The sequence below is a fragment of the Ylistrum balloti genome, unplaced genomic scaffold, assembly GCF_031769215.1.
Source record: "Ylistrum balloti isolate Yb309-2 unplaced genomic scaffold, AGI_CSIRO_Ybal_v1 Utg371126, whole genome shotgun sequence".
NCBI classification, from domain to species: domain Eukaryota; kingdom Metazoa; phylum Mollusca; class Bivalvia; order Pectinida; family Pectinidae; genus Ylistrum; species Ylistrum balloti.
The window spans coordinates 1-123,195 of NW_026782618.1; the positions used below are offsets into that span (position 1 = coordinate 1).

At 35.4% G+C, this 123,195-nt stretch overlaps 7 protein-coding genes across 7 annotated transcripts; 5 read left to right on the forward strand and 2 right to left on the reverse strand.

Annotated features, from left to right (window-relative positions):
* The first annotated feature begins 1,975 nt into the window (after nucleotides 1-1,975).
* Nucleotides 1,976-27,328, forward strand: LOC132560878 (meckelin-like). The gene is made up of 20 exons (XM_060225579.1): nucleotides 1,976-2,024; nucleotides 3,953-4,041; nucleotides 4,281-4,377; nucleotides 4,583-4,667; nucleotides 5,482-5,554; nucleotides 7,902-7,958; nucleotides 8,211-8,273; nucleotides 9,380-9,501; nucleotides 10,192-10,438; nucleotides 16,314-16,449; nucleotides 16,725-16,793; nucleotides 17,797-17,948; nucleotides 18,539-18,793; nucleotides 19,107-19,548; nucleotides 20,195-20,403; nucleotides 21,090-21,209; nucleotides 24,971-25,075; nucleotides 26,025-26,127; nucleotides 26,449-26,591; nucleotides 27,147-27,328. Exons 1-20 carry the CDS (start codon nucleotides 1,976-1,978, stop codon nucleotides 27,225-27,227), a joined length of 2,697 nt encoding a protein of 898 aa, XP_060081562.1. The 3' UTR covers nucleotides 27,228-27,328.
* Nucleotides 27,329-39,005: 11,677 nt separating this feature from the next.
* Nucleotides 39,006-54,978, forward strand: LOC132560880 (uncharacterized). The gene is made up of 9 exons (XM_060225582.1): nucleotides 39,006-39,092; nucleotides 41,497-41,669; nucleotides 42,775-42,925; nucleotides 43,358-43,524; nucleotides 44,225-44,367; nucleotides 44,637-44,845; nucleotides 45,100-45,197; nucleotides 49,588-49,783; nucleotides 54,721-54,978. Exons 1-9 carry the CDS (start codon nucleotides 39,006-39,008, stop codon nucleotides 54,976-54,978), a joined length of 1,482 nt encoding a protein of 493 aa, XP_060081565.1.
* Nucleotides 54,979-63,611: 8,633 nt separating this feature from the next.
* Nucleotides 63,612-68,878, reverse strand: LOC132560884 (uncharacterized). Its single transcript, XM_060225586.1, has 8 exons — nucleotides 68,839-68,878; nucleotides 67,763-67,979; nucleotides 67,018-67,117; nucleotides 66,692-66,837; nucleotides 66,185-66,281; nucleotides 65,479-65,643; nucleotides 64,909-64,979; nucleotides 63,612-64,554 (listed from the first exon to the last, which is right to left on the reverse strand). The coding sequence occupies exons 2-8, from the start codon at nucleotides 67,954-67,956 to the stop codon at nucleotides 64,497-64,499; spliced, it is 831 nt and encodes a 276-aa protein (XP_060081569.1). The 5' UTR covers nucleotides 67,957-67,979; nucleotides 68,839-68,878; the 3' UTR covers nucleotides 63,612-64,496.
* A 280-nt stretch (nucleotides 68,879-69,158) lies between these two features.
* On the forward strand, nucleotides 69,159-77,444 carry LOC132560879 (cytosolic iron-sulfur assembly component 2B-like). The gene is made up of 5 exons (XM_060225581.1): nucleotides 69,159-69,296; nucleotides 70,497-70,576; nucleotides 73,131-73,256; nucleotides 75,574-75,619; nucleotides 75,980-77,444. Exons 1-5 carry the CDS (start codon nucleotides 69,176-69,178, stop codon nucleotides 76,078-76,080), a joined length of 474 nt encoding a protein of 157 aa, XP_060081564.1. The 5' UTR covers nucleotides 69,159-69,175; the 3' UTR covers nucleotides 76,081-77,444.
* Nucleotides 77,445-83,944: 6,500 nt separating this feature from the next.
* On the forward strand, nucleotides 83,945-85,162 carry LOC132560881 (probable G-protein coupled receptor 139). Its single transcript, XM_060225583.1, has one exon. It carries the CDS (start codon nucleotides 83,945-83,947, stop codon nucleotides 85,160-85,162), a length of 1,218 nt encoding a protein of 405 aa, XP_060081566.1.
* Nucleotides 85,163-92,996: 7,834 nt separating this feature from the next.
* Nucleotides 92,997-94,214, forward strand: LOC132560882 (probable G-protein coupled receptor 139). The gene has a single exon (XM_060225584.1). It carries the CDS (start codon nucleotides 92,997-92,999, stop codon nucleotides 94,212-94,214), a length of 1,218 nt encoding a protein of 405 aa, XP_060081567.1.
* A 17,286-nt stretch (nucleotides 94,215-111,500) lies between these two features.
* On the reverse strand, nucleotides 111,501-115,116 carry LOC132560883 (uncharacterized). Its single transcript, XM_060225585.1, has 4 exons — nucleotides 115,102-115,116; nucleotides 113,858-114,271; nucleotides 113,356-113,453; nucleotides 111,501-112,851 (listed from the first exon to the last, which is right to left on the reverse strand). The coding sequence occupies exons 1-4, from the start codon at nucleotides 115,114-115,116 to the stop codon at nucleotides 111,501-111,503; spliced, it is 1,878 nt and encodes a 625-aa protein (XP_060081568.1).
* Nucleotides 115,117-123,195: the final 8,079 nt, after the last annotated feature.

A 123,195-nucleotide genomic window follows, 5' to 3' on the forward strand; every position in this document is an offset into this window, starting at 1 on the left:
TTGATCTTTGTATGTTTTATCAGAAAATATGTAATATTTCCCCTAAAAAATTTTTTTGAAAGCAACAGCTCCAAAATACAGCTGCCAAAGAGGTATATTTTTAGCCCCGAAAAGACGAAAAATAACATTTTTTCAGGACAAAAAGATCTTCAACTACTCCCAGGTGGTAATAAAATGACAATTTATATAAGAATGCTTATTTCTACATACAAATGATCAAGTTTTAACTCAAAACAACAATTTTTTGCAACATTTAAGGTTGTTTTTCTACGTTTTGAAAATTTTGGATAAAACCTGAAATTTGTGTTTAATCATGAAATGCGAGAAGAATATAAACTATTGTATGGTGTATAAGGTATCATTTTAAAGATAGAAATATGTAGAATGCAACTAGCACATATTTGTACCTCTATCTATTAACAGCACCAAGTATTTCTATAAAAACCTAGCCCTACCCCAAAATCAAACATTCTCAGAAGGTGAACCCCCCCCCCCCCCCCAATTTTTTTTTTACTCCTACAAACAATAGCATTTGAGAAAAAATGTTCCTGTTGATATTAGTTCACCTTTTATAAGCCTTAAGAGTTGAAACACGGTTATTCTTGTCTTTATAAGTTTATCCTTAAGATTAAGATAAAAGCACAAAAAATAGGTAAATCTGTCATTATCTAGCATAAGTTATTTTTAACATCAATGTTAAAATTTAACGGTCATAAAAATTGTTATCTAATTAATTCATTGATAGTATTGAAAAAAAAGTAAAAACAATCATCACATACTTATCAAACTGCAAATAAAAAAGTGTATTGGATTGTAAATAAAACTTATCACACTTACCAAAAATAAAATGAAAATCAGTATATCAGAGCGTGTAAAAAAACTAAAAAGAAAATAAATCAAAATAATTTTTTTTTTTTTAGAAAAAGATTTATTTAGATTAAAAATTAAATAAAATAAATCACAATTATTATTCTTCCTCTGAAAAATTTGACAACTTAAAAAGAAACCAAAATAAGGTAAAATAAAACTTAAATAAATAAAAGAGATTTTAAAAAGTGTCATAAATTAGCAAAACAATTAAAAATATAAAGAATTTCAACAAAATAAATAAAACAACTTTCTTTCACTTCAACAATACCCCCTTGCATTGATAAAGAAGGGCAGTTCTTACATTCAGAAGGAATTTAACAACCAAGATATAGACCAAAATCAACTTTCTGAGTTAAGAAGAATGGGCTAGTTGAGAGGGAGTATAATCATGATATTTTACAGAGAAAATTGTTTTCTCATCAAATGTTCATTCATTTATTTCATGGAAAATAATTTGTATTTGTGACTTAAAAGATTAAGAAAAGTAAAGTATGGTTCTGTGTTCAGAAAATGTTTTTGTTATACCCCCAAACATATTTTCTTAACCACAGCAACTATTCCCCCCCCCCGTTTTTTCTTTTGTTCTAAAACATACTTTTATATAAATCCTAAAGAAAATCGAATGTTTCCTTTGATATTTAACATAAAAACCCCAAAATGTTCCGAATGGACATACTGATGTCCCATTGGTCAATTTTGTTTACCGGGTCGGGAGGATTTGCACCCGGCCTGCAGCAGCAGCAAAGTTCGATAACTCATACGAACAAAACATTGTGGCAAAAGTCATTCAAATATCCAATGATTTCCGCTGGCTGCTCTTGTTATTTTGTTGAAACCTTGGTTACCAATCGCTAGATGAAGGTCCAGGCTACCATAATCCGAGTGATCCCTGTTCGCGGCGAAGTGATATCACGGTAAAAAAACACTGTTTTGCAAATTTATATTTTTTACAGTGTGATCCCTATACTTTTTCAAAAGAGATCACTCAGTTTCAAAAACTAGACTATATTTCCTAAATTTTAAGCCATTAATGGTAAAAATTGGTCCAGTAATAGCCAGCGGATTTAATTCTGAACTTGGCACACTTGTTGACACATAAATCAACATGGCGGCCGAATTTTTGGAAACGACTTCACTTCGAACTCCATGCAATGGTAGGAATTTATATCTTATTACAAAATAATTACCAAAATAAGAAAATAGAAGTCTTAAACTTTATTTTGATATATTTCTATCCCCCAACTACGCTTATTTGATATTTTAATTTTAGTGTGAAAAACCCGAAAAAATGGGGTTTTTTGCTCCAACAGAACGTAATAAGCCTGTAAATGACCGTCGCCGACCTCCCTAGTGTGTGTGTGTGTGTGTGTACATAAACAAGTATAGTAGTGTCTTCCTTACCAGAAGTGGACACAAAACAGATGGAGTGTGAAAGCAAAACAAGGGTTGTTATGAGTGAGGGATCATGGTAGCAGTGTTACATATAGCTAGTGTTGTCCTGATGACCAATTGTAATCGAAAAGGCAACCCATTCCCAACAATCAAATATGAGATATCAACATTGATGATCATTTTCTAAACTGGAAGTGCAAGTTTTACTTTTATTTTCACTAAGAGAAAACAATAGTTCTATGTCATTTTATTGTTATCTATAACTTCTTACCAAGCATGCTATTCAAACATAATTGATTGCAAATGAATGATATCTGTTCAGTATTGAAGATAGTTAAATTGAAATGATATACTGAAAAAATAAAGATACAAAAATATTCAGAATAATATATTATTTTTTTATTAACATCAAATTACAGCTGATTTTTTTATTGGTTTATCCAATATTTGTCTGATAGTTCTGTAAAATTTCATCCAATATATTCTATAAATATGATGTGCTTTATTTGATCCAAATTTCCATGAATATTAGTTGTTGATTTCATAGAATAATCCGTCAACACAAACCATTTAGTTAGATCATTACAGTCGTATCTGTATCATTTAGTCATGGTCACTAATTGGAGATTATAACTGTTATTGATTATACAGATCTCGCTAGGTGATCTGATTGCTTATATGCAGTATTACATCTTCTTGATAAGTAGCAAAGTGTTTAAGAATAGTTTTTATTATTGCTAATAGCAAGTTTACAATAGTTGTATGAATCATATACAGATTGAACATTCCAACAAAAGTCAGGAAAGTGGTGGGCTGAACCTCAGATAAAGAACATGGAGTGGAAAACTTTTTCAAGACTTATCAGATGAAACTAGAAAATCCTTATATTTTCCTTCTTTGTTTGATCAAAACTTCAGGTTATTTTTATCAGACGTAGTCACCATCTTGTGCATCCATCTGTCCATTCGTCCTTTCATGTCTGGAGCATAACTTTGCCCAAAGTAAAGTAAGGATCATGAAGCTTGGTGTATACATTTGTCAAAGGAAATATGCAGTATACCCAATTCAGGGCCCTTGTCCTCTTAATTACATAGTTACTGCCCTTGGTTAAATTTTTGTGTCTGGAGCATTACTTTGCTTGCAATATAAGTAGGATAATGAAACTTTGTGTATACATTGATCCTACTAAGATAATGTGCAGTGTACAATATTTAGGGCCTGCAACTCCTTAATTACAGAGTTATTGCCCTTTGTCAAAATGTTGTGTTTAGAGCACAACTTTAAATTGCTTGCGTTTAAACTAGGATAATGAAACTTTGTAGATACATTGATCACACTAAGACAATGTGAGGTGTACCAAATTCAAAGCCATTGACCCGTCAATTAAAGAATTGTTGCACTTTGTTAAGATTTTGTTTCCAATAATGTTGTTTTCAGGAGTGTTTATCTGTTTAACTGATACTCTTGTTTTATATATAAAATTGATTTAAACATTTAGGGAAAAGAAGCTCATCATGTACTGGCATTGTTGACAAAATGTTTGAAATGCTTATTTCAGCTACTTGGTTATTATATTATATGGGTTCCAAACAAAAATAAGAAATATTGGTATTTTTCATCAATAACTTACAGACAACATAATGCATCAAGATCGTACTTAATTGATACAGATGCTTTCTCTTTTTTGCAGAGTTAAACTGTGAGTGCAAAGAAGGATTCAAATATATCACAAACTTTGGTGGAGATAATGTACAGTGTGAAAAATGTCCACTGAATCAGGTAAACAACAATATCAGATGTATAAATTATGTAATTAGTAGCATATTTTCAGCATTTTCAACCCCAAGAAGTACCTGCCCAAATTACAGAGGTTTATGTGGTACCTGATTTGTGGGTATGCATATTGATGTTTTTATGAATGAAAGATTTCCATTTGAGAAGACAGATATATAAAAGGCTGCGTGTTACACAATCCCTGGAAAGATAGAAAGGCTAAGTTCACTTTTCTATTTACACAGGCAAGGTCCCAGGATGGCTGGAGATGTGTTAGCTGTCCAACAGATGCAGTGTTTAATCCAGTCTCTCTCAAGTGTAATGCATGTCCAGACCTACCAGGTATGTTACTACAGTTATACCTGAGTAAACTAAAACCACTGGGATATTCCTACTATCATAGTAAAGCAATCTGAACATTCAACTTCTACGTACCAAACACATATTTTCCAAGTTTGTGTAGATTTTAAATGCTCAAAGTGTGATAGTATTACCTATGTACATTTTCAATGAAGATGATGTAAAGACTTACTCTTCTTTATTTTAGTTGAGCGTGAAATTGATGGAAGAATTGTGGAAACCGGACAAGTTTGTCGAGTGTGTACCAACTCAACATTCCGTGTCGGCAACAGGTAGAGTATTAGTGACAACTCACTGGAATTGGTGACAACTCAGTGGTATTGGTGACGATTCAGTGGTATTGGTGACGATTCATTGGTGTTGGTGACAGTTCATTGGTGTTGGTGACAACTCAGTGGTATCAGTGACAACTCAGTGCTATTGGTGTCAATTCAGTGGTATTAGTGTAAATTCAGTGGTATTGGGACAATTCAGTGTTATTGGTGTCAATTCAGTAGTATTGGTGACAACTCAGTGGTATTGGGGACAATTCAGTGGTATTGGGGACAACTCCTTAGTATCAGTAACAACTCAATGGTATCAGTGACATATCAGTTGTATCAGTGACAACTCAACAGTACCAGTGAAAACTCAGTAGTATCACTGACAACTCAATAGTACCAGTGACAACTCAATAGTATCACTGACAACTCAATAGTACCAGTGACAACTCAATAGTATCACTGACAACTCAATAGTACCAGTGATAACTCAATGCCAGAGTACCAGAGACAATTTAGTAGTATCAGTAATAGCTCAAAAGTGACAATGCAATAGTATTGGTGACAATTCAATATTGACAGTGGCAACTAAATAGTGAGAACTCAATTGTATTAGTGACAACTCAGTGATATCACTGATACATCAATATTATCAGTGACAACACGGTAGTATTGATCTTAATTTGACAATTAGGAGTTCTTCTTTCAGACTATAAAAATTCAGTGTTGAGCAGATCTTTATTTTAATCTTATTGAGAAACAGTTACTGTTTTCAACAAGTTAAGCTCAGGAAATCAGAATATCAGCTTTATATTGTTTGTTGTAGGTGTGAGCGCTGTACAGCATACCTGTCGCTTGATCCTTCTCTGACAAATTGTCAATGTCCTGTAACTAATCGGGTAAGAATGACTTTTATATCTTACCAATTCAGCCATCTTTATTGATAGTTAACAGTATCACTAGGTCGCTGTAACACATTACTGTAGTATTAATAGTTAACAGTATCATGAGGTCACTGTAACACGTTACTGTAATATTGATAGTTAACAATATCATGAGGTCGCTGTAACATGTTACTGTAATATTGATATTTAACGGTATCAAGAGGTCGCTGTAACACATATTGGTAGTTAACAGTATCATAAGGTCACTGTAACACATTACTGTAGTATTGATAGTTAACAGTATCATGAGGTCACTGGAACACATTACCGTAGTAATGATAGTTAACAGTATCATGAGGTCGCTGTAACACATATTGGTAGTTAACGGTGTCATGTGGTCACTGTAACACATTACCGTAGTATTGATAGTTAACAGTATCATAAGGTCACTGTAACAAATTACTGTAGTATTGATAGTTAACAGTATCATGAGGTCACTGGAACACATTACCGTAGTAATGATAGTTAACAGTATCATGAGGTCGCTGTAACACATATTGATAGTTAACGATATCAGGAGGTGGCTGTAACACATATTGATAGTTAACAGTATCATGAGGTCACTGTAACACATTACCATAGTATTGATAGTTAACAGTATCAAGAGGTCGCTGTAACACATATTGGTAGTTAACAGTATCATGAGGTCACTGTAACACATTACCATAGTATTGATAGTTAACGGTATCATGAGGTCACTGTAACACATTACCATAGTATTGATAGTTAACAGTATCATGAGGTCACTGTAACACATTACTGTAGTATTGATAGTTAACAATATCATGAGGTCACTGTAACATATTACTCTAGTCAAGAGTGGTCTTACCCTGCCCAACACTCCTTATAGATCAGTATCTGTTACAGTTTGGGTAGTGTCAACTAAAAAGAAGGTGTTTTTTCACCAATCCAGAGTGCTTCTAGATTTCTGCAATAAAACACCTATTTAAAAGCGTTTAAGATTACATTCTACATTTTTCTCCAAATTGTTTTTTTTATGCTTTATGAAAAAATTATATGGTTGAAAAAATGGTTGGAAAATGAAAATAGAACCATAAATAGGTGGAAATAAGGAAACAATGTTAGAAAAATGTAATAAATGATGAAAAAATATTTCAGGATAATTTAGGGGTTTGGAAAAGCACTCGTCCAGTCGTCATGGACGAGTGAAAATTGTCTCGGACAACCAGACTTATCTTTGCCAGTCGTCCGTTGGACGAGTACTTTTTTCCAATGAAATTAATATTACTAAAAATGTAAAGAAAATTTGAAACAAAGAAACATGTTTACGGTACTTCGAAAACAAAATATTCCAGTCTGCACTCTAACTTTTGATTACACCGGAACTCCCATGAAGTCAAATATAGCATTTGAAGTACGTTAGTCATTTTACCACGGTCGTACTAATGTCAGGTGCTCTCGGGCGGTACCAACATGTACCGGTCTGTATTTAACAGCACCTAGTCAGTAGGATATAAACAAACTCTACAGATAGGCCTAAGTAGCACACAATGTCTGACGCAAAGCAGCAGGTGCTCTCGGGCGGTACCAACATGTACCGGTCTGTACTTAACAGCACCTAGTCAGTAGGATATAAACAAACTCTACAGATAGGCCTAAGTAGCACACAATGTCTGACGCAAAGCAGCAGTCACTGCATAGTTTTTTTCACTAAAACTTAAAATAAAAATAGAAAAAATGTCACATCCTCGCTGATTAAGTTGCCATTTCATGGCTGAATTTGGACGAGTAAATTTCCAATCCGGACAAGTAAAATTTTCAGTCCACTAGTCCTGTGCCTAATGGTTTAAAATATTTTTCCATACCGCTGATAATTATGTCCTGTCGTACACCAGGTGTGTTTAAAGATCTCTGCACAAATACATGTACAATTGACAATTACATTGTAAAAAGGTCTTTTTCAACTTTTGTCTTTCTGAATTGTTTGATATTAGGGGAGAAGTTAAAAAGAAACCCTCTTTGGTCCTTTTAGGCTCTGTCAGTTTTGAAGGATAATGGATCGTGGCTTAGAACTATTAATATTAATTGCTATCATGACATTTTAACATGAAAGCCATGGTTAAGATTCAATATAAGGTTCCATTCTTCATAATCCTTTTAGAACAACGGAAGTTTTAGGGGTAAATTGAATGATATTATAATTTTATCAGTATAGTTTATCAGTAGACATGATGAATTAAAGCACCGTAATTCATATTCAGTATTTTGGGAAAAGTTGAAAATATTTCATCATTTTTTTTTCTTAAATGATGTTTTGATATTTATGTTATTTTATTTACAGAAAGGAGGATTGTGTTTCGCCTCTACCATCACCCCTGACTTCAATGTACCTCTAACAGTAAGTCCCAAAGTCTAAATATGTCTTCTACAACTAAAGAAATGAAAGAAATTAATTTTTCCCTGAACTTGCTGACATGTTTAATGTAGTATTGAATTGTAGATATATTGATGAAAATTAGCACCCTGGTTAAATTTCTCTCTCTTAGTGTAACCAGCCCCATATTGTCGTATAACTTTCACTAACATTGATGTGTGGGTGTCTTCTCTAAGGTGTCGATTAGTTCTAAAGAAAATTTTTGTTGTTGAACAGAGTGGAGATGTGGCATCACTTTACTTAAGTGAGCATTTGGAGGCAGCTTACACCATGTGTCAGGTACAGTATTGTTATAGAGGAGTTATTGGACTTTATTATATTGATCCGATTTCTTAAAACTTTACCATAAGGTTGAAACAAAAGGGTGTTTTTTCACAGAAATCAATCAAATGGCCTGTATGAGTCTTTTATATGATATATTCTACCTCATCAAATTCTCATATCAATCAAAACAAAAGGCCATAAGTATTTAATAACATCTAAAACAAGAGAACTGAATGCTGATGATAGACTCCAATGTCATCTATATTGCGTCTTATTCCATACTTTTCAACACAGCATTTTTTATAAAACATTGTATTGCATTGTCATGCAACGTGGCAGACATGTGTCCAACAAATTTTATTTGCAGAAATTATGCGACATCACAGAACACTTCCATGAGTGTGCAATAAAATGTTTAATTACTGTCACAGAGTACAATTTGATGTGAAATAGAATAACATATGACTGGATGTTGACCAATTAGCATATGATACAAAACTGAAAATGTAACCAAACTTTTAATTTTTGCTTGCTTTTTGCAGATATCAAAAAAAAAAAATGAAAATAAAAACCCTCAACTATAATAGGATTCACAGCATACACTAATTCTGTTTAATTCTGTGGAGCACAAATTTCATGATCACCTGGTTTCAGCCACTTCAGGGACATTTAATATCAAGTTTGTCTATCAATTTGTATCAATGTATACAGGTATAACACATCTTTTTTGTTTTAATTTTTTGTAAAATGTTTGTTAGGTATTTGATTTCAGGTTGTCTGTAATAATTATGATTATAGTGAAATTCAGTCCCCTGAAAATATAAGTAACAAAGTACGTATTGTTTTAGGAGCTTCATTTAAAACATATTCTCATAAAAAACAGTTGAAGATGAAGTATATAGATGTGTATTAGACCAGGGTAGAGTCCAGGGGTCGGAAAGTCAGGGGGTCAGTTTATTATGTACAGAATGATGAAAAACCATTACAGGTAGTTGAGAGCTGTACTGCTAACAGGATTTATTACCAGGCATCACTGAATAAATATTGTGTTCTAAGATATCTTTCATTTATCACTGGTAAGGTTGAAGTGTTTGATAAGCAGATTTTTTTTGTAATTTTAGTCAAAACAAAATTCAACTGCCTGCATCATTCTGAGTAACCTGTGTGCCCTTACATGGTACGAGTTTGATGGGACAAATGCCAACCGAGCCTGTAACATGTACAAGGAGATAGAGGCAAACACGTAGGTATCCCCTCATTCAGTCTATCTTATACCAGCTCAGCAGAGGCTGTCAGTTATCTAATAGTTTAATCTCACCAGATGAAATGATCAGTTGTAATTTTTATAATAATCATCGGTGCCGTTTTATTTTCTTGTGTTTTAGCAGAAACAAGTCTTATTATGCCAGTTGCCAATAATATTCACTCTTGTACAAAGTCTAGATAAGCAAGATGTGTTAGATAATACTTACAAAAAGCACATAGAAATATTACTGCAGTAGAGAATGCATTCACTCTCTATGAATATTGAGTCACACAGTCAGCCATTTATGTAATAATCATTTATTGATTTTAATTGATTTCCCTTCCCTAGTATACAGGAAAACTGCCACTTAAGTGTAGCTTGATCCTGTTTTGCCCCTTTGCCTATAGACTTCAAACAAAATGTTTTATAAAGTTTTACTTTGAAACTAAAATGTATGTTTATGGCATAAAGGATGGATTTAATATTTGATGAAGATTAAGTTTTGTACAAAGTTTGAAGAAACATAGAACAAATGTTTCTCTGTATATCAGAAGCTGTTAAATGCTGATTGATTATTGATTTAATTGGTTATTGATTCTGACTAGTAAATAGTTCTGATTGGTTGTTTATTTTGATTGGTTGAGAGTTCTGATTGGTTATTGTGATTTCCTTATTGATGCTGATTAGGCCTGAGAGTTTGCCTATGCTGTACTATGAGGAAGGAAATGGGGACAGAATATTGGAAGACACGTCACAGACCACAGTGTACACCTTTAGTCCAGTGTCCTACCTTAACTTCTATGTGGCCCGTTATACAATTAATGGAGAATTCCTGGGTGTGTCACCGGTCACTGGCGGCCTTTTACAGCTCTGTACTGACACAACAAAACGACTAGACGCAGCTTACACATTTGGAACATATTACTCACAGTCGGTAAGTTGTAGCTATTTACTGGAAGAGCCCTTACTCCTAAACAAAACCTGAAGTCCTCGGGTGGGTAAGATGTTTTACTGGAATAGTCCTTACTCCTAAACAAAACCTGAAGTCCTCGGGTGGGTAAGATGTTTTACTGGAAGAGCCCTTACTCCTAAACAAAACCTGAAGTCCTCGGGTGGGTAAGATGTTTTACTGGAATAGTCCTTACTCCTAAACAAAACCTGAAGTCCTCGGGTGGGTAAGATGTTTTACTGGAATAGTCCTTACTCCTAAACAAAACCTGAAGTCCTCGGGTGGGTAAGATGTTTTACTGGAAGAGCCCTTACTCCTAAACAAAACCTGAAGTCCTCGGGTGGGTAAGATGTTTTACTGGAATAGTTTAAACAAAACCTGAAGTCCTCGGGTGGGGAATGGAATAGTCCTTACTCCTAAACAAAAGAAGTCCTCGGGTGGGTAAGATGTTTTTGGAAGAGCCCTTACTCCTAAACAAAACCTGAAGTCCTCGGGTGGGTAAGATGTTTTACTGGAATAGCCCTTACTCCTAAACAAAACCTGAAGTCCTCGGGTGGGTAAGATGTTTTACTGGAAGAGCCCTTACTCCTAAACAAAACCTGAAGTCCTCGGGTCCTAAACAAAACCTGAAGTCCTCGGGTGGGTAAGATGTTTTACTGGAAGAGCCCTTACTCCTAAACAAAACCTGAAGTCCTCGGGTGGGTAAGATGTTTTACTGGAATAGCCCTTACTCCTAAACAAAACCTGAAGTACTCGGGTGGGTAAGATGTTTTACTGGCAGAGCCCTTACTCCTAAACAAAACCTGAAGTCCTCGGGTGGGTAAGATGTTTTACTGGAAGAGCCCTTACTCCTAAACAAAACCTGAAGTCCTCGGGTGGGTAAGATGTTTTACTGGAAGAGCCCTTACTCCTAAACAAAACCAAAACCTGTCCTTACTCCTAAACAAAACCTGAAGTCCTCGGGTGGGTAAGATGTTTTACTGGAAGAGCCCTTACTCCTAAACAAAACCTGAAGTCCTCGGGTGGGTAAGATGTTTTACTGGAAGAGCCCTTACTCCTAAACAAAACCTGAAGTCCTCGGGTGGGTAAGATGTTTTACTGGAATAGTCCTTACTCCTAAACAAAACCTGAAGTCCTCGGGTGGGTAAGATGTTTTACTGGAAGAGCCCTTACTCCTAAACAAAACCTGAAGTCCTCGGGTGGGTAAGATGTTTTACTGGAATAGTCCTTACTCCTAAACAAAACCTGAAGTCCTCGGGTGGGTAAGATGTTTTACTGGAAGAGCCCTTACTCCTAAACAAAACCTGAAGTCCTCGGGTGGGTAAGATGTTTTACTGGAAGAGCCCTTACTCCTAAACAAAACCTGAAGTCCTCGGGTGGGTAAGATGTTTTACTGGAAGAGCCCTTACTCCTAAACAAAACCTGAAGTCCTCGGGTGGGTAAGATGTTTTACTGGAAGAGCCCTTACTCCTAAACAAAACCTGAAGTCCTCGGGTGGGTAAGATGTTTTACTGGAATAGTCCTTACTCCTAAACAAAACCTGAAGTCCTCGGGTGGGTAAGATGTTTTACTGGAAGAGCCCTTACTCCTAAACAAAACCTGAAGTCCTCGGGTGGGTAAGATGTTTTACTGGAAGAGCCCTTACTCCTAAACAAAACCTGAAGTCCTCGGGTGGGTAAGATGTTTTACTGGAATAGTCCTTACTCCTAAACAAAAGAAGTCCCGGGTGGGTAAGATGTTTTACTGGAAGAGCCCTTACAAATAAACAAAACCTGAAGTCCTCGGGTGGGTAAGATGTTTTACTGGAAGAGCCCTTACTCCTAAACAAAACCTGAAGTCCTCGGGTGGGTAAGATGTTTTACTGGAAGAGCCCTTACTCCTAAACAAAACCTGAAGTCCTCGGGTGGGTAAGATGTTTTACTGGAAGAGCCCTTACTCCTAAACAAAACCTGAAGTCCTCGGGTGGGTAAGATGTTTTACTGGAAGAGCCCTTACTCCTAAACAAAACCTGAAGTCCTCGGGTGGGTAAGATGTTTTACTGGAAGAGCCCTTACTCTAAACAAAACAAAACCTGAAGTCCTGAAGTCCTCGGGTGGGTAAGATGTTTTACTGGAAGAGCCCTTACTCCTAAACAAAACCTGAAGTCCTCGGGTGGGTAAGATGTTTTACTGGAAGAGTCCTTACTCCTAAACAAAACCTGAAGTCCTCGGGTGGGTAAGATGTTTTACTGGAAGAGCCCTTACTCCTAAACAAAACCTGAAGTCCTAGGATGGGTAAGATGTTTTACTGGAATAGTCCTTACTCCTAAACAAAACCTGAAGTCCTCGGGTGGGTAAGATGTTTTACTGGAAGAGCCCTTACTCCTAAACAAAACCTGAAGTCCTCGGGTGGGTAAGATGTTTTACTGGAAGAGCCCTTACTCCTAAACAAAACCTGAAGTCCTCGGGTGGGTAAGATGTTTTACTGGAAGAGCCCTTACTCCTAAACAAAACCTGAAGTCCTCGGGTGGGTAAGATGTTTTACTGGAAGAGCCCTTACTCCTAAACAAAACCTGAATAAGATGTTTTACTGGAAGAGCCCTTACTCCTAAACAAAACCTGAAGTCCTCGGGTGGGTAAGATGTTTTACTGGAATAGTCCTTACTCCTAAACAAAACCTGAAGTCCTCGGGTGGGTAAGATGTTTTACTGGAAGAGCCCTTACTCCTAAACAAAACCTGAAGTCCTCGGGTGGGTAAGATGTTTTACTGGAAGAGCCCTTACTCCTAAACAAAACCTGAAGTCCTCGGGTGGGTAAGATGTTTTACTGGAAGAGCCCTTACTCCTAAACAAAACCTGAAGTCCTCGGGTGGGTAAGATGTTTTACTGGAAGAGCCCTTACTCCTAAACAAAACCTGAAGTCCTCGGGTGGGTAAGATGTTTTACTGGAAGAGCCCTTACTCCTAAACAAAACCTGAAGTCCTCGGGTGGGTAAGATGTTTTACTGGAAGAGCCCTTACTCCTAAACAAAACCTGAAGTCCTCGGGTGGGTAAGATGTTTTACTGGAAGAGCCCTTACTCCTAAACAAAACCTGAAGTCCTCGGGTGGGTAAGATGTTTTACTGGAAGAGCCCTTACTCCTAAACAAAACCTGAAGTCCTCGGGTGGGTAAGATGTTTTACTGGAATAGCCCTTACTCCTAAACAAAACCTGAAGTCCTCGGGTGGGTAAGATGTTTTACTGGAAGAGCCCTTACTCCTAAACAAAACCTGGAGTCCAAGGGAGAGTTAGATGTTTTACTGGAATAGCCATTAGCTCTAGATAAAACCTGAAGTCCTAGGGTGAATCAGATGTTTTACTGGAATAGCCATTAGCTCTAGATAAAACCTGAAGTCCTCGGGTGGGTAAGATGTTTTACTGGAAGAGCCCTTACTCCTAAACAAAACCTGAAGTCCTCGGGTGGGTAAGATGTTTTACTGGAAGAGCCCTTACTCCTAAACAAAACCTGAAGTCCTCGGGTGGGTAAGATGTTTTACTGGAAGAGCCCTTACTCCTAAACAAAACCTGAAGTCCTCGGGTGGGTAAGATGTTTTACTGGAAGAGCCCTTACTCCTAAACAAAACCTGAAGTCCTCGGGTGGGTAAGATGTTTTACTGGAAGAGCCCTTACTCCTAAACAAAACCTGAAGTCCTCGGGTGGGTAAGATGTTTTACTGGAAGAGCCCTTACTCCTAAACAAAACCTGAAGTCCCTTACTCCTAAACAAAACCTGAAGTCCTCGGGTGGGTAAGATGTTTTACTGGAAGAGCCCTTACTCCTAAACAAAACCTGAAGTCCTCGGGTGGGTAAGATGTTTTACTGGAATAGTCCTTACTCCTAAACAAAACCTGAAGTCCTCGGGTGGGTAAGATGTTTTACTGGAAGAGCCCTTACTCCTAAACAAAACCTGAAGTCCTCGGGTGGGTAAGATGTTTTACTGGAAGAGCCCTTACTCCTAAACAAAACCTGAAGTCCTCGGGTGGGTAAGATGTTTTACTGGAATAGACCTTACTCCTAAACAAAACCTGAAGTCCTCGGGTGGGTAAGATGTTTTACTGGCAGAGCCCTTACTCCTAAACAAAACCTGAAGTCCAAGGGTGGGTAAGATGTTTTACTGGCAGAGCCCTTACTCCTAAACAAAACCTGAAGTCCTCGGGTGGGTAAGATGTTTTACTGGAAGAGCCCTTACTCCTAAACAAAACCTGAAGTCCTCGGGTGGGTAAGATGTTTTACTGGAAGAGCCCTTACTCCTAAACAAAACCTGAAGTCCTCGGGTGGGTAAGATGTTTTACTGGCAGAGTCCTTACTCCTAAACAAAACCTGAAGTCCTCGGGTGGGTAAGATGTTTTACTGGAAGAGCCCTTACTCCTAAACAAAACCTGAAGTCCTCGGGTGGGTAAGATGTTTTACTGGAATAGCCCTTACTCCTAAACAAAACCTGAAGTCCTCCTGGAAGAGCCCTTACTCCTAAACAAAACCTGAAGTCCTCGGGTGGGTAAGATGTTTTACTGGAATAGCCCTTACTCCTAAACAAAACCTGAAGTCCTCGGGTGGGTAAGATGTTTTACTGGAAGAGCCCTTACTCCTAAACAAAACCTGAAGTCCTCGGGTGGGTAAGATGTTTTACTGGAAGAGCCCTTACTCCTAAACAAAACCTGAAGTCCTCGGGTGGGTAAGATGTTTTACTGGAAGAGCCCTTACTCCTAAACAAAACCTGAAGTCCTCGGGTGGGTAAGATGTTTTACTGGAATAGTCCTTACTCCTAAACAAAACCTGAAGTCCTCGGGTGGGTAAGATGTTTTACTGGCAGAGCCCTTACTCCTAAACAAAACCTGAAGTCCTCGGGTGGGTAAGATGTTTTACTGGAAGAGCCCTTACTCCTAAACAAAAACCTGAAGTCCTCGGGTGGGTAAGATGTTTTACTGGAATAGTCCTTACTCCTAAACAAAACCTGAAGTCCTCGGGTGGGTAAGATGTTTTACTGGAATAGTCCTTACTCCTAAACAAAACCTGAAGTCCTCGGGTGGGTAAGATGTTTTACTGGAAGAGCCCTTACTCCTAAACAAAACCTGAAGTCCTCGGGTGGGTAAGATGTTTTACTGGAAGAGCCCTTACTCCTAAACAAAACCTGAAGTCCAAGGATGGGTAAGATGTTTTACTGGAATAGTCCTTACTCCTAAACAAAACCTGAAGTCCTCGGGTGGGTAAGATGTTTTACTGGAAGAGCCCTTACTCCTAAACAAAACCTGACCTTACTCCTAAACAAAAAGTCCTCGGGTGGGTAAGATGTTTTACTGGAAGAGTCCCCTTACTCCTAAACAAAACCTGAAGTCCTCGGGTGGGTAAGATGTTTTACTGGAAGAGCCCTTACTCCTAAACAAAACCTGAAGTCCTCGGGTGGGTAAGATGTTTTACTGGAAGAGCCCTTACTCCTAAACAAAACCTGAAGTCCTCGGGTGGGTAAGATGTTTTACTGGAAGAGCCCTTACTCCTATAAACAAAACCTGAAGTCCTCGGGTGGGTAAGATGTTTTACTGGAATAGTCCTTACTCCTAAACAAAACCTGAAGTCCTCGGGTGGGTAAGATGTTTTACTGGCAGAGCCCTTACTCCTAAACAAAACCTGAAGTCCTCGGGTGGGTAAGATGTTTTACTGGAAGAGCCCTTACTCCTAAACAAAACCTGAAGTCCTCGGGTGGGTAAGATGTTTTACTGGCAGAGCCCTTACTCCTAAACAAAACCTGAAGTCCTCGGGTGGGTAAGATCCTCACATCTGTGTACTTTACAAGTCCGATCCTTGAAAGCTTGAAATCTCTTGCAGGTTGTTGACAGGTTTTGATTTAAAGAATAAATTAAGCCAATTTTTTATACTTCTTAACCAACAACTAGACCTGAAGTTTACGAGAAATGATGCAGAACAGATGTATAGAACTCCTTTGAGAATACTAAACTATGTTAGCAGTGGTAGCTCAGTTAATACAGGTAAGTACAAGGATTCTCAGATATCTTTACTTTTCCTAAATAGAATTGTCATTGTGGACAATAATAATACATCTTGTTGGGTTCTGTCTCATGCCAAATCATATTATATCATAAAATAATCTCAGTAGATTTTATGTTGATATGAACCCCATAGTATTGTAACACCAAGTTGTTCATCTTATCATAATAAGGTTGTCAAGTTTAAATGGTCAAAGGTCACATTTGACAACTTTGGATTGAGAAAACAGTTGATAAACCTTTTAAATATTTTGTAGGATCTGATGCTCAGGACTGGCAGCTGGTGAGGCGATTCTTCTTGGTGGACAATGTAGCCTCAGGACCAGGTAACTAACTTTGTATGTAGTGTACCATCACAGCACCTGTGTATCATACACATCATTGTAATGTTTCATATTCAAATGGAAAAGTTAAAGAATTTTCGTGAGTTTTGTGAAAACATGGGTGATAAAAATGTGAAAACATGGGTGATAAAAATGTATGTGTAGCAGTTGGCATTTCCTGTTTTACTTGAGTGTCGTTTGATAATCAAATCATTATTATTTGTGTATCATTTGATGATAAAATCAATTTCACTTGAGTGGCCGTTCATCATTACATGGTGTATGTGCTTAAATGAATGTGAGTTTTTATGCTCCCCAAAGGAAAAGCATATGATCCCTGCCTTGTCCATCTGTTTGTCTGTTCATCCATCCGTACCTCTTAATTTTGTCCAGAGCATATCACAAAACTATCATCATGAAATTTCATAGGTAGATAGATTTCAATAAGAAGAAATGCAGTGTATACTAACCATAACTCTATTTTTCATAATTTAGTTGAAACTTGGTGTATACATTGGTCATACGGAGAGAATGTACAGTATACCTAATTCAGGGCCTGCAACTTCTTAATTACAGAACTATTGCCATTTGATAAAATTTTTGTGCCCAATTAAGTCATTTTCAGGGAGCGTTGATTAATTTCACTGATACTTGTTTTTTTGACTGCATACTGTGATGTTCAAACAATCAGAAGGACATTATTGTATCAAATTTCTGAATATCCTATAACCCTTGTTTGAATTGTTAGATTTTTCCCTTTCTTTACAAATGTATATTTTTCCAAGATTAATTCATACAGTTGTTTATGATATTAAATAAAAGCTTCATCTCTTGTACAAAAAAATCTACAAATAAAGAAGGCGACAAGCATGTATTGATCGACTTCAATAGACAAAAAAGAATTCATGACATTGTTAGTTTTTGTCATTACTGCATCAATGGTACAATTAAACTGCTGTACACGTTAATTTTATATGGTTGATGATTATTTATTTTTTTGTGACAGTTTCTCCACCAGAGTATGTGAGATATGTGAAGAGTATCGAGATAATTGTTCGACTGACAGAAACAGGAGATGGTACTATATACCCGCCCTACTTCAACATTGAGTATGATCAAGTCTCCCTTACAAGTGCGAACGAAGGGGCAACTATTTCTGTAAGTACAAATTTAACATTACATTTAATTTTGACTGTTTTGATATGAAAATCTATGAGTTCACTGTACAAAGATTCTACTACTTGAGCAGGGAATAGTTTGCTGGAATCCAGTAATAGAATACCACATATCACTTTCAAAAATTCACCAGAGATTATACCCTCTCTCAGTAAGGAAATCAAACATTAAATTGCTTTCATGTGTGTCTTCCTGTTTGTCAGTAGCAAAAATCCCAAGAATAAGATAAATACTTAAACCTTCAACTGATTTTGTTTTATGTGCACCATAGTATCATATCATCAAGTTCTGCACATGAAGATTCTGGTGGTCATTGGTCAAGGTTGAAGGGTCAAAGGTCACATTTGACTACTTTTGAAATATAAGCTATTTACAACTTTGATGTAGAATCTGGATCTTTACTTGATTAGATATCAGCGCTCATTGATGAAGGTTAAACAGTCAGATGTCACACTTTACACGTTTAGAAACACATTGTTTTTCTTTAAGTTTTTGTATGAATTTGGTATTAAGTAATGATATATACTTTCTGTATTTATTTGTTTATTATGTATTAAATTTTATTTTAACAGCCAACCTTCACCGTCACATACTGGATGACTCAGATCAAATTTCGGCGAGACTTTCAGATTGCTACAGGCACCCTGTCCACACTTGGTGTACTATATGCAGGGTACAGAGCCTGGGTTTGGTCCAAAAGAGCCGGCAAACTTGCCATAGATTTTGGAACTATCCTCAATTTTATCTTCTTTGCAGCTGGGTCTCTTGCAAATGTCTTCTTCATCATCTCATTTGGCATTGCTTTTTACTTCCTTGTCTTCTACAAGGTTCGTATAGATGTATAAATAGGAGTGGATGTGTTTATAAAAAAGAACATCTATGCTAAATTCCATGAGGTCATCACACATATTAATTTCCACAATTTTCATTGGCTTGAATTGATTAGAAAATATATGTGTGTATGGAGGTCTTTGATAAGCTTGAATTGGATGAAATAATGTATAAGGTTTTTTTTGTATGTGATGCGTTTTTATGAATTAATTTATACATTTGTATTATATACAATGTGTTTATTTATTATGTTTAAAAGTTCTTTTTTAATGACTATTTATAAGATTGATTGTTGTTTTGTGTCATCAGGACCAGGATGTTTTATTCCTATTTCATCTGCGTGACTTGGCAGAAGAGGAATGGTTGGCATTGTTTGGTTCAGCATTTGCTTTGAAAGCCTTACAGATAGTGCACCTGATTGTCATCCAATGCACAGCTGATGTATTCTTTATTGACTGGGAGCGCCCAAGGGGTGCAGGACAGGTCACAGACAGCAAAAAACCCACAGGCAGTGTATCAATATGGCGCACCTACTTTGTAGCTAATGAATGGAATGAAATTCAGACTACCAGAAAAGTGAACCATATTTTCCAGATTTTTGCAGTAGTGTTTTTCCTGTATGTTGTGGGTTTTGAAAATGTGGCTACAAAAGATCCCAATGGCAGTGTAATCAAGGACTCAACAGAGTATATGGCTGCCATGAGTACCATGTTCAGATATGGAATTGCTGGTTCTGTCTATCTCATTGTCGGTATGTATACAGCGAAATGTACTAAGAGTTTTATTTTAGGTTAATGCAAACAGCAAAGTGAATCCAGTTAAATATGGATTGAAATGTATACAGGTTATAGGTCATCTCTTAAGTTAAGATGCATACCACCTTATGTTACTAGTAAAGTAGCATATTTCCTAAAGTATATTAATATACTGTAAGATAGCATACCCCCCTAAATATAATGGTAAGGTCACACATATTCCCTTAAGTATAGCAAATAATAATATGGTATAACAGTAAGGTAGCATATCCTCATAAGAATAACAGAAAAGTGACATATCCCCTTAATAAAGTTAATAAAGTTAAACACTAAGGTAGCATACCTCTTTAAGTATAATAGTAAGGTAGTATACTACCTTAAGTATAACACTAAGGTAGCTTACCTCCTTAAGTATAATAGTAAGGTAGTATACTACCTTAAGTGTAACAATAAGGTAGTATAACAAAAAGGTAAGCAGGTATCTTTATGCCTCCTTTCACATGGAATCTCACACCTTTGATCTGTGTTCTCATTGTCACCCATGAAAAGTTTTGCATAGATATTATTTCCTGATTAAGATCTATCTGAATATAAGATGTGCTGTTGAAAGAGTTTACTCTGTATCTTTGTTGTTATGAACAGGAGTGGTGCAGTGGATATTCTTTACATTTATTTACGAGCGGTTTGTAGAGGACGCAATTCGCCAGTTTGTAGACTTGTGTTCTATGAGTAACATCAGTGTGTTTGTGATGGCCCATGCCCAGTTTGGATACTACATTCATGGCCGATCTGTCCACGGTCGAGCTGACACCAACATGAAGGAGATGTTCGAGATGATGAAGAGAGAGGAGGTTTGTCAATGGCTTATTGATCATATGATTAAATGATTTAAAAACTGGTCTCTCTCTTTTTGACTGTGTCTCTGTGTCTGTGACCCTGTCTTAGTGTCTGTGACTGTGTTTTTGTGTTTGTGACCATGTCTTGGTGTCTGTGACCATGTCTTCATGTCTCTTACTGTGTCTCTATGACCTGTCTTTGTGATTGTGTCTGTGGACTTGTTATGGTGTCAGAGAAATTGTAATGATGTCTTTGACCTTGTCTCATTGTCTGTAACTATTTTTAAGCTCCATGAAAAATTCAAGGCCTGCAACTCCTGAATAACAGAGTTAGAGCACTTTGTTAAAAGTTTATGTCTGTATCATAACTTTGATTTCATTGAACTAGGATAATGTAGTTTGATTTATACATTGTTCATACTTAAAGGATGTACACCGTATGAGATTCATTACCTCAAACCGAATTATTGCTCTTTCTTAAAATGTTATGTCAAATGTTTTGTTTTCAAGAGGCAATCATCAGTTTCACTAACACTCTGGTCAGGAGTTGGACTCCAAAAGATTTTCTCCAGTATCCATTAATTGTATTTTACTGGTGGAAGTTTTGTATTGTTTCCATGACCCCCATGACCCCAGTGATCATTAGAAATCTTCCCTTTGACTGTAACCTATATTATGACCTTGACTCTGATGTTTTGCAGGAAGATCTATGTGGTCAGAGAGGTTTGGTGCCGAACACTGACAACCAGACATTTATGATGTCACTGCCACGAAAACTGCGTCTGAAGTACGAACAGGTGATGCTACCTGTCGCATTAGAGGTAAAGTTATGTTGATTATGCCAAGGTCTTTCAATAAAATCATCTCTTTTAGTGAAGTTTTCTGAAATTCTTTCATTTCATACGATCAGTAGGATATTGGTTAAACAATCAGTAGGATATTGGTTAAACAATCAGTAGGATATTGAATAAGTAATCAGTAGGATATTGAATAAGTAATCAGTAGGATATTGATTAAACAATCAGTAGGATATTGAATAAGGATATTGAATAGTAGGATATTGAATAAGTAATCAGTAGGATATTGAATAAGTAATCAGTAGGATATTGGTTAAACAATCAGTAGGATATTGGTTAAACAATCAGTAGGATATTGGTTAAACAATCAGTAGGATATTGAATAAGTAATCAGTAGGATATTGAATAAACAATCAGTAGGATATTGGTTAAACAATCAGTAGGATATTGATTAAACAATCAGTAGGATATTGGTTAAACAATCAGTAGGATATTAGTTAAACAATCAGTAGGATATTGGTTAAACAATCAGTAGGATATTGATTAAACAATCAGTAGGATATTGATTAAACAATCAGTAGGATATTGAATAAGTAATCAGTAGGATATTGATTAAACAATCAGTAGGATATTGCATATAGCCTAATCAGTAGGATATTGTTAAACAATTTATTTCATAATTCAGTAGGATATTGGTTAAACAATCAGTAGGATATTGATTAAACAATATATTATATATAGGATATAAGTTAAACAATCAGTAGGATACTTAAACCATGATATTGAATAAGTAATCAGTAGGATATTGGTAAACCTTATTTAAACAATCAGTGGATATTGATAGTAAACAATCATATTGGTTAAAAATACATTGGTTAAACATGTAATTGATTAAACAATCAGTAGGATATTGAATAAGTACACACAGGATATTAGGATTACAAAACAATCAGTAGGATATTGATTAAACAATCAAGGATATTGAATAAGTAATATTTTAAACATCAGTATATTGAATAAGTAATCAGTAGGATATTGGTTAAACAATCAGTAGGATATTGCTATTGATTAAACAATCAGTAGGATATTGTTAAACAATCAGTTAAACAGGATCAGTAGGATATTGGTTAAACAATCAGTAGGATATTTAAGTTAAACAATCAGTAGTTAAAAGATCAGTAGGATATTGGAATAACAAGATTTGTTTGTATTGTTAATCAGTAGGATATTGGTTAAACAATCAGTAGGATATTGGTTAAACAATCAGTAGGATATTGAATAGGATATTGAGTAGGTATTTTAAACAATCATCAGTAGGATATTGTTTATTAAACCAAGTAATCAGTAGGATATTGGTTAAACAATTAGGATATTGGTTAAACAATCAGTAGGATATTGAATAAGTAATCAGTAGGATATTGGTTAAACAATCAGTAGGATATTGGTTAAACAATCAGTAGGATATTGGAATAAGTAATCAGTAGGATATTGGTTAAACAATAAGTAATCAGTAATCAGTAGGATATTGATTAAACAATCAGAGGATATTCAGTAGGATATTGGTTAAACAATCAGTAGGATATTGGTTAAACAATCAGTAGGATATTGGTGGTTAAACAATCAGTAGGATATTGGTTAAACAATCAGTAGGATATTGATTAAACAATCAGTAGGATATTGGTAAACAATCAGTAACAATCAGTAGGATATTGAATAATTAAACAATCAGTAGGATATTGGTTAAACAATCAGTAGGATATTGTTAAACAATCAGTAGGATATTGAAAAGTAGGATATTGAATAAGTAATCAGTAGGATATTGGTTAAACAATCAGTAGGATATTGGTTAAACAATAGTAGGATATTGGTTAAACAATCAGTAGGATATTGGTTAAACAATCAGTAGGATATTAGGATATTAAACAATCAGTAGGATATTGAATATCAGTAGGATATTGGTTAAACAATCAGTAGGATATTGGTTAATCAGTAGGATATTGGTTAAACAAGTAGGATATTGGTTAAACAATCAGTAGGATATTGATTAAACAATCAGTAGGATTAAACAATTAGGATATTGGTTAAACAATCAGTAGGATATTGGTTAAACAATCAGTAGGATATTGATATTATTGTTAAACAATCAGTAGGATATTGGTTAAACAGTAGGATATTGAGGATATTATCAGTAGGATATTGAATAAACAATCAGTAGGATATTGGTTAAACAATCAGTAGGATATTAAGTTAAACAATCAGTAGGATATTGGTTAAACAATCAGAATAAGTAATCAGTAGGATATTGGTTAAACAATCATATTGATATTGGTTAAACAATCAGTAGGATAGTAGGATATTGAATAAGTAATCAGTAGGATATTGGTTAAACAGTAGGATATTGAATAAGTAATCAGTAGGATATTGGTTAAACAATCAGTAGGATATTGGTTAAACAATCAGTAGGATATTGGTTAAACAATCAGTAGGATATTGGTTAAACAATCAGTAGGATATTGATTAAACAATCAGTAGGATATTGAATAAGTAATCAGTAGGATATTGGTTAAACAATCAGTAGGATATTGGTTAAACAATCAGTAGGATATTGGTTAAACAATCAGTAGGATATTGATTAAACAATCAGTAGGATATTGGTTAAACAATCAGTAGGATATTGATTAAACAATCAGTAGGATATTGATTAAACAATCAGTAGGATATTGGTTAAACAATCAGTAGGATATTGTTAAACAATCAGTAGGATATTAGGATTAAACAATCAGTAGGATATTGAATAAGTAATCAGTAGGATATTGGTTAAACAATCAGTAGGATATTGATTAAACAATCAGTAGGATATTGATCATAGGATATTGGTTAAACAATCAGTAGGATATTGAATAAGTAATCAGTAGGATATTGGTTAAACAATCAGTAGGATATTGATTAAACAATCAGTAGGATATTGAATAAGTAATCAGTAGGATATTGGTTAAACAATCAGTAGGATATTGAATAAGTAATCAGTAGGATATTGGTTAAACAATCAGTAGGATATTGAATAAGTAATCAGTAGGATATTGGTTAAACAATCAGTAGGATATTGGTGGTTTACAAATCAGTAGGATATTGATTAAACAATCAGTAGGATATTGGTTAAACAATCAGTAGGATATTATTGATTAAACAATTAGGATATTGAATAAGTAACAATCAGTAGGATATTGGTTAAACAATCAGTAGGATATTGGTTAACAATCAGTAGGATATTGATTAAACAATCAGTAGGATATTGATTAAACAATCAGTAGGATATTGGTTAAACAATCAGTAGGATATTGGTTAAACAATCAGTAGGATATTGGTTAAACAATCAGTAGGATATTCAGTAGGATTAAACAATCAGTAGGATATTGTTAAACAATCAGTAGGATATTGGTTAAACAATCAGTAGGATATTGTTAAACAATCAGTAGGATATTGGTTAAACAATCAGTAGGATATTGATTAAACAATCAGACTTAGGATATTGAATGGAAAACAATATATTATATATAAGATATAAGAGAAATCCTACTTCCATGTAAAAAGTAAAGGATGAGTCCTTTTCTAAGGTACAGTGGCTGATAGTGTCATGGAATTGTGATTAAGAAATTACAGAAACATGTAATTGTCCTGAATTTTCAGGACACACAATACATGTACATGTAGTGATATACAAATGTATTCACCATTCTTTCGTTGGCTGACAAAAACATTTCTATCATAACTTTCATTATTTTCAGAATGCCGGTGCTGTTGGTGCACCAAAGGGAAAGAACACTGCAAATGAAAAACAGGTGGAAGCTTATGCAGTGATAAACAGATTCTTATCTGCATTTATAGATCACGTAAGTCACTAGTTCAAAAGATCATTGTAGGGGGATAAACAACTTCACTAATGCCATAAGGTACAGACAAGATTTGTTTGTTTGTTGTCTTTATCTCCCTGTCAACAGTCAGGGTCACTTTGAAATAGAGTTTCCTTGTAGCTGGTGACTGCCTCACTGTACAACATACAGGAGGCCCACCACATTGGGTAAAGTGTCTTTCTCAAGATATGTTAACTGGCCATTAACAACAAGTTTTTTTTTCATAATTGAAATGGTTCATCTGGCACAGAAGTATTCTACGATAAATCAATGCTTCTTTATCAGGTGTAGGAAACAACAGATAGAGCAAATTCATAAAAAATGTACAAACAAACTGAAAATCAGTATATTTCATTGTTACTCTCACAGAATACTGTAAAATCTGTCCTTTTTGAGGAGTTCACCCCCTCCCCCATCCCCCCAAAAAAAAATTACCCTAGAAAATACGATAAACAAAACCAAATTTTTTTTTAAGTTATTACAAATACATTCTTTCAGTAAAATCAGGAAAAGTGTGGACTGTGGAAAAAACAACCGAAGTATGAAAGAATTAAATCTCATTAAAATATTCATACTCATGTATACACCTATCTTGTTTCATATAGGGATTTTGAAAAGTTGTGACAGTCATCCAGGTAGTTTTAGAGAGGCACTACTGGCCCCATCTCACAACAACAGTTGAACATTCCTCGATCTCGGTCCCAATCCATGTCTGTTCTTTGTTCCACCTGGTTCATTTGTTACTACCATTTCAACTTTTTACCTGACAGCAGATAGAAATAAATAATGGATATCTGGCAGTGTTTACCTAGCATTAATCTTACGCCCGGTAATAAGCCCACCTATATAAATATATATTGACAATGTTGTTGTGATATTCAGTGCATTTGATAATATTTATTTACAATGTTTTATGTTGTTTTTACAGTCACTTAAGGATCTGGACTATGTTGTTAAGGACAAAACATTGATGGAGAGCATCATGGATACGGAGTTCTTTGATGCTTCAGAGAAGGGCATCTTTTATAATGGTAATTATTTGTTACCTCCCTTGTTAAACTACTTTTGTAATTATCGAGGGGCTTTCATTTTTTGGAGTAAAACAACATTGTGAAAAATAATGAAAATGAAGGAAACCATTGGTTATTCCACTATTTCCACAAAAGATTACAATGACAATAATGTGTCAAGCTTTTGGTGAACCAGTGAAGATTTTCATCTTCAGGAAAAATACATTAGTTTTGCTTCCACATGAAAAATTTAAAGTCAAAACAACAAAAACTCAAAAATACTAATAAATGGCCGATGTGAATCCCTTTGGATGTCCCTGAACACATATGTTTGTTTTCTAGATGATGGACATTCATTTGACAACTGTCTGTTCTACGGTAATGAAGGCACACTGTTGCTCTTTGATACTCTCCTTTTCTGTATCATTGATCTCATTGCTACCAACTTTGTCCTCGCTGGTGTCATCACGTATATAATTATAGAGGTAAGACACTCTCTTCTATTCTAGATTAACAAAGAGATATATATGAGGTATAACCATGGGCATATGTTACCATGGGTGTATGTTACCACAGAAACATATTGCCATCAAGATAAGTAACCTTTGTGATATCATTGAAGTATACCATACTGTTTATTTATTATTGTATATTTTGGTGAGTCAAATTTCATGGTTTCCCATCAGCATTTGATTTCATGGTTAAAAAGTACTTACAATATTCACCACTGCTAAGATAATAAGTTTTCTTAACTTTTTCTTAATCATTTCATGGACGTATGAATGTGTTAACATCCACAAAAACAAAACTTGCACAAAAACCATTGATTTTATAGTATCATAGTTTATTAGGTGCCTTATTAAATGTACAAATGATAAGGAAATGATTAGAAATACAACCACAATTAAAAATAACGAAACGAAACAAAATGCTGTTACAAATCACACAACATTGAACAAGATAATGTCAAAGATTAGGTGCTCACATGATGGAATTTGAGAAAGAAATAATTGAAAAATTTCATTTATTTTGTTCAACAGATCATTGCTATTATAAGGCGCAGTGGAGGGGAGAAGAACTTAGCCAAGAAAACTCTTGTAGATGAGAGGTTCCTTATATAAGCCAATCAGAAGCTTTGTTCTATCTTACTCCTGTCCAGTCTTGTCCATGGAAGTAGATACAGACTTCTAGAATTCCTGGCTATTGTGTGATGAAATGTGGACCAAGGCAACAGTTATTTCATACTGTATAAATTATTGGTCATTTGATGTTTCCAATATTGTGTATAAATACATTGTATACAAGTCTGGTTTACCATGGGGCAGCCATATTACATTTGAGAGGGCACGAACCAGTTAACCACTTTTGTCTGACAATAGTACAGTCTGGTTGGTTAACCTACATATGTATGTGAGTCTTCCAATAGAGGCAGATTTACAAGAACCAGTTATTGAACTACAGCATTTTACAAGTGACTAGTAGTGGACAGTAGGGCAGAGTGATTGTCTGACCTCCACAATCAACTAAAAACAGAGGAACCTTTAAATACACAGCACATTTTTCATTCCATGTTATTTATTTCTAAACATGTTTTATCATCATTTTGTAAATATACTAAGTTAATCCTATACTTAGTCCAGAGGGTCAACACAAACCTCTGACTTAAAGTCAGGAGGTGGGCTTATTACAGGACAATGAATATCATTTATTGGTGCAGTAGTTCTACTGATCAAGGATAGACCGAGCATATTACCAGACATGCTCTTTACCAGGCAAAGGCTTATAACCAGGCATTAACCTGTTACTGAACATGGACTTAGTACCAGACATGGACTTATTATTGGATAAATATGGCATATCCAAAATAGAACCATTGACTTTGACTTTAGTCCTCGGCCAAATGTCAAGATGTAGGTTGTGTGTTAGAATTACAGAATACCAGTAGTATTAGAGATGAAAAATAGAATTGGACAAAGTAATGATCCTTTTGTTAACACCTGAAGATTTCAAAGAATATCTCTTAGAGAAGCGTAACTCTTAAGTACTTTGTACCTTTCTCTGAAACAACCTAGGCCCACTCTCAAGGTCACAGGCTTTAAATACGTTTACAGGATAAAGATTGTATTTTGAAGGACAAGACCTCAATGGATTTATAATTCATTCTGTTGTCAAAGATATGAAATATATATTAAGTGTTAGAGGAGGCTTTGTGAAAGATTTCTACATTCCTGATTCTTTGATTACACATTCCAGTCCTTCAATGGGCCAGAGTCAGAGGTATACATGAATGTTAATAGCTCAAAGGATCAACGAACTTATTAGAGAGTTAATTCCAAATGATACAAAATCAAAAACAGCTTTATACAGACTGTGCTTTATTAGTTTGTATGTTTGTCAACTGTGAACACTTTTCCTGATCAGCTGTTAATCATGGAGGCTTTATATCGTAAGTTTGTGAGAGAAGCAGACATGATATTAACATACCTATTCAGGAATTGACGGACTGAAAGTCACAGATTTTTCCTTTAAGAAATTATGACCAGATGATTTTTTTTTTCGTTATGACTGATTTAATTCTTTTGTAGAATTACTTGTGATATATAGTATCTCAATTAACAAATCATACTATGCACATTGCTCACAAATCAATGTAACTAGTTCTAGTATGTTATATATTGAAATTCCTGGAGCTTGAAGGTTCTGACTTTAAATGATTTTTTCAGCTCCTTTATACATGTATGTTTATTACATTTTCAGTGAAATAGCTAAATTTATCCATTTGATAAGAAGGTATTCACTGCAGTGATGATATGAAAAATATATATAAATATATTTAAGAGTAGTGTAACTGTGATGTAACTTTGTACATTTGACCAATCATAGCAGTGCTTTCCAGTCACTGCTTTGAAATTAACCAATTTTCATGTTTATAGGTAAAAAAGGTGAAGATTGCATAAGTTGGTGTTCCATCCAATATTTTCTCCATGTACATTTGGAGTTTAGTTCAAGATACACTTGTACTAACACAAGAAACCGTCCCAGATATGTCACATGTAAAACAATGTACAGTGAGCTAATTATTTTTTGTATATTGTACATATGGTATGGTATGAATGTCGGCATAAGATTGCAGTTTTTTTTTTTTTTTTTTTTTTATAAAATCAAAAATTTTGATTTGAATGAATTTTAAGAGATGTATTGTCTATAGTTTTGTCACTGTTTACAAGATCCGTCCAATGGTGTATATTTTCCTGAAATTGCTGTATTTGATATTGGATATATTGGACTTGCTTTATATATTATTATAATTACCACATGACGTTAAAACAAAATCTCTAACATAAGTTAATGGATGGGCTTATTGTCAGTATATCTCCCCTAATAGGGTAATTTATGAAGAGTGAATATAATTGTAAAAGTAAGGAAATAGTTTAAGATAATATATTTCAGTGGGGTTTCCAGTTTCATGATTTTCCAAGAATGCACATTTTGTAAGCACTTGATTTCATGGATGGATAAATCTTCACAAAATCCACCATTACTGTAATTCATGTGAACATTTTTCTGTTTATAAGTTCATGGACATACAAATTCCTAGATTTAGAGTACTTAAATTAATGAAAAATTATTCCCACATGAAGATTACTTATTTTACTACCTTTTTTTCCCGGTCTCTGCTAATAATAATTTTCTGTTAAGTAAGTGGTTAGTAGTTTCTCAAAAATACTCCAGCATATAGGTGTATATTTTCATTGCTTTATCTTTTATCACATGGTTGCCTTGTTTTATCAGTGACCACATAATGTTATTGCTTGTTACACAGATTGCATTGTGATGTAACAATGGAGACCATAGATATGGAAGTAGAAGGACATAAAGTTTGACATAGAAATGTCCATTTCCTACAATATTTGCAAGTATGATTGATCATGTGATAAAATGGGTCTTAAGTTCATTTCTGTTGGATATTTTTGAAACAAGTTACAATTTGTTATTTTGCATTCTCAAATATTCCTAAAAAAGGTTTTAAATTTAGTTTTTTAAATCTTTGTTTCATAATTTCCATATGAAATGCAAACTCATAAAAGATCCAGCATATAGATCTGATTATGTTAAACAGTCCAGATGCAAGCTTCCTTCGTCATAGTGAAAAAGAAAATCATAACTTTAATATTCCTTGTGATAAAGAATTGATACTGTAAAAACTGCCTACTATAAAATCCTGTATTTTCAATTAGCACAAATTTCATGGGTTTTTTTTTCAATATTTTTTCTTTTTTTTTGAAGATATTTTTGTTGGATTCAGTATTTCAGATATGCAAAGTACTCCAGAAATCTAACTAGTATGAACAGTTCACGGATTCATAGACTTGTGAAGTCCTTGATTAAGAGTATCTATAAAATCATTTGAAATAAACCTCCACAAAAATATGATTTTGCAGTATTCCTGGTTTATGAAAAAAAAAGAGAAGAAAAACGGTGAATGAATGACTGGTTATGTATTTGTATTGTAGACACCAGTCAGAGCCTTTATACCTATATTTTATACTTATTATAGAATATGTGTTGTGAAATTTGATAAAGGTATTCAACTTGTAAATTGTACAATAAATGAAAACATGAAGAAGTTAAACAAAAGATCATTAATACATGTATAAATGTGTTTAGTTTTTTATTTCTGAAATGTAGTCTAGAGGTTAACAGAATATCACTCCAACATACAAATTTTGTATATGTTCTTTTATATCACCTGCACAAAGAGCAAGTGATCTCATTGGAATGTCCGTCAGTCAAGTATCAATATTTCAACATCACAGGAGTGAAATGATTTAAAATCTTAAAATGTGACTTTTGAATAACCAAGAAATATAAAATCATTATTTTGAGCCAGTGGCATGGAAATGCTTCTAATGAAGAACATTAAGGAAGCTTTAGAGGTTGCTGGAGTAAACAAGATAATTCGCAAAAAATTAAGAAGCTAGAGTAAATTAAATTTTTACATGATTTTTCATTTTCAATGAGATTTTATGAAAAATGTTTTTGATGTTTTTATTTTTGCAAGCCTTCACATGCAAAAATTAACAAGAGTATCAGTGAAAGTGATGAATGCTCCCGGAAAACAATTTTATTTGGCACAAAATTTTACAAAGGGCGATAACACTGTAGTAACAGGGATGTGAGCTCCCGTCTTAGTGTGACCAATGTATACACAAAGTTTCATTGTCTTAGTTTAAATGCGAGCAGTTATGCACTGGACACAAAATATTTTAACAAAGTGCAATTACTCTGCAATGAAGTGGCTGCGGGCCAAGAATTTTGTACACTGAACATCATCTGAGTATGATCAATGTGTACACCAAGTTTCATGATTCTTGCTGAACTTTTGGTAAAGTTATGTTCTGGACACAAAAGAACAGACAGAATGATGGACAAACGGAGGGGCACACTATATGCTTCCCTAAAAATGTGTATGACGCAAAACCATTTAATGCCCGGGGCGAATTCACTGGATAAACCATTTCAGTTTGATGCATCAATCCATCCAGTCAATTGAAGAGTATATGTTTTGTTTTGACAAGGTTTACATCATCGCAATCTACACACTAGGTTCCCATGGGGATGGATGTTAAGAGGGACACCCAAATGGAACACAAAGCATAGAAAGAAAGGGCTGACAGGGAGGGAAATATCCAGATCTCAAGCATTGCAATGGGGGTAGTTAATTCATTTTCATTTCTACGATTTTCTCCATGGTAAAAAAAAAATTATATAAGTGGGTGGTGGGGTGTCGCAGTGGTGACGCAGTAGTGACACACTCACATTTCGACTTAACATTCACGTGATTTGATTCCCAATTGGACGTGGAAAGGGAAAGTGTCACCTAACCGACCACGGGTTTTTTCCCCAGATAACCTGGTTTTCTGATTACCTCCTGCAATAAGCCCCCTTGTATTGCTCGCTACACCAGGACAACAAGAGTGTAATATAAGTTGGATACTTTTTTGACATTTTTTTTTCAAAAGTTCATATTTAAAGTGTACCCTCAGTGAAAATAGAAATGAATATAGTGCAATCCTGGTAAAATACTAGCCGCAATATACACACTCTGCTAGAGAAAACTTCTCTTTAGCTCGATTGGTTGGACGTCAGACTGGTAAGCCATGGGTCCCTGGTTCGATTCCTAGCGGAGGCATTGAAATAAATAATTACCTCTGTTACAGTAGTATTATTTCATTTTATCCAAAGGGTTGAAAACCGCTAGAAAATCGTCCGACCCAATGCCCTGACATTGACGTGTAAAGTGTACAATCAGCCAAAGGCATTCTGATCTCCCAGAGTTACTGTCCTTCGTTTTCACTGTGTTAGTATGGCCGATAGGGACCGAGAATGCTTAAGAGTGACTCGAACTGAATGGGGCTCTAACGGTTGTGACGTCACAAGTTCAACCACTGGTAGCAGCCGCAAATAGGCAAGATCGAAAACAGCTATGACATGCAGCGTTAGGATGGAAATGACCGTTTTATAGTTTTGATGAATTAGATATTTCTGACGATTACATTATGCACACGATAAGCAGACATGAAATTTTCCAGAAGTGATCAAATTCAAACATATCTATTGTCAACATCAGAAGAAGAGATGAGGCACCAGTTATATATGGAAATGATTACTATCATCAAAACATGCTTACAATGTATATCTACAATAATTATGACTATTTAAATCAAAATCTGTTACTAGACTTAGTGAAAGACTGCACATGTCTGATGATATTTGAATTAAGGTTTACGGTAAGATTGGATTTCCGAACAAAATTGTATCCAAATTGAACGCAACATTCAAAGTAGTGAAATGCTATGGAAAGTAGCGAGACATTTACTCAGAAATTATCACAAGTACACGAAGTGTTATTTAAATTTACTAGTGAGCTTAATGGAAACTAACAAACGACTCAAGGGTAAAATAGACTGGTAGTATTTTAAACAGCTTCCTAGCACTGATGAGGAATTTGCCGTACATATTTCGTGCCAATATTTCTATATCCCAAAGTTATATACCGTGGTACTACTTCGGTCCAAAATTTCAGGATTTTCATAATATTTTTAATGCTGGTGTCTGTTGTTTTTTTTTCGTTAATGATAAGATTTATGACATAATATGTATAAATCATAAAGACAAATTAACATTATTGTGTATTTCTTATATTAGGTCGACATTTAAAATATTTGAGTTTATATACAGTACTTTCGTACGAGATGCTAGTATATCACGGACGTACATAAGATATTTCCGAGATAGTTTTCACGAAAATATAAATAAATCATGAGGTTCCATTTTTCACCATATACATGCATTTTACACAAATTATGATTTAGTATCTTGGTTCATTAATGAAATCATCTCGGTCTACTCTCTTAGTCTACTTAGGTGTGAAATATGTGTACAAGTAAATAACACTAAACACACACGTGTCAGGTGATGATGATGATGATGATGATGATGAAAGTTTTTCGTCTCCTTGACTCTGCCCGTCCAATCGACGTGTGTCGATTCTCTGACGATGTGTGTATTGGCGGATTCACGGCCAGGAGACAAATGGTCATCTTCATACCTGTGTCAAGGTATGAGATAAAAAGGGGTGTCAGCAGGTGGGTAAGGGGTAACCTGGTTTTGATGTTAGTGGGTTGGTGTAGGTTATCGTCTTCTGATTTTCCATTTTACACCAATGTCCTCAGTCCTGATAACGAGAAAATTTATAGGACCAATTATATGAATAATATCAATAAATACAATACGTTAAGTCTGATCAAATGCTTCATTAATACATTACTTATCTTCGCGAGACTTGAACGACCAGCTCTCTCTCTGTAAAATTCCGAAATTTGGTCAGTACATTTATCACGCGTTAACTTGCTATAATCGCTGGATTTAGAAAGCTAAGAAAATAACAAAATGATCTCCTCCCCATACCTCTAATTAATGCTACTATTCAAGATAAATTCTGTCACAAATACTACATACTTATTCACATTCTCTCCTGCTTTTTATAATTACAAGATAAAATGCACATGTTGTCGCTCATTATGGGTATAGATTTTTGTACTAGAGTATTTGTTCCAATAGTTTGTCTGCATTTGTAAAGAAATGGGCGGCGGGTACCGTCTTTCGTTAATTTGACTGAATTTTTAATCGCTTGGTTTGTGTTGTATAAATGAAGGATTCGTCATATTTTCTAGAGATCAATTGGATAATAAAAAAGAATAATGTTTACAATCGCTAGATTTACAAATTATGAAAACACATATTAATCTAGAAAGCATCCTCGCTTGTGTTTAGACTTCCACATAGAGTACATCGGTTGTCTTCTCAAAGGGTAAAAAAAATCCTAATTGAAATTGTAAAAGAGTCTTTTTTTAAATGTATGTAGCACTTATGTAACCTACAGAAGTGTCAACGGAATATATCACATAATAAGCCAAAAATTCGTCAATAAAACACACGATGGAAACTTCCTAGTGTATGTCTAAAGGGCTGTTTCGACAGTGTTGAACTTGTGATGTCACAGATGTGGGCTACCCATAAATGTGCATTTCAGATAAAACGTAACATCTCGGAAACGGATTTTACTACGACGTTCGCACTTTGCTGGCCTTCTATTGTATAACATGAAGTATTTTATGGCTAAATATAGCAAAACACTCAGGCTACACCCCAGTTCTCCTAAGGGCCCACATTCAATCGAATGCAGCAGACAGTATTCTTGGGGTCATTGATGTCCCTTTAACAGAAGACAAAAGATGAGCTTGAGCCATATTCAAGATCATAAGGTAAAATGTTTTTATATATCCGAACAAATTATTCTGAATAATCGAAAGGTCCAGAGTCATATGATATTTGACTGAAAGCATGCTGGGATGAATAACCTTAACACCACTTTCAAGGTCACGTTGATGAAATATATGTATATTCAAATCTTCGAACAACCTGTGCTGGGCACAAAGAAATTCTAGAGGGCAGTGTATAGAGACTAATATACATAGTTATGGCTTCAGATCAGTGGATCAATACATGTCTCTTGGACCTCTTGGGTTTTTTTCTGACCTTTATTTACTTTGTACATCTGTATTTAGACAATCTTGATAGCATATACTACAGCACACACGTGGCCGATCACATGTGAATCTTGACTCCAAATGCGCGTTATCATGGTAAATAAATGATACGATATTTTATCGTTCCTACGTAGTACTGCTACTAAAGATGTATACAAATCGGTCACTCGTTTTCTGTTGATTACGGACAAGATATTACAGGTATACACAATCTGTGTAAGGTTTTAGTACCCAGGTGTCCGACAGGTGTAACAGAGCGGGACAATTCACCACAGGTAATATCAAAACCTAGAACAATAGAAGTCAGATCATGTGTAGATTTCAACTTAACAATAACTGGATAATTACTAAGCTTTGTAAACGTAAGCGACTGTCGTGAGTGTTTCGGACGGAGTACTTATGTACTTACATACACAACTGTGCAACTGCCAGAAATGATCTGCGTGGAAAATTTGAGAAATAGACAATTATGAAAATATTGCATTGGAAGGAGAGTTTGGTGGGGATGGGGGTTGGGGCAATTTACATGGCGGTTTTGGTGATATCGCGGGTAAAAAGGTAAGTTTTTTAATTAATTTTGAAACTTTTTTTATGTGCACGGATAGTCCGAGTTATCATCTGTCGTTCTATCAACTTAAGTATAATTCGGACAAGTTTAAGGACTACAGCGAGCCAACTGTATCAACAATAGTTTTCTGTACCATTCCACACGTACACCCTACACAAACACACACACACACACACAAACATGTCTGGGGTCGGGAAATTTAGGGTGGGACAGTTTGATAATTAGTTTGAATATGAAAAAATATAAGGCAGTTTCACTTTCCCATAGGGAGGTGGGGGTTGGGGGTGGGGGGTGGGGAATAGGTGGTCTCTTTTCACCATTGTGGTGTTATGAACGGCGTTTACTCTACGGTTGTGGTATTTTGACCCGGTGTTCATTTAACCATGCTTCACAATATCATGTCACACCGGTACCCTTCACCGACTAATTTATATATATAGCATAAACCTTTTAATAGAAGGCTAACTTTGGCTCACGTGACAGACAAACTAGGAATTTTAATGAGTTATGATCCGTCTGATGTTAGTGCATCAGATATCCGAGACTGTTTGATAAGCAAAATTCTTATGGCATTCTCATTATCAACCTAGAGCGTTTTCGTGTACTCAGATTAATGACTGATTTCCGACATTTCTCTTTCTTGCTTTGTCGCATTTTCATAATGCGACAATGCGACAAAGTATTAAAGCGAAACCGTAGAAATCAGCCATCCTAATCTCGAGTTCAAAAACCTGTACTGTGAACAATTTTCCATATATATTAGATGAATTCTATAAACAAGAAGATCCCCGTAATCCGCTCATAAGCCCATGTCTGGTAATAAGCCCACCTGTTTTTCTTGCTCTTCAATAGGATTACAAACACTTGTTATTCAGTGTCCTGTCGGAGGTAAAGCGTCGGCCCTGTGGATTCATTCTGAGCATATCATTACCCGATAATACACCAATCATTTCTACTAGTAAATAAAAAATAATCGTTTCCTGTGATAAGGCACGGCCATAAACAGCTTGGTGATAAAATATAAATGATTACGGTTCAGATAACACTATTAGTTCTTGATTGTTAAACAGCTAAGCTGACGTGACTGTATACTCAGCAATACAGGTCGTCGGTTGGTTTATAATGATCGATTTCCTGAAATGCCAATTGTCAAAAGTTTTCGGAGAGAACATACAAACATCTCTCTCAATTTTTCGATATTATCTGATGTAGATATGCACTTCTTCATCTTTCATGTTCTTTCTAAATTATTTTCAGGACTAACCTGCTCCCTACCTATATTTCGATTAATTTCTTTCGGTAATTTTCTCAGTCGCCTCCTAGGCTTCAATATTTAGGCCTTTAGCATCACTAGCGAGTCCTAGGAGGACGAAACAGCTGTGTGATGTAGCATCACTAGCGAGTCCTAGGAGGACGAAACAGCTGTATGATGTAGCATCACTAGCGAGTCCTAGGAGGACGAAACAGCTGTATGATGTAGCATCACTAGCGAGTCCTAGGAGGACGAAACAGCTGTATGATGTAGTTTGGTTCATTGTACTATTTTGCTTATAAAATGACGATAATTAGCGGCCAAAATTTGTCGGGTAGCTAATCACGAAAGTATCGAGGTTGTTTGTTTTGTTTGATCAGACAGCAGATGTAGATCAGATCGCGTGTCGCCAAAACTATCTCTGGTGTCTCTTAGTTTTCGAAAGTAGTTAAACATTCAATGATATTAAAGGATAGTTCAAAATATGCATTCAGAAATAACGTTATTTCAGCATAATGATGGAGTCCATACAACATGAAACGGTTTTACTATCTCTGCACGATTTAAATCAGTTTGGTCGAAAAAAACGAAAATATAAACACGCAGAAATAGTCAGAATTCTTCGGAATTGGTCATGTGACTTATCAAATGTATATTGTTATGTCAGTTTTCCATCAGAACGAAGGAACCGTCATATCTCAGTCAGTAAGGGTGTTGGTCTGTATAAACTTAGGTGAAAATCCCAAATATGTGGTTCGGCGTTCCCTGTCGACCCATGGGGGTTTGTACTTCTCATGAACCTCAAAATGACCCTGTCTGCTAACAGGGTGTTTAACCAAACACCAGAACTCGCATAAATATTCGAGAGGCAATAGTTTAGAGGTTAATTCTATATCAATATATCTATGTTGTATATCTACGTCTTAATAAAACATCGTTATCAAAATCTGATAAGTTATCTATCCTAAGGTGTCATGGACTTGGCAAGCCTTGTTCAATAATGTGTATATCATTCTGGAAAACCTTACCTTTTCGCGTATCCGTAATGAAGTTTGTTCATTTTTCCTCCTTCATTTATTGATTATGTGTATGAATGTTTAACAGCTATATCATTCAAACTCTTAATCATCTCTTGATTTTCTAATTCCTCGGTGACAACCGACATTGTTCGATACAATTATATTTCCGGGTCTATTTGTATCTAGGTCAATTATATTTTCGGATTCAGTTGGATGTACATTACACCGTATATTTCCGGGTCCAGTTGTATCTAGGTCACACTGCGTTTCCGTGCGTATATAGGTCAAATCATATTGCCGGATACAGTTATGTTTTCGGGTTTAGTTTTATGAAGGCTAAACTATATTTCAGAATCAAGTTGTATTTCCTTTTATTTGTATCACAGTCAAACTATACTTACGGGTCCACTTGTACCGAGGTCACACTATATTCACGGGTCCACTTGTACCGAGGTCAAACTGTATTTACGGGTCTACTTGTACCGAGGTCACACTATATTTACGGGTCCACTTGTACCGAGGTCAAACTGTATTTCCGGGTTCATTTCGCGTCAAATGCATTTCTGGATCCATTTGTGTCTACAATAGGCTCTCTATATGAGTCCTCTTGTATCGATATTTATCAAACACAAGATATGCACAAGCGTACACGGTATTATAATGAGATTCTTTAGGAAATTCTTTGCAATTTCCAAAACATTTGCAGCGTTAAAATGAATCAGCAATAAAATTAATGGTCCTATATTTTGTATTTATCTGTCTGTCCGTCCAGCTGTCTTTATCTATTCATTTCTTAATTAAAATGTTTTCGTTATGATCTTTTCAAAAAGCGATATCTACAAAAAAAATGGTGTATTTAACTGACGTATCGTTTTGGTTTAGACTATTTACATACGTATAAATTAGTTTATATATGTATATATATATATATATCTGATTCCAGGGAGATGGCGCTTATTGAGTCGTTACTATGGTTACCGTTAGCGCTGCTTGGGCAAGTAGCCAGAGTGATAGAAGCCTTACTATTCGTGATGGTGGGTAAGAAAAGAAACAATCGGAATTTATTTGTCATAAAAAGGATATGTGATTTATACTATCTCAAGGTTGTGGTTAAATCTTTCATTATTCAATATTGACGGCGACATTTACAAACAAGGAGCCCAATGCACATGTGTCGCTATTCTGATATCACATCGACGTAGTTGAAATTCAAAGTCTTGATTAATGAAATGAAGCCGTTTGAAAATTTTAACAAATTTGATTCTTGTGACCTTTGATAAGAGTGTAGGGTCTCGTGCGTCCGAGCGTAACTCTTTAATGGCTTGAGAATGGAAATTGAAATACTTGACAGAGTTACCTCCCTTCCCATGTGTGTTTCCTTTGTTTGTCGACAGCCTAAAAACCAGAAGTGTCACTACATTGAGAAATAATCTCGAGACAAGTGGAGAAACTACGGCAAAATTTAGTTCTGGTATTTACAAATACAAGCTGATCATCAGAAATTAAAGTTTCAATTTTCAATTACATTTTGTAATAAGGAACACACCCAGATGCCGAACTGTATATTTTGTCCTGTTCTTGCGTGAGTGAGAGAATTACATCGCGAATTGTTCCTCCTATACCAAGATATTTGCATTGTCAACGCATTTAAATCCAAATCAGCATGCACCTCGCAAAGTTAAGTCTGTTCAAACGTAGGTTATAATTAATTTGATATAAACTTATTATGTTATCACTGAATGTAGTCTTATCTGGACGTAATCATTGAAAGACAAAATATTTTAAGACAAAGTCTTTTTCATAGTAGGGTTTTGTACACCTCGTAGGATTTCAAAACAGAAATAAGTCACATATCCTGAATTTAGGCCTTTTAGTTAGCCAAAAGATGTCATTTGAAGGGTTTGTGATCATGAATATAAGACAAGGCCATTCTTTTCGCAAATTGTTTTGGACTGTATCCAGGGAATCTACCAGCCAAACGTTATATGATCCCAAGACTTTTGATAAGAGAGAAGTTGTTTGAAAGTTGTAACAAATCTGACGCAAGTGACCTTGAATATGAGTCAAGGTCATTTTTCCGCAAACGATGTCTGATTTCATCCCAATTTTTCATAAGTCTTTCTTTTTATAAAGAATATGGGCCTTTCAGTTCATAAGAAGAGATCGTTTAAGGAGTTCAGCAAATTTAGCCCCTGACACCTTGAATATAACTCAAAGTCATTTCTTATCTTTATCGAAGGAACATTCCAGCCAAATATTATCAATATGGACTTTTTGGTTATTGAGGGAAAAAGTCATCTAAAACTAAAAGTTTAAGACGGATGAACGGACGGACGGACGACAGAAGCTGTATTCACTTGGCCCTTCGGACAAGGTCAGCTAAACAAACCATGGAAAGGTAGTACGAAAAAGATACTTTAAAGACATTTCATAGTTATGGTTCATATTTTGATTTAAACAGATTTTATTGTAAATAAGTAGCGATATGATTTATCATAACTTATATCAATCCCTTTCCAAACATATTCATAAACACATGATATTTACAAGGTGGCAGTAGGATATAATAATAATGAAACTATTATAAACAAGTTGAGAGAGAGAGAGAGAGAGAGAGAGAGAGAGAGAGAGAGAGAGGTGTACAACATTTGTATGTTGATAATACTTTGTGTATATGTAGATCTTGCATCTGCTCCTTTTCCATGGCTCCTTTTTATGGTTATGGTTTAATGGTTACAACTCATTCAAATCCCAGCTGCTGATACACCCTTTTACATTACTAAGACTCGTTAACATGCGGTGGACCTCGTGCATAATTTTCGGTCTGTTAGTAACCAGATTCCGACTTAAAATGACCAGACTGTTCACGGGACGACAAGCACAGCAAACAAAATATGCTAAATAGTTGAATTGCATCTTCAGCCGTTTTGTCTTCCTTGGACTCGTCAGAGAATCGCGAGAATCGAAATCGACACAAACCAATGATAAAATAATGATGATTTCATTGTTATATAAAACACTGAGGATTTGCAATAGGTCTGATAGTCAGTTAGACAGTTAACATATACAGACTTAGGTGAAGATCTGAGGTGAGTGGTTCGACGCTCCCTAGCCGTGTCGGTTAGTGTTTCTAGAGAAGCTGAGAAACGGACAGGTCTATGCTGACGTGGTTGTGTCTTTGGGCAAGACTCTTACTCTTTTTGCTTGGAGTGACGTGTGATGGACCTCCAGTATATTGTTCAGTGAGATAGCTACAACAGTCAATACAAGGAAACCACGCCTCCAAAATGACTGTACGGTTCACGGGGCAATAAATATAATAAAGAAACAAATACTGTTATATCATTTCATACCGATGTATATAATTACATTGTTGTAGATTTTAGATTGATTGTTAATCATGTTCATGACTTTTCGTGCTGTTTTCCCCCTATCTAGATAGAATGGTACGACGTTTATGTATACTCGCCTTTACAAAGATGGCTGTCACCAGTGGTTGCCTCCATACCACGTTCTTTGACCATCAACGGACAAGTCTATGATGTGTTCACGGCCAACATCGTCTCGTGGTCACGGACCCTGCTGGTCATCCCAATAGCCATTAGTCTCAAGTAATGTCGCTTTCATCATCTTCTTAAAAGTCGGTCCACGCGTCCACTTATTTTCATCTCTCGGAGTTATTTTCCCCGTAGACGGTAAAGCAATAAGCTAGACAGACGAATGGGGCCGAGCAAGTTGTCCGTGTCGGAGTTGTTCTCAGATGTCAGTTAATGAATGTTCATTAGTCTGAACCATCGCTCGTACAATATTTGATACTCAATAAAATCACATTTCTAGTTCATATAATGCCAGGTTCTCTTCAGAGTTATTTTCTACACTATATTCTATATCATCTTTGTGATAAATTGCTGATCATCAAACTGTATGAATATTAAAATGTGAAAGAAAGTCTTTCTAAAGATGTCCAGCTTCGAATTTAGTATGATGATATAATTTAGAATCCCTTCAAAAAAATGTGAAATTTTTGTGAAATGTCGAACCATCATGCTTATTTTGTTCTATAATCTATATGTAATCTAGTCACACTATTTTCGAAATAGCGTACCATGTACAAAGGATAAAAGTACAGCCGAAAAAGTAGATCGATTCCTTACTAACTCTGGGTAGGTCAGTGACAGTACGCTTCACACTGGTCATTTGTCTGATTAAGGTGACTGTCTAGTCATCGAAACACCACATTCAAATCTTCGCTGGTTGTGTTATATATATATATAATTTTCCTATTGACATTGTCATCATGAAGAAGAGGTTCCGAAATATTGAAACATTGTTTTCTATCTCCTGGAGTAAAATTTCTGCAATAACAGCGGTAGGAGGTATTTTCATAAGCTTTGTAACGAAAGAGAAAAAAAAAACACCAACTGAAGCATTGAGATTTACAAAAAGCGAGCGCGTGTCCTCTGTCCACAGGTATGAGTATTCCGTGGTTGGATTCCTCTGTCCACAGGTATGAGTATTCTGTGGTTGGATTTCTCTGTCCACAGGTATGAGTATTCCTCTGTCCACAGGTATGAGTATTCCATGGTTGGATTCCTCTGTCCACAGGTATGACTATTCCGTGGTTGGATTTCTCTGTCCACATGTATGAGTATTCCGTGGTTGGATTTCTTTGTCCACAGGTATGAGTATTCCGTGGTTGGATTTCTCTGTCCACAGGTATGAGTATTCCGTGATTGGATTTCTCCTGGTACTACTCCATGACTTCCTGGATCACGTGGACGGTATCGTAGCCAAACAGCACCGTAAGATGTTTGGACAGGTTGACGATCCATTGCTGGGCGGATTCATGGACGCGTTTTGTGACAAGGTTTGACTAAAAACAACATAGCGGATGTCAATGTTGGAGAATAATGTTTTCTGTGGTATTTGTTCTTTTTCCTTGTTTATAATGGCGGTGTCTGATGTTGTTCAATTTGTTACGGTATTTTACTGTTTCATAAACATTTTTTTGCAATTGTTCTCTGACTGTGATGACTAGCCCTTTCTTACTGTAATGACTAGTCACTGGGTTTTTTTCAGTGATGACTAGTTTTTTTCTACAGTAGATGAAAAAGCTTCGTCGGAACGTTATGATAGACCAAAGGAAGATTATTGATCCTGCAAAATGCAATGTAGAATTATGATATTTTTCGTTATTATAGTTTAGTTAAATGTTTGTAGGTGATAGTGACAAAACTGAAATCAAAATGACGACGATTATTTTAAACCCACGTCGATTTAATATTTTACGTCTTTCAAGATTGTCAACGTGCTGTGCCTCTGGTCGATACTGATAGTGACCGATTTTGAACCGATGACTTTTCAAGAAATGCTTCTGTTATTGGTCTCCTGTTTCGTCATTATTGGATACGAATTCGTGATAGGTGTTGTACGTGTACAGGACTACTTTAGAGTCTATTATCAGAGGTAAGAAACGTTAGAAAAAAGTTTACTTCCTAAAGTTTTCATCAATACTGAAGCTTCATAAGCGCAATACTGAGAAGAACCAAACAATACTAGCTTTACTGGTTTTTGCCCTGTAGAACATTTCTCACGGATTTAGTAGACATTTCGCTCATTAAATGGCTTATATTTCAACATCACATACGACATAGAAATAAAAATGGTGATTCCGCAGATGATGGAAAATGATAATGGTGAACGACATGATCAAATTGAAAAATGCATTTCCTCTTTGCTCGCTGTAGTTGAATCACGTTTGAAAGTGTTACATGTTGCAGTATCGAGTCATTCTTTACCTAACACTAGCGGTACTGGGTTGGAATCTAAAGCGATACGCGATGTGAAATGGTGTTTCTCCAACGGAATTTGATTTGAAAAAAAGAGATGTCACTGAAGAAGTTTAATAATCTATTCCTATCATATCTTCAATTGAAATTTTGCAATGAACGGTACTGATATCTACCGTACAGCGTTTGTTATAAATGCGCCGTTTAGAATGTGAATATTGAAAATTTTTCATAATCATTAAAAAAAAAAAAGATTTTATATGGCATAATCTGAGGTTTGATATTACTACTGCCTCTGGTGGTTCAGTGAACACGTATCCTCTATCAGCATTTAAATCCTTCTGGTTTCTGTCTCATTACATTGGATTTATTTGTAGAGAATACAACCTAGAAATCACGTCAGACAACACTGTTAACACGGCTGCTGTGATGGAGGGAAAACTGAAGGAGAAACTGGAATCCATGGGAATAGGTCTCCTGTGTTTAGCCCAGTCCTCAGTGAACACCACCACGTCAGTGTGTACGTAAATCGGCTGTTTACTTCGTTTACTATACAACTGGTACATATGTAAACAAACTAATCTTATATACTCGGAGACCCCGGAAGTAAGTGCCTGTAATGTTAATGATGGTGAAGGTAAACGGGTAGAAGATCCATGTTTTGTTAAGTCGTTACATAAATTATTCAAAACCACTATTAAGAATTTCCTTTATAATCTTCCATTTTCCATAATAACATCTAATAGGTTTTAATCTAATTCGACACGTGTTTATTCATTTTGTCGACAGTTGGCATTGCTGGAATTCTGTGTCTTCTTTTATCTGTCCGCCTTGCGCATGCGTCATTATGCCACAAACTAAATGCCAGAAAAAGTACGAAAACGGTCGTTAATCAGCCAAACCCCAGAGCCGAGACGGAAGAAAAGAAACGAGAAAAGAGAACGTCGCAATCCGACGATAGCAATAAAACGACAGAGGAGGAAGAGAACAGAAAATCGGTATGTTCTGAATCTTTTCACATCCTGTAGGAGAACTCGGAATAAAGGTCAGAAATGACTGACCTGGTCTTGAATTTGGCGATTTCTTATCAAAGTCAACGTTTACAGTTCTTATTAATGATTACACCCCGTCCGATTTTTACCGCACTCATTAAAATCTGTTTGAAATCTTCTGAATGTCCTTCTTAACTTTTGAAAATGAGTCAGTCGTCATTTTAATGAACAAAAAAAACCCCCAAATTCTTATTTAATAGGATGATGTTAATCTGGACACGATTTCTCCCCTAAGAGGAAAACCGCCAACCGTAAAATTCGACAGGACCACGTCGTATGAAGATGACGGAAGTAGCAGGTATGTAAGGTTATAGACATTTGGGAGGTCATGATGCGATAATTATGTTTGAGGTCATTCTCGAGATAATGGGGCAGTAGAAACAGCATCAACGGTAGAACATGACACCAGATAGTACATGACACCTGATAGTAAATGATACCTGATAGAACATGACACCAGATAGTACATGACACCTGATAGTACATGACACCTGATAGTAAATGACACCTGATAGTACATGACACCAGATAGTACATGACACCAGATAGTACATGACACCAGATAGTACATGACACCAGATAGTACATGACACCTGATAGTACATGACACCTGATAGTACATGACACCTGATAGTACATGACACCAGATAGTACATGACACCAGATAGTACATGACACCAGATAGTACATGACACCAGATAGTACATGACACCAGATAGTACATGACGCCTGATAGTACATGACACCTGATAGTACATGACACCAGATAGTACCTGATAGTACATGACACCTGATAGTACATGACACCTGATAGTACATGACACCAGATAGTACATGACACCAGATAGTACACGACACCAGATAGTACATGACACCTGATAGTACATGACACCAGATAGTACATGACACCAGATAGTACATGACACCAGATAGTACATGACACCTGATAGTACATGACACCAGATAGTACATGACACCTGATAGTACATGACACATGACACTAGATAGTACATGACACCAGATAGTACACAACACCAGATAGTACATGACACCTGATAGTACATGACACCAGATAGTACATGACACATGACACCAGATAGTACATGACACCAGATAGTACATGACACCTGATAGTACATGACATCAGATAGTACATGACACATGACACCAGATAGTACATGACACCAGATAGTACATGACACCTGATAGTACATGACACCTGATAGTACATGACACCTGATAGTACATGACACCAGATAGTACATGACACATGACACCAGATAGTACATGACACCTGATAGTACATGACACCTGATAGTACATGACACCAGATAGTACATGACACCTGATAGTACATGACACCAGATAGTACATGGCACCAGATAGTACATGACACCTGATAGTACATGACACCAGATAGTACATGACACCAGATAGTACATGACACCTGATAGTATGACACCTGATAGTACATGACACCAGATAGTACATGACACATGACACCAGATAGTACATGACACCAGATAGTACATGACACCTGATAGTACATGACATCAGATAGTACATGACACATGACACCAGATAGTACATGACACCAGATAGTACATGACACCTGATAGTACATGACACCAGATAGTACATGACACCAGATAGTACATGACACCTGATAGTACATGACACCAGATAGTACATGACACCTGATAGTACATGACACCTGATAGTACATGACATCAGATAGTACATGACACCAGATAGTACATGACACCTGATAGTACATGACAACAGATAGTACATGACACCTGATAGTACATGACACCAGATAGTACATGACACATGACACCAGATAGTACATGACACCAGATAGTACATGACACCTGATAGTACATGACACCAGATAGTACATGACACCAGATAGTACATGACACCTGATAGTACATGACACCAGATAGTACATGACACCTGATAGTAAATGACACCTGATAGTACACGACACCAGATAGTACATGACACCTGATAGTAAATGACACCTGATAGTACATGACACCTGATAGTACATGACACCAGATAGTACATGACACCTGATAGTACATGACATCAGATAGTACATGACACATGACACCAGATAGTACATGACACCAGATAGTACATGACACCTGATAGTACATGACATCAGATAGTACATGACACCAGATAGTACATGACACCTGATAGTACATGACACCAGATAGTACATGACACCTGATAGTACATGACACCAGATAGTACATGACACCTGATAGTACATGACACCTACCAGATAGTACATGACACCAGATAGTACATGACACATGATAGTACATGACACCAGATAGTACATGACACATGACACCAGATAGTACATGACACCTGATAGTACATGACACCTGATAGTACATGACACCAGATAGTACATGACACCAGATAATACATAACACATGACACCAGATAGTACATGACACCTGATAGTACATGACACCTGATAGTACATGATACCAGATAGTACATGACACATGACACCAGATAGTACATGACACCAGATAGTACATGACACCTGATAGTACATGACACCAGATAGTACATGACACATGACACCAGATAGTACATGACACCAGATAGTACATGACACCTGATAGTACATGACACCAGATAGTACATGACACCAGATAGTACATGACACCAGATAGTACATGACACCTGATAGTACATGACACCAGATAGTACATGACACCAGATAGTACATGACACCAGATAGTACATGACACCATGATAGTACATGACACCAGATAGTACATGACACCTGATAGTACATGACACCAGATAGTACATGACACCAGATAGTACATGACACCAGATAGTACATGATACCTGATAGTACACGACACCAGATAGTACATGACACCTGATAGTACATGACACCAGATAGTACATGACACCAGATAGTACATGACACCAGATAGTACATGACACCAGATAGTACATGACACCTGATAGTACATGACACCTGATAGTACATGACACCTGATAGTACATGACACCTGATAGTACATGACACCTGATAGTACATGACACCAGATAGTACATGACACATGACACCAGATAGTACATGACACCTGATAGTACACGACACCAGATAGTACATGACACCAGATAGTACATGACACCTGATAGTACATGACACCTGATAGTACATGACACCTGATAGTACATGACACCAGATAGTACATGACACCAGATAGTACATGACACCTGATAGTACATGACACCTGATAGTACATGACACCTGATAGTACATGACACCAGATAGTACATGACACCAGATAGTACATGACACCTGATAGTACATGACACCAGATAGTACATGACACCAGATAGTACATGACACCTGATAGTACATGACACCTGATAGTACATGACACCAGATAGTACATGACACCAGATAGTACATGACACCTGATAGTACATGACACCTGATAGTACATGACACCAGATAGTACATGACACCAGATAGTACATGACACCTGATTGTACACGACACCAGATAGTACATGACACCTGACAGTACATGACACCTGACAGTACACGATACCATATATTTTTCGACAGCTTTAATGAAAATTTAAATAATAGTGTGCAACAAAGACAGTATGCATTTTTTCACGTCTAGATGTGGTGCGCCGGTTCGCAAACGAATTTTGTTGAGTTTGTCTCAAGACCAACTCAGTTCATCATCCCATGAAATCGACATAAGCAAGATTCAATCCTTATGTTTCAATTAACGCTTCTTTTTTCTATAGCATGGAAAGTGACGCAATTTATCTTCTACTTTCATTTTTGTTTCTTGTCATCATATTGTCTGATGTCATACAAGCAAATAGTCCGTCATTTGAAGACAGATTATTGTGACAGGTTGAAATTTCAGCGTGGTTACTTAATATTCAATGAAACTATATAGTAAATAGGAAAAGGACACCAGGAAAAGTGAGAATTGAAATAAAAAGACACTCCCAAATATGTCATCGGGAAATATCGTTATCAAGTCCTGAACATTCAATATCTTTCGAACAATTTTTATGAAGATCATGATATAGAGAAAGCACAAGATAGTTTACATCAGCTTTGAGTTTTTGCATAAGAAAGCATAGTCCTCCAGTGAAAAATGAAGTTTAGAAATCTTTATTGGTAAAAAATTTCTGATAACAAACATTTTAAAAATAGATATAACATTTTTTTCTGAACTTGTGCGAGTATTTCTAAAAATCCAATAACTGCGTTAAAGGTTATTGCAGATTTGCAATGTCATGTTAGGAACAAAAGTGTTGTTCCTGTTTGGATTGAGGACGATGTATGCATTTTGACAATTAGGAACGACCTAAGTTATAAGGCCTGTCCTGAGAAGGAGAGCTATCAATACATGGTACATGTTGTAGAATATTCTTCTATGGTGAAATCAGACAAACTGGAATGTATAATTTCACTATGACCTGATCATGAGGTGTACAGGTGTATTTGGACCCATTCAAACTATGTTTACCACATTTTTAGACACCTGCCACATGTTCTCAAGTCCCTGTGAACAGTTCTTCTGTTTGCCTTGATTCTTTAAGTTGTACGCAATTTCAGCAGCATTGTCTCTGTAACACTAACATTGTTTTATCCCTCATTTCATTAAGTTCCATTTCGTATGAGGAAATCCTGGAGTCTGACCCTCACTTAAAGGATGTCATGCATCGCCTGGTTCGACAGCACTCCGTGCCTTCTATTGGTCTAGACGGACGGGTAGATAAAGTCTTTTCTGTTGGGTGTTTTGACCTTTTCCATGATGGTCACCGCTGTTTGCTGCATCGCTTGAAAGCCATTGGTAAACAGGTATAGGCTGTGTATTTGTCTTAATTAGAAATACTTCCAACGATTATCTGCCAATTTGCTTTATTTTACCAAAATAATTAATAAAAGTAAATATATGCACCTGTTGATGGCAAGTTTTTCCTTGTTAATGCTCTCTTACCTTTATAGGGGCACTGTGTAGAAAAGGCAAGAATTTTTAAATTTTCTGTTCAATTGCTTTTAAATTTGATACAGTGATACACAAATGGAAAGGGTTTGATGTACATACCAGGTTTTTCATGTAACCCTGTCTTTTTAGAGTTATGCTCCATTTTACAATTGTATGGTGTAGTTTACTTCATTGTTTGACTCTGCTGTCTCTTATCCAAACTTGTATTAAATGTTGATATTCATCTGTGTATTTTTTGTATAATCTTTGTACTGTTAATCTTGTCAGGAGATCTCTCTCAGTGCTCAACCTGTTTATTTTTTAAAAAGGCAGACCTAATTGCCATGACATGAAGTTACATTTCCTGAACTGCGCTTTGATTCAACTGAATTAGGAAGAGTTATTGCCCCTTGTAATCATTCAGTTTCTCAAATGATTTCTGTCAAACATGGTTTAATCACCATCACCTTGAATTTTGATTTCCTTAATGGCATTGTGATTTCGCAAGTTTTGGAATAGTTAATACCCTTTGTTTTTAGGTCACATAGGTGAACTATAGCCGTCGTCTTTTATTCATCATCGTGCACCATCCGCTGTGTGTAAACTTTCCATTTAAATGGCTTCTTCACCAAAACACCAGGGTGCTGATATTGGACCTCTAGCATGATGGGATGAAGGGTTACAAAGTTTGTTAAAATGAATGACCATGACCTATTTCAAGGTCACAGGGGTCAAATATGTTAAAATCTTGAAACAGTCTCAATAACCAAAAGGCTTAGGGTGCTGATATTTGGCCTGTGTTCAACAAGCATGATATCTGGAGTAATGAATATGATATCAAGTTTGAAGAAAATCTCTTCATCAACCAACAATGTGTCTTCTATGTAGAGTAGATTATTTTGTTACTATTTGGCCTCTTACATATGTAGATTTTTATAGTCAGATGACTGTTCAGACCCATTGGTCTTCCGTTAATCCTACCTGGCTCTATAATAACATCTTATCATCAAGAGCTGTACAATAACAGGTGATTGTCATGTACTGTATAATAACAGGTGATTGTCATGTACTGTATAATAACAGGTGATTGTCATGTACTGTATAATAACAGGTGATTGTCATGTACTGTATAATAACAGGTGATTGTCATGTACTGTATAATAACAGGTGATTGTCATGTACTGTATAATAACAGGTGATTGTCATGTACTGTATAATAACAGGTGATTGTCATGTACTGTATAATAACAGGTGATTGTCATGTACTGTATAATAACAGGTGATTGTCATGTACTGTATAATAACAGGTGATTGTCATGTACTGTATAATAACAGGTGATTGTTAGGTACTGTATAATAACAGGTGATGGTCATGTACTGTATCATAACAGGTGATTGTCATGTACTGTATCATAACAGGTGAGGGCCAGGTACTATATAATAACAGGTGATTGTCATGTACTGTATAATAACAGGTGATTGTCATGTACTGTATAATAACAGGTGATTGTCATGTACTGTATAATAACAGGTGATTGTCATGTACTGTATAATAACAGGTGATTGTCATGTACTGTATAATAACAGGTGATTGTCATGTACTGTATAATAACAGGTGATTGTCATGTACTGTATAATAACAGGTGATTGTCATGTACTGTATAATAACAGGTGATTGTCATGTATAATAACAGGTGATTGTCATGTACTGTATAATAACAGGTGATTGTCATGTACTGTATAATAACAGGTGATTGTCATGTACTGTATAATAACAGGTGATTGTCATGTACTGTACAATAACAGGTGATTGTCATGTACTGTACACTAACAGGTGATTGTCATGTACTGTATAATAACAGGTGATCGTCATGTACTGTTCAATAACAGGTGATGGCCAGGTACTGTATAATAACAGGTGATAGTCATGTACTGTATAATAACAGGTGATTGTCATGTACTGTATAATAACAGGTGATTGTCATGTACTGTACAATAACAGGTGATTGTCATGTACTGTATAATAACAGGTGATTGTCATGTACTGTATAATAACAGGTGATTGTCATGTACTGTATAATAACAGGTGATTGTCATGTACTGTATAATAACAGGTGATTGTCATGTACTGTATAATAACAGGTGATTGTCATGTACTGTACAATAACAGGTGATTGTCATGTACTGTACAATAACAGGTGATTGTCATGTACTGTACAATAACAGGTGATTGTCATGTACTGTACAATAACAGGTGATTGTCATGTACTGTATAATAACAGGTGATTGTCATGTACTGTATAATAACAGGTGATTGTCATGTACTGTATAATAACAGGTGATTGTCATGTACTGTATAATAACAGGTGATTGTCATGTACTGTATAATAACAGGTGATTGTCATGTACTGTATAATAACAGGTGATTGTCATGTACTGTATAATAACAGGTGATTGTCATGTACTGTATAATAACAGGTGATGGTCATGTACTGTATAATAACAGGTGATTGTCATGTACTGTATAATAACAGGTGATTGTCATGTACTGTATAATAACAGGTGATTGTCATGTACTGTATAATAACAGGTGATTGTCATGTACTGTATAATAACAGGTGATTGTCATGTACGGTATAATAACAGGTGATTGTCATGTACTGTATAATAACAGGTGATTGTCATGTACTGTATAATAACAGGTGATTGTCATGTACTGTACAATAACAGGTGATTGTCATGTACTGTATAATAACAGATGATTGTTAGGTACTGTATAATAACAGGTGATTGTCATGTACTGTATAATAACAGGTGATTGTCATGTACTGTATAATAACAGGTGATTGTCATGTACTGTATAATAACAGGTGATTGTCATGTACTGTATAATAACAGGTGATTGTCATGTACTGTATAATAACAGGTGATTGTCATGTACTGTATAATAACAGGTGTGATTGTAACAGGTGAGGTACTATATAATAACAGGTGATTGTCATGTACTGTATAATAACAGGTGATGGTCATGTACTATATAATAACAGGTGATTGTCATGTACTGTATCATAACAGGTGAGGGCCAGGTACTATATAATAACAGGTGATTGTCATGTACTGTATAATAACACGTGATTGTAAGGTACTGTATAATAACAGGTGATCGTCATGTACTGTACAATAACAGGTGATGGCCAGGTACTGTATAATAACAGGTGATTGTCATGTACTGTATAATAAACAGGTGATTGTCATGTACTGTATAATAACAGGTGATTGTCATGTACTGAACAATAACAGGTGATTGTTAGGTACTGTATAATAACAGGTGATTGTCATGTACTGTATAATAACAGGTGATTGTCATGTACTGTATAATAACAGGTGATTGTCATGTACTGTATAATAACAGGTGATTGTTAGGTACTGTATAATAACAGGTGATTGTCATGTACTGTATAATAACAGGTGATTGTCATGTACTGTATAATAACAGGTGATTGTCATGTACTGTATAATAACAGGTGATTGTCATGTACTGTATCATAACAGGTGATTGTCATGTACTGTACAATAACAGGTGACGGCCAGGTACTGTACAACAACAGGTGATGGCCAGGTACTGTATAATAACAGGTGATCGTCATGTACTGTATAATAACAGGTGATGGTCATGTACTATATAATAACAGGTGATTGTCATGTACTGTATCATAACAGGTGATTGTCATGTACTATATAATAATATTTGAATATGTATTTGTACATTTATTTTGGAATACTTTAGAACTATCATGTTCTGTTAATTAGATTGACCGTGTCCTTCCTTTCTCCATATTTTGTTACATTCACTTAAATATCTTTTGAATACATGAATTCATATGTTTACATATTTTGACTAGCTACAGCTTCTTGTCCATGCCATTAACAATAATCAGAGCACTTGGTCTCAGAGTATTAATTAAGTGTTCAGGTTTTGCCAATGTGATTGGACCATTCTGATCTCCCATAGTTACTTACCTTCCCTCTATCAGTACACAATCATCTTGGCAGCACCCTGAGGGGGACTTAGAAAGCTAACGGGTTAAATGTATGGGTTCACCTGTCCAACCAAGTGGGTTTTTCCTGGGTACTCTTGTTTCCTCCCACAGTAAGACCTCTCGCGTGCTTCAATCCAGGCCACCAAGAGTGATTGCTATAAAATGATGTAACTAGTTTCACAATTATTGTAAAAGGAATCAAGTTGATAGCTAGGGGAGAGGTTTAATTCATGATTAAAACTAGTTACAGAAAACAGTTTCCATGAAACTTTCAAAGGTTCAAAAATAATTTTGAAATGAAGATTTTGATGAATTGAAACAAGAAATGGAAAGTTGGAAACAGAAAATATTTAAATTGGGAATGAAAATGACAAGATATTAATTTACTTTCTAGTAATGAGGAGGCTAAGAGCTAAATGTCCAGTTATTGCACAGGAACACATTAGGGAAATAATCAACAACTTGTCATACTTTAACATTGCGCAAATCATTTTTCCAACCAAAACAAGAGTGTCAGGTGTGCTTATTTGGGCGAATACGTACTACTATAATATAAGAGGCCGCCTGTTAGCCTGTTTTATTATCTAACAATATTGTGCTGACTGTGATGGCGCCTGTCATAAATATCTTTCCGTGTAAAACTTCTAACATTGTTGGAGTAGTTCGATATGGTGTTAGATAAAAATGATACCTCCAGGACTTCAGTGTTCACTTTATAGAGGTATATTTTGTCACTGGTTTGAACACATGTGCCATATTACTTCCCACAGGTTTACTGTATTGCTGGTACAGATCCTACCCCATTCCTGTCCTGTATCCTAGACACAAATGACGGGTGTTCTTGTGTTTACATCAGAGGGGATGACATGCAGGCATTCCCTGCACGAGAGTTCTGTGAGAAGTTAATGCCTGTAACGTTTCTTCCCTATTCTTCCGGTGTTTCCTCAACGAAGATTCGCAAGGAGCAACATGACTCCTCCAGATTCGGCCCACACGTCAAAGCAGACCACGATGACATCCTGTATTGATTTATATTCTGATAACTATTTATGTATTTCTTATGTTGTTGATCATACTTATCAACAATGAACCCCATGACCTGAAAGTGATTGTTTGAATAACCGAGATATGTATATTAGAGATGGATGTGAGAATTCCAAGACAAATTTCTCTGAGAGGGCATTGCACTACCCTATTTTGTGACTGTATGGAAGGACAACTCTCACACTGGTAGACACTGACAAATAGATACTGGAGAATATATATATATTTAACACATGATAGCTGCTTGAGAAAAATATATGTGTGAGAAGTCATTCCTTCATGAGAGTATACAGGTGAGCAATCCATAGGACTCCTAGTAAAATATGTAATTAATTACAGGAGAACATATAGGTGTGCGAGAATTCTTAAACAATTTAACCTCAAAATAGTGTAAGGATTCTAAGACATTAAAAGTAGTTGATAGCTACCACATTGAATAGTGTATGGGAGCCGATAGTCGGGTGAAGTGTCGTACCCAGGATACAACCAGGACAGCTAAGACTGCATTTCTCAACTTATTGCAAAAAGAGCATTGAACAAAACACCTTGATCTTGAACCCAGCTGAGTAAGACTAACACTCTATTAACTGGGCTGTTCAGATCCCGATTGGTATATGCAAAATCAATATTTGGAGGTAAATAAATATCATCCAAATTATAAATATGTATTTCCTTATTCATTATCACCATAATATACCCTCTACTGTACAATAAATATATCAGATACCCTCTACTGTACAATAAATATATCAGATACCCTCTACTGTACAATAACTATATCAGATACTCTCTACTGTACAATACATATATCAGATACCCTCTACTGTACAATAACTATACCAGATACCCTCTACTGTACAATAACTATATCAGATACCCTCTACTGTACAATAAATATATCAGATACCCTCTACTGTACAATAACTATATCAGTTGTACACCCTCTACTGTACAATAACTATATCAGATACTCTCTACTGTACAATAACTATATCAGATACCCTCTACTGTACAATAAATATATCAGATACCCTCTACTGTACAATAAATATATCAGATACCCTCTACTGTACAATAACTATATCAGTTGTACACCCTCTACTGTACAATAACTATATCAGATACCCTCTACTGTACAATAACTATATCAGATACCCTCTACTGTACAATAAATATATCAGATACCCTCTACTGTACAATAACTATATCAGTTGTACACCCTCTACTGTACAATAACTATATCAGTTGTACACCCTCTACTGTACAATAACTATATCAGATACCCTCTACTGTACAATAAATATATCAGATACCCTCAACTGTACAATAACTATATCAGATACCCTCTACTGTACAATAACTATATCAGATACCCTCTACTACACAATAACTATATCAGATACCCTCTACTGTACAATAGCTATATCAGATACCCTCTACTGTACAATAAATATATCAGATACCCTCTACTGTACAATAACTATATCAGATACCCTCTACTGTACAATAAATATATCAGATACCCTCTACTGTACAATAAATATATCAGATACCCTCTACTGTACAATAACTATATCAGATACCCTCTACTGTACAATAACTATATCAGATACCCTCTACTGTACAATAACTATATCAGATACCCTCTACTGTACAATAACTATATCAGATACCCTCTACCATACAATAACTATATCAGATGCCCTCTACTGTACAATAAATATATCAGATACCCTCTACTGTACAATAACTATATCAGTTGTATACCCTTTACTGTACAATAACTATATCAGATACCCTCTACTGTACAATAAATATATCAGATACCCTCTACTGTACAATAACTATATCAGATACCCTCTACTGTACAATAGATATATCAGATACCCTCTACTGTACAATAACTATATCAGATACCCCTACTACAATAAATATATCAATAAATATATCAGATACCCTCTACTGTACAATAAATATATCAGATACCCTCTACTGTACAATAACTATATCAGATACCCTCTACTGTACAATAACTATATCAGATACCCTCTACTGTACAATAACTATATCAGATACCCTCTACTGTACAATAACTATATCAGATACCCTCTACTGTACAATAACTATATCAGATACCCTCTACTGTACAATAACTATATCAGATACCCTCTACTGTACAATAACTATATCAGATACCCTCTACTGTACAATAAATATATCAGATACCCTCTACTGTACAATAACTATATCAGATACCCTCTACTGTACAATAACTATATCAGATACCCTCTACTGTACAATAAATATATCAGATACCCTCTACTGTACAATAACTATATCAGATACCCTCTACTGTACAATAAATATATCAGATACCCTCTACTGTACAATAGATATATCAGATACCCTCTACTGTACAATAAATATATCAGATACCCTCTACTGTACAATAGATATATCAGATACCCTCTACTGTACAATATCTATATCATATACCCTCTACTTTACAATAACTATATCAGATACCCTCTACTGTACAATAATATATCAGATACCCTCTACTGTACAATAATATATCAGATACCCTCTACTGTACAATAAATATATCAGATACCCTCTACTGTACAATAATATATCAGATACCCTCTACTGTACAATAATATATCAGATACCCTCTACTGTACAATAACTATATCAGATACCCTCTACTGTACAATAAATATATCAGATACCCTCTACTGTACAATAAATATATCAGATACCCTCTACTGTACAATAAATATATCAGATACCCTCTACTGTACAATAAATATATCAGATCCTCTACTACCCTCTACTGTACAATAAATATATCAGATACCCTCTACTGTACAATAAATATATCAGATACCCTCTACTGTACAATAAATATATCAGATACCCTCTACTGTACAATAACTATATCAGATACCCTCTACTGTACAATAAATATATCAGATACCCTCTACTGTACAATAACTATATCAGATACCCTCTACTGTACAATAACTATATCAGATACCCTCTACTGTACAATAGCTATATCAGATACCCTCTTCTGTACAATAACTATATCAGTTGTATACCCTCTACTGTAAATAACTATATCAGATACACTCTACTGTACAATAGATATATCAGATACCCTCTACTGTACAATAAATATATCAGTTGTATACCCTCTACTGTACAATAAATATATCAGATACCCTCTACTGTACAATAAATATATCAGATACCCTATACTGTACAAAATATATATCACATACCCTGTACTTCAAATTTTTCAGATTTTTAACAAATGGAGACTTTATTAGGTAGCCAAGAATTCGGGTACCTTGATGTACACAAGTTGAAATAATGATATTGTGTATACCAAACCTGAACAGCTGTAGCATCTCTAATTCTGCGTGGGAAGGAGTGCATAAGGACATCGACTGACTGTAGAGGAATGTTATTTTATTCCTCAGTAAGTGCATTGGCTAACTGTCAGAGATTGTTGGGGAGGTTTGCTTGATTCTGACCTGTCCAATTAATTCAACAAGTGTTCAATTGGGGACAAACAAGGGCTATATGGAGACCACTCAATAGGGACTATGTTTGGGGTTGCAAGAAAGTCCCTACAAACTTTTGCAACATGTGACCAAGCTTTATCATGCTGAAAGGTCAAATGGTGCCTTATGATAGAAGGCACAATCCGAGGCACGAGGATCTCATTGTGATAACTTACAGCTATTAAATTCCTGTTAATGATGTCTTTAAACCCTGGAAAATTCCTCCCCAAACCTGATCACTTGACACAGGATCATTTAAGGTAAGTGTGAGATGAATCCTACACGTGGAAATGAGAACTTTAAAACAGATGTTGTTCAGGAAAACCATAATTATGCAATTATGTTACAAAATGTCTGCCATGGCTGCTGACTGAGCTGTTGACGAGGCGAAAAATAACAATACTTTATTGACCTCCTTTCCTCAACTTCCCCACCAAATTTTAGCTTATTGGCACCAACCTTAACTAATGGAACTAAGAAGATTGGCTTTGGTCATATTGGATTTCAGAATGACACAAAAATAATACTTCTTCAGAACCATAACAGTTAAGCCAAATTTCATTTCAATCCCAGTGGTGGAACTTTAGATGTTAAAAATTTTAAAAAAAAGTTTATGCATAGTACACAACGTACAGAACACGGCAGCTATAGATCATACTGACACTAGATCATGCTGACACTAGATATGAGCTCAAAGAGTTGGATACATGCAACTTTTCACTGTATGAAGGTTATTTTCAAAATTTTTTTTATGAGCTGAATATTATGAAAATTAAAATAAACAGTTTTGTATATCCCTAAAATAAAAAACACGACATATTTTTTTCAACAATTGCTCATTTTTATGACCATGAAAAATATGATGATAAACTTTTAGTTTAAGTTTCAACTGTGTAAGTAAAAATGCAAAACAATATATCAGATATCTCCTACCCAAATACTATACAATCGTTTTCATAGGGCTCAGTTTTTGTGGTTTTTCAGAACTTTTCTTTTTCTTGTAGGCTTATATATATAACTCAATATACCTCCTCATTTAACAATTCATCGACATATCAATTTGTTGATTAACAGGATATTAATGAAAATAAATGCACAATGAAGTATGGTTTTACAACAAGCCCAAAATAGAATCTGTTTCCAGTTTCTGTCTAGAATTTAAAAAACCTTTTCCAGTATATTGTCATAAGTTAAGCTTTATCCTAGGACCCCCTTCAGTAATTAAGGACCACTTTTAGTAATTAAAGGCCACTTTCAGTAACCAAGAACTAGCTTCAGTAACTAAGGCAACTGTCCACCACATGACACATCAGCTAAACAAGAGGCACAGAGGGCCTGTATCGCTCACCTGGATCTTTATGACCAACAGTACTATATCTTTGTATATGTTCCACGTTTAACACATTTGACCCCTGTGACCTTGACTATGGATCAAGGTCATTTCTTTTTGTAGACTTTCTTGGACATCATAAAAGGAACATACTGGCCAGATATAATGATTCTAGGCTTTTTGATATTTCAGAAGAAATTGTTTAAATGTTTTAACACATTTGACTTCTGCGACCTTGAATATGGTTCAAGGTCATCTCTTTTTGCTAACTCTGTCGCTCTTCATCAAAGGAACCTTCCAGCCATATATAATGATTCTAGGCCTTTCGGTATTTTGGAAGAAATCGTTTAAACATTTTAACTTATTTGACCTCTGTGACCTTGAATATGGCTCAAGGTCATTCCTTTTTCGCAAACTTTGTTGGGCTTCATCTAAGGAACTTTCCAGCCATATATAATAATTCTAGGCCTTCCTGTATTTTGGAAGAAGTCGTTTAAAAGTTCCAACACATTTGACCTCTGTGACCTTGAATATGGGTCAAGGTCATTTCTTTTTGCAAACTTTGTTGGGCTTCATCAAAGGAACCTTCCAGCCAAATATGGTAATTGTACGCCTTTCGGTATTTCAGGAAAAGTTGTTTAAAGGAAAAGTTGACGGACAGAAGACGGACGTCGCGGTATGGCATAACCTCACTTGGCCTTTCATCCACGTCCATCACACTGACACATCAACCACATGTCTCTTTATTTACCACCCAAAACTTACCTCATTCATCCTCATCCATCACACTGACACATCAACCACATGTCTCTTTATTTACACCCAAAACTTACCTCATTCATCCTTGTCCATCACACTGATACATCAACAACACATCTCTTTATTTACCACCCAAAACTTACCTCATTCATCCTCGTTCACCACATTGAGACATCAGCCACATAGATCTCTTTATTTACCACCCAAAACGAACCTCATTCATCCTTGTCTATGGAAATGTGGAAACGTCAAAATAATGGATGTGAAACCTGTTATAAATATATTTCAGTCATACAATTTGTAAGTTGTTCTCCATTTGCCAAATTAATGAAATAAATCTTGGGTGAAAATAAACCTTTGAATAGCAGTGAAATATTTATCATTTGAATTGAAAACCACAGAAACTTTAAATTTCAAAAATTGCCAATATTTTTATTAAAATATTTTCCCTGCAAAAATAACCGGCTATATGGCATGTCTTCATTTCAGAGGAATGAAAATTGTGTGGAGCCAGCTGGATACAATTAACAGCTTATAAACAACTATATCATTTGATAATTCCTTGCGTTGTAATAAACAAATAAAGTGTATGGAGCCAGTTTGGTACAATTAACAGATTACAATTTAGCTATATCATTGAACAATTCCTGGCTTCTACCAGCAGGATACAATTAACAGATTACAATTTAGCTATATCATTGAACAATTCCTGGCTTCTACCAGCGGGATACAATTAACAGATTACAATTTAGCTATATCATTGAACAATTCCTGACTTCTACCAGCAGGATACAATTAACAGATTAGAATACAGGAAGCAGTTCTGTTTTTGAAACAGTTTGAAAATGTGATGTTATCACATGTGCCCAGTTTAAAAGAAAGACACACAATCACATACGAACATTGTGTATATGTTGATATTAAAACATTAAATACTAACTATATCTAACAACTGTTACTGATATTTTCATGTATGTCATCTTTTACTGTTTTTTACTATGGTTTGTCATAATTTGCAAATAAAACAATAATATAATAAACAAATAAAGGCCAAGTGTCTTAACGGTCATCTGACTATTAAAGCAAATATATGATAGAGACTCAATAGGCCTGAATTGCTCACCTGTTCACAAAGATAATTTTTAAAAACTTGAAATTCTATTCCTTATACATGCTTTTACATCAATACCATGACCACAGACCTATTGTTTGCTGAGAAAGAAAACGTTAAGTTCTCAACATATTTGATCTTAGCATTCTTGAAATGGGTCAAGGTTAATCATTTGGATAAATTTGGCAGCCCTTCATCCAATCATGTTACAGAACCAATATCAATAGCCTAGACCTGTGGATTATTAAGAAGTCGTTTGAAAATTTTTGCCCATGTGACCTTGAAAGTGGGTCAAGTTCATTCATTTGAACAAACTTGTTAGTCCTTCAACCCAGGAAGCTAAAGGCCAATTTGGTCATTGAAGTCATTGAAATATTTGAACACATTTAACCCCAGTGACCTTCAAATCAAGTAAAGATCATTCATTTGAATAAACACTGTGGTCCACTACTTCAGCATTCATAGGTCCAACAGAAGGAGCTTTTTCAAATATTTTTACACATTTGACCCCTGTGACCTTGAAAGTAAGTTTTGTTTGATTAAAATTTGGAGTCCTTCATTCCAGCATGCTTCAGGTCTAATAACAGTACCCTTGGCGCTTTGGTTATTGAGAAGAAGATTTTTGAATGAAAAGTTAATGCTCGGTACACAACCACCAAAAAAACAAGATGGCTACAGCTTTTACTGAGTCTTTGGGTCAGATGACCTAAAAATGAGAAATCCTCCACTGCAAATGACACCACTATTCGTGGTAGGGTATAGGCTCCATCGAAGTTTTCATGTTCATGGCATAGTTGGTGACACTATCTTTCTACCTGAACGAACACAACAAATACCGAAGTAAAGTGACCGTCAAGTGTTACAAATAATTCAATAATTTCATTTATTAACCTTGTAACACAGAGCTGATGATTGTGGGCTATCGTAATCCTATTGTCAGCTAACACTCTTGTTGAAATGTGTGAGATTTTGTCGCTGGGTGAAAATACATGTACCTGTACTAAATGTGTTGTTCCAATCATGACGTGTTAATGACAGTGTTATCATAGCTGACAGTCCATGAAATAGACATCAATACATTGAAAAGTTTGATTATTTAAAAACTTGATTCATAAAGGAGTAAGTTAGCGGTAATATATAGGAATAAAATTCAGTAGCTAACAAAAACTTCAATACACGGAGAAATTTGAATCGTCATAGTAGTTAGACTGTATATATAAAATGAGAACTTGTCCAATGCAAATGGCACTACCAAAATGCTCGTTTGATGTTTTACAAAGTTTCAAGTAGTTACTTCTACTTCTAATTGATACTGACCAACTTCAACAAGTTGAAGACTATGTCAGAAGAGGAGTTGTAAGAAGGGACAAAAATTCATTATATACAATGAAAATATACATTTAAAAGAAAGGTAACTATTTTTAAGGAAGTGGCTTAAGACTGCAGTTTTAAAAGATTCTTTGGAGGAGGAGGTGACAACATCAGGTGGGAGTTGGTTCCATTCTGATATGGTTCCGGGAAAGAACGACTGTTTTCTTATTTGGGTTTTACAATGGGGTAGCTGAAATGACAGTGGATGATTGTGTCTAGAATGTTTGACTGGGGATATGAGTTGGTTTTATTTCGTAACTGCAACATTATCATTGACAATATTGAACAGCATGGGAAGACGTACTTCTCTACGTCTGTCATTATCTTGAATGGTGATGCATGGACACAATGATGGATGCACGTACATGTATGTGCAAATGGACAAATAAACAAACCCTGGTTCAATATCAGCTACAAATGTGTTTCAAGGGGGATATTAAGTTGAGTTAAAAATTATCAGACACCATTCAGAATTATTGGCCAATTACGATACATACAAAAACTTTCATTATATCAAACTATTAACTACAAGTAGAACCTTTACACCATGACAAGAACTTTATTGGAGTATTATACACACATTACACTCTGATATCCTTTTTCAAAATTTCCTTGCTTCCATTTTTGACAAAACACTAAGTAGCTATCTCCTGTTCTTGACAGCACAAACAAGCTATGTTGTATATCCTGTTTTGACACAGCACAATCTAGCTTTATCTTGTTTTTGACAGCACAAACAAGCTGTGTTCTATATCCTGTTTTGACACAGCACAATCTAGCTTTATCTTGTTTTGACACTGCACATACTACATGTAGCTACATCCTGTGTTTGACACAGCACAAACCAGCTACAATTTGTATATCCTGTTTTTGACACAGCACAAACTACATGTAGTTGTATCCTGTCTTTGACATAGCACAAACCAGCTACAATTTGTATATCCTGTTTTTGACACAGCACAAACTACATGTAGTTGTATCCTGTGTTTGACAGCACAAACTAGCTATGTTGTATATCCTGTTTTGACAGTACAAACTAGCTTTATCTTGTTTTGACACAGCACAAACTACATGTAGTTGTATCCTGTCTTTGACACAGCACAAACCAGCTACAATTTGTATATCTTGTTTTTGACACAAAAAATACTGTAGCTATATTTTGTTTTGACTAGGCACAATCTAACAACATCCTGTTTTAATTTGACACAGTAAAATATAGCTATATCAGGTTTTTGACATAGCACAAACTAGCTATATCCAGTTATTAACACAACACAAGCTAGCTATATCCAGTTCTTGACATTCATCATAATTTTTCTTCGATGTCCGCTTCAGCCATTGTAAAAGCATATGTAAACATCAACCAGTGTCTGAAGTTTGTTTTGCTAACTTAAAATGCAATATTTCTTCTCTTAGTCTGAAATGTAAAATAACAATACAAGCTCAGTTTGCTGAGCAAATTCTCTTGTGCAATAACATATTTTTTTTAGAGTTTTGTGGAGATGATCATGACTAAAAAAAGACAATATTTATCACCTTTATTATAGGCTTGAATTGACCATGTGATTTTAAAAGAATTGAGTGAGGTAACAGCATTTGCATAAAGCAGTGAGAAAGCCCATTTCTGGAATGAAGATTAACAATGATTTGAAAGAAAAATGAGGTCTGATATCATAGAGTTTTGTCATGCTGACTTTACACACATTGTTTGGTTGAGTCTGGGTGCACTGTTACTTTCACAAAGAAACACTGATAGATAAATATGACAAACCTTTTAATGGTGTCCTCACATTTCTCCCTTGCTTCTTGTTTAGTTAGCATAGCCATCTCAGTCATTGTGTACTGAAACAAACAGTAAAATTACATAAATGAGACAATTGTCTCACAATACCAGAAGATTAGACACATGTTGCCAAACTTAAGACAGTTTGCTACTAATAAGACACCTGACCCTTGACATTAGATACCTGTCCCTAAACACAAGACACATGCCTCCTAACAAAAGGAACCTATTATTTGTATCCTTTGCCAAATGCCTCTTAACATTAACATTTGTCCCTTGTCTTCATGACATGAGCCAAATGTCCTTGGCAATATACATCTATATTCTGGTATAAGACACATGTGTCTAGACATTAGACATACGTCTTTAAGCATTTAACATCTGTTCCATGGTATTGGACACCTATCTTCATGGCATGTGACATATGTCCTTCGCAATATACACCCATCATATCAGATACATGTGCCTTGACATAAGACACATGTATCCAGGCATCAGACACCTGTTTCTGAAATTCAAAAAATTTTTCTTAAGAATTATAACTTTTTTATTACTTACTTTTACTAAACTGGCCTGTCGTCTGAAGTAAAGATTTCCTTCTTCATCTTCGTGGTAAGGATGAAGATGAACAAGAGAGCCACATCCGTCATCATGATTACGTGGGTCAGAAGGATCCCAAGGTTTGATAGAAATTTCTATGACATAATCACCGGCAATGACACCCTGTTATGTAAAGAATTTTTCAAAATTATCCTTACAATATCCAGTAAACCACCATAACATTTACACAAAAATCTTAAAATAGAACTGGATCTAGTTCACTTTTGTAAAGTTTTCAGAATTACTCATCAGCAGTTCTTGATAAATGGCATTTACAAATTTCAAATACCCAAATCCAAAATGGCTGCAAGCAAACAATTAAGAAACATACTGAACATATTTGTACAATTAAAAAAATCCCTTTGTTTGTTTTTATAAAAAAAGGAACAGTAACTATTTATTGGACAGATAAATATTATATAACTGTTCCTGTTATCATCAAAAAGACAAAATTTACTGTTTTGCTGAGGAAGCTTACAGAATTATACTGGGCTGGCACATCGTTGTCACACCAACAGTGCATGTGAGATTTCAACTTACAGAATTATACTGGGCTGGCACATCGTTGTCACACCAACAGTGCATGTGAGATTTCAACTTACAGAATTATACTGGGCTCGCACATCGTTGTCACACCAACAGTGCATGTGAGATTTCAACTTACAGAATTATACTGGGCTCGCACATCGTTGTCACACCAACAATATCTGTATGACCTGAACTGGTGAGGACGCCGTCTCTCCTCTAATATACTCAAATCACTGCAAAGACATACAGAGGCACTGTTAATATAAATCACGAACATTTGGTTTAGTGATTCAGCTTTTCCAGTAGGAAATGATACAAGTCGAAATTGACTGCACGCCCCATTAAACCAAAAGGTAAAAGAAGATGATGAATATAAGATTCTGTTTGCTGCATAGCTAAAATACCTTTGCAAGTATTCCTTAAACTAGCATATTGTTAGACTGATGAAAAAAAAAAATTGGCAATATTCCAACTCGGTGTTGTTTTCTTTTGTGAACCTATTGAACCTGAACTCGATCACAGTTAACTTGGTGTTACCATACATACAGACATGAAATTTATTTTTACATTGATATCAGGGTAATTTTCATTTTTGTAGGTTTCAATTTTCAAGTGTTATTAGCACATATTAATGAATGTGTACCTGTTGGCTAGTGTGTGTTGTATTATTTCAGCCTCTGTAGCATCCTTATCCACCACCGGTACAAAACGGACCTTGTAACGATGCTGTTTGACTGGTGGGTTGTACCTGGCCATCAGGTCATCCAGACTGCCTACCACATGGTCCTTCTACAGAAAAGTATCAAACAACAGGCTTACAAAAATCAACACACCAGATTTAAGATTTATCATTTACAAAACAAATGAGGAATCCCACTCACAGAAAAGTTCAACATTATAAACATATAAAATTCCATTAGAGTTTTTAAATGGCATGGATTAGCTTTGGATAAAAATGCTGATTTATACCATATATCCCGTAAGTTTGAGTCCATGAACCACACCCTTGTCTGTTACTCCAAGGTAACATGTTCCACCAAGCCCTGTGTTAAGGTATGCATTCAGTGCCCTGGATCAAGAAAATAAACATGACATTCAAGTTTATGGTTATTTTAGCCAGTCGCTGTTGTGAACTAAAATGGTAGTAACTACACAATAATATCATATATGATGCATTGATTTAGAATCCAGCCCAATCAGTACTGCTTATACTTGTCCAATCAGCAAGAAAGAGAGCAGATTATTATTTCAGATTTAGAGACTACAGTTTTTTTTCCTTTTGTGTTTGGTAAGATTTAAATGGCTGCAAAGAGTGTAGATTCAGATCCCAGGTGACCATTACATGAACATAATCAATGGCTGGTCAAAAATCTGAATAACAAGAATTTCATGGAATTTCAAGGAAGAAGCACTTCTGATAAGGAAGCACTACATGAAGTTTGAGGAAGATCGGCCAAAGTGTACTAAAGTTATCATGAAAAAAACATTTCTTATTTATAAAACCGATGACCATGACCTTGACCTTTGAACCTGAAAAGCAATCCTAAGCAAGAACTATGTGTAAGGAAGCACTGTATGAAATTTGAGATTGATCAGCCAAAGGGAACTTCAATAATAAGTAATACCTACAAGTTGCCTTTGGCAAGCGACAAAAAAAATGGATATTACTTAGCTTGATATGCTGAAAAAGATCATGATTTGAATAGTGATTTACCTTGACACTGCACGTCTAGATGCTTTATCTGTATTACTCGTGCGTTCCTGTGTCCAAGGAGGTAAGTCTTCTACACTTATATCTCTATGACCTTTGAACTCATGAAAGGCATCCTCCTCACAAGGCATCAAAGATCCATTTTTGTAGTACAAATGCACTTTTGATTTTAAAGGAGAAAATTGTCCTTCTGCCATCTTTACTCCAACTTGAGGGTGCCCTTCAGATTTTATCAATGAAATCTTAATAAAGGCTGTTATGTAGTCTAAATTATTCTGATGTTATATTGACTTATCTATTTCGGTCTCAAGTTCATTTACTCCAGACTGATATAAAAAAATAGATTGAATAATTTGGACCAGCTGTTATTTAGTTACTATACAAATGCATGGTATGTGTGTTCAGTTTCTACTATAGATATAAATAGTTATCGTATAGAAATGATAGTGATATATCAACATATGTGTGGCGGAAGTCTCCAGACTAATAGGTACAATGGTAATAGTGAATATTCTTGATCAAATCACAGTTGTTTGAAATTCTCACTGAGAAATATATATTGTTTAAATAACATGGATTTCATTATTAAAAAAAGTGGTGAAGGCATCCTAATTCCACGATATGACACCGACATGTGATGATGGATAGATGGGATATTTTATGATACCTGGGAGGATGATTGACATGTAAAAATGTGTATTAAGAAATAGTAACCAAATTTACCGAAACAAATAATATTTTATGATGACTGGATTTAATCACACTTTTGATTTCTTTCAGGATGCGTCACATGTTACAGTTTCCCAAATCACCCATATTCTAGGTCACTTAGATTGATAGTTCGTGTAATATCTTTAAAGAACTGGTGCACCGAAATTTATAACCTACAGGGACCGTTGTTTACACGATATATCCACTGCTCGACTAACCCTGGGAAAGGGAAATTCACTCTTGGCAGAAACACTTAAAATCAAATTGATATTGCGCTCGCGCTTTTAAGCAGGACCCATTTAACATGAATGAAATATGCCTTCTAATAAAGTCTAGAAAAAAAAAGATGATCACTGCATTGGCCTTACCGCTGCTGTGCTTGTCATATTAAAAAATAAACCCCGGTTAACAACACTCTTTCACTTTCACTTCATTCCCGCGAGTTTACCTAAAGGTAAGTCTCCCAAGAAACGAAACGTATATGTGTTTTGGATACCGATATTCGAAAAGAAATAAATCGTACCTTACCGGAGAAAAAATGAATGAAGAAATCTCATTTTTTCAAAATAGTTTCCATTCACTTTGTTATATGATAATTTAGAAAAAACGAGTATACAGTTTAGATTTTACATACCGACTGTAACCCAATTCTGATAATTGCCTTTACTTCGTCCAATGAACTTCCGCTACAACTTCCGGATAAATATGACGGGCACGTTGGATAATGCGAATCCGACGGTTTACGAGGCAACCAAGGAAAGACAGGTCACCCCTGATGAAGAAAATGACGATGTAGTGGACAAGTTTGATGACAGAGAAGTTTTCGGTAATGAAATGTAAAATAACTTCAAAAAGACAGTGCTTGATCAATATATATATACAGCCTAAATCAGTTTGCCAGACTGACTGTTACTGGCAAAAAACTGCTTAGAGTAATTATGTGTCGTTAGGACATCGGTTCCGTAGCGTTATGTATCTCGGAACAGCTATTTTGTCGAGGCGCATAACATGCATTATTAAACTGCGTGACCCGGATAATTTGTGTATCTTTTCTTTACACACATTTTTACATGTCAAACATCCTCCTAGATATTATAAAATAACCCATGAATCCATCTTCAGTTGCCAGTGTTTTGTTCTCAGTCGAGTGAATAAAAATCGACCTGGAATAATAGTCCAAACATGCACGTCTTTTTTTTTTATTGGAAAAGTGATTTTTAGAAAAAATAGCTTTATTTAGATATTTTAATGTTATAAAAAAAACTTGAATCTAATCCTTCAGAAAAAGTACACACATCAACAGAGATATCCAACATTTTTGCACCATTATTTTATTTCAATTTTTCTGTCACCAAAATGTCATCTCCATTCAGATGATGACTTTATGAAATGATGACTTAATGTAATATATGTGTAATTCTGGGTCACTTTAACCTATCTAGGAAATTTAGTTATGTCATAAGAAATCAAAATGCACCCATATGTCCAATACACATGTCAGTCATTTCATGTAAACAAAGTTGAGGTCAGATCTGTGGTTATTTTAGAAAAAGTACGGGTTTTTATTGATCATTTTAAAAATAAATCTTAAACATTTGAACTAACTAATTAATAAATGTATTTGTTGGAGGCAAGTCGTTGACATAGCGTATCTAGCAAGAAATGGTTCTTAAGGGGTCCGAAACTAATGTTCCAATGATAATACATTTGCTACTAGAATGCTGGATAACTTAAAAAGAAATACATGAAAAAAGATACATGGTTCAATAACCATTGCAACATTGTATATTTTTAATTTTACTCAAGTAAATAATTGTTTTATTTGTGTGTGTTTTTTTTTTTTTTTGTAAAAGTCATTGCATGTACTGTGGCTAAAAGCACAGGTTTTTACATTTGCACTAAATGCTCTTGTTAGCTATACACTGTCGTCATAATGTAAATTGTCAGGAAGTTAAATACAGGAATGAATTGTTCTTATGCAAATATATGCATTTTCACATTGGTTAAGTAATCCATTTCCTTGTAGATTTGATCAGAAATATTAATGATCCTGAACATCCGCTGACATTGGAGGAGCTGAATGTTGTGGAGAATTCTAAAGTGCAGGTAAGAAAACTTTACATTTCTTTCTTGTGCGATGTGAAGATATATGTGATTAATGCTTGTTTGTATTGCTCATGGTTCTGCCGTTGTTTAGCTTGTTCTCATTTTAGAATGTGACATGGCTTACTTTGATGGGCCAGAATGTACATTATTCCTGGTCTTATCTTATTTTCCTTGCTCTTTTAGAGGAATCTTTCATGTAAATCTTTCTTAAGTCTTTAATTTGCCTTAGTTTGATTAAATTTGAGTATGAGAAATGATTTTGTTGGCATTTTTCCTTAGTTGTTTATATGTATGAAACAGCAAGAGAGATACTGCTAATTGGATTGATTAAGTTAACATCACTGTATCAACAAATAATTACCGGGCTAGCATCCAGCTGGCTTTTAAAATAACAAAAACATTTAACGATCACCAGCAACAATTTTTTGCAGGTCTTTATAATTTGATATAGATATCACCTGGGTAGTACCCTGACGAGATTTTCACATCTTGATATGGTTGTAGCCAAGTGTGTTTGGCTACAGGTGAGTTTGTTTACCTGTTCACATTTTCAGCTATTATTTCGGTAGCTTTCAGGAATCTTTGACACCAATGACGTCATTTCTGTCAATCAATGGTAGTGACTGGTGTTAACGCAGTGGAAGTCTCATTTAATATTGTAGTTTTATGATCAGTTCTATTTCAGCAGTGATGGTATTCTGTGTTGGGATGTGATAAAACTGGTGATTAATCATAGATGTTTATGTGAACGTCTTAAATTCAAAATTATCTGGAAAAAATGCTAAAATTAACAGCTGAGATGAACAACAAGTAGCAAATCAATCAGGCAAACTCTTTAATGTCTGTCCAATGTGTTCATTGGAAGTCACATATTGATTTTAGCAAGTGATCACACCCTTTCATGTCATATATATCAATGTGTGAATACTTGGACACAAGAGTTTCTAAATATATACAATAAATATGTTGGTTTTACTCTTAATACTGGACAATGCGATAAATAAAACTGGCAAATAAATGTAGCTTGGTGATTTTTTGGTGACATAAAACATCATCAATTATTTTGACATATCATATGAAAATATAAGCTGAGAGTTCATTCCTTTATGTGGTACAGATAAAACTTATTGTCTTATCCAGGTGAATTCACAGCCCAATTAACTGAATAACAAATAATGTTCAGTCAAGACCAGTAATCCCCTGTGTCTGGTGAAGCGGGTTTGTACTTGGGTAGCCCAGAGCATTTCGGAGTAACAGAGATGAATGATGTGATGATAATTGCATTTAAAAACACTTCATGTTTAGGTTAAAATGACTTTATTTCTGAAATAAAATATGGAAAAAAAAAAGCGAAAAAATGGTTACCATTACTGAAGTGTGTACAGGTTGAAAATTGCAAAACAAACAAAATTATATAGAGTGACATTGTCTTCAGCTTCAACATATCAATTTTGCCAGCATCGGCCAAACCACAATACAAGTAATTGCCGAAGTCATTATTACTGGACATTATTTAGTTACTTTATGGCTCAAACTGTTATGATCTAATAACAAAGTCTACCTCTTCGTTGTTTTATGGTGCTGGACATGCTAATTTCATGTACCTAGTACACAGCCATTCATAAACACAACTAATGAAAATGTGTCTGGTCACAAATGATTGACCAATGAGAATTCTTGTTTTCAGACCAGATTTTTAAACTTCCTCTGATGTTTACAGGTAGAAATTTATACATTGTGCAATACACCAATCACTTTCTTAAGAATATATCGCTTGATTTTTCTTGTAAAATTAACTTTTTATTTTCATTGCCCTTGACCGTTAACCTTTTCATTACAAAACACAAAATGTCAGATATAGAGGCAGTGGAACTTTAAAAATGGTTTACATGTTCTTTTTTTAAAAATTTTTTTTTTGTATAAAACAGTCAAAAACAGTCAACAGATACAATAGTTAGTTTGTAAGATGGTGTGCACATGTAGTAAAATAATCATGGATTTTACTAACATCACTTTATAAATAGGAATAGCATTTATAGGAGATGTTCTTGAATTAGGTCAGCTAAGTATGTGTAAGAAGTTATGTTTGTTATAGACTAACTTCTGGTATTGCCTTCAGTATACTGGTAACATGGTGGTTTTTGTATTTATGAATGTTATTATTGGTAATTAAAAATGGTGGAATGTATATCAAGGGACATATAATACAGATATCTGTATTATACATCCCAGGTATATCTAAAAAATAAATGATGGAATGAACAAAGAGAAAATAAACAACATTGAATGTGCTGAGAACTGTATATGGTTAGTAAGAACATAAATACTTTTATTTGATAGATTTGAAAACCTTACAGTTAGTCACTCACATCATCTAAACGAAAATCATTGAAGCATGTCCATTCGCATCCTCTAAAAAACCATTGAAGCATGTTATTTGTGATGTTACAGGAAGTGAGTGATCACATTTTGACAGTAGACAGTTTAGAGGAGCGGATGTAAAGATTAACTGTTGTGTTGAATCTAACTGTCAGTGTCACTTGTATATTTGTAGGTCGATGATGAAAGCAGCCAAGTAAAGGTTGAGTTTACCCCTACTATTCCACATTGTAGTATGGCAACACTGATTGGTCTGTCTATAAGGGTCAAACTTCTCCGTGCCTTACCTACTCGATTCAAGGTAAATATATACAAGCAGTTCTCTAAATTCTGCAATGAATTTCAATGTTTTTCACATGTTTACCAAATATTAAGGCAATTACTTTTCTACTCAGCCTCTTGATCATAATTGGGCAAAAGTTGAATACTATTTCAAAATAACGAAGAGTGAATAGTTGTAATTACAAACATAGATATGATGGCCTTCTAGCTTTCCACTTGTAAGCACATAAACACCTGAACTCTGATGTTCAATCAGACACTTCTCAAATTGTCCAGGAAATATACAAGTACATTTTGAATTCACCATAAATATCTTGAAGACATTGAATCATGTGTAATCCATCGTTGTGGGTATCTGCTAACGCTAACATTTTGAACTTCTTCTCAAGTTCCACTGGTGGGATTTAGCTAAATCATGCCTGAAATAATCTTGAGATGGTCCTGACCAAGTGGTGCTATTTTTCTGTCTGTCAAAAACCTGACATGGCTGCCATTTTGAAAAACACATTTTAAAACTTCTGATTCAAGCGCCACTAGTGCCATGGAGCTGAAAATTGGTGGGGATGTTAAAGAAGGGAAACCAACAAGCTGTCAAAAGTTCAATTTGGCAGCCATGGAAGCCATTTTGAAACCTGATTCACAGCCATTGTTTCCCTGAATAAACTTTCCATTGAGACAACTTTCTCTCAAAAATCTAAAGGGCCTGTAGCATGCTTGAATGAAGGGCTAACATTTTTTATGAAACAATGTATTGCACTGTCAGGCAACATGATGGAGAAATCTGATTAGCTGAAATTATGAGAGAACACTCACATGTGCGTGCAATATGATATATCACTGTAGCAGAGTGCAATTTGATGTTAAATGGATTAAAAACAACAAGAAGATAGCAACCTAACTAACGAGCATCAAACACATTGCACAAATAAACAGAATGTTTCTCAATGAGATCATTAAAGACCATATTACTTAAACAACCTGCATCATGTGATCGGGTGTAGACCAATCAGCATCTGTTACCAAACTGAAAATGTAATAAAGGTCTTCACAGATGATTCTTAAGGTCTAAGGGCCTCTTATCAAGTATAAGGTCAATAAGATTGCTGTCTTCAGTGTCGTGTAAAGGGTAGTACTTGTGATGTTTTACTATGGCAACCAGTCTCATATTAAGCTCAGTCAATAAAAGAAAAGTCTGTATTACAACATTTCTACACTTCTAGAATACATGGTTTGACTTGTTATATACACTGTATTTTACTATAGGATATATGGGTGAAGTGACATGAAAAAATTATGATCAGAACTTGTATGTGTATGTCATGAAATGGACACAAATTTAATTTAGACAGTCTTTTATATCCTTCATGGAAAAAAATTCAACTGATATAAATCTAAATTGGCTATATCTCATTGATTCAATGATTCTTCAACACCACAATTTGAACTTTCAACCAATCAAAGCTCTGCTAGGTCACATTACATTTGTGTCATATATCACCAGAAGATAATATATGTTATTTCAGTGACAACAAGGTAGTTATTTGATAATGGGTGTTATTACACTGGTAACAGGGTAGTGATGTAATGGGTGTTATAAACTGGTAACAGGGTAGTGATGTAATGGGTGTTATTACACTGGTAACAGGGTAGTGATGTAATGGGTGTTATAAACTGGTAACAGGGTAGTGATGTAATGGGTGTTATTACACTGGTAACAGGGTAGTGATGTAATGGGTGTTATAAACTGGTAACAGGGTAGTGATGTAATGGGTGTTATAAACTGGTAACAGGGTAGTGATGTAATGGGTGTTATTACACTGATAATAGGGTAGTGATGTGATGGGTGTTATTGCACTGATAATAGGGTAGTGATGTAATGGGTGTTATTGCACTGATAATAGGGTAGTGATGTAATGGGTGTTATTGCACTGATAATAGGGTAGTGATGTAATGGGTGTTATAAACTGGTAACAGGGTAGTGATGTAATGGGTGTTATTACACTGATAATAGGGTAGTGATGTAATGGGTGTTATTGCACTGATAATAGGGTAGTGATGTAATGGGTGTTATAAACTGGTAACAGGGTAGTGATGTAATGGGTGTTATTACACTGATAATAGGGTATTGATGTAATGGGTGTTATAAACTGGTAACAGGGTAGTGATGTAATGGGTGTTATACATTGATAACAAGGTAGTTATGTAATAATGGGTGTTGTTACACTGTTAACGGGGTAATGATGTAATGGATGTTCTTACACTGATAACATGGAGTAGATGTGGTGAATCTGGTGTAACATTCATTTTGGTTATAATAATGTTGTTATTTTCTGTAGGTTGATGTTACCATTACTCCAGGGAGTCATGCATCAGAAGAGGCAGGTGAGATCTTCTTCCCCAAATAACTTTACCTATTAGTATATATAGGTTACTCACATAAAGAGAAGATATCTTTATCTATTGGGAAGTGGGAGCATATGTTGTTATCAATGTTTGTCCTGTGGTGCTTTGACCTGACCTGAATCAATGTCTTATCTTCAGAGTCTCTGAACAGATTTGCTCCATATGTACCTTAATTATGACATTCAGTTTACATTAGAGGAGATGTCTTATAGATATTTTCTAGTCAGATAAGAATATTTGGAAATCAAAAAATGTGAAAAAGTGTTCTGTCATTCTGATAATTACAGGATTGTAAACAAAACCAATAACTCATTGTAAAGTTGTTTGATTTTTTTGCAGTAAACAAGCAGCTTGCTGATAAAGAGAGAGTGACAGCAGCCTTAGAGAATAGTCACCTCTTAGAAGTGGTCAACCAGTGTTTGGCCACCAAGAGAGGTTGACCAACTGGACATGATCCCAACATTACAGAGCTGCACAGTTGGACTTTAATAGTTGTGAAAGACATCCATAATTTCACTTGTTTTCTTAATGAGATTAAGATCTCAATTGTGACTTTAACCTGCAAGTAGAACACTCAATAATCAGGTACAATAAAGGATTACCTTACTGGCATGAGATGACAAAGAACTGCCAAGTAAGAAAAGTGGTACACTTTGCTTATCTATAGGAAATCAAGCATTGATTGATCTTATGCATGATACCAGTCGTTTTGAAATGAGAGAAAGTTACAGTACATCCAGTAACACTAAAGAATACTTTAATGTTGGAGTAACACTTGGTATTAGATATTTGTTTTATAAGAGAATGAACAGGTAGGACACTCTACTGAATGAGTTAAAGGGACATTTATATTATTGGTAGGTATCAGGTTTATCTTACCCAGGTATGACACTCCTTCTTCAGTAAAGAACTTGCCCTATCTTTACCAGGGTTACGGAAATGCTTATAGAATTTTTTTTTTTTTTTTTTTAACTTTTTTTTAGTCCTTAACCAGGAGCCTTGATTTCCTTTGCCTCTAAAAGAGAACCAATTGAAAAGACCCTTACTTTCTGTAAAATCATTTTTTGTGGGTCTGAATTTCTTGGTTTTTTTTTAAAAATATGTATGTTTTTGTAGGCAATTTGTGAGTAAATCTTAATCACAAAATTAACCTGTACTATAATAAAAGTTAACTTTTATGTGTTTATCACATTGTGGACATTTCGTAGGTTAAGAACACCCACATTTACAGTCCTCGCTGAATGCTAAAAAGAATTTTTCGGTCGTTGAGTTGATTAGTAGCAGGTAGTGTCTTGTCATGCTTGTCATGCTGACAAGTGCTTTGTCATTGCATATTCCAGCTGAACCAGCTGGTCACTGTCTGATAGATCTTCTCCTTAATAAGTTACAAATTGTCTTACAAATCTGTGATAACATTGCTCAAAGGCTGTATGTGCACACACCCATTCCTCCCTCCTCCCCCCCCCCCACCCCCGCCCCACACACATGCACACACCCATCTCTGCCCCCTCCCCACACACACCATCCCCAGCCTCTCCCTACACACACACGCACACACCCATCCCCCTCCCCCCACACCCCTCCTCCACACACATATCCCTGCCCCCTCCCCACACACACCATCCCCGACCCCTCCCCCCACACACCCCCATGCAATGTGTGTAATGGGAATTCATGTGCTCAGAGTAATGTGTATGTGTAGATATCAATATATTAAATGTTTCACGATATTGAATTAGTTTTTGTGTCATGCAAAACTGAAAATGCTTTTTATGTAAATAAAACAACAATTTACAAGCCTTAATGTTGTTTCATAAAATATGACCTATTTGAACAAAATGAATCTGTGCATAAAGGTGCAGTATGTACATTTGTATCTTACATAAGTGTTTTGTAAAATGTTCTGATGAATTTGGCTCGAAATTACTTTTTATGCACCATCATAACAGAATGCCTTGTATTTAGACTTGACGTATAATGCAGCTTCTGGAACTAAATCTTATGACCAATCCTAACTTTCTGATTGGTGGAAAAAATTGAATGAGTTCACCAGATGTAGACAAAAATTTTCTTGGATTCCCAACAGCTTACATGTATACACATCTGAGTGTATTACATATGAAAGCAGAGTTAGAACATGATACAAAGTTTCAGTTACATGTATGGAAAGATACCCGAGTTAGGATTTCACTCTAACAATATCAACAGCTTTTTAACTGGCAAACATGTATACGGTTTACACAAATAACATGGGTTATCGTGAAGTGTCTTCAGACACTATTGCCTGAAATACCCAAAAGATGTCAAGACATCAAACGATATATTGTTGATATGATCATAACACATCCTTTTACAAAGATTTGTGTTGATACATGTAAAGACAGTTGAACTATGAAGAGAAAAATAATACCCAGTTGCCAACATACATATACCTACCTGGTAACCGAGCCTAGGACACGTGAACAGTGTTTATTTATTTTTATTTATTTTAACGGCTTTTACGTCCACTAATACAACTTTTTGGTCTTTCAGCGGACGAGAACAGATAGGAGAAAGAGTAGGAGGGGAAAAGTAGAATTGATGGGAGAGAGATGGATAGAGATGAGATAGAGAATCATTTGTTGTTAGTATTTTATACTCCGATATAGCCGAATTCATCACGTGACTTTTCGGAGCCTCGTTTTAGCCTGCCGTTTTGATATGATTTCTTACTATGTGTAATTATGTGACTAGTGACTAGCCAAAATTTAATTTGCCAGTCATGTTTCCATTTTAACTTTGTAAAATGACCTCTTGTTTCCCGCTATACACATGACAGAGCAAAATAAATGAATTTGAATTAGTCTGAATCTGAAGTCGCACATGCTTAGTCATTGTTTACACTCTCCGAACGATAATGATATGGATGATTGTTGTTTTTTCTGTTTAATTTTGACGTTGTTAATAAAATAGTTATGCAAACTTTAAAATATTATAATTACCAGAAAGTACACACTTTTTAAACAGACATTTAAATGTTATGATTTTTTTATCAGTTGTTGAATGAATATCTAACCATTTAGTCATTTACAACAGAGACGTATATATACGTCTCTGTTTACAAGAAAGAATTCATTCCAGTGTTGTTTTTAACACATATGCATCTAGGATAGATCAATGTCAAGTCCAGGATATTTTTCATTATTCCTCATCAGATAATATGCTTAAATTGTCCCTTAACTTATTTTATCGCTACAATCGGAGTTATATACGTGCGCCATAGTGAAGTTTCGGTGGATCGGCGTTTGTCACTTATGACGTCAAAGCGGTTTCGAATTCAAGGGCGATAACTCATGCAATACTCTTTGATGCGATTTCGACCGAGCATTTATTATTTCACCATTTTAAGATAAACGACACATATATAATATTTGCAAGTTATAAATATATTAAATTTAATAATCGGGGAACGTCATAAATAAGGAAATTTACAAAAACAAAAGCGCATTTCGTTCACATTTAAAGAGTATATTGAGAGCCATTGTTCAATAAAAAATAAATAGCCAAAGCCTATTTAGAATTTGATAAAAAAAATCCCTTTATTAGTGATGATTTTAACTTTGCCAATTCCAGTGTTTATCACTGTTAATTTCCACATCGGTAGTCTTGTTATCATCAACTGGTTAATAAATCTTTTTTTTCATATTCATGCCGCATTTAGATTGAAAGTCCGTCAGGCCTGTAAATCTCATTTATCTATTAGATAATAAACTCTTACTTTTTACTGTTAGTGGGCACAGAACGTCATGCGAGCATGCATAGTAGTAGGTTCACTTTATCTTTATAGTTTAATCAAATAAAATTAATGAGCAATCCGTCATGAAAAATGATAGTTTTAACAGACGTGGACTTCAGTAGACCACTATGAATTTGGATTCCCCAATGTACACAAATTTGAAATAACGGGAGTTGTCAGACCTCTCCCCAAAACCTTGTGTGTCTTCCCCGTCGATCTAGCGTCTCTAATTCTGCGTGGCATGGAGATCAAAAGGACATTGACGTGTTAAACAATGGGAAATACCTCCCCATACTATAACCGATCTACCCCAAACTCTGTCGTGCTCCAAAACACAAGCGTCTGCAAGACGCTTTCCTCGACGCCGGTACACACATCGACGGCTACATGATCGAAATAACTTGAATCGAGATTCATCTGTGAAGATCATGGACCTTCTACGTCTGGGCACATGCGCCGTCAACCATCGCATAGGACGTGCTCGATGTTGAGGTGTCGGCAACAGACCAACGTACTGACGACGTGGGCGGAAATTTGCCTCTCGCTTTCTATTTCTCACAGATTTTGGGGTGGATTTGACGGTTTCCATTACCTATACGGATGACTTCTTTAATATTTATTGAGGGATTAGGTAAAATGCCTTGATATTCCTCTTACTTTTTATGTCTATATATTTACATTCTGATATTTATTTCTCTTAATGAATCTACCAACTAAAAATGACAAACATTAGACACCGAAAACACGATAAATACAGCCATACACGTGAAACGATCAGCTGATCTCGCATACAAGATAATCCGCTATATGAATACGCCAACAACTTTTTTATAGAAAGAGTAAGCTCCCTTTGTGAAACATCACCAAAAGTGATTAAATCTAACCCTCCGTTAAGAAGTAAATAACATTAAATGTCCAAATAACCATCGATCTAGAACTAGGAAGTCGTCCTACTTTTAAATATCTCGCATTGCAAAGTAAAATATAAACATAACCACTTTTGTGATTTTATTCTCTACGGGACAGTAAGAACGTTAACTAAACTTGAAAAAAGTGGTCCCGAATAGGTTGGTGCAAAGTTTACCATTAAAAGTTGTCAAAGTCTACAATAGGAAGTGAAAAGGAAGCAAAGCTGTAGCGTATTAGATTGTCATTTACCTAACCAACGGAGAAATCAACCGGATGTTCACTTACACCACAATCGGCAATAATTGACCTAACACCAGTGTACCTGGCAGCTAGGCTTGTTATGGATTTGTAGCGTTGCTGAAACAGACCATCTGTATCTGTATTGTTACGTCATATAGATTCCAAACTGGACTATGATATGACTTTGATAATATTTTGGACATGGGATATTTGATTTTTAGACAAACTGTTTTAAGAAGAGGATAAGATCTTGATGAGTTCTGGATATGCAAAGTTTTTTTCGGTACAAAAACACGCATTTTCGTCGTATGATACTTGAGACACGCTGTATATCTTTACTCTATGGCTAAATATTTGTAATAACTAGAAAAATGTGTCCGATATCTTTTAATCTAAATCATTTTGACACAAGGCAGATCATAAATACTCATTTCAAAGATGAGTTCGGTCAGGCCAACCATGACCGGATTAAACTGGTATATGTCAGGTAGGGGCGTTGTGCTGCTATGGTAACATGTGTTTAAAAAAGATAGTTCCGGCATCTCATTGTTCCTTTTCTTTCATGTTTTGTTCCATCCTCATGTCATAAACATGATTTGTCACGGAATAGTGTGTCTATGTACATCGACACGTGTTAGAATTCCCCATTTAAAGTTAAGAAAAAAATACATCTGCATGTTGTGGATGGAATATTTTAAAATTCGTGTCATTTTGCATCGGCTAGATCATCCAGCTGTTAAGTTAATCCAGCTTTCCTTTAAATATATATTTTTTTCTTTATTAAAATATATCAGATGATTTTTTTTCATATTCATATTTGTTTTCCAAGGTTGATGGAACGCACCATGGCATAGCCACTGCTATTCATTGAAGGAGTTGCGTTTCTTTATCCTTTCATCGTATTTCATTGATAGAAGTTATGCAAGCAATATTTTGGGGAATAGCGAATCTGAAGCAGTGAATAACGATTAAGCATCGGATTGGAGGTTTGAAACATAAATCCGGATTTGAATTTGATCACCTGGCCGAATTTCTCGTTCCGAAATTTTCATTTTACATGGCCGAACACGCATTTTTTACACGTTCATGCCTCACTTGTATAAAACATCTCAACTTGAGATTTCCTCAAGTCAAGATTTTCCTCAGCAGATATCCCTCAAAAACGGCATGTATAACATTTTCTCAAGGAACAGGAGGAAGGCATCGGCTAGGATGTCCTGAAATTCCTTGAGGAATTTTCATACAAGATATTTTCAAGGAGATATCAGCTGAGGAAAATCTCGACTTGAGGAAATCTCAAGTTGAGATGTTTTATACAAGTGGGGCCTGGACATACAACCCCTTAATTACAGCATTATTTTCTTTTGTTAAAATTTTGTGTCGAATACAGTCGATTTCGGGAAACTTTCATCAGTTTTACTAATACTTTCGTGTGTAGTATATATATACCTCTGATTCTATGGCCTTCTGGTTAATTATCGATTTGTGTGTACTGCCTCCTGAAGAGTATTTTCTTGTCAGCCATTTCATAGTTCTATACGAGGAGATTTGATGTTGCAACGCCTTATCGAGTAAATGACATATTTTGTTTTCCTGCGTGGTTTTGTTGGATTTTTATGATTAAAAATTATTCAATAAAGCAGTTAGAAATAAAAGATTACAAACGACATATTTGTGTGGGATGATATTTTATTTCATTATCATGGCAGATGGTGGAAAGGTTATATAAACAATGATCGATCCCTGATGTGAAGTGAATGACGTCATCAAAGGTATATATATATTATATATATATATTTATATATATATATACATGCTTCTAGATTTATTTCCTTTCATTGTCGTTTGAGCTGTGGAGTGTGTCCTTTTGTTAACATAAATATAACTTACATATATTGGGTAAGTACATAATTTCTGACTACGATAGCAGTGAAATATTGTGTGATTTTACTGAATTCTTGTTTAAACGCGTTTACATACTTTATAGAAAAAAATTGAATGTTACATACAATATATGTTTACTGTAAGTTAGTATATGTTCACTGTAACATTGTATATGTTCACTGTAACATTGTCTATATTCACTGTAACATTGTATATGTTTACTGTAACATTATGTCCACTGTAACATTGTATATGTTCACTGTAACACTGTATATGTTCACTGTAACATTGTATATGTTCACTGTAATGTATATGTTCATTGTAAGTTAGTATCTGTTCTCTGTAACATTGTATATGTTCACTGTAACATTGTCTATATTCACTGTAACATTGTATATGTTTACTGTAACATTGTATATGTTCACTGTAACATTGTATATATTCACTGTAACATTGTCTATGTTCACTGTAACATTGTCTATGTTCACTTTAACATTGTATATATTCACTGTAACATTGTCTATGTTCACTGTAAGTTTGTATATGTTCACTGTAACATTGTATATATTCACTGTAACATTGTATATATTCACTGTAACATTGTATATGTTCACTGTAACATTGTATATATTCACTGTAACATTGTATATATTCACTGTAACATTGTATATGTTCACTGTAACATTGTATATATTCACTGTAACATTGTATATATTCACTGTAACATTGTATATATTCACTGTAACATTGTATATGTTCACTGTAACATTGTCCATATATGTTCACTAATAGTTATACATTATTATCATTCATTATTGAGGAAACAATTTCCCTCTATCGCCTCCTTATTTTCAACAAGCCATGCGTTAGAAGGACGAAACATCAGCATGGTACAGTTTGTGATTTTGTTTTACTGTACTCCTAAAGGATATTGAAAGGGACTTTTTTAATTTGTAACAAATAATCCTTTTATGATATTTTATTTAGAGAATCATACAGTACAATAAAAACGCAATTTACACTCTTCCTTTTATATACATTCATATAAGGTATTTGCATGTTTTTACGGATCGACATATAGTTACATATTGATAAAGAAAAAAATTACTTTAAATTAAGTGCAGGTAATAGGTTTTACTCGTGTGTCTTTCTTCAATTATCTACATAACAACGAGTTGTATTGATATGTTATATAAAGCTTTATAATGTAGTTAATTGTCATTCGTCATTCTCATTATTTTTCATTGAACGAAACTGTACAGCAACCGTAAAACAGTGCAACTTGAACAAACACATGCGTAAAAATCTCTATTTCTACTACAGGACTTCAAACACATGCATCCTTTTACACGTTTTATTTCTTTCGATAGAACATATTAGGGGTGGGGGTAGGGGGTAAGGGGCTTCAGTATTTGTAAACTTCGGCATCAACAGCAATGATTTTACAATGCTTTGTTTTTATTTTATTTCTATAGCTTTTCGACAACAGAGAAGAAATGGTTGAACGAGAGCAGAATACCCTCATTCGGGAAATTTTATTCAGGATCCAAGAGATGAATCAAGAAGAACGCAACCTTCTTATATCCAGCCTTAACTTGACTAGTGAGGACCAACTTCTCAACTTTTTCAGCGATCCCATAATACCACTAGAAGAATTTACAGCCTTCCGTGTTCACAAGTATTTACTTCTCTATGTCCCGCCAGTTATGATCTTCATTGGTACCATCGGCAACATCTTGTCCTTGGCAGTCTTTCGTGCTTACAGTGGCAAAGTATCAACATATACCTACTTGGGGGCGCTGGCTATCATGGATTTTCTTGTAATCTACATAGGCTTGTTGCGGCTTTGGATTGCTCAGTTATCTGACTTTGATATTAAGGACCAAAGTAACTGGACTTGTAAGATGGTAAATTTCCTGGGTTATGTGTGCAGCGATTCGTCCGTATGGATCATAGTAGCAGTTACAGTAGAACGGTACATCGCAGTTTGCTATCCTCTAAAGGCCTCTAATCAGTGTCGAATCAGAAAAGCAAGATTTGTAATTTTTGTGCAAATCTTAGGACTTTGTATAATAAATTTACATTTTCTTTGGACATTAGAGTTAAATGTTGTCATATCAGACTCGACGGAACAAGTCTGCGATGCCAATCCTAGGTTTTCAAAGTTAGTCAACACGATATGGCCCTGGATTGACGCTGGGATATATTCATTTTTACCGATCTCCATTTTATCGGTTCTCAATGGATTCATCATTCAAAAAGTTTACATTGCTAAAAAAAACAGAAAACAACTGCTTACTACGAACATGAACACATGTCGAAGAAGCAAAGAAAGTTTTTCAAGTGGTGAATATCAGACAGAGATAGCAAGCAAGAGACTTACAGCGATGCTTCTGATGGTATCCTTTACATTTTTTCTAACGACTCTTCCGATGAATATCATTCTCATCATGACTAAGTCATGGAATGAACAGACCCAGCAGCAAAAAGCAGCGTTTTACCTGGCAAAGACAGTATCAGAATTGTTAATGTATCTGAATCATACAATCAATTTCTTCCTTTATTGTATTTCCGGTCGGAAATTTCGGCGTCAAATGTGTTCTCTTTTGTCGCGTTGTTTTGTTAGAAATCAAAATTATGATACTACTGCAACAGAAGTGAGAAGTATGACCAGATCTAAAAGTAGCCTTTCGAACTTAGAACGATTTGTATAACGTCACATCTTTCCAGAAAAAAACGTACAAGAGTTATTTTTACTTGGTTCGGCATAAAGTTCTGTCCGGTAAGTCTGGTTGCGTGTCCTTTCTATAGTGAATTTCGCACACTGATATGATATCTGACATCTATAAATGAATGACATTTTTTGTTACACTGCCAAATAACTTTAAATTTTCGACAAGCATGACTATATACGAGTGTTCCGCTCCGGTATTTAGTATCGCCTTTTGGAATTGGTATATTTTTATCAGCTTTCCTCGCCACTTGCAGGTGTTGTCTGCAAACGAACAAGTGCCTATTGTCCAACGTCTGGGACGTTCTATTCCACATAAGACGGTAACTGCAATGAATTAGTATCTAGGATGTCTTAAAAGTCATCCATGCTAAAGAGAAAAATTCACAATAGGGACATTCAAATCGACACGCAAAGAGTTTAGTGGAAAGCTGTCCATTTTCGTCTTGGGTGCGGTCGAAAGTGAAAATTTTCAGCTATATGAAAACACGTGATTTTAGCGACTCCTGCATGGGCATTCACGTAATGTTTAATATGATTTACATCATTGATATATCAATATCAATGGAAAGATAAACATGTTTTCTGTTAACTTGCATATGTGTCAGGACAAATAAATGTTGTAGACTGACTCTTTACCCTTACTTCACTTCCAGGCATATTTCGCATTGGCCGCCATTATGGCATCCTCCCTAGACTGGTCCCAAAATAATACCTTTCACAAGATGGACGACAATAGTGGGTTAACAAGGAAAATACACATGGATTCTGTAGTGACATTGTAAAATATACTGGAAACTGTAAGGCATCATCTCGTGTGGCTCTATCGCGGGTGTAATGTGTATTGTTACTTATGATAGATATTGCTGATTTACTGATCATCTGACATTTATCTATTGGGATCAATTGTTTGCGACACTGAAGAATGTACAGGGTTGATGCGGAGTTTTGAGGAAGCGGTATAGTTCTGTTTATTTCCCGGTGTTTTCTCTCCTTTGAAAGTTTTAGCGCTATTAACACTATTATCTTCAGTGATTATTCTTCTATTCCGAGACAGATTTTTGTGTTCAGACATTCATTAATTTATGCTATTGTTGTTATGTTTTTGAGTAACATTGATGTTATTTTAAGTATCTAATAAAGATGTTGAAATAAAAATAGAATGGCTTGTTCTTAGATTTGATATGACTTTATATAATCACTAATGCGACATAATTATATGATTATTAATCCAATAAAAAAAAAATAGGTCAACACATTTATCGACCCCAGAGAAGTAATGTCAACCAAGTTTTTTTTCACCTAAAAGGTACAATGGAATGTTGCCCACGCACCAAATTAAATAAAAGTGGATGGTATTTGTAGTACTCTGAGTGACTACCAATGAAATAGGATTACAAAGTTAAAAAGGTCCTTAAGGCCTGTTCTACGACCCATTTAGTTTCGTAATCATAGAAGTATGACAGGGTTCAGTTTTTCATCTGAAAAAGTATAAAAACCACAGCGTACATTACCAAATGATATACGTTTTGATTAACAAGCATCAGTTTGACAACATAGTGGTAAATATGTGTCAAAATACAATTTTCAAAGAATTAAAGCATGTACTTTCAGTTCGAGTGCACCAAAACTCTTTATATGCTATTTGGCCATTTATGTAAAGAATATTTGGTGAAATTTTCAGTAAAATCGAGAACCGATAAAGGTGTCATTTAAAAGCAAAAACCAAATTTTGTTGGGGTTCGACAGGGGTCCGTGTTTTCATCAAAAATCTGTTAAAACAATGGTATACATAGTCATAGGATAGCAGTTTTGAATATGTAAATTCTGCTGCAAGTTTCCATGTAAATAATGTCATTAGTTTCTCAAATAAGAAAAGTTTTTTTGAAAGAAAAAAATCTTTTTCTGTTTTCAGAGCATCAAATATTTTATCAAACTGTTTGGGTCATTATCTGAAGTGTATATAATGTGAAAATCGCAGGGAAAATGAGAACCAGTAAAATTGCCTTTTTTAAAAAGGCTCGAGCAAAATTACTATAAACTTCTAGTATTTTTCGCCATATGTAGATACATGAAAATAACCTACAACCGCATAAATGATTAATCATTATAACTATTTATAGTCTTACTGGTCCTTCTTGTATAACACCACGTTGAGTGACAAAGTTACCCTTGCATAATGACAAATACTTGCTACATGAGAATTTTAAATAAAAACTATTTATATACCTAAAATAAAAATACCAGCCTAAAGTGCATAAAATTCTGTTATTTTGATACCACATATGTTATATTGGCATAAAAAATGTAAGCATATTGATAACTTTTATTTAAAGCAAAATTTTTACAAAATAAAGAATATATCAAAGTTTGTCAAGTTCATTTTGTATAGTTGCAATCTCAGTCTATATTTCATGCTGTCTATTGAATGAATTTTAAGTGATTTCAAAACCGGCAAAATAGACATGTAGCAATTTAAACAGGCTTTTTGCTTAATTTGCCATAATCATGAAGATTTAATTTTCGTTGTTTTTTGTGCCAAATACTGCTATATTTTCCAGTTTTGTGTAGTACCAAAACACAATGAGTATTTTGTAATTGTTTCAAAATTAAATTCAGTGGATATAACTTAAGATAGTGTTTTCTGCACTAAAATCTATCCTCTAAAGAACAACTGACAGTTTAGTTTGTATTATAAAAACTGAACAATGATTAAATAATCAGTATTACTGATAACATGTTATCGTCATTCCACTTTTCTTCGTTTATCACTTAACATAACAATAACGAATATAAATTAGTTAAATATTGAATTTATAATTAATAAATGAGGCTAGAAATGATAACCTTATCGGACACCTGAATGTGCAAGTATGTTAATTTCCTGAAACATATAAAGGTATTACTATAAAGTATCTATAGACAATTACATAGACAAAGTTACACTTATGTCAGACATTCTGTATTAATTTTCAAATTACTGCAAATCTCCCATCAAGTTTACTGATAATCATGTCAGACGTGTGCATAGATCGTGGTTGCAAAATCAGGTTGAAAGATTTATCTCAAGGAGCCCGAGCTCAAGTAAGGCATGTATATTTACCCCCAGTATAACTGGCTGCACCAGCTGCTGACTGCTGAGATCATTAGCATAACAGTATGTGTCTCACACATTTCATAGTGTCTAAAAAACCTTGAGTCAGACCATTGTGCCCCGTTTCCTTGGCCCAAGACACATTACCCGCAAGGACGCTAAGTGCCACAACACTGCCTTTACACGATGTTTCTACGGGACAAAGTAACTGTAACCCTTGATGGTACCTGTATTTATGCCCAAAAAAGTGCTGATCACCCTCTTCAAAGATCCCCATGCTGTGGGCAAAAGAGGCGCAACTATGTCAAATTCATGAGCATTGTCTTTCCAGATGGTTTTGTTTTGTACTAGACACTATTGGGCCTTTTTATGGCAATGAAAATGATGCAAATATCTTGACAAAAATTCTTGGAACAGTTGAGAACCTGACCTTGTGGCTTAGTGGAGATGACAATGTGATTGTTGACCGGGGATTTAGGAATGTGTTGGAGCTGCTGCGAGGTTCAGGGTTTTCTGTGCACATGCCTTCCTAACTTCTGTCAGATAAGACACAGCATGATAAACTTACTGCCAAGGAGGACCGCCAGTTTACTAATTCCAGATGGTTTGTGGAGAGCTACCATGGTCGACTGAAACAGCGGAAACTGTTGAGAGAGCAACTCAGCTCAAACTATTTCCTTAGTGTTATAGAGGAACTGGTTAAAATTATTGCTTCTTGAATGCTGTACGTGGACCAATTTATGTGTCCACACCAGAGAGGGACTTGAGGGGACCGTCGCCTTGCTGAGTGAATGCAATCCCATTTGGCTCTACCCAACACCTTGGCCTTAAGGGTTGCAGATGAACCTGACCTTTCTAGGTACAACGAGGCCAACTTGGTGAAACTTGGTGCATGTTCAATAGCGTTTCCAGTACTGGATATGGAATATTTAGAAACAGTAACCAATGGATCATACCATTTGAAATAGCACCCAGATATATTGCTGAGCATCTGACTCCTACTGGAGAATTTGAAGTTTGGGTCTATCAGCATGATGAAAATCTTCTCCGAGGCCAAATCCATTCAAGACACAAAGCACAGTCTAAATACAATGTTTAGATTGCGTTAGACAGACATGATAAATATGACCCTGTCAAAGATTACTACTGTGTCTGTCCAGTGGGCAAGCGAACCGTTGGAATGTGCATTTTGTATTTATTGGGCCATGTTCAGCATCAAAATCAAACTAACCCAGTCCATGCAACACTCAAATTCAAACAAGCAATCACTTGCGCAGTTCTGCTATACTAAAACGCAATGTAATGTGCTACAATCTGCAACTGTTCTATCTCTTATTAGCTTCTCAAAGTTCTACAAATTATGGATCGGAACCGACAAAGACAAAACCCGTCACTATTACTGTACATAATCTATCTAATAAGGTCACTTTAATGTCCTTCATCAAAAGATTTGTATAAAGATGCTAACTTAATCTTCAAATTTTGAAACTTGCACAAAGACGTCTTTATTTTCACAAATTTCATTTATGTGACCTTGACCAAAGGTCAAGTTCAGAAATGTTAACCAAACTGATACAAATTTACATGAACAACCACCTTGTCACATAGTAAAACCTACAGACTTTTGGTTATTAAGCTGTTACTATTTAAAAAAAAAAAAAAAAAAAAATCAGTGTTCATTGGATTTTTTAGCAAATGTGTAAAATGACAAATTTACCGGCTTTCATTTAGGAAGTATGAACGTTGATGTGTCCAAAACAGTACTTTTCCCAAAAGTGATGGCTTTTTATATGATTTTTGGCTGCATTTTTCAACATAAAAGAAACGTTTCTCCTGAAATAGTGTGATATGTGGTATCAAAATATTGGTTGGTACAATGTGCACACATTAATGACATAATTTTATTGGAATTGCCTCATAATAATACACCAAAAGGAATTACATAACAACTACTTTAACATCCACCAAGGTGTTAGTCAAGGAGCTCCCATTTTATAAGAAATCAATTCCGAGACTAACTTTTCCGTATTTAAGCTTCTGATTCCCATATCTGTTAATGGTTATCATATTTTGAAATTCGAAGTGGGGGCCGATGCTAATGTTAAATTACCATATATGTTGACCCCAACGTTCAGGGTCAAAAGATTACAGTAGCAATTTAGAGGCATCTAAACGATCCTTGTAACATAATTATCTTATATTAACACCATTTCATCTAAAGCTAGCTTTTGATTGTCAATAATGATAATTTATTAATAAATGAGTTAATTGGGAATGCTTTACAATTTTACAATGACATGGTTTTATAAACACAACCCGAAGCAAATTAAAGTTTGACGTTTCGATGTTTTCAATGTTGCCCTCATCAGACAAATAACTGGCGTAGAACGCATTAGCACTAAAGTGTGAAATATACGAGACGGTACCGATGAATACAACTTTTTCGGCTGAAATGTACACAATGGTAGAAAGTAGTGTGACGAGATGGTAAAAGGGCTATAAAAAATACTTATGATGGTAACAATGTACTGTGGTTGATTCGGCTACGTTTTGTTTATCTCTGGTCCCATCCTCCCGTTTCAACCTTTGTTCTCTGAACAGCACCGACCTTGAGTGTGTGTAGGACATGTTGAATCAATGCGTTCGTACCCAACTGAATCCACCAGCCACACTACCTGCTCTGCGTGGGCTTCTGAAAACAGCAGCAGAAAATCCCCTGTGACACAAAGAACTGTATTATAATCTCTCTCTATGCCGAATTTGAGCGACAGCAAATGCAAACGGAGGTTATCCTCGATATGGAAGAAGGAAAAAAAATTGTTTATCTCCTATTCAATTTTCTTGTCAATTTTATTACGTCTAAAGATTAATTCAATGAATTATACAATAGATCAACACCATTGCCTATGCGATTCCTTAAACATTTTTCATTCTGAAAGAAATATCAGAAATGTAAAAAAGTGAAGGAAATGCGTGTTCACATTCATCTAATTCCATGATATGCTTATCAATTATTGATCTATTTATGCTAGCTCCTGAAGAGCATTTTCTTGTCTGACATTTCGTGGAACTATTCAAGGAGATTTGTTATTACAAAGCGATAATGATTAAAAATATCTTATGAATATTTTTATATATTTATCTCCGGTAAAGCAATTCCAATTAAACTATGATATATTTGTACGATATGACATTTCATTCCATTATCACGACAGATGGTGAATACTCGCAGGAGGTAACGACTGATTGAAAAGTTATATATACACTATTATAATTCATTTTTTTCCTATCCTTCCCTGAGGCAAAGGGAGATCCCGACAGGACAATATCTACCATGGATACTGAATGTTATTTCATCTAAAAACGTATAAATAAAACAGAAGACCATGAAAATGTTAAGAGGAATGCAGAGAGTCCTAGTGAATAGAACTGCAAGCTTCTAATTAAAAGGAGGGTTATCTTTATTTTCAATTGTTTACGCAGCGAATAGAATTTACCTTTTACTGAACAATACTTTATTTTCATTATTCGTTCCTGTACATATTTCACACTCAAGTTCATATTTGGCTTGTCTTGAGTATTAAACTTCTATTAACCTATGATCCACAGAACTAAAACATGTAACGGATAACAATAGCTAACATTACTACCTTTTGAGGTCCTTTTATAGCTGATGACCTCGCAGTCAATTTCGTCATGGTTATTTTTCGCAACGGGTGTGAAAAACACTGTTTGTGGAAAACGGTGTCCTCTGCACAGATGGTATAATATACAATACAAGTTTAGAATAAGATACATGTATTAATGTTTTTTCGCCCTTTTTGAAGCCTATTAGGCGACTGAGAGATATCAAAATCGGATGGAAGAAATGTTTAAATCTAGATGGGGAGCCCCCCTCCCCATCCCCGCCAATGATAAAATTTTATTAAAACTTAACTCGAATACACTGATAACTCTGATAAGTTTTTTTCACGATCCCTTATTTGGCTCTACCGTATCTAATTTTTTAAAAGCTGTTCGGTTGTACAAACTAAAAACTGTACAATAAGATCTAACGCACCAGTGGGAAAAAGTAGGGTAAAACTACCAGTTACTTTTTTAGCCTAGAGAATAGGAATTTTTAATTCCTAAATTATCCCTGAAATTCCAAAAGATGATATTTTGGAGAATGTTAAAACGTTCTATGAAAAACTTATATAAAGAGAATTAAAATTTAAATGACATTGATCTTGAAACATATTTGAATTTTAATGATACTCCTTAACTTACACAGTCTCTAGAAGGTGAGATCACTCTCAAAGAAGCAAGAAATTTCTTCAAAATATGATGAATTTGGCTCGAAATTACTTTTTATGCACCATCATAACAGAATGCCTTGCTTTTAGACTTGACGTATAATGCAGCTTCTGGAACTAAATCTTATGACCAATCCTAACTTTCTGATTGGTGGAAAAAATTGAATGAGTTCACCAGATGTAGACAAAAATTTTCTTGGATTCCCAACAGCTTACATGTATACACATCTGAGTGTATTACATATGAAAGCAGAGTTAGAACATGATACAAAGTTTCAGTTACATGTATGGAAAGATACCCGAGTTAGGATTTCACTCTAACAATATCAACAGCTTTTTAACTGGCAAACATGTATACGGTTTACACAAATAACATGGGTTATCGTGAAGTGTCTTCAGACACTATTGCCTGAAATACCAGAGAAGAAATGGTTGAACGAGAGCAGAATACCCTCATTCGGGAAATTTTATTCAGGATCCAAGAGATGAATCAAGAAGAACGCAACCTTCTTATATCCAGCCTTAACTTGACTAGTGAGGACCAACTTCTCAACTTTTTCAGCGATCCCATAATACCACTAGAAGAATTTACAGCCTTCCGTGTTCACAAGTATTTACTTCTCTATGTCCCGCCAGTTATGATCTTCATTGGTACTATCGGCAACATCTTGTCCTTGGCAGTCTTTCGTGCTTACCGTGGCAAAGTATCAACATATACCTACTTGGGGGCGCTGGCTATCATGGATTTTCTTGTAATCTACATAGGCTTGTTGCGGCTTTGGATTGCTCAGTTATCTGACTTTGATATTAAGGACCAAAGTAACTGGACTTGTAAGATGGTAAATTTCCTGGGTTATGTGTGCAGCGATTCGTCCGTATGGATCATAGTAGCAGTTACAGTAGAACGGTACATCGCAGTTTGCTATCCTCTAAAGGCCTCTAATCAGTGTCGAATCAGAAAAGCAAGATTTGTAGTTTTTGTGCAAATCTTAGGACTTTGTATAATAAATTTACATTTTCTTTGGACATTAGAGTTAAATGTTGTCATATCAGACTCGACGGAACAAGTCTGCGATGCCAATCCTAGGTTTTCAAAGTTAGTCAACACGATATGGCCCTGGATTGACGCTGGGATATATTCATTTTTACCGATCTCCATTTTATCGGTTCTCAATGGATTCATCATTCAAAAAGTTTACATTGCTAAAAAAAACAGAAAACATCTGCTTACTACGAACACGAAGACATGTCGAAGAAACAAAGAAAGTTTTTCAAGTGGTGAATATCAGACAGAGATAGCAAGCAAGAGACTTACAACGATGCTTCTGATGGTATCCTTTACATTTTTTCTAACGACTCTCCCGATGAATATCATTCTCATCATGACTAAGTCATGGAATGAACAGACCCAGCAGCAAAAAGCAGCGTTTTACCTGGCAAAGACAGTATCAGAATTGTTAATGTATCTCAACCATACAATCAACTTCTTCCTTTATTGTATTTCCGGTCGGAAATTTCGGCGTCAAATGTGTTCTCTTTTGTCGCGTTGTTTTGTTAGAAATCAAAATTATGATACTACTGCAACAGAAGTGAGAAGTATGACCAGATCTAAAAGTAGCCTTTCGAACTTAGAACGATTTGTATAACGTCACATCTTTCCAGAAAAAAACGTACAAGAGTTATTTTTACTTGGTTCGGCATAAAGTTCTGTCCGGTAAGTCTGGTTGCGTGTCCTTTCTATAGTGAATTTCGCACACTGATATGATATCTGACATCTATAAATGAATGACATTTTTTGTTACACTGCCAAATAACTTTAAATTTTCGACAAGCATGACTATATACGAGTGTTCCGCTCCGGTATTTAGTATCGCCTTTTGGAATTGGTATATTTTTATCAGCTTTCCTCGCCACTTGCAGGTGTTGTCTGCAAACGAACAAGTGCCTATTGTCCAACGTCTGGGACGTTCTATTCCACATAAGACGGTAACTGCAATGAATTAGTATCTAGGATGTCTTAAAAGTCATCCATGCTAAAGAGAAAAATTCACAATAGGGACATTCAAATCGACACGCAAAGAGTTTAGTGGAAAGCTGTCCATTTTCGTCTTGGGTGCGGTCGAAAGTGAAAATTTTCAGCTATATGAAAACACGTGATTTTAGCGACTCCTGCATGGGCATTCACGTAATGTTTAATATGATTTACATCATTGATATATCAATATCAATGGAAAGATAAACATGTTTTCTGTTAACTTGCATATGTGTCAGGACAAATAAATGTTGTAGACTGACTCTTTACCCTTACTTCACTTCCAGGCATATTTCGCATTGGCCGCCATTATGGCATCCTCCCTAGACTGGTCCCAAAATAATACCTTTCACAAGATGGACGACAATAGTGGGTTAACAAGGAAAATACACATGGATTCTGTAGTGACATTGTAAAATATACTGGAAACTGTAAGGCATCATCTCGTGTGGCTCTATCGCGGGTGTAATGTGTATTGTTACTTATGATAGATATTGCTGATTTACTGATCATCTGACATTTATCTATTGGGATCAATTGTTTGCGACACTGAAGAATGTACAGGGTTGATGCGGAGTTTTGAGGAAGCGGTATAGTTCTGTTTATTTCCCGGTGTTTTCTCTCCTTTGAAAGTTTTAGCGCTATTAACACTATTATCTTCAGTGATTATTCTTCTATTCCGAGACAGATTTTTGTGTTCAGACATTCATTAATTTATGCTATTGTTGTTATGTTTTTGAGTAACATTGATGTTATTTTAAGTATCTAATAAAGATGTTGAAATAAAAATAGAATGGCTTGTTCTTAGATTTGATATGACTTTATATAATCACTAATGCGACATAATTATATGATTATTAATCCAATAAAAAAAAAATAGGTCAACACATTTATCGACCCCAGAGAAGTAATGTCAACCAAGTTTTTTTTCACCTAAAAGGTACAATGGAATGTTGCCCACGCACCAAATTAAATAAAAGTGGATGGTATTTGTAGTACTCTGAGTGACTACCAATGAAATAGGATTACAAAGTTAAAAAGGTCCTTAAGGCCTGTTCTACGACCCATTTAGTTTCGTAATCATAGAAGTATGACAGGGTTCAGTTTTTCATCTGAAAAAAGTATAAAAACCACAGCGTACATTACCAAATGATATACGTTTTGATTAACAAGCATCAGTTTGACAACATAGTGGTAAATATGTGTCAAAATACAATTTTCAAAGAATTAAAGCATGTACTTTCAGTTCGAGTGCACCAAAACTCTTTATATGCTATTTGGCCATTTATGTAAAGAATATTTGGTGAAATTTTCAGTAAAATCGAGAACCGATAAAGGTGTCATTTAAAAGCAAAAACCAAATTTTGTTGGGGTTCGACAGGGGTCCGTGTTTTCATAAAAAATCTGTTAAAACAATGGTATACATAGTCATAGGATAGCAGTTTTGAATATGTAAATTCTGCTGCAAGTTTCCATGTAAATAATGTCATTAGTTTCTCAAATAAGAAAAGTTTTTTTGAAAGAAAAAAATCTTTTTCTGTTTTCAGAGCATCAAATATTTTATCGAACTGTTTGGGTCATTATCTGAAGTGTATATAATGTGAAAATCGCAGGGAAAATGAGAACCAGTAAAATTGCCTTTTTTAAAAAGGCTCGAGCAAAATTACTATAAACTTCTAGTATTTTTCGCCATATGTAGATACATGAAAATAACCTACAACCGCATAAATGATTAATCATTATAACTATTTATAGTCTTACTGGTCCTCCTTGTATAACACCACGCTGAGTGACAAAGTTACCCTAGCATAATGACAAATACTTGCTACATGAGAATTTTAAATAAAAAAATATTTATATACCTAAAATAAAAATACCAGCCTAAAGTGCATAAAATTCTGTTATTTTGATACCACATATGTTATATTGGCATAAAAAATGTAAGCATATTGATAACTTTTATTTAAAGCAAAATTTTTACAAAATAAAGAATATATCAAAGTTTGTCAAGTTCATTTTGTATAGTTGCAATCTCAGTCTATATTTCATGCTGTCTATTGAATGAATTTTAAGTGATTTCAAAACCGGCAAAATAGACATGTAGCAATTTAAACAGGCTTTTTGCTTAATTTGCCATAATCATGAAGATTTAATTTTCGTTGTTTTTTGTGCCCAATACTGCTATATTTTCCAGTTTTGTGTAGTACCAAAACACAATGAGTATTTTGTAATTGTTTCAAAATTAAATTCAGTGGATATAACTTAAGATAGTGTTTTCTGCACTAAAATCTTTCCTCTAAAGAACAACTGACAGTTTAGTTTGTATTATAAAAACTGAACAATGATTAAATAATCAGTATTACTGATAACATGTTATCGTCATTCCACTTTTCTTCGTTTATCACTTAACATAACAATAACGAATATAAATTAGTTAAATATTGAATTTATAATTAATAAATGAGGCTAGAAATGATAACCTTATCGGACACCTGAATGTGCAAGTATGTTAATTTCCTGAAACATATAAAGGTATTACTATAAAGTATCTATAGACAATTACATAGACAAAGTTACACTTATGTCAGACATTCTGTATTAATTTTCAAATTACTGCAAATCTCCCATCAAGTTTACTGATAATCATGTCAGACGTGTGCATAGATCGTGGTTGCAAAATCAGGCTGAAAGATTTATCTCAAGGAGCCCGAGCTCAAGTAAGGCATGTATATTTACCCCCAGTATAACTGGCTGCACCAGCTGCTGACTGCTGAGATCATTAGCATAACAGTATGTGTCTCACACATTTCATAGTGTCTAAAAAACCTTGAGTCAGACCATTGTGCCCCGTTTCCTTGGCCCAAGACACATTACCCGCAAGGACGCTAAGTGCCACAACACTGCCTTTACACGATGTTTCTACGGGACAAAGTAACTGTAACCCTTGATGGTACCTGTATTTATGCCCAAAAAAGTGCTGATCACCCTCTTCAAAGATCCCCATGCTGTGGGCAAAAGAGGCGCAACTATGTCAAATTCATGAGCATTGTCTTTCCAGATGGTTTTGTTTTGTACTAGACACTATTGGGCCTTTTTATGGCAATGAAAATGATGCAAATATCTTGACAAAAATTCTTGGAACAGTTGAGAACCTGACCTTGTGGCTCTATGTAGATGATTGGATTGTTGACCGGGATTTTAGGGATGTTGGAGCTGCTGCGAGGTTCAGGGTTTTCTGTGCACATGCCTTCCTAACTTCTGTCAGATAAGACACAGCATGATAAACTTACTGCCAAGGAGGACCGCCAGTTTACTAATTCCAGATGGTTTGTGGAGAGCTACCATGGTCGACTGAAACAGCTGAAACTGTTGAGAGAGCAACTCAGCTCAAACTATTTCCTTAGTGTTATAGAGGAACTGGTTAAAATTATTGCTTCTTGAATGCTGTACGTGGACCAATTTATGTGTCCACACCAGAGAGGGACTTGAGGGGACCGTCGCCTTGCTGAGTGAATGCAATCCCATTTGGCTCTACCCAACGCCTTGGCCTTAAGGGTTGCAGATGAACCTGACCTTTCTAGGTACAACGATATGGAATATTTAGAAACAGTAACCAATGGATCATACCATTTGAAATAGCACCCAGATATATTGCTGAGCATCTGACTCCTACTGGAGAATTTGAAGTTTGGGTCTATCAGCATGATGAAAATCTTCTCCGAGGCCAAATCCATTCAAGACACAAAGCACAGTCTAAATACAATGTTTAGATTGCGTTAGACAGACATGATAAATATGACCCTGTCAAAGATTACTACTGTGTCTGTCCAGCGGGCAAGCGAACCGTTGGAATGTGCATTTTGTATTTATTGGGCCATGTTCAGCATCAAAATTAAACTAACCCAGTCCATGCAACACTCAAGTTCAAACAAGCAATCACTTGCGCAGTTCTGCTATACTAAAACGCAATGTAATGTGCTACAATCTGCAACTGTTCTATCTCTTATTAGCTTCTCAAAGTTCTACAAATTATGGATCGGAACCGACAAAGACAAAACCCGTCACTATTACTGTACATATTCTATCTAATAAGGTCACTTTAATGTCCTTCATCAAAAGATTTGTATAAAGATGCTAACTTAATCTTCAAATTTTGAAACTTGCACAAAGACGTCTTTATTTTAACAAATTTCATTTATGTGACCTTGACCAAAGGTCAAGTTCAGAAATGTTAACCAAACTGATACAAATTTACATGAACAACCACCTTGTCACATAGTAAAACCTACAGACTTTTGGTTGTTAAGCTGTCACTATTTAACAAAAAAAAAAAAAAAAAAAAAATTAGTGTTCATTGGATTTTTTAGCAAATGTGTAAAATGACAAATTTACCGGCTTTCATTTAGGAAGTATGAACATTGATGTGCCCAAAACAGTACTTTTCCCAAAAGTGATGGCTTTTTATATGATTTTTGGCTGCATTTTTCGACATAAAAGAAACGTTTCTCCTGAAATAGTGTGATATGTGGTATCAAAATATTGGTTGGTACACTGTGCACACATTAATGACATAATTTTATTGGAATTGCCTCATAATAATACACCAAAAGGAATTACATAACAACTACTTTAACATCCACCAAGGTGTTAGTCAAGGAGCTCCCATTTTATAAGAAATCAATTCCGAGACTAACTTTTCCGTATTTAAGCTTCTGATTCCCATATCTGTTAATGGTTATCATATTTTGAAATTCGAAGTGGGGGCCGATGCTAATGTTAAATTACCATATATGTTGACCCCAACGTTCAGGGTCAAAAGATTACAGTAGCAATTTAGAGGCATCTAAACGATCCTTGTAACATAATTATCTTATATTAACACCATTTCATCTAAAGCTAGCTTTTGATTATCAATAATGATAATTTATTAATAAATGAGTTAATTGGAAATGCTTTACAATTTTACAATTGCATGTTTTTATAAACACAACCCGAAGCAAATTAAAGTTTGACATTTCGATGTTTTCAATGTTGCCCTCATCAGACAAATAACTGGCGTAGAACGCATTAGCACTAAAGTGTGAAATATACGAGACGGTACCGATGAATACAACTTTTTCGGCTGAAATGTACACAATGGTAGAAAGTAGTGTGACGAGATGGTAAAAGGGGTATAAAAAAGTACTTATGATGGTAACAATGTACTGTGGTTGATTCGGCTACGTTTTGTTTATCTCTGGTCCCATCCTCCCGTTTCAACCTTTGTTCTCTGAACAGCACCGACCTTGAGTGTGTGTAGGACATGTTGAATCAATGCGTTCGTACCCAACTGAATCCACCAGCCACACTACCTGCTCTGCGTGGGCTTCTGAAAACAGCAGCAGAACATCCCCTGTGACACAAAGAACTGTATTATAATCTCTCTCTATGCCGAATTTGAGCGACAGCAAATGCAAACGGAGGTTATCCTCGATATGGAATAAGAAAAAAAACATTGTTTATCTCCTATTCAATTTTCTTGTCAATTTTATTACGTCTAAAGATTAATCCAATGAATTATACAATAGATCAACTCCATTGCCTATGCGATTCCTTAAACATTTTCATTCTGAAAGAAATATCAGAAATGTAAAAAAGGAAATGCGTGTTCACATTCATCTAATTCCATGATATGCTTATCAATTATTGATCTATTTATGCTAACTCCTGAAGAGCATTTTCTTGTCTGACATTTCGTGGAACTATTCAAGGAGATTTGTTATTACAAAGCGATAATGGTAAAAATATCTTATGAATATTTTATATATATTTTTCTCCGGTAAAGCAATTCAAATTAAACTGTGATATATTTGTACGATATGACATTTCATTCCATTATCACGACAGATGGTGAATACTCGCAGGAGGTAACGACTGATTGAAAAGTTATATATACACTATTATAATTCATTTTTTTCCTATCCTTCCCTGATTGTCAAATTTTCTAGGCAATCTGTCCTGTATCAAGACAAAATATTATATAAAATACATCACTTACTAAGATACAAAGTTATAAACTAAAATCGAGAACAGCAGTGTTAATTCAGGTGTCTCGATAATCCCTTTGGCTGATTGACGCCGAAAACCCTTTATAAGACTCTGCTAAGGCAAAGGGAGATCCCGACAGGACAATATCTACCATGGATACTGAAGGTTATTTCATCTAAAAACGTATAATTAAAACAGAAGACCATGAAAATGTTAAGAGGAATGCAGAGAGTCCTAGTGAATAGAACTGCAAGCTTCTAATTAAAAGGAGGGTTATCTTTATTTTCAATTGTTTACGCAGCGAATCGAATTTACCTTTTACTGAACAATACTTTATTTTTAATTATTCGTTCCTGTACACATAGTCTTGAGTATTAAACTTCTATTAACCTCTGATCCACAGAACTAAAACATGTAACGGATAACAATAGCTAACATTACTACCTTTTGAGGTCCTTTTATAGCTGATGACCTCGCAGTCTAGTTCGTCGTGGTTATTTTTCGCAACGGGCGTGAAAAACACTGTTTGAGGAAAACGGTGTCCTCTGCACAGATGGTATAATACACATATGAGAATAGTATGTTTCAATAAAAGTTTAGAATAAGATACATTTACCATCATTCTGTTTTTTGGCCCTTTTTTGAAGCATATTAGGCAACAGTGGGAAATCAAAATAGGTTTGCAATCTACTGTCGCTTATTTAATTATTTGGCTCTACTGTATCTAATTTTTTTAATTGTGTTTCTTCGATATTGCAGGCAACAGCCACTTCTGGTTGAGGTTATGTCCCCGAACCGACACTTGTTCCTACTATCATGCTTCGAATATGAGGCATGGTTCAGAATATACACCTGTATCTTTTTAGAATTTTCAAATACATAACAAAGTTTTGACTTTTCTTTAGATCTATTTTCTATTTCTTCAGTCGCCACCTAGGTATTAACATTTAAACCTTTGCATCGAAGTTTAAACTGAATCCGGTCCTAAATTTGTGTTGCATTGTCACTTGTGTGCTTTTTGTACAATGTCTAAAGACGTGTGTGTGTGTGTATGTGTGTGTGTGTGTGTGTGTGTGTATGTGTGTGGGTAAGTGTGTGGTGGTGGTGTGTGTGTTTTACTGCCTGAAATTTCCTCTGCATGGATGTCTATGTCTGTGCCTCCATGTTGTGAACATAGACTCTGCTGAGGCAAAGGGAGATCCCGACAGGACAATATCTACCATGGATACTGAAGGTTATTTCATCTAAAAACGTATAAATAAAACAGAAGACCATGAAAATGTTAAGAGGAATGCAGAGAGTCCTAGTGAATAGAACTGCAAGCTTCTAATTAAAAGGAGGGTTATCTTTATTTTCAATTGTTTACGCAGCGAATCGAATTTACCTTTTACTGAACAATACTTTATTTTTAATTATGCGTTCCTGTACATATTCCACACTCAAGTTCATATTTGGCTTGTCTTGAGTATTAAACTTCTATTAACCTCTGATCCACAGAACTAAAACATGTAACGGATAACAATAGCTAACATTACTACCTTTTGAGGTCCTTTTATAGCTGATGACCTCGCAGTCTAGTTCGTCATGGTTATTTTTCGCAACGGGTGTGAAAAACACTGTTTGTGGAAAACGGTGTCCTCTGCACAGATGGTATAATACACATATGAGAATAGTATGTTTCAATAAAAGTTTAGAATAAGATACATTTACCATCATTCTGTTTTTTGGCCCTTTTTAAAGCATATTAGGCAACAGTGGGAAATCAAAATAGGTTTGCAATCTACTGTCGCTTATTTAATTATTTGGCTCTACTGTATCTAATTTTTTTAATTGTGTTTCTTCGATATTGCAGGCAACAGCCACTTCTGGTTGAGGTTATGTCCCCGAACCGACATTTGTTCCTACTATCATGCTTCGAATATGAGGCATGGTTCAGAATATACACCTGTATCTTTTTAGAATTTTCAAATACATAACAAAGTGTTGACTTTTCTTTAGATCTATTTTCTATTTCTTCATTCGCCACCTAGGTATTAACATTTAAACCTTTGCATCGAAGTTTAAACTGAATCCGGTCCTAAATTTGTGTTGCATTGTCACTTGTGTGCTTTTTGTACAATGTCTAAAGACGTGTGTGTGTGTGTGTGTGTGTGGGTAAGTGTGTGGTGGTGGTGTGTGTGTTTTACTGCCTGAAATTTCCTCTGCATGGATGTCTATGTCTGTGCCTCCATGTTGTGAACATAGACTCTGCTGAGGCAAAGGGAGATCCCGACAGGACAATATCTACCATGGATACTGAAGGTTATTTCATCTAAAAACGTATAAATAAAACAGAAGACCATGAAAATGTTAAGAGGAATGCAGAGAGTCCTAGTGAATAGAACTGCAAGCTTCTAATTAAAAGGAGGGTTATCTTTATTTTCAATTGTTTACGCAGCGAATCGAATTTACCTTTTACTGAACAATACTTTATTTTTAATTATGCGTTCCTGTACATATTCCACACTCAAGTTCATATTTGGCTTGTCTTGAGTATTAAACTTCTATTAACCTCTGATCCACAGAACTAAAACATGTAACGGATAACAATAGCTAACATTACTACCTTTTGAGGTCCTTTTATAGCTGATGACCTCGCAGTCTAGTTCGTCGTGGTTATTTTTCGCAACGGGCGTGAAAAACACTGTTTGAGGAAAACGGTGTCCTCTGCACAGATGGTATAATACACATATGAGAATAGTATGTTTCAATAAAAGTTTAGAATAAGATACATTTACCATCATTCTGTTTTTTGGCCCTTTTTTGAAGCATATTAGGCAACAGTGGGAAATCAAAATAGGTTTGCAATCTACTGTCGCTTATTTAATTATTTGGCTCTACTGTATCTAATTTTTTTAATTGTGTTTCTTCGATATTGCAGGCAACAGCCACTTCTGGTTGAGGTTATGTCCCCGAACCGACACTTGTTCCTACTATCATGCTTCGAATATGAGGCATGGTTCAGAATATACACCTGTATCTTTTTAGAATTTTCAAATACATAACAAAGTTTTGACTTTTCTTTAGATCTATTTTCTATTTCTTCAGTCGCCACCTAGGTATTAACATTTAAACCTTTGCATCGAAGTTTAAACTGAATCCGGTCCTAAATTTGTGTTGCATTGTCACTTGTGTGCTTTTTGTACAATGTCTAAAGACGTGTGTGTGTGTGTATGTGTGTGTGTGTGTGTGTGTGTGTATGTGTGTGGGTAAGTGTGTGGTGGTGGTGTGTGTGTTTTACTGCCTGAAATTTCCTCTGCATGGATGTCTATGTCTGTGCCTCCATGTTGTGAACATAGACTCTGCTGAGGCAAAGGGAGATCCCGACAGGACAATATCTACCATGGATACTGAAGGTTATTTCATCTAAAAACGTATAAATAAAACAGAAGACCATGAAAATGTTAAGAGGAATGCAGAGAGTCCTAGTGAATAGAACTGCAAGCTTCTAATTAAAAGGAGGGTTATCTTTATTTTCAATTGTTTACGCAGCGAATCGAATTTACCTTTTACTGAACAATACTTTATTTTTAATTATGCGTTCCTGTACATATTCCACACTCAAGTTCATATTTGGCTTGTCTTGAGTATTAAACTTCTATTAACCTCTGATCCACAGAACTAAAACATGTAACGGATAACAATAGCTAACATTACTACCTTTTGAGGTCCTTTTATAGCTGATGACCTCGCAGTCTAGTTCGTCATGGTTATTTTTCGCAACGGGTGTGAAAAACACTGTTTGTGGAAAACGGTGTCCTCTGCACAGATGGTATAATACACATATGAGAATAGTATGTTTCAATAAAAGTTTAGAATAAGATACATTTACCATCATTCTGTTTTTTGGCCCTTTTTAAAGCATATTAGGCAACAGTGGGAAATCAAAATAGGTTTGCAATCTACTGTCGCTTATTTAATTATTTGGCTCTACTGTATCTAATTTTTTTAATTGTGTTTCTTCGATATTGCAGGCAACAGCCACTTCTGGTTGAGGTTATGTCCCCGAACCGACATTTGTTCCTACTATCATGCTTCGAATATGAGGCATGGTTCAGAATATACACCTGTATCTTTTTAGAATTTTCAAATACATAACAAAGTGTTGACTTTTCTTTAGATCTATTTTCTATTTCTTCATTCGCCACCTAGGTATTAACATTTAAACCTTTGCATCGAAGTTTAAACTGAATCCGGTCCTAAATTTGTGTTGCATTGTCACTTGTGTGCTTTTTGTACAATGTCTAAAGACGTGTGTGTGTGTGTGTGTGTGTGTGTGTGTGGGTAAGTGTGTGGTGGTGGTGTGTGTGTTTTACTGCCTGAAATTTCCTCTGCATGGATGTCTATGTCTGTGCCTCCATGTTGTGAACATAGACTCTGCTGAGGCAAAGGGAGATCCCGACAGGACAATATCTACCATGGATACTGAAGGTTATTTCATCTAAAAACGTATAAATAAAACAGAAGACCACGAAAATGTTAAGAGGAATGCAGAGAGTCCTAGTGAATAGAACTGCAAGCTTCTAATTAAAAGGAGGGTTATCTTTATTTTCAATTGTTTACGCAGCGAATCGAATTTACCTTTTACTGAACAATACTTTATTTTTAATTATTCGTTCCTGTACATATTCCACACTCAAGTTCATATTTGGCTTGTCTTGAGTATTAAACTTCTATTAACCTCTGATCCACAGAACTAAAACATGTAATGGATAACAATAGCTAACATTACTACCTTTTGAGGTCCTTTTATAGCTGATGACCTCGCAGTCTAGTTCGTCATGGTTATTTTTCGCAAAGGGTGTGAAAAACACTGTTTGTGGAAAACGGTGTCCTCTGCACAGATGGTATAATACACAAGTTTAGAATAAGATACATGTATTAATGGTTTTTCGCCCTTTTTTGAAGCCTATTAGGCGACTGAGAGATATCAAAATCGGATGGAAGAAATGTTTAAATCTAGATGGGGAGCCCCCCCCCCTACCCCATCCCCGCCAATGATAAAATTTTATTAAAACTTGACTCGAATACACTGATAACTCTGATAAGTTTTTTTCACGATCCCTTATTTGGCTCTACCGTATCTAATTTTTTAAAAGCTGTTCGGTTGTACAAACTAAAAACTGTACAATAAGATCTAACGCACCAGTGGGAAAAAGTAGGGTAAAACTACCAGTTACTTTTTTAGCCTAGAGAATAGGAATTTTTAATTCCTAAATTATCCCTGAAATTCCAAAAGATGATATTTTGGAGAATGTTAAAACGTTCTATGAAAAACTTATTTAAAGAGAATTAAAATTTAAATGACATTGATCTTGAAACATATTTGAATTTTAATGATACTCCTTAACTTACACAGTCTCTAGAAGGTGAGATCACTCTCAAAGAAGCAAGAAATTTCTTCAAAATATGAAGAACAATAAAAGTCCAGGATATGATGATTTCACTGTAGAATTTTAAGAAAACACAGTAGTATAAAGGGAATTAGAACAGAAAATTTCGAGATTCTGACATCCCAATATGCAGACAACACTTTTCTGGCTTTAGATGGATCAGATAAATCACTCCGTGAATTCTTAAAAGAATTAGATATTTTTGAAAATATATCTGGTTTAAAAATAAATGTAGATAAACCGGAAATAATTTGGATTACAAGTATGAAATACAGTAATGATAACATGCTTCCTGAATTTAAATTAATTAGGGAAACCCTAAATTTACACTACTTGGAATTGAATTAAATGTGGACTTAGTCAACCTGGTAAACTAAATTTTGACAAGAAAATTGTAAAATTTAAAGATTTAATTAGGACATGAAAGAAAAGGAAACTAACGCCTTTGGGTAAAATTCATATCATCAAGTCATTGATGATATCCCAATTTAACCACTTATTTATGACTCTTTCAAATCCATGTGAAAAGACGATAAAAGACATTAATATGTTCTTATATGAAAAGAAACATTGTTGTTCATAACATGAAAATTTAAATGCTTTCATAAATTCTCTTAAATTAGGATGGTTAAGAAGATTGTACAGTACTGAAAGAAAATGGAAATATATTTCAAATGAGAATATTGATATTGGTCTTTTAAACATTGATTAAATATTGGTGGTGAATATGTATTATAATGTACTAGCTTAAGAATAAATAATTTTTGGAGAATGTTTTCATTGCCAGGTACAAATTTGATAATTCTAGTGAAATAAAAGAATTACAAAAAAGATCATTCTTGACAAAGTGCATTTGTCATAATAAATATATAAATATCACAGGTAAACCTATTTTCTACAAATGATGGTATAGATCAGGAGTACAATAACATACAGAAAAATCTATCAAATGTTAAAAAGATTTTGCAAAAGCAAAATTTACTAATACCTGGAGTAAGGGGAGAAATTTCATTCAACTTAATATTCAGTAGTAAACACTAAAGCCTTACAATTTGCCAAATATGTATTTAATACAACTTTTTAAGTTCTTTACACATCTTTCTTTAAAGATATTTTCCAAGCTCTTTCTTACCTTGTGCTTTTATGTATGAAAAAAATTATAAAATCAAGCTTGGGTGGCAAAATAGCAAATACAGAAGTGAAATTAACTTTAACTTTCACCTTCTTTCTTTACTTTATTTTCCTTGATGCAAATGTGTCTGCGTGAGTAATATTTGTCCATGTGATCACTGTCTCCAGCTTTTGCAATGTCCATTTTGGCTTCACCACCGTTTTGGTGGCTATCGTCATGTCATCCATAAAGGCCTTTGGTGGTGGCTGTCATATACCTAAAGCCATGTATGGTCCTCGGCTCATCTAATCGACAGAGATCACCATTAAATTCATTGCAGTAGAGAACAAAATAACAGATATTGTGTATCCAGTGGCGATTCCGACTTCTAGGCGCTGCCATGATGTTGTATAGTCCTGAGCAATGAATTGCATCTTTAATTAGTTGTAGTATTCTTCCTGCACGGGGCGAAATTTCACTGGCACCTTGTACCTCTCGGGGGTTAACCATCTTGTGTAGAAATGATCCGAAGGCGTTTGTCAAATCAAACCACATAACTGCAAGATCGCCCTTCCTCTTCTTCGCTTCCCGAATGACTTGTGTGCTCAACACACCCAGATACTCCTGTCACACCACCTCTGTGGACTTTGATGTCAATATACTTGTTACTCAGCATGTAGTCTGTTATGCACTTTATTAGAATTGCCAGGAAGATTTTCTCCCTTCATTTAGTAAAGAAAATGGTCCTGAACGGCCCTAACGTTTCAAAGCCCCAGCCCCCTTTCCTTCAAAATAAAACATCCCTCTGCATAGTGCAAGCTGTCTGCCAGTCTTTTTCTCCGCCAGGCTACCACAATCGCCTTGTAAGCCTTGGGCAGTTCTTATACATTCTGTATGGTATACCATTCAGCTCAGGCGCTGATGCCGCTCTTGCCGACTAGCTACCGACATAACCTCCATGCACTTTGGTTCACTGGCGTCTAACAGATCTGTTGGATTATCTGGTGTCATCAGAATGTCAAGATATTCAAGAACTTCCTTACGACTCGGGTCACTGTACATCTCCGTTTCCTCTCTCTTACATGTCCATCTTCCCGATCACTTCTTTCCGAATAATCGTGCTGTAAAGTGGTATTGATTTGATGTAAAAACAAAGCCCTCATACTCATTCTATTTTTCCTTCGGCGTCTACTCCTCCCCGCCCCGCGCAGAATCATCAAGATTTTCCTTCAGATTGACCCGAAATTCAGACAGTACAGCCTTCTCATTCTTATATGCTCTATTGAACTGCTTTGTTAAAGCCCTGAGATCCCTCCTGATAGTGGATATCCCTTTCCTCCTGGCGATTTCTATTTGTTCTCTTGACGTTTCTTGCTTTTCCAGTTCAAACCTACCCATACTGATGTTATACATGATTGCTGTCATTGCCTCCACATTCCTGTCCATATTGCCAGCTAATGCGGTGTTGAGTATAATATCTACATCCTTGTCGAACTGCTCCCATGTCAATGTGTTATTGTTCGTTGGTCACCTTCCTGCAACGCTGCCTTTTCCTCCTTAATTTTGCTCGCTGTGTGTCTTTTCTGCTCCTCTTCTCTATCGTGCACAATGCCTTGTTCATCCTCTTCGCTGCGCTCCTCCTCTTCCCAGGGTACAATGAGGCCGGGATCACTGTGGTGGTCATCCCGGATCTCCTCCTCCTCCGTCTCACCAGATTCATCTGTATGTTGTGCCTGACTCAGAGTTGTTGCACAGCCCATCTTGGCATTATGGATATTCAGCACCCGCTCATTCTTGCACACTTTAACGCAACTGCACACTCTACTGCTCATAGTTGTAGCAATATTCAATGTCTTGTTATGTATTGGTTCGTAGCGATTAAAGTAGTTTCCTTTTCATGGAAGATGCGCTTCGGTGTGCTAAACCTCCACACCCTAGTGCTTAGACTTTCCTGGCTGTATCTTGTCTATCCAGGTCGCCACTGCCCTTTCGCAGTCGTCAGACGGCTTTTACCGTCAGTCACTGAATGTTCAGAATAAGATTACGATCATACATCTTGATGTTACTGATGTCAGGCGGTTCCATCTTCAGGTGGATCCTCTATCCTTTGTTGTTTCGGCGCTGTTTATTAAAACCTCCAGAGGTGGCTGATTAGGGATATCAAATCCTGGCCTGAAACCATCTAGCTTGTTCCACCATATAACACTGATGATGTATACATGTAGTAAAATAATATATTTTCTTTGGGCCGAATTTTCGTGTATATTGTAGCGTCTGTGTGTTTAGCATTCAGGAATAACATCAAGTTTGTGTATAAGCACATGTTTCTTTATTCCAGCATGGAGGCTAAAAACAGAATATATAAGCATGCGCAGTCACAACTACAGTTATAGGAATGGCCACAAAGGACATACTGTATGAATGTAGTACATGTACTAATAACCGTAACATGCGCTTGCAAGTAATTACAAACATAACATATATCTATTCACAATTACTGTTTCGTGGACACTTGATTTCATTGATAAACAAAACTCAATAAATCTAATACTTATCTGGCATTTCGTTAACATACGAGTTCGTGGACCAAGGACACTCAATACATGAACGAAAATAAATTCCCAACTAAAGTTAATAATTTTGCAGTAACCATGAGACTATAAGGTGAAATACAGAAATTACAGTAAATATGTATAATTTTATATATAAAGATATATGACAGATGTACGGTATGTGATGGACTTAATGATGGTGTCCCTTGCGTGGGGTTAAAGACAGTTTTATAGTCATCATCGTTAAATTAACATCCGTGTTCCTACTGTCGACAAACGAATTTATAGTTCATGTCATCGTGTCAAAAGCCTTTGTTCTTTTACCAGATGAATTAATTAATTACGATTTAATCTTAATTTATGACAGTGTATGTTCTCCGTGACTACGTTCGATGGAGTTACATCCCATAAACATTGTTATCTTTTTGTATTTACTTCTAGCATTCTGTATCAGGTAGGGACTAAAACTTGTCCTTAGTAGTGACAGGATTAGATTGTGTTAAGTTGATATGGTTGTAGGCCTGTCAAATTGGCTCATTATCTGTCACTCAATGTACTAATAACTGACGTCGGTATTTGATAAATTGACAAGATTCTCAATAAAATAACCATAGAATATCATTTAATTTAAACAAGTTAATAAGAATCACTAGAAATCATTGTAATAAAACAAAATTTAAAAGACATTTATTCACACTGATGATACGCATTTGGCCCAAGTTATAGTGGCGCTGTTTGCGTTGTCATATCAGTTTCCGGATTGATGATAGGATCTTCGCCAACTTAGATCGATACCACTTCAACCGAATATTTTAACTAATATACGCCTCCGTTTACAGCACATCAAACATATGACAGCTCTTTATGATAATTTTGATATTTTAAAATTTGACTTTAAAAGATTACCCATTTCATTTTGTTTCCAAAATGTGAGATAAAATATGATGTGATGACTGTTTTGATACCACCCTTATCAAATCTCCATCAGATATTAAAGACTGATAAATGGCCCTTTATCAGATATCTTGTCTCAGACAGATAAAGAAAGTAACATCATCCATATCAGGCCTCGAACAGATATCTCAGTATCAGACAGATAAAGAAAGTAACATCACCCTTATCTGCCCTCGATCAGATATCTCAGTATCAGACAGATAAAAGAAATGACATCACAATTATCTGCCCTCGATCAGATATCTCCGTATCAGACAGATAAAAGAAATGACATCACAATTATCTGCCCTCGATCAGATATCTCAGTATCAAACAGATAAAAGAAATGACATCACAATTATCTAACATCGATCTGACATCTCCGTGTGAACGGGATAAAGGAAGTAATAAGGAACTAACATTTGATAATATTTTAGTATTAGTATGAGCATACTGTTGATTTATTTAACAAAGTGCTCTAAAATTGGACATGAACAATTCTGTAATATCTATGATTTGCGAAAAGAAGAAGAAAAAAGCTACCAACACAACATAATTTATTAGTTAATTTGCATATGGATACTAGTATATTAACAAACTGAGATAAAGCTCATGGAGTTCCTGTGACACTCTCATCTGGCCATACTTTTAACGATGGTTCAGACTTAGGGTAACGAGTTACTATGTCGCTTGTGCTTCACAGTCTTTATACTGATCTATGTAAACACGGGTATAGATTTAAATAGATGTTACAGTCAAGTGTCAGGTTACGCGAGCAGATTTGTTATCAAATGTCAGTTTGTTCTTCCTTCATATTGACTTTTCTTTTAATTCTTATTTCAGAATCAACGCGGCATGGATCTAAGACGAGTTAATAAAGATTCCAACACATTGATTGTACTCGAAACGGCAAACTTCTTGTTTAACAGATGAGGGTTTACTGAAGGCGCACGAACTGCTGAACGCCGCTGATCCACTGCTGGTGACTGGAAAAGCTTGAAAGCAATACTTGACAACTCTGATGGTGATTGGGAGAGGAATGACTGCGGCTGGCTCATAGGAGTGTTAAATGGTTTATGTATGCGACTTGCACGGGGTGGGGCTAACACTGCAACAACTCGAGGTCTTCGTCCAAATGACATGCCCGGATGATCAAAGATTCTGCTATCGGGACTTACATGATTGTTAGGGAGAACGACAGATTGCTGTGATGTTGAGAAAGACTTCTGTGTTTGGCTTTTGACTCGATCAAGTTCATCATTTTTAAGTCGCGATGAAAGTGCTTCCAGAACAGAAGATATTATTTTTGGTGCTTCTTTCATTTTCTTCATGGAGTTGCCAGCGCGATATATTGCGCGAATATCTTTTAATGGTGCTACATATTTTATTTTTGGTTTTTTAGGGAGTGGAGAATTGAACGGCGAATCAAGTGGGAAATTCATAGGTGAATTTAATGTAGACACTACTATCTTAGCACTGGTGTGTAAGTCCGGAATGATATGGAAATCTTTCTCGCTTCCTTGTCCTGTCACACAGTATTGTCGATCCGTGTCCCATACCAGCACGTGCTTACGTTTCAACACAGGATTCTTGCACTCCCAAGCCTGTGTTGCCTGGGCTGGAGACGAACTATAATGAGCACGAGCAGATACATGTCTGGTGTAGGAATCACTGTTCGCTAGAGGGTATCGGCTATCGAAAGGAAACTTGGCCAGAACATATTCTGGATTCTGTAGCGGATTAGTGATAGCAGGATCAAACGGATAATCTTCCGCGGCTTTCATATTCTGACGAACATCTTCCCATAATTTATCTATATAGCACTGATGGAAGAAGTAGATAGGATCAGAAGGAGCTGTCAGAAGCCCCGACATGCTGCCTCCCACCCACGCCTGAACACCATTGTGATACTCCTCTAAAGCAATGTTGGTCGTGTACACAAGCTCTCTGTTGCTTTTCCTTGTCATCAACGAGTCGACGTTTTCACGAGCGATCAATGAGCCAGCTTGTCCTATTCGCCTTGTTATTGGAGTTCCATCCGATTCAGTAAAATTCATAAATGGACCAACTCTTACAGTTCCTTCTCCATTTCCGAAATATTCTTTCGTCCATAAAATCGATTTTGTTGGGTCTGTTATATGGAAATCCAATGTACAGTCCCAGTAGGGAATCGGTACATGGAGGTAAAACTCCAACCTGAAATAAAGGTATATTTATATATAGGTATAATATAGGTAAATATTTAAGCTTAAAAGGAAGATTCTTATCTTTAGCACAAACTGCAATTTACAACCGCAACTTGTGGTACAGATAAACATTGTCTTAAATAAATCTATAACAAACTGCTGTATTTATTCCAGAAGAAAAGTAATGATTTATAGCCGTAACATAGCATACATTACAAATTTGTATTATTGTTTTTCATCATCAATTACCAATTAAATTATTTTAACAGTAGCCATTGAAATGTCGTTTTCTTTATCAGTGTCAAATACATGTCCTGTTGTTTTCCTTACAAGCATTAAATCCCCTCAACACATTTTTCTCAGCATCAGTCTAAAACTGGGACCTTGACAGCTCCCATTTTCTCATTCAATTCAAATACTATTGTATGTGTTGCCTTAAGATATTTAAAGATCGGATTGTATGTCATATATTCAACAGTTAACACTGTTTTTGTGTATATAGTTTGATGATTACCATAATAAAGCGACGCGGTGCCAACCCAGGAAGGCAGGTCCGCCATTGGTTCCGGCAATACTTTCATCAGAGAAGAAATCCACAATGGTCTGGTAAAACTGTTTAAAGAATAAGGCGAGGACTTCACATTAAACATTGAAACTTTATCTTACTTCAGAAATATTTCTTCAATCAGTCCCTTAAAATGAAATTGTCCAGAAGAAAATTGTCAACAAGTTTCTGGCAATGGGTTATAAACTTAGATTCTTAACTCCGGCTTCAGGTATGGTTTCCTGTGAACCAACCTAAATAACGAAAGGGGCGTGGCATTAACATCATTGCAATAGAACATATGATGCGTTATGTATTTGTTGTATATTGTCACAGAATTCTAAAATGTGATTGAAAGGAAGGGGTGTTTATTTGCGCGCAAATGTGTGTTCCTGTACATAAGTGGTATTTATGTATGTATCAATTTCACCATATCCGTTACGAAAAAATAAGGATAAAGTTGTACACTTACACCACTCTCCCTCACTGAATTCAATCGAATTTTCAGAATTTGCCACTCCGCGGGTGAAAGCATCCTGACTTCCTTCCGTGGCTGTACTTCATTCGATACTTGTCGCCTCAGTCTCCAGTGACCTGTTTTCATCTGACGTAACACCTCCCTGAATTTATTCGCTTTTTCTTGTTTCATTTTTGGTGCTATTTTTTGTATTCCTCCATTGCCTAGACACTCAATGAGAGAGATGATGTTTTGCTGTTCTTGCTCCTTGGTGACCTTCCCAAGCGACAATCCTTTATCACCACAGGTGTACAGGTATTTCTCATGCGTGGGGATCTGAAGATCTGATATCTTGTCAAAACACACGACAGACGAAATATGGGTAATGCATATAATGGCACAAAGTACCACGGAGAAAATGCCTACAGCCTGAAAAGTGAAAGAGAATACCTGACATTAATCAGTAATCAGTCTAATAGTATGTTTCTGTAATATCATACCACTTCTGAAACCTTCTGAAACTAAATTCAATGAAAACATGGAATTTAATGAACAAACGAATGATTTACACTAAGACCCATGGAAATGTAGTTAAGTGGAATTAAACCAAGAGGTAAGATAAGGTAGTTCCAACAATACATATCACTAAGCTCAGTAGAAAATAAGACTTCCATTATAGCTATAGAACTTTAAAATGATATGAAATAAAGAAATTAAAAAAAATAAATTAAATATGTCAATTTTATGTAACTAAGCGAATACACCGATGTAATATTTCTCCGTATGAGCCGTTATCGACTTTAGTGACGCCAATAGGTACTGTAAATTCATGGGTTGGTAACCACAAAGTTATCGAAAATAAATCCCAATCGAAAATTAATTATTTAACAGTAACGAGTTAAAAAAAACCAGCAGTTAGCATTGTTAAATTTGAGTCGTAACAGCATGTGATATTATTTAAAGGAAAAAGATAGTTTTCTGCGATGTTTATCAAAAAACTTACCATTTTATACTAAACAATACTTCAATTTGCTTCTATTTCAAATTTGACTCCTGAAACTTGATTTTTCATTTTAATTCGCAATGAAAAACTTCAACCTAGTTTTATCTCGTATAATATAAAAAAAGTTGTGTAACGTCGTATTTACATTGTACTCGATAAAACAATGATATATAGAATGATATATCATGTAGGTACGGTAGAGTTTAGAAATTTTAAAATGATTTAAGTATCATATTACAGTCTGTCTTATACCTACCTGCATATAGTACATTATGTCTATTATACATATACTTTATTTATTATTGATTTTTTCAGACATTTACCATACTTATAGTCACCTGTGTCAACTACCCTATAATCAGTCATAAGTTTTGCCATACCTACATTGGTAATTGAGTCAAAGATTAATCATTTATCATAATTACAGAGAAAATAATTACAAAATTATACACTTATTAATACTACTGTTATAGTTTACTATATCTATAATTTAATACTTTTAATACTGAAAATATTAAACATCTTTATCAATATCGCCTTACCATACTAGCGTCGTGTAATCCGTGCCTTTTCTGATTAATGAAACCTGTCTCCGTATTTTGTATTAATGTTCAACCAATCCGCTTTTCTATTCAGTATATTGGATTTAAATTTATGCATAATTATGTGTATTGAAGCCCTGACTCTAATTATGCAAATGAACTAGAATTAGATCAGGGTTAGACTCGACGTCACCGATACATATTTGAATGTAATTATACCTGTTTATGTTGAAGCGAACTTCCGTTAAAACAGAGAAGTGATTGTTTCATTGTTAATTATCTGAGACTTTTGATGTTAAAACGAATAACATGTATTCAAACATCTGTAACGTAGGACAATGAATTCTGAAGCATTGTTGACACATAAGTTTTTACAGCTGTGCTTTAACAAAGAAGTTGTCTTAAGTAATAGAAACAAGGATGTAACGGCATCGTAAACAGCTGACTGACTGACTTTCTTTATTTCCTCTTTGCAGAGATTTCATCAGTACATATGTTTGTCGATATAATTACATATTAGAGATAATTCTACAGAAAGAAAATGTTCATTTTGCAGAGTTAAATTTCAATTAAAGTGTTCATTTCGCAGAGCATAATATATACAAATTTCGCAGTGTTCAGCATCAAAACCGACCATCTTTCGTAATCAAGTGCTAAATCCTGCTTACTTCCGAGAATGAAGCTAGTCTTTTGCTGGTCTTCCAAGTTATCGAAAGCCACGTATTCGTGGACATCTAGGAAATTGACATAATACTCAAGTAATCTGTCTCGGCTTGTGAACAAATATGGACATTGAATAAGGAAATGTACTGCTGTGTCGTCGACATGTCTTTTACACAATTTACAATTAACGGGTTCTGTCATATAACGATACGACAATTTAATCAGTTCTCCAAGTTTCCACGTGAAACTTGGATATTCTTTGCCGAGGATCCACAAAGGATGGGGCCCACAACTATCCTGAATTGAGCAAAACGTCTTAAGGGAAGGTTCCATCACGATTCGCTGACTCCACTTTGAATAGTAAAATCTGTGAATTTTCTGTGAGGTTTCGTGAAAAAATACTGACAATCAGCAATGATGAAACATCTCGGAGAGAAATATTATTTACTTGTGTTGTTTGGTGTACTGTACACTGACGTATTATCTACTTGTGTTGTTTGGTGTACTGTACACTGACGTATTATCTACTTGTGTTGTTTGGTGTACTGTACACTGACGTATTATCTACTTGTGTTGTTTGGTGTACTGTACACTGACGTATTATCTACTTGTGTTGTTTGGTGTACTGTACACTGACGTATTATCTACTTGTGTTGTTTGGTGTACTGTACACTGACGTATTACCTACTTGTGTTGTTTGGTGTACTGTACACTGACGTATTATCTACTTGTGTTGTTTGGTGTACTGTACACTGACGTATTATCTACTTGTGTTGTTTGCTGTATTGTACACTGACGTATTACCTACTTGTGTTGTTTGGTGTACTGTACACTGATATATTATCTATTTGTGTTGTTTGGTGTACTGTACACTGATATATTATCTATTTGTGTTGTTTGGTGTACTGTACACTGACGTATTATCTACTTGTGTTGTTTGGTGTACTGTACACTGACGTATTATCTACTTGTGTTGTTTGGTGTACTGTACACTGACGTATTATCTACTTGTGTTGTTTAGTGTACTGTACACTGACGTATTATCTACTTGTGCTGTTTGGTGTACTGTACACTGACGTATTATCTACTTGTGTTGTTTGGTGTACTGTACACTGACGTATTATCTACTTGTGTTGTTTAGTGTTGAGTGTAGGGTACACGACGTATTATCTGCTTGTGTTGTTTAGTGTTGAGTGTAGGGTACACTGATTAAGACCCTACTGGTCAGGTTTGATGTACTTTACACGGATGTATTACGTACTTGTGTCGGTGTGTCGTGCGTTCTGCACTGATATTGTTCGGTATACCTGGTTTTTGTGATTTTCCGTCGTAGAATTCGATTCGTTTGAATTATTGCATTTGTTAAAGTCTCACTTTACAAAAAAATAGAAATTCGAATAACACCAGTCATGTCTTTTATTGACATATCGTGTTTTGTGGTAAAATGATTACACAATGAAAACAAATTAATTTAGAGTTTGATATATCACCTTGACAGATATTTTTATTGCATGTTTAATTCATCCAGTAGTTGATCGGCTGACGTACTAAATGATCACGTGACATCCTTATGTCGAACAACAGCATGTAAAATTGGAGAGAATTGATACGTTATTCTCGACCTTTTGCTCTTCATCCAACATCTGTTAATTAATGAATAAAGTAATCAAACTGACATGAAATGCACTTTAATTGATTGATATGAAGAATCATAATAACCATACATGGAAGGGAAATACTCTACCGACACCGTGCAGTTATTTCTATCTGAAGACTTTCAAATCATATGCGGAAAGGAAGAAGTGTTGTTTTCTGTTTTTTTTTTTTTTTTTTTTGTTTTGTTTTAGTTTTGTTTTTTGGTTTTTTTTTGTTTTGTTTTAGTTTTCTTCCTTTTCGACTGACGAAGACTTTACTCTTTTAAACAGTCTAAATTATCATTCATTAGGATATTTACCAATATATTTGTCATTCCTACCAGAGAATGAATGGCATTGTCGCCAGCATTGTAAGGATAACCGGAAAACTTTTTTCTGTGAAAGGTGTTCACTATTAATTTCAATGTCTTCGCGAAGATTGAACGCGTGACCTTTGACCTAGTAGCGTTAAGCTCGACTTATTGAGCTGAAGAGAAGATCGGTCTAAGCAATGAAATATCAGTTTCAATGTAACATTCAGAAAAAGAGTGTTTTTCTTATTTGCCAAAGGCGTTTTACCGTCTTTAATGTCTTCATTCTCTCTAAACTCTGTAAACATTGACGATGAGTTCTAATCAACACTGTACTATCCTTCATTCTGAGGTCGAACTGTCATTGGCGAGTCTCAGATATCAATATTTGATTTTTGAACGCTGAGTTGGAATTCTTGAGATCATTATCAAATCCGGCTCTAGTACGCTTGTAGTTCAATAACTTGTTTAATAGGGAAAAACGTATCCTTTATTGGTAGTCAGATTCTTCCTCCAGATATTTCCAGACTAACATAAGGACCTGTCGCAGGTATGTTTTGTTGGTTTCGTTGTTGTATACCTTGTTCTCATTTTAAAACGTTACATTACTAACTTTAGCTGACCAAGATTTACATGGCGGGTGTCTTCGATGGAGCAGAAAACGCTTACTCCTCCGGAATATTTGGCCTTATTCTTCTAATACTTTTTTCAGGAGTCTACGTATATTATTTAAGTGGAGTTTGGGTTACGTTGACGTGGTGGTATTTTCTTGACCGTCTTGACTTGGCTTTCATACACCTGACACTCCTTAAAATGTAAGCGTCTTTCTTACCTGAACACAAAACGTGCTGCTACAACACCACTAATATAACTGTTTCTGGTATAGGACAAGGTAATACGCACTGGTAAACCAAGGATAAAGCTGTCAATCATTGTGACGTTAACGCCCACACCAACTAGATATTTAAAAGTGTAAACTAAAAGGAAATATGAAATGTTGATGGACACGTGGTTACCATCAATGTCATGTTATCAAAATAAATTCTGCTAGTTAGGTTGATACGGAAACAGGTAACAGTCATACTGTGTTGTTTTGTTTTCATTGTAAGTCAATATATGACACATATCTACCGTAATTATATTATCTAGGTTAACGTGTGGTACACCTCCACCATTATAAAGTATCTAAGTTAATGTGTGGTACATATCTACAGTAATTATCTAGGTTAACGTGTGGTACACATCCACCATTATAAAGTATCTAAGTTAATGTGTGGTACATATCTACAGTAGTTATAGTATGTTAATGTGTGGTACATATCTACAGAAGTATAGTATGTAAGTTAATGTGTTGTACATATCTACCGTAGTTATAGTATGTTAATGTGTGGTACATATCTACCGTAGTTATAGTATGTAAGTTAATGTGTGGTACATATCTACCGTAGATATAGTATGTATGTTAATGTGTGGTACATATCTACCGTTGTTATAGTATGTTAATGTGTGGTACATATCTACCGTAGTTGTAGTATGTAAGTTAATGCGTGGTACATATCTGCCGTAGTTATAGTATGTTAATGTGTGGTACATATCTACCGTAGTTATAATATGTAAGTTAATGTGTGGTACATAACTACCTTAGTTTTAGTATGTAAGTTAATGAGTCCGATCACCAAACTATATGTTATCCGTACCATATCAAGAGCGAACTCACTTTGACAAATTATATTGCGCATGTGTAGTGAAACTAGATATCATAATGCGTCTGATTCACTTTGGACAGACCACACAACTATACATCGTCTGGTCTTGATCGACAAATGTAACAACATTAGATGGAACAACCTGACTAAAGAAAATAATCGAACTCGCCCAATGTGAGCGCTTGCGAGCAATATGAAAACAAATATATAGCTTGCTATACTTGAATTAAAAAAAAATCAGCTATCAATCTTGCTTATAATAGGCGGCCAAGTGACCTACGTCCAGGAAATTACAACTCGTAAACAATCCAGAAATAATAACATTTATGTCCAGCTCAACAGTACGTTCCCGGATAGTCGAACATGTGATAAAAAGAATCTTCAATTCGTCTGTATTTGATATGTGATTTATGAAACTCGAAGATATTCCATTTTAAATTTTGGCGAGCATATTATTCCCCCCCCCCATTTTATAAATCACTTTATGAATGCTGTGTGCACTTGATTAGCTTAAATGCATTAAAAGGTTAAAATTATATCCCGTTCATAATAAATGACTAATGGTCAGAAGTTGTAATTGTATATTTACCTCTGCGTTAACCTATAAAACTCCATATAAGAAATTAAGTGACAACACACACACTCACACACACACACACCCTCACACACACGCGCGCACACGCACGCACGCACGCACGCGCGCACACACACACACACACATACACACACCCACACCCACCCACACACACACACACACACACACACACACACACACACACACACACACACACACACACACACACACACACACACACACACACACACACACACACACACACACACACACACACACGAAATTCAAACATGCATCATTTTCTGTCACAATCAACGCCACACCAACGAAGAAGGATAACTCAAAAACAAAACCAACCGCAAAGTGAATACACTTGATAAAAAGGCGAAAAGCATTAGACCCTGCCAAGGTATTATCTCCACTCTTGTTTTGATAGTGTTTATAACAACAACAACAACAACAACAACAACAACAACAACAACAACAACAACAACAACAACAACAACAACAACAACAACAACAACAACAACAACGATGGCGATGAGGCGACGACGACAACAACAAATAACAAAAATAACTCAAACACCAACATCAATAATGAGATGACGACAACATCAAATAGCATCAACAAGAACGAAAATGACGGCAATTACAACAACATAAATGACAAGACGACAATAACAAACAACAACAATGATGGCAACAACATCAAAAATGATAAAACAATAAAGAACAATAATTACAACAATGACGACAACAACGACATTAATGATGAGAAGACAGTGTTATCATCAGCAACAACAACGACGACATGAAAGTTTTTTTCAAGCCATCAATCCTTTCGAGTTTACAAGTAAGTACTGAGTGACCCTCACAAATATCTTCCTTTTTCTCGTCATTATGGTGAGTTGTATCGATCTTCAAAGACGAAGAAAAAATGGGTACACTGTTGCTGGCTTCGATACTTTTGTCTTTTCTTCCTTTTTACACTTCTATGATAAAAACTTGTACAAATATCTAAAACGTGTACATTATTTATCAAAATCAGTAGATTTAGATTCTGTAGAACGTTGACACACATTTCGATATAACTGGTGTAAATAAATATACTGAGTGATACTGCACCTCCGCTCTCCTTGTCTCCTACAAGTATCTTCAGGAACATTGTGCTTTGAAGAGTGCCAATTTGTTACAACTACCCAATTGTTACGATAAGATTTATAATAATTTGTAACAATAACAGATTGGGTAATTGCTACAAACCAGCACGCTTTATCCTGTCAAATACGTCCCAGTTTGTTACAAATGTTATTGTAACAATTGGGTAGTTGTAACAAATTGGCCTGCTACAGTGATTTCCGTGCCGTCCAGGGGCACCTACCAGGCGTTTTAGCTGTTTACCACGCTGATATCATCCATTTACATACTGACCACACTCGACCTTGCTTAACGTCGACAAAAAACTAGCTATTGGACAATTCAGTTGAAATGTGGCCAGTGTATTCCGAAATAGAAACATTCACTCCTACATCTATGAAGACACCGAGTGTTTGATATTTACTCCGTATGCAAAATTGTTATTACATTAATTAAGAGTTATCTCGCTTCCCGCCTTGTCCATGTATATTGATGGTTTTTTTTTTAATGATTATAACGCAGATTTGTCGTTTTGAACCACAATATTTTCAAAGAATTTAAGTACAATAGTATTATAAAGGTCATATAAATGTAAAAAAAATTAACATTGCATTTATGAAGAAGATACCAACATGTCAACATAATGATAAAGCAAACTCAAATTCAGTACAACTAAGGCAAAATATGATCAAAAGAAACATTTTCTCGGAGACTTCGAAACAAAAAGTACAAGGATAATAAGACCAGGTGTTTCAGAAGAGTAAGGGTCTTCTTCTTCATCGACGACACCCGTCATGTAAATTTTGGTCAATCCAAGTCAGTAATGTCGTATTCTCAAATGAGAACAAGGTATTCAACAACGGAACTAACAGACAAACAAAGCGCATAAAAAGCCAGCAAAAAACGGTGTTTAAATGCATTTTATTGTTAATTTTAGGATTCCAATATAAACGGTGGAGACCCGTATTCTTTACATTAATAGGCAGTCTTAATACCGCAGCATGCTTAGTCAGTATTTCGTCGTTGGGAACAATGCATAATGAATAGATGGGGTTTCCTTCGTTATCAGACAAGCCTAGTTCTTTTTGTTTAAAGGAGACATAATAATGATTAAAGACAAGATAAAGTTATTGCAAGTTATCTGCAGGCACAATAATATACCTAAATTTTGAAATGTAGATTACACATCAGGAGAGAGGACAGCTGACCTGTGTTTTGTTTTCAAGTTAGATTTCAAGCTGCAAATTCTTTCTCGTTTCATCCTTTCTCTGGCGTACTTTTCATCAGAACCTATAAGTATCTTGAAATTCATGTTCCAATGAATGGATGGGGTTTCACGATAATCAGAACCCATGTAGCTTGACATTTGAAAAAATGCTTAAATCACCAGTTACTATGTGCCTAGTTGGACCACAGTCGAAAGTAGAACAAGAGCAAGCTGACAGAGGACTAACTTTAGGGGATTTACATTCAGTTGTTGCAGTGTTGATTTGCAGTTGAAAAGTTTGGATGCAATCGGCTTTGAATAGCTGTAGAAATTACATGGGTGTTTCAGCTTTGAAAGTATGGTGGAATGTTAGCACAGACTTCTGATTAAAACACTGTTGTATGTGATTGCATTGACTCTTTTATTCGCAAACACAACTTTCCATTAATTGCCGATTTTGTTTCGAGGGTGGCGGCTATCTGAACGGACAGGTTGAAAAGCCTGATTTGTGCCACATTACCAATAATTTTATGAGTCTCCAACCTAATTTCCACATGTCACCGGAAGCAGTTCTAG

What these genes read in the sequence shown, in the direction of transcription:
- LOC132560880 (XM_060225582.1), top strand. Translation starts at nt 39,006, where the DNA reads ATGGCGCTTATTGAGTCGTTACTATGGTTACCGTTAGCGCTGCTTGGG. An exon ending in AAGCCTTACTATTCGTGATG is followed by an intron (nt 39,093 to 41,496) that starts GTGGGTAAGAAA and finishes CCCCCTATCTAG; the next exon opens with ATAGAATGGTACGACGTTTA. An exon ending in TTTAGAGTCTATTATCAGAG is followed by an intron (nt 43,525 to 44,224) that starts GTAAGAAACGTT and finishes ATTTATTTGTAG; the next exon opens with AGAATACAACCTAGAAATCA.
- LOC132560883 (XM_060225585.1), bottom strand. An exon ending in ATTCAGTGAGGGAGAGTGGT is followed by an intron (nt 113,454 to 113,857) that starts GTAAGTGTACAA and finishes TTCTTTAAACAG; the next exon opens with TTTTACCAGACCATTGTGGA. An exon ending in CACCGCGTCGCTTTATTATG is followed by an intron (nt 112,852 to 113,355) that starts GTAATCATCAAA and finishes CCTTTATTTCAG; the next exon opens with GTTGGAGTTTTACCTCCATG.
- LOC132560884 (XM_060225586.1), bottom strand. Translation starts at nt 67,956, where the DNA reads ATGGCAGAAGGACAATTTTCTCCTTTAAAATCAAAAGTGCATTTGTAC. An exon ending in TCTAGACGTGCAGTGTCAAG is followed by an intron (nt 67,118 to 67,762) that starts GTAAATCACTAT and finishes TTCTTGATCCAG; the next exon opens with GGCACTGAATGCATACCTTA. An exon ending in GACAGGCCAGTTTAGTAAAA is followed by an intron (nt 64,980 to 65,478) that starts GTAAGTAATAAA and finishes TGTTTGTTTCAG; the next exon opens with TACACAATGACTGAGATGGC.
- LOC132560878 (XM_060225579.1), top strand. Translation starts at nt 1,976, where the DNA reads ATGGCGGCCGAATTTTTGGAAACGACTTCACTTCGAACTCCATGCAAT. An exon ending in CAGCTTACACCATGTGTCAG is followed by an intron (nt 8,274 to 9,379) that starts GTACAGTATTGT and finishes TTGTAATTTTAG; the next exon opens with TCAAAACAAAATTCAACTGC. An exon ending in TTCTGTCTATCTCATTGTCG is followed by an intron (nt 19,549 to 20,194) that starts GTATGTATACAG and finishes TGTTATGAACAG; the next exon opens with GAGTGGTGCAGTGGATATTC.
- LOC132560879 (XM_060225581.1), top strand. Translation starts at nt 69,176, where the DNA reads ATGACGGGCACGTTGGATAATGCGAATCCGACGGTTTACGAGGCAACC. An exon ending in TGATGACAGAGAAGTTTTCG is followed by an intron (nt 69,297 to 70,496) that starts GTAATGAAATGT and finishes ATTTCCTTGTAG; the next exon opens with ATTTGATCAGAAATATTAAT. An exon ending in TGGAGAATTCTAAAGTGCAG is followed by an intron (nt 70,577 to 73,130) that starts GTAAGAAAACTT and finishes GTATATTTGTAG; the next exon opens with GTCGATGATGAAAGCAGCCA.
- LOC132560881 (XM_060225583.1), top strand. Translation starts at nt 83,945, where the DNA reads ATGGTTGAACGAGAGCAGAATACCCTCATTCGGGAAATTTTATTCAGG.
- LOC132560882 (XM_060225584.1), top strand. Translation starts at nt 92,997, where the DNA reads ATGGTTGAACGAGAGCAGAATACCCTCATTCGGGAAATTTTATTCAGG.